The sequence below is a fragment of the Sphaerodactylus townsendi genome, linkage group LG04, assembly GCF_021028975.2.
Source record: "Sphaerodactylus townsendi isolate TG3544 linkage group LG04, MPM_Stown_v2.3, whole genome shotgun sequence".
NCBI lineage: Eukaryota > Metazoa > Chordata > Lepidosauria > Squamata > Sphaerodactylidae > Sphaerodactylus > Sphaerodactylus townsendi.
The window spans coordinates 147,632,472-147,775,878 of record NC_059428.1 but is presented as its reverse complement, the minus strand read 5'-3'; the positions used below and the strand labels follow the sequence as shown (position 1 = coordinate 147,775,878).

Below are 143,407 nucleotides of genomic sequence, written 5' to 3'. Positions count from 1 at the left end.
GGGGGTTTGGACACACCACAAAAGGAACGCACGTTCGGCCTGGCCAATTCTGGGACAGCAATCGACTCTAATCTGGAGAGCCGAGTTCGGTTCCCCACTCCTCCCCATGAGTGGCGGACTCTTATCAGGTGAACCAGATTTGTTTCCCCGCTCCTCCTCATGAAGCTAGTGGACCTTGGGCCAGTCCCAGCTCTTTTGGAAAGCATGTGTTGTGGGGTGAGGAAGGGAAGGCGTTTTTAAGCCACTTTGAGACTCCTTACAGGAGAGAAAAGCGGGGTACAAATCCAAACTCCTCTTCTTCTACCTCCAGGGCTGGTTCTCCACCCAGTCAACTTCTCAGAGCGTAATGAGGACCAAGCCAATTCGCCATAAAGATTCGGCTGGCTCAACCAACGGAAGCACAGAAAGGAAGAAGAATAAGAAGAGTTTGGATTTATATCCTGTAAGGAGACTCAAGGTGGCTTACAAACTCCTTGCCCTTCCTCTCCCCACAACATACACCTTGGGAGGTAGGTGGGGCTTGGAGAGTTCAGAGAGAACTGTGACTAGCCCAAGATCACCCAGCAGGAATGTAGGAGTGCGGAAACACACCTGGTTTACCAAATAAGCCTCTGCCGCTCAAGAGGAGGCATGGGGAATCAAACCTGGTTCTCCAGATTAGAATCCACCTGCCCTTAACCACTATACCATGCTGGCATTCCCTCCAGGATCTGTGACGATACCCCAGCTAGCAGCGAGGCATAATATTGTGGCACTAATCCATAGGTAAGCTTGCCTTGGACATGGTTCTGGTGGTTCAGGGTTCAGGAGCTGCAACAAAACTCGGGGCAACAAAACAGCTTGACCCAGCCCTGCCTGTCTCCAGTGATGAACAAAGGGTTAACCAAGCAAGATGAGGTGGGAGACTGCTTCATCCCCTCCCCGACTGCTTCATCCCCTGTGAAACCCCCCCTGGTATGTCCAGAGCGACAAATTGATTTTTTATTTTTGTAAGCTCAGGGTGGCTGACAGAAAACCAGTTTAAACCAATTGTAGTCCTTGATAGTGCCACAAAACAGTTCCGACGAAGGGGAATGAAGGCAAATGTGAAGGGAACGGAAAGGCAAAGTCGAATGGAGCAGGGCAGGGTGGTAAGTTATGGATGGAAAACACTGTTGCAGAATAGCTCTGTCTTACCGGGGTGGCGGAATCGAGATAAGGGCATTCCACCCGACAGGGATCCGAGCTGAAAATGCTCCAGCCCTGGTCAAGGACAGGGACATGTCTTTCGGGTCAGGGATCACTAGCCAGTTGTTACCCATGGAGCAAAGTGCTCTCCTAAGTGTGCATCTGTTCAAAGATCCAGCTATTTTGGGTCTCCTTGGGCTGTTCGACAGTGGAATGCACTACCTCGGAGTGTGGTGGAGTTTCCTTCTGAGGAGGTTTTTCAAGAGAGGCTGGATGGCCATCTGTCGGGAGTGCTTTGATTGTGTGTTCCTGCATGGCAGGGGGTTGGACTGGATGGCCTTTGGGGTCTCTTCCAACTCTAGGATTCAATTATTCTAAGAGCTCTGTTCCCAGCTGTGGTGGGCAGGAGCATGCCAGGAATTCAAAAGCAAACTCCAGATGAGGGGACCACCCCCAGTTCCCTCCATCTTCTGGCAGACTGCTCTTGTACACAGAGGTTCCATTTGGATATCTGACCAAATCGCTATTGTCTGCATCCGCCGTCCATGCGGATGTCCCGTTCCAAAGCCATTTAGTTTAGCGACCATTGCCAAATACAATGTGGTGCGATCTGCTGACTTTTTGAGTGACGGAATTGCTGGTCAGCTTCTGGTGTTTTCAGGTCATATGTCTTTGTACTGTAGGTTTTTTTTTTTAAAAAACTATGGTTTTCTTGCTTTTAAGCTTTGTTGTGGTTTGCCTGGGGGACTAAAAACAAGCTCTGTTTTTAATAAATTCAATAAATAAGTGATCCGCTTTGGGACGGTGAATCCCTTAAAGCTTCGCAAAACCCCAGCCAGACCTTGGTGGGTTCGGCGTCCAAATGCTGGGAAGGGTGAACGTGGTCAGAAACTCTTGCCGTTCGCTTGGTTCTTTGAAATAGAACTCCGTTCCTTTCTGAGGCACTTTGCACATGTTCAGACCAACTCGGCAGAATTTTTGGAAAACAATAGATAGGCTAAGTCCAAGATCAAACGTGGAACTGCTAACTCCACTAATTTTTTTAAAAGTAGACCTCTCTTCCTTCCATCTATCTTTCAATAGCTGCTCAACAGAGCCTCCATGTTTTGAGGCAGTCTACCTGAAGATACTAGGTGGTGGGGAGCAAAGAATGAGAGATGGTAATTGGATTCTGCTGGGCTTTCCACAGGTTATCCATCAGACCGCTGGATGCTGGTACAACCCAGCAGTGACCTTATATTCTCACGCAATGCAAGCAACCCAGAAAACGCACAAGCATTTTATCTACCACATGCATCATTCAAAAATCTCCACTCTCTCCAAAGGACCCATCAGACCCAATATTTTCTTCTTCTGATTTTTCAACACCAAAAAATACCAACAATAGTCCAGCCAGTCAGGGATCACAAGCCAGTATGATAGAAGGAGGAGTTTGGATTTATATCCCCCCCCTTTCTCTCCTGTAAGGAGACTCAAAGGGGCTTACAATCTCCTTTCCCTCCCCCACCCCACCCAAAAAAACACCTTGTGAGGTGGATGGGGCTGAGAGAGCTCCGAAGAACTGGGACTAGCCCAAGGTCACCCAGCTGGCATGTGTTGGAATGCACAAGCTAATCTAGTTCACCAGATAAGCCTCCACAGCTCAAGTGGCAGAGCGGGGAATCAAACCCGGTTTCTCCAGATTAGAGTGCGCCTGCTCTTAACCGCTACACCACACTGGCTCTCAAAGACCCAACCTTCCCCCCAACTACATGTTCCAGCCAGTCAGGGATCACTTACCAGTAGGATATATATATTTAAAAACCCACTACCTGTTCCAGCCAGTTAGGGATCCCATACCAGTATGATAGATTGAAAAAACCCTACATAGTCCAACCTGTCAGGGATCACATACCAGTATGATTATCATCACACAGGCAATCGGATTGATCTATATGACAATGTTAGAGGCGGAGGGCAGCATGCGGATCCCTTACGTACCCCATTTCTGAGCTCCCTCCGAAACCGTTGCCAATATCAAGGAGTTCCCTTTTGTCAGGGGGAGGAGACCTTTTGTACGTCCACGGGGTTCTCTGCTCACCCCTGTCTGAAAGGCACAGTGGAGATCTCAGGGTCAAAAAGGCATTTCTCCAGACTCACATTCCTGCTTGCCCAGAAGAACCGCAACAAACTAAGCCATCAGTAACACGGACTGTCCCAGGAGGGTTCAGATCTTCAATTAGGGTCCTCATTACAAGAGGAGAAAACTCTGTCCTTTGTGCGCAGAACACATCACTCCTCCCCCACCCTTTAAAAGATGGGGGAAAGGAGGTGGAGGACTTTGAGGAGGAATCCGGCATCTTTAATGCAAGAGACGGGTCTGCCGAGATTCGGCCTTGTTTTGACTTTAATCTCCAAGAGCTGTCTTGGGAATCCATTAAGCCCCATTTGAATCTGCCCCCACTCTGCCCACCGCAGTCCTCCCCCCTAAATCTCGGCCTCCCCCCCCCGAAACAAACACCAAGACGTTTTTTAAAAACTGTCAACTCTTGTGGGCGGGGGAAAGCATTCAGCGCAGATATCAGGGTCACGGGGCCCCCAGTTCGGTTAGGTTCGTAGGAAGCCATTCAGATTTCTTTGAGGGCTCCAATGTAATGTGCCCCCACAACAAGAGAATGTGGCGAGGTTTATAATTTATAACATATGCATGACAGAGGGCATCCCATAATGGCCACCCCATTAATGCCTAGATCTTTCAGATCCATCAATACTATATGGACTTTTCCCCCCTCCAATGCAAAATCCTTCGACTAGTTCACGCCTTCTTATAGACACATCCGCCTGAAAACAATATTTTTCAATGAGGATTTTGCACCAAGTTGGGGTCATTACGCCCAGCCAATTGCATGCATAAATCACATTTGCACAGGGCTTAGGCGGGGCCCACTGCTCTCAGATAACTTTCCATTTTTTAAAAAAATTATCCCCTCTTCTGATTGTTTTTAACCCTCCTGAGAGGCGTTAGCTGATCTCTAAGAGATATCGCTTTTCTTTAAAAGACCTACCTCACAGGGTGTTTGTTGTGAGGGGGGAAGGGAAAGGAGATTGTCAGCCCCTTTGAGTCTCCTGCAGGAGAGAAAGGGGGGAGTATAAATCCAAACTCTTCTTCTTATTCCCTGTTAAGGCAAATGAAAGCCAGAGTGGTGTAGTGGTTAAGGTGCCGGACCCAGGTTCGAATCCTGGCTCTGCCATGGAAATTGCTGGGTGACCACGCGCTTGAGCCTCAACCATGGCTAGTGTTTCGATGGAAGCCCTCCAAGGAAGACCAGGGGGGTAAAGTTAGGCAAATGCAAACCACCTCCCAATGTCTCTGGCTGTGAAAACTCCAAGAAGTCCCCATAAGTCAGTTGTGACTTGATGGTAAAAAATGAAATGAAATAAGGGGAATGCATGCATTGTTCTTATATAAAATCCAGCAGCTTGTAAGGATTTGTGTTCTGAAAAGCGTAGCGTAGTGGTTAAGAGCAGGTGCACTCTAATCTGGAGAACTGGGTTTGATTCCCCAGTCTGCCATTTGAGCTGTTGGAGGATTATCTGGTGAACTAGGTTAGCTTGTGCTCTCCAACACATGCCAGCTAGGTGACCTTAGTTCTTTGGAGCTCTCTCAGCCCCATCTACCTCACAGGGTGTTTGTTGTGGGGGGGGGGGCGGAGAAGGGAAAGGAGGCTATAAGCTCCCTTGAATCTCCTTACAGGAGTGAAAGGGGGGATACAAATCCAACTCTTTTTCTATTGTAAGTAACTGGAAAATTGCACCCAGGGCTAGCCTGTGACCCAAGTTCAAATTCTGACACAGCCTTGAAACACAACTGGGGGTCTGGATGGATCCAGGAGGATCTGGCAGAGCGTTCGCTTAGGATGCAGAAGCTCCCAGGTTTGATCCCTCTCACGAATTGGGTGATGGGAAAGATCCCGAAACCCTGGAGATCTGCTCTCAATCTGAGCTGGTCGCGAAGCAGAAGGCAGCCCCATAAATGTATTTGTTTCAGTGCACCCACCTCACAGGGTTATTGTGAAATTAAAAGTGTGAAATTAAAAGTTGGGTAAGCCAACAGATACACCTGAGATCCTGGGACATGGCGACAACCGAAACACCATCAGTGAACCTCATCCTTCTCGATGCCTGTGAGGAAATTCTAAGCCAGCCCTACATATCTCTTTCACATCCCTTTTTTCTGTTGCCTGACATCCTTCTCCTGTTTTCTACCCATAACCCTGTGAGGTAGGCAGGGCAAGAGAAAACAACTTTTTCAGCCTGTGACTTTCACGACTGGGAGGAATTTGGACTCAGATTTCCCTGGTTAAAAAAAAAAGTAAAATACAATTTCAAGCCCCGAGTGGGTGTGGGAGACACCCTAAAAGGCTCAAACGGTCTACTTTTGAGTGTGGTCAGGACTGAACGAGACAAAAAAGTGCTTGTTTCTATCCTGTTTTTATACTTTCTCAGTTCATGGTGGGGCACAAGGTTCTACCCGTCATTATTTTAACCTTCACTACAACCCTGTGAGGTTGGCCAGACTGAGAGCAACAGGCGCAAGGTTGCCCAGCAAGCTCTCATGATAGTGCCGTGATTTGAACTCAGGCCTCCCAAGTTTCAGACTGAGGACATCGCAACACTGGGTCTTCTAAGACATACTGCCATTTTTGGTGCTCTCTTGCTCTCTTTCCTCATCTTGGAAACTTCCTTTCTTTTCTGTAAAAACAAACATCACAACAAACCATATCCTAACATCTCCCAAATGCAACAACTGTGCGGTTTTCTGTTCTTTTCCTGGCTACCTCCAGTGTCACAAACATCGTTTTTTTATTTATTAAACATCTGCATCACGAATTTGGAGAGCATCGAGCGCCCGCCCAAGCACAAACACCCACGCACGACAACGTAACCGAGGACGACTGACAACCCGTTTCACTCTGGATTCGAACAGGATTGCTCTGGAGTCGATCCCTTTTGAGGATCGCAGCCCTATCTGCATTCCTCGCAACTGCCCAGTTGGGAGTTTCTCGGTAGTTGCATTTCAACTCCCTTGTCCAAGTGCCCTTTTCTGCCACAATACTTGGCCCGATTGCGATTTATTCCTTAGCGAGAAGATCACTGTAAGCTGGTGATGCCTCGTCAAGGGTCCCCAAGTGCCAATTAAAAAAATTCCATCCCTGGGTGGTTTGGGCCAGAGAGGAGGAGAATTAAATTTGTCATGGGGAAAAGAAAGAGAATCGCAGCCAGACCTCTCCAAAGTCCCCCCAAGGGGTTTCCAAATGCTCCCACCAGCTGTACAGTGCAAACGCAAGCCATGGTCAGCGGTCTCGGTGGCTAGAGATTGGCTCTCTGGCCAAAGATGCACCACATAGCATGCGTGGGGGGCCACATCGACACCATACACGGACGCAACGACAACAGAGAAAGGGAATGCCAAGTCTCTCCATCTGCGTCCATCCAGCAACTTTTCAATAAGGACCCCCTTCCATCGAGCATTCGGAAATAAGAGTCAGCCGACCAGCTTTATCCTCGCCGCAACCCCGCCACTGCGAATCAAGCATTTTCTCAACTTCACAGACCCTGGCGAGATGGGGGGGGGGATGCGGGGAGATGACAAGCCATTTAAGAGAATTCTGAGCAAACTTCGGTTCTGTTCTTAACCAGATTCAGCGCCATCCACCTTTGTTCCGAGAGCACAGCCAAATCTTTCGTTTTGAAAAGGAAAATTCGGTCACTGGCTCGAAAATTGTCGAGAAGCAGCCTCTCCAACAACCCCATTCATGCCGGGTGGGCAGACCAACCCCCCGCAAAATCACATTTGCCAACTCCACCAAAGCCCCATGCCAATGTTTTCACCCCTCCCCCTCAAAAAAATGACAAAAGGAGAACAAATAAAACCAGGGAGGCAGGTAAAGAGAAGGCAAGAAAACTGACGAATGAATGAATCAACGAACGAACAAATGAATGAATGAATGAACATCATGCAGCCCCACTAGCAAAGAATCGGAGATCTTATTTTTTTTGCACAATACCTGCGCAGGGCTGCTCCTCCTCGTCTCCTCTGACCCTCTCTCGCCTTCTTTTCCTCTCTGTTCTTCCAGAGCACGGTGGCCACCGATTAGATCCTTAAGGAAGGGGGGGGGGCGGGAAAAAAACCGTGAAAAAAATCGCACAATTCCTTTCTCTCTTCTTGCCGCTCCCCCCCCACCACTTTCTCAGCAATCCTTTTGAGGTTTTTCAGTAGTCATTACTCATGGACCGCTAGAGGATAGACGGTAATTAGGAACGGCCCTGTAGCATCCAGTTTGAAAATTTAATGCCAGCGGAGGAGGAGAGATGATCATTTGTGTGGATGGAAAGCACAGTGTGTCTCTGTGTGCGTGCGTGTGTGTGTGTGTGTGTGAAGGGGGGGTGTTGGTTGGCTTCAGGCAGCTCAAAGCAGACAGGGGGGAGAGAAAAGTGTCAGAGCAGAGGGTGAAGGGCAAAAGGAGCAGTTCAGGTTTATAAAGACCTCGGGATGCCCACAAAGACCAAGGGGCTGCTCACAGTCTCTCTCGCTCTAGCTCTTTTTGTGTCGAGCGGATGGCAGCTTCGCTTCTCTGATCTGCGCTCCGTGTGTGTGTGTGTGTGTGTGTGTGTGTTTGTGCCAGGAATAGCAATCAGAACCAGGGGCAGCCCACAACACATGCACACGCCGTCATGCGGGGTCAGGAAAAGCTGCAGAGGCTGTATTCACCCCCCCCCCCCACTGATACAGAGAGAGAAAAATATAAAGTCCTCCGAAAGGGATGCAAAATCATAATATGGAGAAAGGAAGAGGCGGAGGCAAAGGCAGGAGGGTGGATTCTCTCGATTGATGTTGCTTGGCCTCCTCTTGGAAAAGAATCGCTCACGGGCGGTGTGCGGAGGCACGAGGGGGGAGAGGCAGCCAGCGCTCCTTGGTCAAAAGAGCTTTGCGGTGAAAGGTGGAGAAAAGGGGTCAGCTGGGTGGGCTTGTGAGATGGGGAGGGAAGGGGGGAACAGGAAGGGGGAAATGGGAAAGGAAGCAGTGCGGGAGGGGGGGGGTGAGCGCTGTACACCTGGAGCTTCTCAAGGCTGTGCGTAGCCAGCTGCAGCCAAAGTGGTGAGTGACAGCAGGAATATGGAAGGGGGGCGCCACAGATCTGCTGGGGGGATGGTACAGGCAGAATGCACTGGCAAAGGAGAGGCGAGGGTATACTACATGAGAACGAACCAGTGGGGGGGTTTGGTAATAGGGGTCGCCACAAGGAATGGGGAGGGGGTTGGTTGCCCACCTCTTGGAATAAAGTGGACAGGTCTCTGGAGGGCAAAATCCCAGGTGCCCAGTAAGCAGCAGACCGAAAATCCTGACCTTGGCAACGGAGTGCAGGAGCGGGTATTAAAATGGTTTTTGGTCTGGGATGGGGGGGATGATGAGAAACGTTTGAAATAAATTAATTTAAACAGAGACAGGGTGCTCCCCCCCCCTCACCACCACCGCAGCCTCTCCCCACTGAAGCAAGGGTTGACCAAGAGGGAACTGACATTTCTGGGTGAAGATAGAACCCCGGAGCCTCTCAACAGGGAATGGTCTGGAAGGGATTCAAAAAGGGGAGAAGACCAGGACAGCCCACGAGGACCGGGCACGCGCGCGCACACACACACACACCCCATTTCAAGCTGGCACTGGGAAAATCTTCCCGAGTTCCAAGTTTGGCAAACAAAACAAAAACATGTATACTATTTTTATCGTGTTGCCAATACATATGGGATTTTGCAGAGCTAAAGCCACTAAAACCAGGTTGGCTCCTGACCCAAACAGCTAGCAATTTAAAGAATCAGAATAATAATACGATCGGAAGTGGGGGTGAGAGGAGGCTGCCGGTACAAGGAAACAGAGATCTCGACTAGCAACATTCAGAGCCCCAGTGGTCCGCTAGGAACGTGACCCCGATGACTTCACAACCCCAGTGGTCCTTTGAGGTCACAGGTGGCCCCTTAGTCGCAAGCAACAGTCTGAAATGCCCTAGAAGATTATGGAGAGGGATGGGATAGCTCGATCCAACATGGCACTTGAGAATTCCTTTGCGCAAAACCGATAAGCTAGGATGAACTACAGCGGATGGAGAAAACAAACATTGGGGCCTGTTAGGAACTGGGGGACCAAGTTAGTACTTGGGGGACGCATTGGCATGGGGGGAGGAAATCTATGGCCCAGTCTTCAAGTGGGATGTACGACTATTATGTCTGGGTGGGTGTCACAGAAATGTAGTGGTGTAGCACCAACAGGATAGGGGGGCGCAATGCCCCAGGCGCGCTTTGTGGGGTGTGTGGCATGATGGGGGTGGGTGGCACTGTGGCGGGGGCACACGGTGCATCCCAGGCACAGTTTCCCCTTGTTCCACCCCTGTAGAAATGCACCTATCTCCCCCGCCACTACCCCCACGAAGAGATTTTTTGGCCTCTCCTACCCTACCAGTCGTAATGACCTTCACATTGCTGTTAGCGATAAGTCTTTCCCCTTTTTCTCACATTTGGATCCTCTAAGCGTAGGAAGAGAAAAGTAACTTTTGATAGCACTGGATTTTCGTCTTCTTTCTTTAAACTGCAGCTTGGGTTCACTCGGGATGCAGCCTCATACGGCAGGCTCAAACCATCTGTTTTGTTCCACGCCTGCTTTCTCTCTGCCTCACGTTTCTGCGGTGCGTGGCTTATTAAATACAATATGGTTGAAGGCATTCCTTGGCTCTTTCGAGGCAAGGGGGAAAAAATTAAAATAACCAGATCCACAAACTTACAGGTTTGTCTCTACTTCAAAGATTTACGACCGCCATCAGTTTTTGCCTTTTGTGCTACAGCCATTGGAATATCCACCCTTCCTTATGTAGGACTGCCAATTTAAATGCCTTTGATTTATCTTAATTTGGATATTTCTACCCTGCTTTTCTCCCTAAAGTAGACCCAAAGTGGCTTACGTTCACTCCTCCATTTTATCATCCCTGTGAGGTAAGCTGGTCTATGTGACTTGAGCAAAACCATGTAGTGAACAGGGATTTGAATCTGAGTCTCCCTGAACGTAATCCGTGTTCCTGCATTGCAGGGGGTTGGACTTGATGGCCCTTGGGGTCTCTTCCAACTCTATGATTCTATTAATTAGTCTTAAATGCCACTAGTCAACAAAAAAATGGCAGAGGAATACAGGAACAGTTTGTTCAGGATAGTTTACTTTTAGGGGTATTTTTAGATGCAGATGGAGATGTGGACGATTTAGTGTCTCCGCCCACTTTGAGCTAGCACATCACCTGCCACCTTTTTTCCACATTCCCCCATTTGGCCACCGCAATCCACGCTCCGACTGCATCCAGAATTGGATTACTGCAATGCACTTTGCACGGGGCTGCCCTTGAGAACGGTTTGGAGCTTCCAACGGGACCAAGCGCATTAGTCAGGTGGCTGTTCAGGGCCGGCCGCAGAGGTCACGTCATGCTGATCTGAAAATAACTCCACAGGCTGCCAGTTTGTGTCAAGTCTCTGGTCATAACCTCTACAATACGGTTTGAAACAGGCCTATTCTGAATCCTACTTGAAATCTACTTCGTGGGACTTACTTCAGGAAATTGTTCTTGCAAACATCCTGTTAAACCCCTAAACACCAGGCAACCAAAATATCTAAAGGATAGCTTTCTCCCATATCTTCCTACCCAGTAATTTCCATCTGTGGAATGCACACATCTCTATCCATCCCCAGCTATCCCTTCCAACAAGGATTCGCCCCCTGCGAACTCATTTCAGGTGCAAAGTTTTGCTGAACTTTTCTAACTGAAGAGCTTGGGAGAAGGGAAAGGTGAATTTTTGTTCTGCTCCAAAAATTCATATTTTAGCATATACTACTACTACTACTACTACTACTACTACTACTACTACTACTACTACTACTACTACTACTACTACTACTACTAGTAGTAGTAGTAGTAGTAGTAGTAGTAGTAGTAGTAGACTACTACTATTTCACCTTCACCTCCTCCTCCTCCTCCTCCTCCTCCTCCTCCTCCTCCTCCTCCTCCTCCTCTTTTACTTCTGTGATCTTCCTTGCCAGAGCTGTCAGTGCGGAATATGATTTTCCTCCCCAAAGTCACTAAAGGCAAAAGGTCAAAACCACCATCATTTGGGCAGATGAAAGCAGTCCTGAGATGTAACAGTCCTGAGGACCACATAAGAAAAGGGGGTGCAATAGTAAATATTAATAATAATAGAACTACCACTACTGTTGCACTCTGGCTATAACTAATATTTCAAATGCATATATCTATATACATGAATTTATTTCAACTTATTTTTAACAACTATAACAAATAGTTATCCGTATTAATTCAGGTAAATATTTAGTTCATACTCTCCCATCAGTTCAACATCCTTAAGGTAAGTAGTCAATCAATGCGAAAACATGAATATACATAAATATATAGTCCTGAGGACCACCATGTGATTACCACGCCCTCCTATCTCCTCAGCTAGCATGGTGTAGTGGTTAAGAGCAGGTACACTCTAATCTGAAGGATGAGCTGTGGGGGCTTATCTGGTGAACTAGATTAGCTTGTGCACTCCAACACATGCCAGCTGGATGACCTTGGGCTAGCCACAGTTCTTTGGAGCTCTCTTCAGCTCCCACCGCCACTTCACAGGGTGTTTGTTGTGGTGGGAGGGAGATTGTAAGCCCAACTTTGAGTCTCCTTTACAGGAGAGAAAGAGAGGGGATATAAATCCAAACTCTTCTTCTCCTCCTCCATGAAAAGACAGTTTGGAGACTACTAGGGGTTCACCAACCACACAAACAAATCCCAAGTGCAACCGGGATTTGTAAGGGATCCTTGAGGGATCACCCATGGTGGGAATAAAAGAGGCCCAGGCAGGAGAGAAAGACAGGCATGCTGGCTGCTACAACTGCTGCAGCTAATGAGGTTGCCAACTCTTCTAACCCACAAGTCGCAGCAATCCGTCGAATGGTGAATGCTACCCTCCCCCTCCCGCAGGGGTGAAGTGAGGGAGAACTGCGCCTGGGGCATGTGCATGCCCTGTGGCCCTGCTGCAACGCCACCCATCCCTGCCCCGGAAGGCCTCAGAATGCCCACCCATGCCCCCGCCACGCCCCCACCAAGGCACGCCCCCAGGGTGTTGTGCCCCTCCTTTTCCATTGGTGCTACGCCACTGCCCTCCCATCGATCCAGCCTCATCCCCCCACATCCCACAGTTTGCACAAAGAGGCACCTGTGGGGAGGCAAGAGAACAGCCTCTCTCCTGGTTTTCTGTCCGAGGGAAATCCAGCTCCCTGCTCTTCGGCGGGCCCCTCCTGCGGTGACCTGGGTCTTATGGAGTGCGGCCTCCACACTGTGTCAGCCTCCCGGTTTCCATGGAAAGAATGAATGGCGAATCTTTCCTGGTAGTTTATTAGAATTCCTTTTTACTTCCAATCGGCGAAGGAAGCGTCCAAAGTGGGATGTAAAAGCTTTAATGCGGGCCTAATGGAACCCAAGGGAAGGCCGGGAAGGAAATCTCCCCTCGAGAAGAGGAGGCGCGAGGAAGGAGGGGAATTTTCATGATGAATTCCCGGACAGGTTGCCCCTCTCTCTCTCTTTCCCCCCCCCCCCACTCCACATCGCGTTCTTCCAGGAGCAGTCGCAAAGCAGTCAGCAAACAATGGCCATGAACAAATTTATTTTAAACAGATGTTCGCAGAGACCTGCCAGCAAGCCCACAAGCCGCGCGCAACTCCCGAAACCTCACTCGCCTCTTCTGGCTCGCCTCCTGCCCCGCTCCCTTCCCGAGCCAGGAAAACAGACCTTTTTTTCAGAAACAGGACATGATCCATGTTTCAGAAGCACGTGGTGCGTCACACAAGATGCGTTAACAGCAGCATTATTGAGCAAGGTAGGTCTTCGCCCCCAGGAGCTTACATTCAATGCAGCCGGCAGCCTAAGAGGTTAACTTCTCGACATTTGCCCTGGCTGAAGCCTCCCATCTCCCGAGCGGCTCTTTGCGGTTATGAAAAGAACGTTGCGTTTGGCCGAAACCGGGACTGCCCGGTTTCAAAGATCTGCCTTGTTTTCAACCCACTGACTGGTTAATTGGAACAGTCTCATCCTGTAGTGCCATGTGAACCTTGCTCATATCAGGATAGCCTTGGACTACAATTCCCATCAGCCCCTGCCAGAATGGCCATTGGCCATGCTGGCAGGGGCTGATGGGAATTGTAGTCCAGAACATCTGGAGTGCCAAAGGTTCGCCACCACTGGTCTACTCTCTCTGTTTCCAAAGAGCAGATCAAATCCAGTGGTCCTCTAAAAGCAACCCATTCGAAGCTCAACCAAAATAGCATTTAAATATTTGAAGGGATGTCATGTTGGTGAGGGAGCAAGCTTGTTTTCTGCTGCTCCAGAGACTGGGTCAAGGAGTAATGGATTCAAGGTGCAGGAAAAGAGATTCCACCTAAACATTAGGAAGAACTTTCTTACAATAAGGGCTGTTGGACAGTGGAATTCATGGCCTCAGAGGGTAGTGGAGTCTTCTTTGGAGGTTTTTAAACAGAGGCTGGATGGCCATCTGTCACGGGTGCTTTGACTGTATCTTCCTGCATGGCAGGGGGTTGGACTGGATAGCCCTTGTAGTCTCTTCCAACTCTCTGATTCTGTTTGGCAGAGAAGAAACTTGGAGTCCTTATGGAATAAGTGCTTTGTAATTTGTTGGATTTCTTTCTTTGAGGGTGTTTTTGGAGTTGGAAAGGTTTTGAAGTGGTAATAAAATTTTTAATAAGAGGAGGGGGAGGGGAGAAATAGAAGGAAGAGAAGAGAAGGAAGAAGAGGAAGAGGAGGAAGAGGAAGAAGAAAGGGCAATTTCCATTTGTGATTATAGTGGCCATCTTTCTTTCCTGCTGGGTTTTTCCAGCTAATTGTCAGGCTAATTGTCAAGCGTCCCATCCTGTAAGAACATAAGAACTAGTCTGCTGGATCAGACCAGAGTCCATCTCGTCCAGCACTCTGCTACTCGCAGTGGCCCAGCAGGTGCCTTTGGGAGCTCACATGTAGGATGTGAAAGCATCCTGTACTGAAATTGTGGGTATTTCCCCCACAACCACAAGTTTGACATCAGGGCCGCTGCAGTAGGACTTTGTTTCTGGCAAGACGCGACCCTCAGGAACGGCCTCAGGAACGGCCGAGGGAGCCACAAATGCTTGCACGATCATTTCGAGGCAAAGTGGGGCAAAATTCAATTGAACCGAATCAAACAGAAAAGCACAGTGAGAAGCAGGTTCCTCGGAAAATGCCTCTCGTCTGGGTGGATTCTCGATGGGCAAGCCGTGTGCCACTCGTGGGTTCCTGGAACTCAGGGGACGCGAGCAACTGAATTGTCTGCCATTAAGGCCTCCGCCCGGGGATGCCACGTCCCTTGCTGTGGCCACTGATTTGGCAGCGAGATGGATAATGGGCAGAAGCCTTTTCCGTGGGAGTCAGTAAGTGGTGAGCTCTCAATGGCTGCTGGAAATGGCTTTTAGAGACAGGCGGGATTTCATTCACAGAAGGTGGCATTGATTTTTTTTTTCCAAAGCAGGCCTCAGTGGTAGTCAGAACAGACAAAAGCCCAGGCTGGGGTGAGCGAGGAGCAGATTTTCTTGCATTCCCCCCCTTCCCGTTCCTTGCCAAATGCAACCAGAAGTATTATTAAAGTCTCCAACTTGGAAAATTCATGGAGATTTGGGGTGAGAGCTTGGGGGGAGCTGAGAGTTGGCAGGGATGAGAGGCCATAGGTGAAACAGATGCTTCAGAGCATCTGCCTTCTGTAGCCACTCTAGGAATGCAGGGCCTCCTCGAGTCTATGGTGTACCATCGAGTTAACCCTCTGAAGCTACCACTTGGGCACTGGTCTCTATGGTTTGTATTGAAAAGAGGAGAAGGGAAGAGAAAGCTTGTTGCTGAAGGTTCCATGGGGCACAGTAGAATTTGCAGCTATGATTAATGTTCAAGAATGAATACTCGTTCCAGTCACCCATTCTTATACTGTGGATCACACATCTCATTCCATCCACAGAAAGTAAACTGCTGACTTGTGTAGCCTCAGTTTCCCTTGGGGCAGTGCTGGGAAGGCAGAGGGGTAACGTTTCAATCCCCACTCACTTTTGCTAGTTGAAGTCGAACTCGCTGCTTTGTTATTAGCCTTTAGCAAGAGAAAACGGATGGGGCGTTCCCTTCAAAATGCTAACAACCACCCAGTTTCGATAGGTGAAAGCGAGTGGGGGCTGAAGGGTTAAAATCACTTCTCCTCGCCCAGCCCTGAGGCAAACCGAGGCTGCACAAACCTGGAAGCAATCCAGAGGAAGGGGGATGTTTCATTGCCGCACCAGGACATTTAAAAGAACACTACAAGCAACCTAAAATACACACCAACGATAAAAACTCATAAAGCATCATAGCAGGTAAAAATTATTTGAAACCATTTTACAGGTTGTAAGAAGACCTGACCAAAATAAATGAAAAATGAACCTGACATTTCCCTACTCATCTTATATACTTGCTACCTGGTGAGCTTTATACACCACTGTATAAACTGTAACTGTATACACCACTGTGCGAATTTTTGCAACTTTGTCAGAGAGTTTTCCCATCTCAATTTTTTTCCAAAAGTCCTGAGGTTTTATCCCGCAAAGACCCAATAAACTTCGGCTGAGCCTCATTGTGAAAAGAACGTCTTAAAAAACATACTTCCTAGGGCAGTGGTGGTGAACCTTTGGCACTCCCAGATGAAGTCAGCAGACTACAATTCCCATCAGCTCCCTGCCAGCATGGCCAATTGGCCATGCTGGCAGGGGCTGATGGGAATTGTAGTCCTTAACATCTGGAGTGCCAAAGGTTCGCCACCACTGTCCTAGGGTTTCCACTGCCCCGGATTTACTTGGACACACTCTCTCCACCCGGCCATAAAATTTGCATTTAATGGGCAAACTTAGATGTGTGATCTCTGTTTGAGCCTGTACACTCCAGCTTTAACACGGGGTGGGGACAAGATAGTAAAATGATTTTGCTGGCTGCCCCGGGGCTCCTCTGGGAGAGGTGACACCCTGACTCCTTGGGTACCCCTGTTTCCTATCTTCAGCAGCTGCAAGCCGTGTGCAAAATTGTCACCGACAACACTAGGGAAGGGAAGTGATCCCATTTCCCGGGCCTCGCCGAATCTCCCGAGAGGTTCGCTAACTCCCACAAGCTCCAGGGGAAGCAGACACAGGATTCCTGTTGGGGATTTTACGCCAGCTCAGAGAGGCTGTCACGTTTATTCGGAAGTGTATGCTTTGGGGAGAGCGTTTGCAGGGGAGAGAGGGTAGGAGCAGGCAATCCCCTGACCCAGGTGTCCCCAATCCGGCCGAGCTCCTCCTCGCCCTGCGGTCAGGCCGTTCGCCATCACAAATCGAGCCTCGGCTCCCCTCTCCGCTTTGCAATTTGCTCCGTCTTAGGCCGCAGGATTCTTACAAGGGGCGTTAGCCTCAGCTTGGCATGGAAACCTGTGGCCGTCTGCCAACAGCAACACATTACGAGACCAGCGGAAGCTTTTGAAATTCTGTCAGACACCGGACTCACCCGTTAACCCCTGGCAAACCAGGCCTTGCTTTGAAACTCGGCGACCTCTGGGCTGGCGATACGCAAGTGCACCGCACACAGGGCCATTTCAGGTTTCCTTCTAAAGCGTTTCCCTGTCTAAGCAAGGGCGTGGTATAGTGGCAGAAAGCGTAATTAACTGGGTTTGATTCCCCGCTCCTCCAGATGGAGCCTGCTGGATGACCTAGGGTCAGTCACAGTTCTCTCTGGACTCTCTCAGCCCACACGGAGGCAGCTGATGGCAACCCCTCTCCAAACACTTCCTAACTTGAAAACCCTAAGGGGTCACTGGAGGAGGAGGAGGAGGAGGAGGAGGAGGAAGGAGGAGGAGGAGGAGGAGGAGGAGGAGGCAGAGGCAGAGGCGGAAGAAGAAGGAGGAGGAGGAGGAGGAGGAGGAGGAGGCAGAGGCAGAAGGAGGAGGAGGAGGAGGAGGAGGCGGAAGAAGAAGAAGAAGAAGGCGGAGGCGGAGGCGGAAGAAGAAGAAGAAGAAGAAGAAGAAGAAGAAGAAGAAGAAGAAGAAGAAGAAGAAGAAGAAGAAGAAGAAGAAGAAGAAGAAGAAGAAGAAGAAGAAGAAGAAGAAGAAGAAGAAGAAGAAGAAGAAGAAGAAGAAGAAGAAGAAGAAGAAGAAGAAGAAGAGCATAAGCACGAGCACGAGCACGAGCTTGGATTTATACCCCACCTTTCTGTCCTGTAAGGAGACTCAAGGTGGCTTACAAGCTCCTTTCCCTTCTGAGAGAACTGTGACTAGCCCAAGGTCACCCAACAGGAATGTAGGAGTGCGGAAACACATCTGGTTCACCAGATAAGTCTCTGCCACTCAGATGGAGGAGTGGGGAATCAAACCTGGTTCTCCAGATGATAATCCACCTGCTCTTACATTACACATCTATGCAATGCACCTTTTCTCCCTTGATAATGAGCAGCGAATGACATTCTTTAGACTTTAGAATATGGTGATTATGGGCTGGGCGACAGGATCTACCCACCTCCATGGCAAAACCCCCAGATCCTCAGGTTGTATGATTAAGTGTGGCGTAACCTGGGGGTGGGAGGGGGGCAAAGTCTACAGGCACCACTCGCATGGGTCAGGTGGGGGCACATTTGGCTGTGCACCCCCTCCCTCTCCCCCACAGGCTAGGAAGGTGGTCGGAGCTCTACTCTTGAAGTATCCACAACATTTACGGGACCAGGAACTGTGAACAAGCTCCATTGTGGCAGCTGAAGGACCAGGAACTGAAGCATTTTTTGGACAGCACAACCATCCAGACCCACAGACTGTAACTGCTGTCCATATTCATGGTTGCTGTTTCACCTCCATGGGACCACGCAGCACAAACCTGCCTGGAATGGAGGTCGACTCTTGGTCCTTCAAGACCAGTCATCCACCTTGGCTGGGAGCCACGGCCAAGGACTTTCACGTCACCGTTTAACTGGAGATGCCGGGAATTGAACTTGGGACATCCTGCGTGCCCTGCAGACGCTCTGCCAGTCAGCCAAGGAGCTGTAGCCTAGGGCCGCACATTTGCAGAAGTGCACGAGCGTGGCCTAGAACCTGGGGCCACGGAATTATCAGCCAAGAAGTCCAGCCAAAAAACAAAGCAACAACCAATGCCAAAATGACTCATTGGCTTGGATCCAGCCACGTCCCGAGGACTTTAGGACAATTAAGGGAGGGCAGTGCTGTTAGCTGGTTCCTCCCGTCTCTGAAAAACCCCACAATGTTGTCCCTGAGGATCCACTGACCTGCCCAGAGCAAAATTCGAGAAAGGGGGATCATATTTGAGTTTGTGCCAAGCCTGGCTACACCACAGGAAATCAACTTAAACAGGGATGCAAAGCCAGATGGCTTCAGCCCCACGACTTCAATTTTCTCCTCAAAATGTGATTCTTCTATGTGCCCCTTGAAAAACCACCTCGGGGATCAAGCACAGGCCACCCTCCGGCTTCCATGAATGAATCTCTTGGCGTTTGTGGAGCCCCCAATTCCAACCAGGCCCCTGATGGAATGAGACCTGGGCTTTAAACCTTCTTCCTCCCAAACAACACACATACCGTCTTGTACCATCTGTAACAGCTGCAGGAAACGATGTGCAAAAATAGGGGCAACCAACAGTTCCCCAAAAGGGATCTGGGAGTCTTAGTAGACGACAAACTGAACATGAGTCAGCAGTGTGATGCGGCAGCCAAGAAAGCCAATGCGATTCTGGGCTGTATCAGTAGGAGTATAGTGTCCACATTGAGGGATGTAATTGTACCTCTCTATTCCTCACCTGGAATATTGCGTACAGTTCTGGACATTGCAATTCAAGAAGGATATTGACAAGCTGGAACGGGTCCAGAGGAGGGCGACCAAAATGGTCAAAGGTCTGGAATCCATGCCCTCATGAATGCACTACCTCGGAGTGTGGTTGGGTCTCCTTCTTTGGAGGTTTTTAAAGAGAGGCTGGGTGGCCATCTGTCAGGAGTGCTTTGATTGTGTGATTCTGCATGGCAGGGGGTTGGCCTTGGGGGTCTCTTCCAATTCTATGATTCTATAATTCTAATTTTGTTCCATTTTTATTTCACTGCTTTCTCCAAAGCATCAGGGCAGTATATATGGTTCTTCCCTCCTTTGGTTTATTTTCAAAACCACCCTGCGAGGTAGGTTAGATGGAAAGGGAATGACCACCCCCCGTCACGCCTCATGCCCCTTTTTCTGATTAGCAGAAATTCCACAAAGTATGTAAAATGGGAAGGGGGGGGGAGGGAAGGTTAGATTAAATTATGTTAAAGAGTTATGAAAGTGAGACGTGTGTGCTCCATTTGCATAATTAATACCAGATGGAGAAGTATCTTGGCATAGGATTTTCCTTCCTGGGGGCAGAGGATTTTAATTTATTTTAGTGTAAAGTACACTAATGCCACCACTCTTAAAAATCTCTTCCCCTGGGGAGGTGTGGATTTTCATACGCGGTGCTAAAAAGTTCACTCTGTTTCCGGCATCTCTAATTAGCATGCAGTGTCTCCGCTGGCGAGAGAAAGGACCTTTGGTATTTCTTTTTAGAAAAAGTATCTGACAATGCGGTATAGTGGTTAGACAGCCAGATGAGGATCTGGAAGCCACAGGTTCAAAACCCCAGTCTGCCATGGACTCCAAAATCAAAGAAGTCTGGTTGTGGTGGGAAATGGCTGGGGGGAGGGGGGAGAGATTTCTGGAGGGGAGGGGTTGCATGGGGGAAAGACCAAGTCTCCCATCTTAAACAAATTCCCTGGCAAAAACCACACCCCCTGCTGGTGTGAAGGAATGCCTCTTAGACATTCTGTCTCTCTGAGCAGCTGTGGCTCTCCCCAACAATAATTCCACCACTGGAGTATTTCTTCCCATTTGGATCATGATGTGCATCCATGTGATTACCAAGAGATAAATGTGCTGATTTTTTGAGGGGAGGGGGGGAGGAGAAGGAGAAGAAGAAGGAGAAGGAGAAGGAGAAGGAGGAGGAGAAGAAGAAGAAGAAGAAGAAGAAGAAGAAGAAGAAGAAGAAGAAGAAGAAGAAGAAGAAGAAGAAGAAGAAGAAGAAGAAGAAGAAGAAGAAGAAGAAGAAGGAGGAGGAGGAGGAGGAGGAGAAGAAGGAGAAGGAGAAGGAGAAGGAGAAGAAGAAGGAGAAGGAGAAGGAGAAGGAGGAAGGAAGGAGGAGGAGGGAGGGAGGGAGGAGGGAGGAGGAAGGAGAAAGAAGAAAGAAGAAAGAAAGGCAAGAAGAAGAAGAAAGAAAGAAAGAAGGGAAGGAGGGAGGAGGAGGAGGAGGAGGGAGGAGGAGGAGGAGAAGAAGGAGAAGGAGAAGGAGAAGGAGAAGAAGAAGAAAAAGGAGGAGGAGGAGGAGGAGGAGGAGGAGGAGGAGGAGAAGAAGAAGATGAAGAAGAAGAAGAAGAAGAAGAAGAAGAAGAAGAAGAAGAAGAAGAAGAAGAAGAAGAAGAAGAAGAAGAAGAAGAAGAAGAAGAAGAAGAAGAGGCGGTGGCGTTTGAATTTAAACCCCACCTTTCTGTTCTGTAAGGAGACTCAAGGTGGCTTACAAGCTCCTTTCCCTTCCTCTCCCCACAACAGACACCTTGTGAGGCAGGTGGGGCTGAGAGAGTTCGGAGAGAACTGTAACTAGCCCAGGGTCACCCAGCAGGAATATAGGAGGGCGGAAACACATCTGGTTCACGGGATCAGAATCCACCACTCAGGTGGAGAAGTGGGGAATCAAACCCAGTTCTCCAGATTAGAATCCACCTGCTCTTAGTCACTACACCATACTGGAACATCTCCACCTTGCAGGCCCTGTGGAAGTGATTAAGATCCCGCAGGGCTGTGACGCCAGATGATAGGGACTCCCACCAGCCCGGGGGGGTGGGGGCATGGCTCTGGTTGGGGCTAGTCAAATGTCCTTGAAGCCAGAGCGAAGTTCTCTCCTCACAACCCGATGAAGCACGTCCAACTGGGAGGATATGACTAGCCCAAGATCACCCAGAATTTCTTCTGTAGCAGACGGGGGATTCGAAGCTGGATGCTGTTCTGACACTCTAATCACTACGTCGCACCATAATGCATATAACGGAAATAACTGTAAGACCGAGAGAGATCTGTGGCCTCAACATCCTGGCATTTTCGAAAGGTAAACTGTTCCCATGTGGCCCCTGTTCAAATTGGGTGGGGACTGAGTGGTTTTCTCCTGAGAGGACAGTTTTTATTGGGGGTGGGGAGGGAATCACACAAAGGTAGACAAAGACCCCTCTGCAGTCCCAACCCCCATTAGGGCCCCACAGGGCTGTAGCGGAGCTTTTGGGAACAAGAGGAAACATCCAGCGCACGGCTCTCCAGGCCTCTTGCTCAGTTCAATTGAAAATGGTCCCAGATTTCCCTGGGCAGATACAGAAATGGTGTGCGGCCCTGCAAGCAGGGGTACCAACTCCTGGTGGGAAAATACCTGCAGGTTTGGGGGTAGAGCTTGGGAAGAGTTTGGGAAGGGAACTCAGATGGCTAGGATGCCATAAAACCCACCCTCTAGAGCAGCCATTTTCTCCCAGAGAACTGATCCCTGTCCGTTCGTGATTCTGGCAGATCTACTGTGCCACTGGGGGTTGGCAACTACGCAGGGCCTGTTTGCTCTGGCAATGTGCACACCGAAACTTCCTCCAACATGCCTTAAACCTCTTGAGGGGGACTCCAAAAATCTCTCTCCCCTCACTTAATCCTCACCTCATGAAGAGAGTTTAAAAACTTGCATGCGAAGGACTTGCCCCTTTCTATGCCCACCCCTGCGTGCTTGACCCTACCCTACATAGCAGCCGGGCTTCTCCTCGAAGCCCTCGTGTTGCTTGGTAACCAAGAAAGCAAGCCTTCCCACATTCTCTCTCTCCTTTCAGAAGTGTATTTTGTGCACAACTGCTGTCTTCGAGGTGGCACAAACTGTCATGTGGAACCCTCTGTTGGCGTGCTTAAATTTCCAGGGGTGTTTATTAGTGGCGCGCAGGCAAGGCCATCCAATTCGACTCATTCCCTGAAGAAAAAACAGACGAATGCATAATGCAGAGGCTACAGAGAGGAGGCGGTCCACAAGGAGCGCCTTTCGTTCTATTCGAACTGTTCCGTTCGGAGGGATTCGGCCTGCTTGAAAAACCGGTCGCCTGGCCGACATCGAATCCCTTGAGAGATCTTGCTCTAGGGTTTCAGAATCAGTCACCTGCTTCTGCAGCCCACAACGGAAGGGACCCAGCCCAAGCTCCCCCCACCCCGCCGTTCGAAGTGTAGCTCCCCAGGCTGGCAAATATGACGACAGTGACAAGTGACGCAAAAACAGCAGGGACCGGTCAATGTGGCAAGTGCGAGAGAGTCTAGCGACTGGGCGACTTGCCACATGCCATGCTCCCTGGCATCTGCAGAGAACTGTGAAAAAGGAGAACCATCTGGGTCTCGTTTGCAAGGACTGAAAAGGGGGGGGGTCCACTGTACCTCAACCCTCCCCTTTATGGAGTCTGCTCCAAGGGAGGAAAGAGGTGCAATTTGCATTTGTAACATCTTGAAGCGAGCTGGCAAAGACCATCGCAGGAAAAGCCCAATGCAGGTGTTGAAACAGCTGCAGCAAACACACCACAGAGCGTGGACGTGCGCACCCATACCCTCCCTGCTATTATAACATTACCACTGTCAACCATAGATCCCTCCCTTTCTCTGTACCAAATAATCCCTGTTTGAGCCACACAACAGCCCTGTGAGGTAGGCTTGTCATGAACTATCTGGACTGAGGAGAGCGAGGAACTTCAGGGTTTACTGGGGGTATGGAATCCCCATCTTCACACTAGCCTCGAGCAGATTCCACCGTCCTGTGGCACAGAGAACCAAAGCCAACTCTCGTGGCCCTGGCATGATACAGTGTGAGCCTACTCTGAGACTGACCACTGCTTGGGAAGGAGCAAAGAATCTTTGACTGTTGCAATACGTAGCTTCCTGTAGTAGATATGACCCCTCGTAAGCATAGCCTGGCTTTTAGGAAGCTATACTCCTTGCCATCTGAATTAGATTACAGCTTCCTGAGAGACAGCTATGCTTACAAGGGGTACGATCTACTACAAGAATATGACGAGAAGAGCCAGCATGGTGTAGTGGTTAAAATGTCACACTAGGACAGTGGTGGCGAACCTTTGGCACTCCAGATGTTATGGACTACAATTCCCATCAGCCCCTACAATTGGCCATGCTGACAGGGACTGATGGGAATTGTAGTCCATAACATCTGGAGTGCCAAAGGTTCACCACCATGGCACTAGGATCAGATTTGAACCCGCACTCTACCATAGAAGTTCGCTGGGCAATATTGGGCCAGTCACTGCCTCTCAGGTTCACCTACCTCGCAGGGTTATTGTGAAGATAAAATGGAACAGAGGAGAATGACATAAGCTGCTTTGGTTCCCCAAGGGGGTGCAGGGAAAGCAGGATATAGATAATCAAAACAAGTTTATTTTATTCATTTTATTTTATCGAATTTCTACCCCGCCCATTCCCAACCAGAATCATTTTTCTGAGGCATCGTGTCTGGATAAGTCAGTTTTCTTTTGTGGATCAATTGACAGGGACAATTTTAAGCAGCGGGGCTTCAAATTCAAGGCATATTTGTTTACTTTGAAGGCTTTTTTAGTAATGTGGAACCAGGAATGAAAAAAAATATTACAGTACAGATGGTTTTCCCTTTTAGCTGCAAGTGGTAGCTTTTGTTAGGAAAAACAGCAAAGTTATTTCATGCTGCCTTCCATATTCTTTTTTTTTTTAAGCACCACCGCAGAAGTTTGGGTGGAACACCATTTCGCCGCTTGATCATCAGAGGATAAAATAACCACACAATAATTCTATCCGCACTTCACTTTTAAATCTATTTCTTCTCCGATAGAAGTAATCTCTTTTATTGGAACCAACTGAAAAAAATACCTTGCTGTATCAGAGTCCAAAATTATCTTCCCAGCAATGGCCAGACCTACAGTTCTGGACACCGCCATTCAAGAAGGATATTGACAAGCTGGAACGGGTCCAGAGGAGGGCAACCAGGATGGCCAAAGGTCTGGAGTCCATGCTGGGGAGCTGGGGATGTTTAGTCTGGAGAAGCGAAGGACATGATAGCTGTGTTTAAACATTTGAAGGGATGCCATGTCGAACAGGGAGCAAGCTTGTTTTCTGCTGCCTCAGAGACTAGGACTAGGAGAAAAGAGATTCCACCTAAACATTAGGAAGAACTTCTTGACCGTCAGGGCTGTTCGACAATGGAATTCACTGCCTCCTTCTTTGGAGGCTTTTAAACAGTGGCTGGATGAACATATATCAGGAGTGCTTTGACCGGGTTTTCCTGCATTGCAGGGGGTTGGACTTGATGGCTCTTGGGGTCTCTTCCAACTCCATGATTCTACATCTCCGGGATTTCACAGATGGTGGGAAAGTATTCCCTATTGCTTCTTCTTAGCCTGCGGTATATTACCCCTGTGCATGGAGGTTCTGGTTCTCCATGCTGGGTAGTATACCTTTTTCATGATATAGATGACACCTGATTTGAGAATTGACCTGCCACTTCCTGGACCGTCTTTGTTTTAGAATGCTCTGCTTGGGTCCTAGTGCCATGGTGGTGAACCTTTGGCACTCCAGAAGTTATGGACTACAATTCCCATCAGCCCCTGCCAATTGGCCATGCTGGCAGGGGCTGATGGGAATTGTAGTCCATAACATCTGGAGTGCCAAAGGTTCGCCACCACGGTTCTAGAACAAAGATGGTATAGCAGCCAGCAGCAGCAATTTAAATAAACCCTGAAGACTTTTTCAAAGGTCTCTTGCCACAACTGAACTGTTTTCCCCAGTGCTGAGGTTACTTTGTGCTGCTTAGACGAATTTGTAGACGAGTTTTAGATGAATTTCCTGACTGCAGGGTTTAAGTTAGAAAAAAAAAGTAACCAATAGCTGACGCTAATGTACTTCTGAAGTTTCTGTCGGTTTGGATTGTGAAATCCTTTCTCCTTTTTTTGTGGTTTCGGATTTGGAAACCGTTTGAAACAGAAATCAACAAACACGGGCCTGCCTATTTTGAATACAATCCGGAGCGGCAATCAGCCCAAAATAATAATCAATGAAAAGGGGACGTACACATATTTGCAAATTAGTTCTTATAGCTCTTATTAGTTCTTACATCTGGAGAGCCGCAGGTTCCCTACCCCTGTTATAGGGTGAGGCACCTGCAGACTTAAAGCAACCATACCAGTTCAGTTGATGGACTCTACTGGTTCAACGGGTTGACTGGAGGAATCTTGGGATGACTAGAGAAGGGGAGCATTCCCAAACATTGACAGATATTGAGCTATAAGGCTGTGGTGGCGAACCTTTGGCACTCCAGATGTTATGGACTACAATTCCCATCAGGCCCTGCCAGATTGGTCAATGGCCATGCTGGCAGGGCCTGATGGGAATTGTAGTCCATAACATCTGGAGTGCCAAAGGTTTACCACCACTGTGATAAGGCATAACTGGGATCAGTCGGTTCGACCTGGACAATCCCTGTGCAGACGCCTGCTACAATGCAGCTATCTGCAAGCTTTAATGATCCCAGAGGGGTCCTATTCAGAGCGAGACACCCAAAAAGAAAGCCCTCTGCCCCACTGAAATGCAGAGGTTAAAACACTGTGGGTAGCTGGAATGTGGATTACATTTCCGCAACCAAAATTATTGCGAGACCTTTATCAGGAAGTGGCACACACCAAGAGGCCCACAAGTCTCCGATACACACCAGAGCACCATGTATAATAGTTTAAGTGCATGGGCACACAGCGGGGTGTAGTGGTTACGAGCAGGTGGGTTCTAATCTGGAGAACCGGGTTTGATTCCCCACTCCTCCACCTGAGTGACAGAGGCTTATCTGATGAACCAGATGTGTTGCTGCACTCCTACATTCCTCCTGGGTGACCTTGGGTCACTGACACAAGCTCTAGATGGTAGACCTGGACACTGGCACAAAAAAGCTCCAGACCTGGGCACCTGCGGGGGTTTCATATTCTGTATCCGGACTCCATTTTTCCTAGATACGCCTCTGCGGACTGGTGGCTAACAGCATTTGACCTACCCGCTCCAATCCACCTTAAAGTAAATACTTGTTCCACACAGAGCCACATTTGGATCCAAAGCCATCCGCCACACGAGCATCGTATTATGTTAGCGCTGTGTCCAGCACAGATGGAGCTACGGGTTTCCTGTCGTACAGGGATAGCTTCCGGCATTTCTGCATTTGGGTACGAAAGTTTCAGGGGAAACCCCCATCTTTCGGCCCTAGCAACACAGCTGGAAATGTGCAGGTAACCAGATTTCTAACCAGCACCCAAAGATTTTTTAAAGAAACGAACCCTCTGAAGCCTTAATGAATTTGTGCTCATTAGTGCACCATTCAAGAAAGCGCCAGAGAGTCACCTCTGAGAAGTGCATCCGACAGGAGCCCTTCTATGGGGGATGGGGGGGGGTGCCTACATGACCAATTGATGTGCCAGCCGCGCAATGCATGGAAATGTCAGAGAGCGCTTAGAAGCCATTAAGCCGGGGATGCGGCTTGCGAGAGACACGGAGAAGGGAGAGGACAGGGACGGTTGGAGGGATCAGGGAGAGAGGAATTAATTTAATTTTAAAAATCTTTAGAGTCTGCCTCTGGATCTCTGCGGTTTCGGGGGCTTGGCAGCGCCGGGGCGAACAGCATGCAAAGGAAATGAAGGGCGCGGGCAGCTTTTTCGTGCTGCCAAAGAAGAAAATAGGAACGCTTTTCATGTACAGCCAGATTCCCCCTCTCCGGTTTTCTCAGTCCCTCAACAATCCAGTTATTTACTGACAGTTTTACCGTGATTTTTTCCCCCGAAAGGCTCAACCGGACGGCTCTGGAATCCTGAATATTATTAGCACTTGTCATTTACAGCGGGTGTTTTGGTTAAGGCGTTTAGCAGCGTTCCACAGATACCGCCTTCGGCCAAACTGCGAAGCGCCCGTAAAAATACTTGTCAGGAAGGAAAATTGGGGTCAGGCGTAAAAGAGGGAGATTTTTTCATGGAATGGATTCGTGAGATGGGGGAGCAGGAAATGTCCAGCCGGGGGGAAGCTGGCTGTTCGGGCACTCGGGCAATTTCTGGTGCATTTTTAAAAGATGTTAGTCACACACTCTTAGCCTGAACTACCTCCCAGGGTTGTTGTGAGGGCAAGACAGGTGAGAGGACCGATATGAGCTTATTGGAGCTCCTGTGCGGGAGAAAGGGGAGGTGCCAATGAAGACAAACAAATACATTCCAAAAGAGGTAGGAACCAAACGGGGCTCTCGTTTATAAGCAGAGACGGGTCCGTGTACCAGAGGTGTTTATGTGTACTGAGATACGTGTATTTTTACAATAAAAAACAGGGCAGTATAAACATTTGAAAACAAAGAAAACAGAAGAAGTTCCTGCAGAAGCAGCTGAACTGACTGCCCACCCTGGCTCCTGTCAACTTGGACGTTTGATCAATGCCTCCGCAATTGATAGGCAATCTCTGCCCACCTTGCATAGACAGGTTGACTGTTGTGGTCTTTTCCCCGAGCAGACGTTTGAAACTGATCTGCGCACGTGCCAAATCAGGCGGTAGAATCCTCTTTAGACTGCACCAAATTAGACATGGGGGGGGAGTAAATGCTTGCGAGTGGCTATTTATTTATTTTATTTATTTATTTGTTCCACTTTTATACCGCCCTCCCCCGAAGGGCTCAGTTTGAATGTTTGAATGCTCTCCTTCCATATGTTTGAATGCTCTCCTTCCATAAAGAAACCTTATGTAAAGAAAGAGCCAGCATGGTGTAGTGCAGTGGTGGCGAACCTATGGCACGGGTGCCAGAGGTGGCACTCAGAGCCCTCTCTGTGGGCACACGCAAACAGAGTCCCCCCCCCCCCCACATCTAGGCTGGCCTGGGCCGCTGGGCTCGATTATTAGCATTAAATCTAAGACGTAGTTTTGGGGAAGCAGTGTAGGTAACCCTGTTAAGCGCTGTTAAACCCCACTGGTTTTCATGCGAAGAACGAAAGCGCGATCCTTTACCTGGGAGTAAGCTCGGTTGCTGGCATTGGGGCTTGCTTCTGAGTAAACCCTCCTAGGGTCGTGATTCACCCATTGGAAGAGTTGCTTGGTTGCTTCAAAGCAAAGCCACCGACTACCACCAAGCTTACTCTCGAGTAACGCACGCCTCGGAGCCAACCGTTTTTTTTAAACGAAAACCTCAGTATTCAGGTTAAATTGCCGTGTTGGCACTTTGCGATAAATAAGTGGGTTTTGGGTTGCAATTTGGGCACTTGGTCTCGAAAAGGTTCGCCATCACTGGTGTTGTGGTTAAGAGCGGTGGACTCTCATCTGAAAACTGGGTCTGATTCCCTGCTCCACCACATGAGCACCAGACTGGTGGTGGTGGTAGTAGTAATAGTGGTAGAAGAGGAGGAGGAGGAGGAGGAGGAGGAGGAGGAGTTTGGGTTTATATCCCCCTTTCTCTCCTGTAGGAGACTCAAAGGGGCTTACAATCTCCTTTCCATTCTCCCCCACCCACAACAAACACCTGTGAGGTGAGTGGGGCTGAGAGAGCTCCAAAGAACTGTGACTAGCTCAAGGTCACCCAGCTGGCATGTGTTGGAGTGCACAAACTAATCTTGTTCACCAGGTAAGCCTCCACAGCTGAAGCGGCAGAGTGGGGAATCAAACCCACTTCTCCAGATTAGAGTGCACCTACTCTTAACCACTATGCCACTGCTGTTCCTGTGTGTGTGTGTGTGGGGGGGGGATAGAGGGTGCTTGCATCCCTTGCATTTGGCTGCCCCCCTCCCTTCCCACAGCAGTGAGTCTCCAGGGACAACTGTATAGCTTTCCCCAGGTTCCATTTTCTGCAGATACGTTCCTGGCAGACTCTAATCTGGTGAACCTGGTTTGATTCTCCGCTCCTGCACATGAAGCCTGCTGGGTGACCTAGAGCCAGTCACAGCTCTCTCTGAACACTCTGAGCCCCACCCACTATTTCATCTTTGGTTAAAAGTTTACTCTAGGTCCGTGGTGGTGAACCTTTGGCACTCCAGATGTCATGGACTACAATTCCCATCAGCCCCTGCCAGCATAGCCAAATGGCCATGCTGGCAGGGGCTGATGGGAATTGTAGTCCATAACATCTGGAGTGCCAAAGGTTCGCCACCACTGTTCACATATACAATTTATACATCAGTTCAACAGTTATTTAAGTAAAATTTTTCTTTCCATTTAAAAGCTTTCTTTCAATTTCAAACCTGGCTACTACTTCTCTGCTTGAACAGGTTTTTAAAAGACATTCCGTAAAAGGTTTCCAGTTTTCTTAAAAACATTGTCCAAATGATTGCCTCTTAACAGCATTGTCAGCTTTGCCATTTCTGAATATTCCGTAACTTCCGGAATCCTGTCCTCTTTTGTCAGTATCTTATAATCTCCCCAGTTTTGCACATATAAAGTCCTTGCTGCAGATGCGATATGCACAAACAGAGTTCTATAATACTTAGGAAAGTTCTCTCCTGCTGGACAAAGTACCCTTGACCCCAGATCTTTTTGTGACCCAAATGGGACAGGCTCTTATAGCATGGTGTAGTGGTTAAGAGCAGGTGCTCTAATCTGGAGAACCGGGTTTGATTCCCCGCTCCGCTACTTGAGTGGTGGAGACTTATCTGGTGAAATATATTATCTTATGCTCTCCAACACATGCCAGCTGGGTGACCTTGGGCTAGTCACAGTTCTTCGGAGATCTCTCAGCCTCACTCACCTCACAGGGTGTTTGTTGTGGGTATGTGGGGAGGGGAAAGGAGATGTAAGCCCCTTTGAATCTTCTTACAGGAGAGAAAGGGGTGATATACATCCAAACTCTTCTTCTTCTCTAAGAGGACAACTGTCGGGAATGCGCGCTTCCTCATGATTTAGGGAAGAAAAGCCATGTCTTCCAAAATTCTCTCGTCCGGGTGTATCAAAGGTGTGGAGAACGAGTCCGCCTTCCCACGTGGTCAACCTCACTGCGACGGCGAGTCAAAATCAGGGATAACAATCGGGGCCCAGCAGAAACAGCCCCTTCCAGCTTCAGAAGAGATGGCGTCAGACCGCAGCCCGGCGTCCACGCGAGGCACGCTCAACATCCAGCCTTCAAAAGCACCTGGGAGAGACTCTCTTCCAAAGGCGGCCCATCAAAGACGCCCCTTTAGAACGAGGCACAAACGCTTCCCTCGCCGGCGTGTCAAAACCACGCAGATAAGTGGAAAGTCGACAAGTGGCTTTTAATAATGGCAGTCAGAGGGTTTTGACAGAGGAGGACTTTTGTACCTGCACTGAAATTCTGCCATCTCGTGCTCGAAGAGTTTCTCTGATCTGACACTCGCTTTCCACCAGCTGAGAGTCCACAGGTTCTCCACAGCATGGCTCCCAATGGCACTGACAGGGGCTCGAGGGAAAATTCAGGTCCCACGAGGGTGGCGCATACAGATGTTTAGACGGACGCAAGGCTGGTTTTCCACCCACGCAACTGGAGTGACCACCAGTGGGGCAAAACAACAAGCAACCCGTGGTTCCTTGCAGTGGCTCAGCTAGCTCCCAACCTTCAGCAGAGTGGACGTGGGAGTGTGGTCACCATTATGGGCAGAGTCCACAAGATTCAGGGTGCATCTGGCGTAGGGTGACAGGCAGCCTAGAAGTGACCCCAACGGGAAGACAGACACCAAGCCAGACAGCTTGGCGAATGTTCTGTACGGGGGAGCCCGTTTGTGTCTCAAATCGACCCCTTTCAAAGGGCATTAAAGAGAGACCGCCACCCAAAGTGGGGAGCCCCGCACCTCACTCTTTCTTCCCGCCACGGATTCTCTGGCGGCGCATTAACAGGGCTGTTCAGTATTCCACTCCAGACGGCGGGATAATGCCTTTGCAAACTAACTGCAATAAATTAATTAAATTAATCTGCTGCGCTGCACCCGTTCCCCACCCGATGCGAACACTGCGGACAAGCGGGGCTTTGCCACCATCTCTTTCTCCTGCTTGGTGGCAATCGTGTGTGTGTGTGTGGGGGGGTGGAAATTGGGGTCCCGCCACCCCACGGGCTCCTGAGTTCTTTGGCGTGACACGCCACCTGCCTCACTCTGCTAACTGCCATCCCGGCGTTTTAGATCACATTAGTTTTCCGTGTAATTAAGACTGTCCAGGAGGGCACGCAGCTGCTTTGAGCGGCCGTTCCCCCGCTTACGCGTCAACGTGCCTCCTGCACAGATAGGTACAATTAACCAGCCCTGTTCACAGTCATTAAGCATTAATGCACCTCATTAGCATAAGAACTGGAAGGAAGCTGCCAAGCGGGCAGGGTGGGGGGCGAGAACCCATAAGAGAAAGAGAGATGGGCAGGCAAGACAGGGGAGCATTAAAAAATGCTGGTTCCAAGACCTTTGAGCAGGGCCTAGTCCGGCATTTGGCAACCGCTCCACTCTAAAGAACCCCAATACTTTTGTTCTTCCTTCCCCTCCACTATATCCGAGGCTGACCTTTCAATATTATTCGGCTTTGCGGGAAAGTACCCTTTTGGACGCAGTGCCTAGCAAAGATAGGAGCCACCCCTTGGCCTCTGGGCTGGGGAGTCCTGGGTACCTCCAACAAAGAATGTCTGTTTGCCAGATACGGCCCCGAAACGAGAGGAGTGTGTGTTGCTCTCTGCATGTAAACAAAGCCCTATTTTTCACCCAGGAGTGCCTTTTAAGCGGGAGATGAAGAATCAAAGGGGAGTGCCGACGAAGGGAAGAAGAACATGGGACAGAGGCCATGTTCAGAAAAGCTCCTTCTGGCAAGCAGAACAGGGTTCTTCTGGCATCTGGGTCTTCCCTCGACAGGACTGGGACGGTTCGCTAGCATGGCTGCTAGTCTAAAACCAGCCAGGAGCTTATCAATAAACCTTCAATCCAAATCCAAAACCTTTATTAGGCATAAAACCAGTGCCAAGAATTTCAAATACAATAAACCTTCAATAAAAGACCTTGCAAGCCGGGAGCCCGGGATGAAGCAGGTGGGGGGCCCGAGAGGCTGATCGGCACGGTGGCTCTTCCACGTTATTTGGAAGCCGGACAATACAGAACCCGAGATCACCTCGGCCTCACCCAAACACACAGTAACATTTCCACAAAACACCCATGGAACCACCTGTATTCCTTTTCCAAAACGCAAGCACTGTTCCTAAGGAAAACACGCCAACCGGGCCTCGCTTAAACCTTGGTACCCATGTCAGGAGACGAGGAATCACGCGGAGATGGCCCGTGGCGACCACCTTTGGCAAACCGGTTCGCCCTGGCGCGCTGTTCCCATTTACTTTGCTGTTTGGGGGGGGCACGGGGGGTTGCGATTACAGCTAAGCCAGGTCCACAGGGAAGGCAGGAGAGAAGGGAGGGCCCCCCCTTCTCCGCCTGTTCTGAAAGGCTGGCTAACGGCTCTTCCTCGGCAGCATTTGCAGGTCTCTGCCTATTGTGCTGTCGAGAACATCTGAGCAGGCACGTTCAGGCAGCAAGGGGGGGTTATTGTAAGCCGCTTCAATGGCAAACGAAGGGGGAAGGACAGGGGTGCCGCGGTGAGAGAGGGAGGGAGACGGAGAGGCAGGGATGAGATACGGCCTCGGAGAGGAGAGGAAAAACCGCACGTTAAGAGAGGAGAGGAGGGTTCAAACGCAATCGATGATGACTCCTCGCTGCTATTACCAGCTTCTTGGAAGGCAGGCGTCCCTCCTGCAGCATCACTGCTCCCATAGCTGTGACTTTGCTGTAACGCTCGGGGAGGGGGGCGCGCGCTTCCCTCTATCTCTGGCAGCAGCCGTGGTTCTTTGTCATTACTAGCTGCAATCAGAGAGGTAGCAGCCAGCTCTCCCAATGCAGAGATTACTGCCTTCGCCTCTCTCTCTCCCTCCTCCTCCTCCTCCTCCTCCTCCTCCCCCATTTGGCTGACTCTGCTTTGCAAAAAAAGAAAGGAAGACGATGGTGGGGAACCAGGTAGCTTTTCCGCCTTCTTGTGTCAAGGCCAAAGTCAAAATGGGCAGGGATCATTCTCAGCAGCACCTGTACGAGGGGGATCATTCTCGGCAGGACCCCTGCGAGGGTGACACGCCATCCGGGCCAGGGACAAAGTAGGAAAGGGGGGATATAAACAGAGTCTGTTGGGCTGCAGAGAGGTATACCAACACAGAGATTCGGAAGGAGTGCTGTCTGGGTTCCAGAGGCCAGCAACCAAGCTGGGCCTTGAGCCAAGCTAGAAGGCGGCATGACTTTGTTGACAACGTAAGGGCAGAACATACGGCTCCAAGAGCTACGGTGTAGTGGTTAAGAGAAAGTGGATTCTAATCTGGAGAACTGGGTTTGATCCCCCACTCCTCCACCTGAGTGGCAGAGGCTTCTCTGGTGAACCAGATGTGTTTCTGCACTCCTGCATTCCTGCTGGGTGACCTTGGGCTAGCCACAGTTCTCTCAGAACTCTCTCAGCCCCACCTGCCTCACAAGGTGTCTGTTGTGGGGAGAGGAAGGGAAAGGAGCTTGTCAGCCACGAGTCTCCTTACAGGATATAAATCCAAACTCTTCTTCTTTTTCTTCAAGGACTAAGAGCTACCAACCTTGGGAGCTGATGGGCGTACCGCCCCAGTCCCTTTTGGATGGGAAAACCGGAATGCGCCCCGCCCAGTGTGGTTCCCTGTTCTCGTTTCCAACCCAGAAGGTTTCCAGATAACCCCTGGGGATCCAGGTGGATGGGACTCAGGCCGGGAAGCCACCGGTTGGGGAGGAGGCCAGAATCTGTGCCTTGGCATCCCCAAGGGCAGGCAGGGGAGAAGCAGACGTCCAAAGACCGGGAAGCGTCTTCAGCGTCTCTGGCGCTTTCAAGCAGCTCTTGGCAAGGACCGTCGGCCAACCTGCCAGCAGCGCTTCCTCCTACAGGGACTGCCCGTCCTAGATAAGGAGGAGCGAGACCACTTGGTCGGCAGCCAAGGAAGCCCTGGTGGAGACAGGAACAAACATGCTTGCACATCGCCTGAACTCCGGAGCAGATGGCTTTAGGGGGTCTGGAACGGATTCCAGAACCCTCTTCCAGGAGTCTGCAGAGAGGCCTGCCGCCTCTCGCACCAAAGTCCCGGATAGAGTTGGTACTGCTTCAAGGTCGAGAGCTCCACTCACGGAAAAGACAGAATACCAGTCAAGTCGACAATGCCTCTCTTGTTTAGAACTTCCTGTCTCTACCACACAGTGTCAGGATTCCACAGCCAGTCCCAAGAGGAACGCTACACAACTCTAAATGGCGAAAGATTTGCCTGACCCAAGTGGGCCGGGCTAGTTGGAACTTCAGCCTTCAGGACCTAAGTAGGGTCAGCCCTGGTTAGGATTGGGATGAGAAGCTACCAAGGGAGTCCAGGTTGCTATGCAGAGGCAAGCAATGGCAAACTACCTCTGCTCATGTATTGCGCTGACCTGGATGGCCCAGGAGAGGTTGGCGCCTGCCATAGATGCAGGTGAAATGTCAGGAGAAAATGCTACTGGAACACAGCCATACAACCCGGAAAACCCACAGCACCCTAACATTCAGAAAGCCACGCACAATCTCTCCCAAACCTGACTGGCAACATCTGTGAAATACGAGGAATAACACGTTCAGCACCCTGCAGGAAAAGAGACGGGGGTTTGGGGAGGGGTTACATTAGTGGGCGGGGTTAAATTGAAAGGGGTGGGTCTCACAAGGGGTGGGAGGCCCCCCTACCTCTGCTCCCCCATCCACCCAGTAATCGTAGACTAATATTCTTCACGGCATGCTCATGCAAGGAAGTTTAAGGTGCAGCGCGGCATTTGTTTTTGGACGAGCAAAGTGACTTTACAAATTAAGTCTATCTAGCTTTGTTCGTCTGCTCTGGCAGGCCCAGACAAGCAGTCCTCAGCAGCTGGAGAGCCTGGGAATCGAACCTGAGTCCTATTTATGCAAAACATACGCCCTCCCACATCTGGTGGGAAACCCCTTCGCTCGGTTGCCGGATTCTCCACCCTCCTCTGCTATTTGCAAGCCCCAATGAGAGAGCGTTGGATATATTTATGGGAGAGAGATTTGTTGCTGCCTGTTACACTTAACAGCATGAGTCAGTGTGGCCCAGTGGTTAGAATATCAGACTAGGGTCTGGGATACCAGCCTGCTGTGGCATTTTGTTGGGCAACCTTGGACATGTCCCACTCTCAGCTTAGCCTACCCCACAGGGCTGCTGTGAGGATAAAATGGAACAGAAGTGATGTTAGCTGCTTTTGGGGAGAAAGGTGGGGTCTAAATATGGTCAATAAATAAATAAATGGAGCCTCCATGTGTAGAGGCAATGTATCTGTGAATATCAGACATAGGCCAGACAGGGAAGGATGCTGCGGCCTCCCTTGTGCTTGTGGGTTTCCCTGGGGCTTCCAACTGGCCACCGCTGGCGCTTTGATCCAGCAAGCCTGATAATTTCCCATCACGTCCCGAGAGCCCACCTGGCAGCTTTGGTGGAACTTGAGACCCGCCCACAACCAAGGAGGGGAATCTTCTGAGGCCAAATCAGCGCTCGAATGCCGACAAGTCCCAACTGGAAGTGTTCCATTCTGATCCGAGCTGGGATCACCGCAGGGCACCGCAAGCCGGGGCTCGTCGATTCCCGCGGGGGGCCTCAATGTGCTGTTGGAAAAGAGGCCAGTGTTTTCAGAGGGACCTTTGTGGGCCTCCCCAGGGCGTGGAAAAGTACTGGTGATATGGGCGCTGGTGCTTCCTCAAGTCTCCAGAAGGGAAGAAGCAGCGGCGGGGCAGCAGATGATCGCCCTGCCAGAGACTCCAAAGGATCCGTCCTGCTAATTTATAGAGGAAAAACGTCAGTGCGGAAAGCTGCCACGGCAACGTCTCCCTCAGCTGCCTGGTGAATTTTTAAATGGCCTCTTAGACCGGTTGGAGTGGGGGCAGGGGAAAAGGGGGCAGGAAAAAAATAAAAGAGGAATCCAGCAATCCTATTGTGCGTGGCATAAATCTTTGCACCGGGAGCCTTCACGCCTCCGCGCTATTGATAAAGCGAAACAAGTCTTAAATGTTTAATGAGCAAATAAACCTGTTAAGGGGGATATGATTAACGGCCTGCCTCGGTGTGCCGTTTAAGGCGTCCCCACACTACCTTTTCCTGGTGGGGGGGGCCTCCTGGCAGTTGGGTTTTTTTAAGGAGAACTGGTGCACCAGGAGGGCGCATGACGCATGGAGAGCGCATGGCGCACCAGGAGGGCGCATGGTGCATGGCACAATGACAAGAATGCTGACCGCTGTCCCTCTGCTGGGGAGCCTGTGAACCCTTGAATTGCGGTTATGTTAAGGGGGAAAGAGTCTTTTTTTAACTTGGGGAGGTGGGGAGGGCAGGAGAGAAAGACCACCCAGCTACGGAAATTTCATAACAGGCGGTAAGTGCCAGCCGGGAAAGGCGGGGCCAGTGGATGCGGAAAGGACAGGGAGAATTCTGCCAACCCTCCAGATATTCCGCAGCTGCCCAGACTCACAGAACAGCTGGTGGCATGCCGCCAGCCTCTTCGTTGCAAATGCTCCCTTTTCTGGGAGCAAGGGAAAAGACAAACCTGGCTCTGCCCACTTCCCAGTGACCTCAGCAGCTACCCTGCCTAGCCACTGACCCCATTTCCATTTTTAAGGCAGAAGCTTAGAGACTGGTGGAAGGAAGAGGTGGAAAGAAGAGGAGTTAGGATTTATACGCCACTTTTAATCACCCATCAGGAATCTCCAAACAGCGTCCAAACTCCTTTCCCTCCCTCCTTCCCGCAAAAACACCTTGTGAGGCAGGTGGGGCTGAGAGAGGTCAGAGAGAACTGTGTCTGGCCCAAGGTCACCCAGCAGGCTTCATGTGGAGGAGGAGGGAAATGCTTTCTCTCTATTTACACCGCTGCCGCCGCAGGAGAAGTCAGAGGCTTGTTTCAAAATAGAGGCTTGTTTGGAATAAAAGTTTTAAGAAGACTTCCCAATCATCAGGGAGGGCAGAAGAAGAGCAGGAGAGATGGGGTGGAGCGAAAAAGAGACCCGGCTTGTACTGTTCTTTGAAAAAGCCGACACTGTTATTATTATATCAAGATATTGATATCTTGATATGAGCATTGAAGGAGCCTGCCACATGGAACAGAAGACGAGTGAGAGAAGTGGTCTTGCCGCGGAGAGGGTGGAAAGTGAAAGCAGGGCTCGAGGAAATACGGCCATGCAACAAATCTTGCTGTGATGGACATTCGGCCCCATCGCATGGCAGACACCTTGTGTATAATCGTCCGGAGCCTCTCCTCTGCCACTAGAATTACTTTCCTCCTTGGCCAAATCTCTTGACCCTACAGCTATCTCTGAATCTACACGTGACGTTTTGGCCATTTGGGGTCAAGAGAGGAGCTGGTGGAAATATAGATATATCTAATCACGTAGCACTCACATTACTTCGGCAATACTATCAACACACAAATGTTGCGATGTTTTTGTTTTTCGAAAAACCCTATTAAGAGAACAGACTCCTTGCAATCAAAAATGACTGAAGGGTGCCAGATGGCTGTCACAACCACCCCATTACATCAGCCAACCCAAGAGCTATTCTCTCTCTTCTGGTTATGAGCAAGTTACAAGATCAGATCTTGCGCATAAACGAAGCGTCTTGCTAATTGAGCTTCTCCTCCCATTTCCTCCTCCGTCCCATACCGATATCGATTCATCGATTGTTAGGGATTTCCACTCCACCGTCTCGTCAGATTTGCACGAGACACCACAAAACCCAATTGCAGGTCAATCGGAAACGAGAAACTCTAATGACGTGAGCTTTGACTTGCGGATACTGATACGTTGGGAGTTTTTCTGGGTCTACAAGCCGCTAAGTTTGCGCCGTCCACGCGAAAGAGACAAGGGAGTCCATTCTGGCAACATCCCAGAACGAAATAGAAGCAGTGTTGAATTCTGCTCCAGGGAAGAAGGAGGAGGAGGAGGAGGAGGAGGAGGAGGAGGAGGAGTTTGGATTTATACCCAACCTTTCTCTCCTGTAAGGAGACTCAAGATGGTTTACAAGCTCCTTTCCCTTCCTCTCCCCACAACAGACACCTTATGAGGCAGGTGGGGCTGAGGGAGTTCAGAGAGAGCTGTGACTGGCCCAAGGTCACCCAGCAGGAATGTAGAAGTGCAGAAACACCTCTGGTTCACCAGATAAGCCTCTGCCACTCAGGTGGAGGAGTGGGGAATCAAACCCAGTTCTCCGGATTAGAATCCACCTGCTCTTAACCACTACACCACGCTGGCATCTGATGCAGGTTTAGCACAGGTGCCAGACCTGTTGGAGCACGGGGGTCAGATACAGCATCCGCAGCAAACCCAAAAGTTTCTTTTTTCTAGTATAGCCACCCAACTCACCTCTTGAGGCCAGCAAGCCTAAACCTCCGCTAAGTTCCTTCAAAACCAGGGATTATATATAACTTACAGTTATTTCCAAGACTGCAAGAAACATGTTCATCTATGTACAACGACTGACCGGTGGTGGAAAACGCCTTAAGTCACAGCTGACTTCCGCACAAACTTTAAAAATGTTTTGAGGCAAGAAATGAAATGTTTCTCCATGGAGTTCCGAATCCCCCCCCCCTCTTATGTTCCAAAAAAGTTTTATTTCCAGCCTCAAAACATTTTAAATGATTTCAAATCTCAAAGCACTTAAAATGATTTCGAAATCTCGAAGCATTTAAAACAATTTAGTCTGAAATGTTTTCAAAACGTCTTCTCTTGCTGTGCGATCCTGTTTTTACTTTGTTTTCTATTTCCCGCGGCCTCTGTGCCTTCCCTGAATTTTCTCCTCGGTGCCATTTTATTAAATCCTGAGCTCACTTCATTCTCCCTAGCCTAGCTCATTTCAACATTCGTGCCCCACTATGTCTCCTGAAAATATAAGATGTTGTTATAATCTTACAGCATCCATTATAATAGCTTCTGGATGCTAGCGTTTGTTTAAGGAACCAGTTTTTAAAACACCAAAGAGCAGACGGGAAAGGTGGCAAAAGGCAGCTCGCCTTCCATGCAGACTTGCATGGGTTACATCTGCATCTATTGGAATTCTTGTGAATATTCCGTGGCATCACAAGAGTTTGAGCACAGGGGGAACAGGCCTCATTTAGGGACAAGCTGATTTCCATGGCTCTATTCTTTCACGGTTCCCAATTTTTGTGTGGTGCTGCATTCATTCCTGTTTTATTACAATTTGGGCCACGCCATTTGCCACGAAGCAGGTGAATGGCAGAAACTGAAAATTGCAGCAGACTGTGGCTAGTACTAACTTTGGAAATTACACAGAATGATAGCTCTTCTGAAACAGTTCTGCTTGGGGGGGGGGAAGGAACAGGTAATTCAGAAATCTACAATCTCGGACAAAACTCGGAGAAGAGATTTTCAGAATCATCTCTGTTGTCGGGGTGCTGGAAGAAAAGTGATTCCTGCTATTGCTCCTGACCCAACCCTGCGGATGAGTGATAGGGGCCACGCTGTTATAGTTTGCCAGAGGCGGGGAAAAAATCCCTGTAGTGATACTGTGGAATGTCCACAAACATTCTAACTTCTGAAGAGGAGAGGGTCAATCGCAGCCAGAGAGCGTGAGAGAGGAAAGCAGCTGATTTTGGAGGAAATGTTCAGCCCGCTTCAATTCATGCAGTCCCCGCGCACCCAACGGCAACTTTATCTGGGCCCTAACAGGGCAAAGGAAACACCAAATACCAGCGAAGTGCCGGGGGCCATACAAACAGGGCTGGAGGAGAACATGGCATGTGTCAATCACTGGGAAAGGGGCGGGCGAAATTGCAGCTGCTGCTCTCCCAAGCCCGCCACTACAATTTCCTTCGATTCCGCCCACAGTTAGACGACAACCTCCATCTTTTTATATTTAACACAAAGCAACCCACCCCCCAACTCTGGAGTGGCTTGGGGGGTTCTGCTGTGGTCCAAAGAAACGAAATTGGCACAATAGGATCCAGCAAATGCAGCTCCTCTGAGAGGTAAAAGGGATAACAGCAACCTTCTCACCGACAGGGTGGTGCGTTCTGGGCCGGGCAGTCTTTCAGATTCATTCAATGTGCCACTCATGACCCGCCTCCCCGCCGGACGGGAACAGACACTGTGGAGCCCCAACAAAGGAAGAAAGGCCCAGCGGTGGTTTTTTCTCTGATTGGCTTGGCTGAGCACGACCCTACGAGCGGCAGGCGGTTTCCTCCATGGGAATGGAGAGAGGTCGAGAGGGCCAGGGGTCACCTCAAAGGAAAATCCTGGGAATTTGACCAGGCCTTCCTTTTGAAGAGAGGCGGCTGAAACCCACGAGGCCCCCGGCCTGAAAAAATAACCGAAGCAGATTCCGGCACAGCTCCTTTATTCACAAGATGTGTATTTATTTGCAACCTTTACATCCCGCCTTCCTGCCATTACAAGGGGCACCGGGGTGGGGGTGGGGGGTGAACGATCGAAAACACACGGGATCAGAGTCACGTTTTAAAGCATGGAAATCATACCCCCCCCCCGAACAGTCATCCTTAAAACAATTTTTTTAAAAGAGTCCGAATGCATGCCAACCTTAAAAACGGCAATTAAAATGTTGACTGGGAAGAAGGGAGCAATTAGGGAATGGCAAATGAAACACAAACAAGTCTTCGCCTGCTGGCAGAAGAAAGCGACAGAAGGGGGCAGACAAACCTCCCTGGGGAGAGATTTCCAGAGTGTCGGTGCCATGACCGAGAAGGCCCTGCTCGAGTTGCCACCCATTTAACGACAAAAGCAAGGCCACTGAAGCAGGCCATGCCTGAAGCAGGGCTTCTGAATATGACCCTGTTTTTTTCCCTCAGTGAGGACACCCAACAGCTTACAACATCTTCCCCCTCCTCTCTTTACTCCTCCCAACAACCCTGTGGAGTAGGACAGGCTGACAGCAGGGGACAGGCACAAAGTTACCCAGCAAGCATCACGGATAAAGGGGGTATTCAAATAGGGGTCTTCTAGGTCCTAGCCCCACACTAACCACTATGCCCAACTAAACTAACTACTACATACACTTGGGGAATTTTCATTACAAGCAGGAGGCGGGGGATGGCCGATTCCAGGGGTCTGCAACATGTGGCTCTCCAGATGTTCGTGGACTACAATTCCCATCAGCCCCTGCCAGCATGGCCATCTGGAGAGCCAGAGGTTGCAGACCCCTGGCCTATTCCGTACAAGTCCCTGGAAATGTTTGCAGAAACATTTACAAAACGTTTTCAATTTCTCTCCCCCCGGTTTGTCTGCACTCACCCCCTTGGAACAGTTTCTGACCACCATTTTGCATGGTTTCCATTTTTTTAAAAATCCTCTACAGAATCGATGCCTTGATGCTTCAGTGTCTCATGCTGCGGTTCTCCTTAGCTCGGGTAAAGCTTCAAAGATTTAACCCCACCACCACCACATTTTTAAAGCCAGAAATGATGGAAATTATCAGATGAGAAGGAACGGAGTGAGCACAGCAATAAAAAATAGCACAGAGGAAGTGAGGCATGGAAAACATATTCAATAGCTCACACAACCCTGAAAATATTTTGAAAACATTTCAGGCTAACAAATCGTTATAAAACAGCACAGACATAAAATGTTTTGAGGTTGCAAGTAAAAGGTCTTTGGAACGCATTGGGGGTAAAAACCTCGCGGAACTTCACCGAGGAAACGTTTTATTTCTGGCCGCAGAACACTTTAGTTTGGTCGTACAGAAAGGGCCAACGTCTCCAAGGAAGAGATAGTCTCTCTGGGTGATGGCTCCTTTGGAATTTTTCCATAAGGGGGTTGTGCCTCGGTGGTAGAATATCTGCTTGGCATGCCAAAAGCCTGAGGTTCAGTCCCTGAAATCTCCAATTCAGAGGGTCAGATTGCAGGTGATGTGAAAAACCTGGGCCTGGAATGTTGGACCAGTGCTCAGATTCAACGTGATGCAGTTTCGTGTGTTCATGTGACAGTTTTGGCCTTCTCTTCTCTGCCATTTCGGTGCGCGAATCCCTGTGGGTGGAAATTCGCTGTGCGAACCGAACAAGCGAATTTTCTAGCTTTGTGCCATTTTTCCCTATTTCTCCCCTATTTCCCCTAAACTCATTTCTTCAGGGTTTTTGTGTGTGTCAATAAATCACCAGCATATATTCTGACAGCCTAGCAATGGGGCCTAAAGACCGTATTTTACGTAGGAAACAGACAGGGAAAAGGGAGGACGGAAACAGTCAAGAGCAGGGAAAAAAACCTGGAACATCTGTGAGTCCCGAGCTTTTAGCTGGCTACGCTTTCCAGCCTTGTCATTATTTTCACAAGAGATGCTGAAATTATTTTCTCATTTCTGTGCAATTTCCGATCTCAAAACCTTCCAAACTGGATTAAAGATGGCTCCCTTCCACGGAAGACTGGTTTAGAATTCATCTAGAATCCTGCGCCTTTGGGAAACTCACGCGGAGGGTAATGAAAATGATATTTGGTAGGTCAAAAACATGAGGCTGGGAGACAGGTTCGTTCATGCCTCTTAGAGGACACAGAGACTGAACGAGGGACTTCTACACGCTGTTCTAACAAGCCATTTCTTGTCACAGACCTGACTAGACGTGGTGTAGCTCTCTGAAACAATGCTTGGAGCGTTCCAAACCCTGCCGTCTCCTCCCACACCAGGAGCATCCTGGGGGACAACCGGGGTCCCATCAACACATCGCCTCCCCCTCACTGGGTTGCAACAAACATCCACTTGGGGAGTGCAGAACGAACACTGGGAACTCTTCAGAGGGCAACAGTGATACTCGTTAAATTCTCTGTTCGCTGTCCCCTTCAAACACGTGAGATGCAACACTTCAAATGGAATGTATGTGTACTTGCGGTCTTTGTACATTAGTGCTAAACATGGCTAACTTTAGTAAACAACAGCCCTGCAAAGGAGGCCAGTAGAATGATCCAAGGATTGTTGATAAAAGGTGAAGCAATGGTGGTTTGCAGAAGTACTGGGATAAATTTTTTAAAGAAATGTTAAAGCTGTGGCTTCGTGCAACTGCTAGCCACTTAGAGACCAACAGGACTTTTTCCAACATAAGGTTTTAAGAGTCAAAGTTTCCTTCGTCAGATACGAGTTCGAATGGAGATCTCGGAGTCCTTTTATCCCAGCCAAAAGGTGGGAGGTGTAGCAAAGAAGGAACTTGAGATACAAAGCTACAAAGCACGTAGTAACTAGAGAAGGGAAATGCTATGGGGCAGTGGTTGTGGGGCTATGCACTGCACTCCCAAAATCTCATTGGTCCCACAAGTGGTGCTTGAGTCAAGATTAGTTTTGAACATGGCTAACCTCAGTAAACAAGAAGGCCAGTACAGTACTCAAGACCAAAATGGCTACTCTCTTTATCAGGTTTTGTGGAGGACTCCAGGCTCGAACCACAGATTGTCTAGGCCTCCCAGCCTTAGCAACTAATGTTACAATAAAACATGTGACTAATAGGGACTGCTCACGAGAGGGAAGGGAGAGACTCAGTCCGTAATCAGTTTCGGCTGAGGAGAGAATGTTCAGCCCAGTTCAGATGCCGGCCAGATGGTCCATTTGTCCGGATCACCGGTTTCGCGGCAACTGCTTCAAGCGGCGCCATCATTCCCGGCACTGCCAGAACCACTGGCCATCTGGGGTGGAAACGTTGCGGAACGAGCCCAGCCAAGCATCCCTCCCCCCGGCCCGGAATTCAAGAGTACAAGCATGTGCCAAGGGAGGGGGGGCCCAACGCCTTTTGCTTCAAGATGCCATGCTCCCCCCGCCCGGCCAACACACAGCCTTTGCGGTCCAATCCAGAGCTGGCACTGGCCCTGCTGCAGCTGCAGACGGCAGGTTTTGGCGACGGCATTTGCTGCCAAGCGCCCAACACCAAACTCAGCCAGTCAGAACGCCGTCCTGGCAGCGGGCACCGCAGCACGGCTGAGACACCACCGGCTCAGGAAAGGAGGGAGGTGTCAACGCAGCGATGCCAACCAGACAGCTGCCGCCGCCTTTATTTATTTTTTCGGCCCACGGGGGGGGGGGAGTGGCCTTCGTGGGCTTGTCAATCAAACTGCCGGCGTCCCCTTGCTTTCCCCCCCTTTCTGCGTGCCAACTGTTTCTGCGCTTGGAAGATAAGGACCTGACATTGGCTCGATTTGTACGGCATCAAATCTTGGACCTTGGAACGGGAGGGATGGAGAAATGCATGTTTGATGGCTCTCCAGACTGCCCTTCGGTCCTCCCTCCCTCCCTGGCCTGCTCCTTTCCCTTCCTCCTCCGCCTTCTCCCTGTCTTGCAATTCGCCTGGAGCTACCTGCGCCTCACAGCTCCGCTGTTTAATCTTTATGTCTCCCGCTGGACCCCGGGAGGGTTCTGTCGCTTCCATCTTGTCAGGCCTGCCACCGAAGGAGAGGAGGCCTTCCGACACCTGGCAGGCTTACTGAAGGCCTCCTCCCTACCCCCCACCACCCAGTTTCTCCAGAGTCAAAAGGACTCCCCTCCACAGCACAATGCAGATGCTGGATGGGAATGAGGGCGTCAGGCAAATCCAGGAGCTCAGCAGGCCCAGAGCCTTGCATGAACGTGCACCCGTACCAGCTCATTAGCTGTTTCCTACGCGGTTATGCGTATGCTGTCAAGCCACAGCCAACTTATGGCCACCCCAGCAAGGGGATTTCAAAGCAAGTGAGAAGCAGAGGTGGTTTGCCATGGCCTTCCTCTGCAGAGCCTTCCTTGGTGGTCTCCCATCCAAACAGTGACCCTGCTTAGCTTCCAACTTATGGTCACCCCAGTAAGGGGCTTTCAAGGCAAGCGAGAAGCAGAGGTGGTTTGCCCTTGCCTCCCTCTGCAGAGTCCTCCTTGGTGGTCCCCCATCCAAATACTGGTTGTGCTGACCTTCTGAGATCTGGTGAGATCGGGCTATCTATCCCATGCCACTTTTCCCTCCCCATCAGGAGCAAATCTAGGACCAGAGCCCAGAAAGACTGACGGGCATGGGTGTGAATATCTCACATCAGCACGTGATACAAGCACAAAATGCAACTGACAAAGAAGGACATGAATTGCATTAATTACTTGTACCAGCAAACATCTGCCCTGACCTGGATGGCCCCGGTTAGACTGATCCCATCAAATCTCAAGAGCTAAGCAGGGTCAGGCCTGGTTAGAACTCAGCTAGGAGACCACTAAGGGATACAAGGGTTGCTATGCAGAGGCAGGCAACGGCAAACCACCTCTGTTCGTCTCTTGCTCTGATCTAGATAGCTCAGGCTTGCCTGATCTCAATAGACTGCCAATAGACTGCCAAGGAAGTACAAGGCAATGGCAAACCACCTCTGTTTGCCTCTTGCCTCTGACCCAATCTCAACAGATCACGTGAAGATAAGGAGGACTGGGCCTTGTTCTGACCACTGAGGAAATCCCAGGGACCACTAAGGAAGTCCCAGAGACCACTGAGGAAGTCCAGGGTTCCTGCGCAGAGGAAGGCAATGACAAACCACTTCTGTGGAATAGAAAGAGGCAAGAAAACCGTTCCTCGCATTGTTGACCTGAGAGAGGTCATTCACACACTCAAGTCATCCAATAATGGGGGTGTGTGTGGCAGCCAGCTGCCGGGGGGGGGTGCAGCTCACTGGAGACAGAGAGAGGTATAGTGGTTAGAGTGCAGGTTCTGGGAGACCCCAGGTTTGAATACCTGTTCTGCTACGGAAGCTCGCTTGGTGATCTTGCAGCCACTCACATACTCTCAGCCTAAGCTACCCCGCAGGGTTGTTGTGTGGACAAAATGGAGGAGAGGAGAACAGTGTAAGGACTTGGGGTCCCGCAGTGGGGAGAAAGGTGAGCCACAGCTGCAGTAAACAAATAAAACGCGCCGCCTGAAAAAGTCAAATGCAATTGTTTAACACCAAGGTTGGGCTTCGGGGGGTTTCGAGCAGCGTTTTTATATGCATGTCAGCAAGCGCGATGAAAGGGAGGAATCAAATAAACCTCAGCCGCAGCAATCTGCGCAGGATTCGATTCCAGAATTAAGTTTAGACATTTTGCCGACTGGAACCAGAAACTGGGAGGGGTTGAACTCCGTGCTGAGGGAAATTATGGAAACATGAAGGGAACAGGACGGGGGAAACCCTCTCCTCCTCGGCCGCGAGACTCTTCCCTCTGCATTTCGGAGCTGCCTTCCAGAGTGCTCCGGAAACTTGATCCTTCTCAAGCTCTTGGAGGCCGGATCTTGTTTGTGGTTGGCTCCTGGTGCTTGTTGCAGAGGCTGAATCAGACCAACTCGTTTACTGTCGGAAGGATCCAGACACTCTCTTTCTTTGTCTTCTGCTTTCTTTCATTCTCTCGCATTCCCTCGCATAACAAAAGATAGGCAGCCTTCTCCCCATATGTTCAGATAACAGGGTATGGAAGGGGGATATCAAACTAGGGTTCCCTTTGCAAAAGCAAATGCTGGGAGATCGGGATGAAGCAGCACCTGGAGAGGGTGGAGTTTGGGGAGGATGTGATGTCACTGCCGGGTGACCATAGAGACTAGGAAAAATGCCTAGAGGGTCTCTATGGAGGTCATGTTTTCTGCTGCTCAGTTTCTTAAGGATAGGGGGTGGGGGTATTACCTAAGGTGACCAGATTTTTTCTATTGATAAGCGGGGCGGCCGCACGCATGCGCGGACGCACGCACCCGCATGAGCACACTGCCTTTTGCGGCGGTGCTCCCTGGTCAGGAAACAGGGAAGCGCCCCAGAAGGAACTGCGGCAGCGTGGGAGGCGCTCCCTCCTGCGCTGCTGCACTGCCTTCTGGGGTGCTTCCCTGTTTCCTGACGGGGAGCGCCGCCGCAAAGGGCAGTGTGCTCCTGCAGTTACAAGGCGCGCTGCCCCAGAAGTTAGTGCGGCAGCGTGCACATGGCCACAGGAGCACATTGCCTAATCAGGACAATGTCAAAGCCTGGCGGGACGCGGGACACATTGCACAAAAGCGTGAGTGTGCCGCGAAAATCGGGATGGCTGGTCACCTTAGTATTACCCTAAGTGGGCAGTTTCCACTTTGGTGGGGACAAATTTGGTAGAAACAATGGTGAGAGGGGACAACTCAGATTGATAGCCTATGTTACAGAGACGACCCTCCAAAGCCGCCATTTTCTACAGGGACACTGAGGGGTAATTCTGGGAGATTTCCAGGCTGTACCGGGAGGTTGGCAACCCTTGGACCCATACTGCCAGCTCGAGTCTCAAAACAGAAGCGGACCAAATTTTGACATCATGCCCTGAAGAGGCCAAGGAAACAACGGGGACAATAAAGTCTTCATGGCTCGGAGCCGCCCCGCAACCATCACCGTTGCCCTGTCCAAACAGCAAAGACTACAAATCACAGCAAGCAGTGGGCCATCTCGATTTTGGTGCAGAAACCGGGACAGCACACTGCCTGCTGGGACTTGCCGTCACCACAATTAGCCCTTGCCCACATTACCAGAATCAGGAGCAGCAGTGGTGTAGGAGGTTAAGAGCTCGTGTATCTAATCTGGAGGAACCGGGTTTGATTCCCTGCTCTGCCGCCTGAGCTGTGGAGGCTTATCTGGGGAATTCAGATTAGCCTGTGCACTCCCACACACACCAGCTGGGTGACCTTGGGCTAGTCACAGCTTCTCGGAGCTCTCTCAGCCCCACCTGCCTCACAGGGTGTTTGTTGTGAGGGGGGAAGGGCAAGGAGATTGTCAGCCCCTTTGAGTCTCCTGCAGGAGAGAAAGGGGGGATATAAATCCAAACTCTTCTTCTTCTTATGTTTTTGCCATTGACAAAAGTTTGGAAAAAAAGGACTCGGAGCAATCATGAACCGTGGTTTAGTTTCCACTGAGATACTGGGTTTTTTTCCCCACACTCTACCGCGAATTGCTCCTGTCTTAATACAAACCAAACCAAAATTCTACTTATTTACATTTTCAGGAACGGGGGCCTGGGGGCCTTCAACTCAGGAGAAAATATGTATGGAGGGCAGAATAGGTTCAGTTTCCAAGCAGACCACTAGAAGCTGTAACCTTTGAAAACACCACGGGGAACGAATAATTTACTGTTCACATAAAAGCAGAAATGGATAAAACAGTGGCGGATAGGCCAAACTTTTCTCCAAAAATCCAGCCAGCTCCGCCCGGAGAGCCATTTCTGGCTGCCTCACCAAAACCCGCCTGCGACTTTCGACCACAACGTGCATGCGAAGGAACGGCACGCCACTTCTGGCGCTTGAAATCTATCAACGCCCATGATGCAGTGTGACAGCAGAGGTGTGCACCCGGGTGAGATTTACCATGGTTGAACAACTAGTCCAAGAACAAACCCTCCCGTGCGCTGGCCCGCGGTCAGAAAAATGCACCCGTGAAAATATCCAGGCCCTGGAAACCCACAGAGAAAAAGATCAAAGAAACAGATGCGCAGCCAGAGCGAGCGGGCGTCCAAAATGGCTCGGGGACTTTTAGCGTAAGCCTTCAGCCTAACTCCGCGCTAACAATCGTCTCCCCACCTTCCTGCTATTTTGAAGCCTCCAGAACTTCAGTCGAAAGTGCGTTTGCAAAGCCTGCTCCATATTCCCACGCTTAAGCTAGTTGCCTTCTTCCCAAGCTGCCCTTCCCAAAAAATAAGCACGGCGATCCTTATCTAAATGAAAGCTTAAAATCAGATTTTACGGGTGCGCTTCGGTTTGGCCAGCAATGTTGATTGTTAACAAACACAAAATGACAGAATGGGGAGGAGGAAGAGAGTTCTCAAAGGCCATTTTGTTCTGGTCAGAGAATCTCAAGTATAAGCCTCCCCAAAAATGATAGGGTAGTGGAACCATTCCCACCCTCAGCCAGTCCTGAGTGGGCCTTCTAGTTCACTGGCCATCCTTCCTAGTGGCGTTCTGTTCGTTTCTTTTTTCCGAAGGGAGGATGCCCAGAATATGGAGGGGCGATTCAGAAAGTTCCCACTCTTCTGACTTCCCACAAACGATGCAGGACAGTAGAGGTGTAGCTACAAGGGAGATGGGGGCTGCGCGACGACCGGTTCACGCCAGTTGGGAGCAAAAAATTTCCAGATTTGTTTTTGTATTTTAGTAGCCTGTTTCTTTGTTTCGTGGGCAATAGTTTTGTATGCCCGGTAGGGGTTTGTATTAGCACCAAAATTTCAGGGAGTTTTGAATCTCTTCCTGATGATAATTACTCAAGTTAGGGTGAGGTTTGTCTCTGGGGGTAACTGGAAGCTATGGACTCCTGGGGCAGCCCCATCCCCCATTGTTTCCAATGGGAGCTAATAGGAGATGGGGGCTACACCTTTGAGAGTCCATAACTTTGGACCTCCTGAAGCAAACTTCACCAAACCTGGCTGGTATCATCAGGATAGTCTCCTAAATATACCCTAAAAATTTTATGCTGCTGGCCTAAAAACTGCGCCCCTGCAGGCCAAAAACTGGAAAAACACTAAAAAATTTTAAAAACACAAACGAACATGGGGGGAGGAGAAGCATCATAACTCTGATTTTGCACCGGGCTCCATTTTCCCTAGCTACGCCTCTGTGCTGTACAAAATACTTGAATAAATGATTGGGACGTGGTCTCTACAGCTGGGTATAGCTTATTGCAATCGGGATCCTGTGATACAATTTCTTAATACATCATGTTAACGTTTGTAACCCTAACCCCTAACCCCGAGCCCTATGGGGGAATGGCTGGGATACAAATCCAATAGATAAATAAATGCTATACTTCAGTTTTTTCCTGGGGATACCAAACTTCTGAAATCCAAATGCATTGGTTACTGAATGTCCCGTTTTATTGACTGTACTGCATGCTAGCATTATACGCGATAATCTGTCTTGAGTCTCTATGACAGGGGTAGGGAACCTGCGGCTCTCCAGATGTTCAGGAACTACAATTCCCATCAGCCCCTTTCAGCATGGCCAATTGGCCATGCTGACAGGGGCTGATGGGAATTGTAGTTCCTGAACATCTGGAGAGCCGCAGGTTCCCTACCCCTGCTCTATGAGAAAGGCGGACTACAAATAACACACACAAAAAGAAATCACTGGCCAAGAGGAAAGATGGAAATGTTTTTGCAAAAATGTATTTCATGTCCGCTGCCTTCGAACCAAAGCTTCTTGCGCACGGCCAACAATGCAAACCTCAAAACATGCCCCAAACAAATATTTGGTAGAAGATTGTGTTACAGCGGGAAATATGGCTACTTTAGAGATTGGGAACTGAGTTCAAGAAAACTCACATTACTGGAACAGGAACTATATGCACCATGAATGACAAACAGGGCTCAGATGTAACTGGAAGATGAATGGGAAGGGAGTAAAGAGAGCCGAGTGGGACCTTTTCCAATCTGAAGTTATCTTTTGAATATGTAAGAAAATATATTTAAATGGGTGCTCAGCGCGTAAGGGAGATTTCAAGGAACAGCTGAGTGCATAAAAACAGAGACACTAACTCAGTCTGGGGTGGTGTCTGCGCTCTAAAGCGATATTTATTTCACATATGGGTCTCAGTCAGCGGGAATATATCATCCCAATGCCAATGATAACGCAGAGCCAGGTGACAATGGGTATGCAGACTTTCAAATATGACCCAGGGGCAGGGCGAGTGACAGAAATGGTTTCTGATTTCCTGTTCCTGTGGTTTTGACCCCCCCCCCCGGCCCCATCCTCCATTTCGACTTTGCGTCTTCTGTGTACAAATCAAGCTCTGCTCCGTTTGCAGCCTCATCTCCTGTTTCCACATCCTGAAGTTTACGCTGTAAGATATACCCGCTTTTTAGAGAACGGCGCATGAATGACCTGCAGAGAAAAACAAACTATGCAAATCTCCGGGGGGGGGGGGGGGCACTGAAAAAACTGAAAAACGAAACAGACTGGACAGTCTCCGAGGGGGGCACGTTTGCTTTGACAGCTTAATGGAACCTCCTTTTACCATGGCATTGTACCCTTTTTTGGACGGAAGAGGTTGTTGTCTTCATGCTCAAGTGCAGGAAACAGGATCTTGGACTTCGTTGGATTCTGAGTTTCCCTGATAATTTTAATCGGCTAATTAAGGCAAAACTGGGTCGGGGAGTCAGCAAGGGTTAAACAGGAAAGGTGGTTTTGAAGAAGGGCCAAACCAAAAAGGTGCCCCTAAGTAGGTTTTCCCTACGACGAGGATCCCAAAGTGTTAGTCCCGGCCTCACACGGCACTATTATCCCTCTCCGCGCAGACTGGCACATCACAGACTCTTTTGAAGCTCGAACGTGCGCCCTGCCGAGAAACCCAACCCTCCCGCTGTCTGCCTGCCTGCTGGTCGCGCGGCACCTGTGGGGCACACAACGCAGGCCGAGGCAGGTGCGGATGCCGCAAACAGCCAGGAAAAGACAGCCAGGGCCAGGGAGGATAACACCAGAAAAGGACGGGACCCCCAAAAGCCGACATCCATGGCAAGACCCCCGTTTGGCATGCGGAATATTCTGGATCAAGGCCCGACCCCTGGGTTCTGAAAGACCAAACGCCGGGAAAGCCCTCGGTTCCGGGGAACCCCCTGGCAGACAAGCAGTGGGCCTCAAAGGCACATCGGTACAAAAGCTTACCCCAGCCCCACCCCTGGTCACCAGAATCTCCCCCTGCAGTGTCTGCTGGGGAGGAACATAATACTGGAACCTGATATTCCAATGCTGATGGGCAGGAGGTGCTGGGGCACAGAGAAGGGCTCCTAGATATCTGCCCGCTACCACCCCTCCCACTCTGACCCCGAACTTTGGGAGAGTAGGGGCACATGTCTAGCAGACTCTAGAGCCATGGTGGCGGTTCTACCTTTTGGCAGCATAGTGGATTACACCTATCAAAGTTCCCCATCGGCCTGCCAGCATGGGCCTAAAATTTGGCCATGCTGGCGAGGGGCTGATGGGAATTCTGTAGGTCCATAACATCTGAGTGCTGAAGGTCTGTCGCCACCACTGCTCTAGAAGGATACAGACCTAAGCCAGTGTCGGGGATAGGGTTAGGGTCCAAATCTTGCAGTTTCGAAAAAAAAGGCAGATATCTCTCATGTGGGTCGTGGAGGAGCAGGGTTATGCTGGGGAAGCTAGTGCGCAAAGAAGTATCGGGGCATTAAAAGAATTCCTACTGGAGAAAGGGAGAGGAGAGAACTCGAAACAGTTGCTAGAAGTCACAGAGGTGCAAAACCACTTCGCGGAGTTTATGCCAGCAAGCATCTAAAAGATATCCCTTAGTGGTATTCCCAATGGCAGCATCTAACATCGGTCAATATTTAATTCGATGCAAAACCAGCTCCGAAAATAAAAAGATGATAATCGCTATTTTATGACACTATGTCGATTTGCGGGACTCCTTAGTGTTAGAAATAGTGGCGGCACACACAAAGTCTTGTGATCTTTGTGTGTGCCACTTACTACTTTAACAAGGGCAATGCTAATCCAATTGTGCGTTTGGCCAACTCTGGAAATTTTTAATGGGTCATCGATAATATATCAGCGCTTAGCTGCCAGATAAATCGTACCATTTTCGTTGTAGATAATGGGATTTCTTATATGGGCTCTTCTTCGATGCCTGAATTCTGACATTTTTGGCCCCTCAATTATAAAAATCTGCTGTTCTCTGCTCTCTGACCTTCGGAGTTGCGCCAAGGGTCAAACTGGGTGCCGGGTGCGACTTCCTCATTTTAACTCCCCGGACAATAACTGGTGGGGCTTACGGGCTGCTTGCAAGGCAAGTCCCTTGACTGACCAGCTGCGAGTTCAAGACAGGAAGAGGAAGTGGTTTCTAAGTAATTAACTTAAGGAACTTGTTGCCACAGGGCAATGTGGGGTCCTTCACATGGCTTTTGTGTTTTGTAGCAGAATCTGACCAATCCCTAGAGGAGAAAGGCTCCATCAAAAGGGAAGAATGGATCCTCTATGTTTGGATGCAGTTTATCTTAAGAGTACTGGTTTTTCAATGGGATGGGGGGGATGGGTTTTGCCTTCCAACCCAGCTGGTGACCTCTTAGAACCATCTATTGGAAAACCAGAGGAATTGGAGTGACCCTTCAGGGCAACTCGGGAGTAAATTGCTCTGACAAGGGCTCCGTTATTCCGGTTCCTCATTCTAGGATTCTCACATGAAAAAGTAATTTCACGAGGACGCAACAAAGCCCAAGTTCGATTGCTGTATAGCCATGGTGGCGAACCTTTGGCACTCCAGATGTTATGGACTACAATTCCCATCAGCCCCTGCCAGCATGGGAATTGTAGTCCATAACATCTGGAGTGCCAAAGGTTTGCCACAACTGCTGTATAGGATGGTTTGTTCCACATGCGCACGGGTTATACACAGACGAAGAGCCTCAGCCCAGTCAACATCTTTGGCATTTGCCCATGCACGGTGGAGCGCACAGGTGCACAACAGGCGCACGCACAGTCCTCTCGTGTTGTTTGCACGGAGACAGTGTCTGCCCAGAGACCCCAAAGATGCAGGCCTGGTTTTTTTTTGCATGGATCCCATTTCCTGGGCTGATTCTTTTGTTTCTTCTGCTCCATTTCTAGACCAGATCAGGTGTAGTAAAGCAAACCTCCCTGCAGATTGTCAATGACACGGGAGCAAAGTCAGTTTCAAATGGGGCAAAGCAAACCCCACGCCAAGCCCAAAGCGGCGGCTCAAAGGTTGGGTTCACACGACCCGGCCAGCGGCAAAGATTTTAGGCCGCTGTTGTTGGTTTTATCTTGTGAAGTTTAATATGTATCCTGTGCGCCGCCCAGAGCCCTCCGGGGGTGGGCAGCATATTAAGCTGAACCGAGAAATGAGCAGTAAATAAATAAAATCCAAAAGGTCTCCCCAAGTTGGCCAAATGACTCTGCCTCAAAGGAACATCTGGACCTGGGGGTGAACTTTGTAGGGAAAAGAGCCGGTCCCCGTCTTGCCCGGTGACCTTCGATCGTGAGAAATGAACACTGAGTCGAGACCCTAAGGTGAGGGATCCTGGCCCACCTTGCAGGGCCGTTGTGGGACATAGCCAGAGCCACGGAATTCCTGGGAAGCGCGGAAGGCACGTTTTCCATCCTCCCCGGCGGACCCTGCGGGGACCGTCCCGGCCTTCCTCTCCTCCTCCGCCCAGGCCCGGCCGCTTTTTCCCCTCTTCCTTCTCGCGAGGAGACCAGCAGGAAAGCGCCTCGCCAGCCCCCCCCCCCCCGCCGCCTCCTCAGCGCCCCTTTGCAGCCTCCACGGAATCCGCCCGTCCTTTACGCGCGAGGAAGCCCGTTCCCAGCCCCCCAAACCGCCTTCCTTCCCCCGACCCGACTCTCTGAAAGCAGTTGTGGGTTTACTCGGAAGTAAGCCCCCGCCCAGGGGCCTCTTCCAGACTCCCGCGAGATTTCCGTGCAGCCGGGGGCTAGTCTGCGCGTCCCCCCCCCCCTTCTTCCCCCGAGCCTCCCGCGTCCGCCTCCCAGCTCCGGCTTAAGGGCCTCCGGCGCCAGGGACCCCGTCCATCAACCCAAGAAGCGGAACGCGCCCCATCCCTACTCGCGAGGAAGACCTCCCCCTTCGCCTCCCTCCCGGCGGAGCAGCAGCCTCCTCCTCCTCCTCCTCCCTTACCTGGCCCGGGCGCCTTCAGCGAGGGCCCCGATCCGCCCGCCGCCCTTGGCCCGTCCGGGTCCCGCGGTCCATCCACGCCGGCTCAAGTGCTCCTCCTCCTCCTCCTCCTGGCTCCCCCTGCGCGGTGCCAAAGCCCTGGAGCGCACGGAGCGCGCCCTGGAGCGCTAAAGGCTGCGGCGCCGCCGAGCGGGGCCCTGATCCGCCGCGCCTCCGCCGCCCGCGGGCGCCGCCTTGGCCATTGCGGGAGCGCCCAGCCCGCGCGCCGGCCCCGGGGAAAGGCGCCCAGAGAGCCGCCGCGGCTGCTGCTGTCGGAAGCTCCGGCTCGGGTTTCCCCGGGAGGGGGTTGAGCCGGGCCGGGGGGCTCTCGAAGCCCCACAGTGCCCCCTGCTGGACGTCCGGCCGCCCCAGGGCTCGGTGGGGGCGGGGAAGCGCCCTCCCGGACACTGTTGGGGTTCCCAAGGCCCCGGTCTGTCCTGGAGCTGTCCGGGGTTTCCAGGAGCTTTACGGCCATGGGGACCAGCTTCAGGCAGGGGTGTCCAACTCTGGCACTTCAGATGTTGATGGACTACAATTCCCCAGGGGCTGATGGGAATTGTAGTTCATGAACATCTGGAATACCATAGGTTGGCCACCTCCGGCTTAAGGCATCTCCTCAAGAGGAGCCTCCCCAAACCTCCTTAAAAAAAATCTTCAGACATTCTCCAGCCCAGAGTTGGCCACCTGAAAGGGGGACGCTCCTGCAATCCCCCACCTTGGATACTTTCCGAGCGTCGCCCTGTCATCTTGCTGAAGAAGAGCGAGATTCGAATCCAGCGGCTCCTTAGAAACGGACACGCTTTTCAGGGGGTCACCTCCTAGCTGCTTCTCTGTGCTGCAGGCTGGTAGTTTTTTTGCCCCGAATGTTCGGCCGGCATCTGTGGCTGGCATCTTCGGAGGCATGTCACGGCGAGAGGTGCCACGGAGGGAAACACATCTGGCTGTCATGTGCCTCTGAAGATGCCAGCCATAGAGTCAGCGGGTGGGGGGGGGGGACAACGTTTGGCAATAAAACTACCCGACCCTGGAAACTCACCACAGTCAATTGCCACTGGGCCCAAAAACCTTTGCCGTGCCCCTACCATCTTCTGACTACGGTATAATGTCTTTTTTTCTGGAGTGGTTAAGAGCAGGTGGACTCTTACCTGGAGAACCAAGTTCAATTCCCCACTCCTCCACATTAGCGGCGGAGTCTTCTCTGGTGAACTGGATTTGTTTCCCCACTCCTGCACATGAACCCTGCTGGGTGACCTCGGGCCAATTCTCTCTGAAGCCTCTCAGCCCCACCTGCCTCACAAGGTGTATGTTATGGGGAGAGGGAGGGAAAGGAGTTTGTAAGCCTGTCTGAGACTCCTTACAGGAGAAAAAGGTGGAGTACAAATCCAAACGTAGTGGTTAAGAGCAGGTGGATTCTAATCTGGAGAACCGGGTTTGATTCCCTACTCCATCTGAGTGGCGGAGGCTTATCTGGTGAACCAGATGTGCTTCCGCACTCCTGCATTTCTGCTGGGTGATCTTGGGCTAGTCACAGTTCTTCAGAACTCTCTCAGCCCCACCTGTCTCACAAGGTGTGGGGAGATGAAAGGAAAGGAGCTTGTAAGCCATCTTGAGTCTCCTTACAGGAGAGAAAGGTGGGGTATAAATGGCATAGGAGGTTAAGAGCTCATGTATCTAATCTGGAGGAACCGGGTTTGATTCCCAGCTCTGCCGCCTGAGCTGTGGAGGCTTATCTGGGGAATTCAGAGTAGCCTGTACACTCCCACACATGCCAGCTGGGTGACCTTGGGCTAGTCACAGCTTCTCGGAGCTCTCTCAGCCCCACCTACCTCACAGGGTGTTTGTTGTGAGGGGGGAAGGGCAAGGAGATTGTAAGCCCCTTTGAGTCTCCTGCAGGAGAGAAAGGGAGGATATAAATCCAAACTCCTCCTCCTCCTCCTCCTCCTCCTCCTCCTCCTCCTCTTCTTCTTCTTCTTCTTCTTCTAGGAGAGAAAGACAGGGTATTTCCCAACATTTAGGTGGCCCAGCTGTGAAAGCGGTTGGAGATTTTTAGTTATTATTTGGTTTCTTCCTTTATTGCCCGCCTTTCTCTCTGAGACTCAAGACAGATGAGAGAATCCAAAAACCATGCTGCAAAAATAATGTAATGCAAACAATGCAAAAAGAAAATCGAACACAATACAGTGTAAACAGTGTAAATATTTGGCTGATAATTAGGCATTTCAGAAGGGCATTTGGTTAGTGTTTCGATACAGACTTTTATAGGGTACGAGGCCTTTCTGCCTAGCAGCTATTTTTTCCAAACTGTTGTTCGGAGAAGCAAGGAGGACATAACTGATCTGGGACTTTGGCTCAGTTTTTCCTCGCCACACCCTCGCCGGGTCACCCGCGGCATTTTCTCACAGTCTGAAGGCCTCGGGCCTGGTGAAACAAGAGACTCCGCGGGTCACTGCGAGCCGCCAAACCCCACAACTGCTTGTCTGGCCGTGGCAGGCTTTGGCAGGGAACTTGGGGAATCCCAAATATGCAGACGCTGTGCGGGCGGAAACTCCAGCAGGCTGAAAGACACGGAACATATTGTGCCGAGGACCGATTTCCGCAGTGTGTGATAGGAAGGGAAATGTCAGGGCCCCGCATATCAGTTCCCAGTGAGTGCCTGAATTCCTGCATCAGCCAAATAGTGCCCTTCCCTGACTGTTTCAGGTCAGGAAAAAAGAGACGGAAGGCCCATTTCCAGATCCTGGGGTCCACATCTTTGCTTTCCTGGGCCACGCCAGATCAGGTAGCAGAGATCGGGGAGGCCACAGAGCTTATTACCGAGTAGCTACCTGGCGCTTGCTCAAGTTGCTAACTCCAGACTTGGAACTTTCAGGAAGCCGGGGGGTCGGGGAAATTTAAAGAGGGGAGAATCTCAGGAATGTAAAAGGTCTTAGAGTCATTTTCTCCAAGGGAACTAGTCTCTGTCACCTGGAGCAGTTCTAATTCCAGCAGATCCCCAGGCCTTGCCTGGAGGTTGGCAACCATCGGGGTGTTACTTATTCAGCGGCCATCAGCTTTTGTTCCGTGTCTGAATATCACCACTCGGCTTGGATAAACCAGGGCCTGTGTCGCCATAGTAACCGAAATCGGAGCCACTTCAAGGTTTCCTCTGCCCGGGAAGGAGATAAAACGGGATGTTGTCGATAAAATGTTGTCGCTGACTGTTGGGAAAGTTGCGGAGTGTCAGCCCCAGGGGGTGGAAAGAAGGCAGCGGCATCCCGTGAGAAGGAAAGTGGAGGTCTCTAAACGAATCTTTCCCAAAAGGTGGACTGTGGGGCTTTCCGGACTGACAGAGTTGTACTGGTTTCTATCTAGGTTCACCTCAGTGTATCCGCACTGCAACTGAGCTCAACGTTGTTTTGTCTCAGTTCCCCTCCCTCAGAACTGCGACATCCCTGTCGCAGTTATGAACTGCACCTTTCTGCTGGAACAAGGTCGATAACGCTTCGAAGTCGCGGGACGCTGTCAGCCCATGACACCTCATCCGTTCAACTTCAAATCAGGAGCCGCTTTTGTGTGGCATGCGCTGAAACGGGAGAGTAAATTCGTGGCGGGCATGTAACTGTAAACCGTAAAACTGTAAAAGAACGCTCCCGTTTCCCATGGTAACACAAGCTCCAATCACGATAGAGGAGCGAAACAGGCACCAAGATGATCCCGCCCACTTAGCTCGGTTCCAGGGGGCCAAGTAAGTTGCTGTGCGGACAGCCTGGAATCGCCCCCCACTGAAGGGAACCGAGTCGACCTTAGCTCCCTTCTGTAGTGCGGAAAGCCCCTGTATGGGATTGTACCGTTCCTTTCTTCTCTAAACCCCAACCTCCCCAGCCATAGAATCATAGAGTTGGAAGAGACCCCCAGGGACCATCCAGTTCAACCCCCTGCAATGCAGGAACATGCAATCAAAGCACTCCTGACTGATGGCCATCCAGCCTCTCTTTAAAAACCTCCAAAGAAAGAGACTCCACCACCCTCAGAGGTTGTGCATTCCTCTGTCGAACAGCCCTGACCGTCAGGAAGTCCTTCCTAATGTTTAGGTGGAAACTCCTTTCCTGTATTGTCGAAGGCTTTCGTGGTTCTTTGCATTATGCGCCATGAAGCACTCAAACAACTGGCGTTTGTTGTGAACTAGAGACTTTAAAATCATACTACTACTGCCCCAGGGTGGCTCATAGACATATAAACAGTTAACAATGCACCCGGCCATTGGACAGCGATTGGCTGTTCTGCTCTGATGTCACAGTAGGCCTGGCCCTTCATCTGCCCTTGGGTTTCCATTGGGGAGGAAGTCTGATAACAAATATTGCAAAAATAAACCTGCTGAACTGTGCATGGATTTAAAAAAGAAAAAGAAACAGATGTGACTGCATTCATATCAGGATTGGTCTTTTCTCAAGGGGCCGATCAATAATGTCCAAAGGGGCGGCAACGCCAACGGATGAAAATTGCTGATTTAGTAAAAGCTGCTTTGAATTCTGGAGAGAAGCAGAATTAGGCATTTTAAAACACCCCCCTAAATAAACTTGGTTGTGGGGCATTGGCAGACACCTAATCCAGGGACGACAAACCCAGATTCTGGCCAAAATAGGTATTTATACTTTTTTAACACACTGAGCCAGTATGGTGTGAGTCCCGGGTTCGAATGCCGCATTCGGCCATGGAGCCTTACTGGCCTACCTCACAGGGTTGCTGTGAGGGTGTTGGGTGACCTTAGGCTGCTCATGGCATAGGAGGTTAAGAGCTCGTGTATCTAATCTGGAGGAACCGGGTTTGGTTCCCAGCTCTGCCGCCTGAGCTGTGGAGGCTTATCTGGGGAATTCAGATTAGCCTGTACACTCCCACACACGCCAGCTGGGTGACCTTGGGCTAGTCACAGCTTCTCGGAGCTCTCTCAGTCCCACCCACCTCACAGGGTGTTTGTTGTGAGGGAAGGGCAAGGGAGATTGTAAGCCCCTTTGAGTCTCTCCTGCAGGAGGCGAAAGGGGGGATATAAATCCAAACTCCTCCCTCCCTCTTCTCTCCTCCTCCTCTTCTTCTTCTTCTTCTTCTTCTTCTTCTTCTTCTTCTTCTTCTTCTTCTTCTTCTTCTTCTTCTTCTTCTTCTTCTTCTTCTTCTTCTTCTTCTTCTTCTTCTTCTTCTTCTTCTTCTTCTTCTTCTTCTTCTTCTTCTTCTTCTTCTTCTTCTTCTTCTTCTTCTTCTTCTTCTTCTTCTTCTTCGTGCACTCTTAGCCTGGCCTACCTTACAGGGTTGATGTGAGGATACTGGGTGACCTTAGGCCGGTTGCACACTCTGAGCTTGGCCTACCTCACAGGGTTGCTGTGAGGCAAAGAAGATGATATCAGTCACTCCGGGGACCAAGCTGGCATGTCAAGGAAAAATGAAAAGACTGAAACGGCTGCTTCAAGAGAGACCGAATTTATGTTGGAAATAAATGGCCGCGCCGGGCGAAGCGACAGACAGCCGTCAATGGTCCTCTGAGTTCCATCCGAAGCTGCAAATACCTGCCTGCGCCTCGTCTGATGTAATTAAATTCATGTAGTGAATAATTTTAAGACAATTACATTTTAATAGCGTCTCCCTAATAGCCTTAATCAATCTGTCAACAAGCAGACAGCGAGCGGGTGAGGCCAATTAACCGATCTTTAAATCGACCGGCCGACCTCGGCCACAGACCCAAGAATGGCACCCATCCGTTCAGCTGCAGAACCCCCAACTTGCCCACCCAAGACGTGGGACCCGGCCACATCTGGGCCCAGGTGTTCTGTTTTTAGAAACACCCCCCCCCCCAAAGCGACTGCAACACAACTTGGGACTACGTTGCCCGGCATTGTGCGTTGGGTCACCTACGCTGACCCCGGAACAGGGGCGTCCTCTCTGCAGAGAACCCTTTTGACGAAAGGAAATGCTATTTTTGACCTGCTCCACCCCACTCCCATGGCTGAAATAAATGCAGCACCTCTCTGACTCATTGGAGCTCTTCTTATGTACGGTTTATGTTCACGGAGCCAGATGTTTGGAGCACGTGGCCTCCTTTGGTGGGCAAGTGGAGACCGGACAGGGCTTTCCAAGGGGAATCCGGTATTTTCTCCATGACCTCAGCAGAGAGGGAAGAACTTGTGGGTCTCAACAGATCGTCTTCCGCTCAAATACCCAATGTAGCTCCTGTGGGGCCCATGATGCTCACCACTTTTCCGGGGTACCTGTCAAGTGTTTTTAGAAAATGGGCAGGGCCAGGTGGGGAGTGGTTGCCCTGAAAGGCTTCTGATAGTCCACAGGAGATTTGATTGGCCCCACCACAGCATCAGGATCTTGTCTGTGTGAGTGAAGGTAAACTGTGGCAGCCATTTTGTCTCCTCCAGCTGTGGCAGCCATTTTGTGACTGTCTCCTCTAACCACAACAGCCATTTTGTCTCCTCCAGCTGTGGCAGCCATTTTGTGACTGTCTCCTCTAACCACAACAGCCATTTTGTCTCCTCCAGCTGTGGCAGCCATTTTGTGACTGTCTCATCCACCCATGGCAGCCATTTTGTGACTGTCTCCTTTGCCAGTGGCCCACCACACTAAAGAAATTGGGGAGCCGTGCCCTATGACTAGTTACCCTCTGAAGTCCCTCCTCAGAGTCTGTCCTCGTGGTCAGCTACATCTCCTACTTGACTCATTTTGCCTTCAGCTCCCAGGGCTTTCACCCCAACAAGATAATTCATCGTGTTCAAAATGTACATCTTCTGTTAACAACATTTATCTGCCACTGCTGCATGGACCAGCCAAATACAAAGTGGTTAGAGTGGTGGTCGTGCATCTGGGGGACCCAACTTCAAATCTTCCACTCTGCTATGGAAGCTTGCTGGCACCATGCATGAACTCTCAGCCTGACCTACCTCGCAGGGTTGTTGTGAAGATAAAATTGAGAAGAAGGCCCCATTGCAGGGAAAGGTGGGTTGTAAACCAAGCAGACAAAATAAATATTGCAGGTAACTTTGAGCGTTTCCCCACTTACCTGCTGCTGCGTGCTACTCTCCCCAAGTAGCGCGGGGTCCCCCGGCACTCCCCATTACAGGGGCAGCGACAACGCAGCCGCCCCGACGCTGCCGCTGTCGCGCCCCCTCAGCGCGCGACGTTCCTGGCGCCTTTTGAAACAGCGCCTTTTGATGACCCCGCGCTCTGGGGAAGCCCGGGCACGCGTCAGAAATGATGCGCACTGGGAGTAGCGCACAGCAACCACTCACCCAGGTAAGTGGGGAAACTACCACAGTTGCCTTGCTTCTCCCCTCAGCAGGGACCCAAGGCAGGTGACACAAAATACCACAGGGAGCAGCAGTGGCGTAGGAGGTTAAGAGCTCGTGTATGTAATCTGGAGGAACCGGGTTTGATTCCCAGCTCTGCCGCCTGAGCTGTGGAGGCTTATCTGGGGAATTCAGATTAGCCTGTACACTCCCACACACGGCAGCTGCGTGACCTTGGGCTAGTCACAGCTTCTCGGAGCTCTCTCAGCCCCACCTACCTCACAGGGTGTTTGTTGTGAGGGGGGAAGGGCAAGGAGATTGTAAGCCCCTTTGAGTCTCCTGCAGGAGAGAAAGGGGGGATATAAATCCAAACTACTCCTCCTCCTCCTCCTCCTCCTCTTCTTCTTCTTCTCCTCCTCCTCCTCCTCCTCCTCCTCCTCCTCCTCCTCTTCTTCTTCTTCTTCTTCTTCTTAAATAATCAAGTAGATGTTCAAAGAATCTCAGCCTACTTCACAGGGTTATTGTGAGGATAAAATAGAAGAGAACGATGGAAACTGTTTCATACTTGGGGAAGGAGGTATACACAAAGTAAACAAACAAACAAACAAACAAACAAACTGAACCTGTTTAAATGTCCTTTGCAACCCATTTAACCTGTTAGACTTTGATCTACATGCTGTCAAATGACTGCAGTTGGCAATTTTGCTGGGGAGGATGTATAAAAGGGTTCCCTAACGTGGTGCTCATGGGTACTATGGCACCTGCACATACCTTTCCAGGTGCATACCAAGTGTTTTTAGAAAGGGAGCCGGGCCTGGTGGGGGAATGACGCTCAGGGCTTCAAATTAGCCATTGCAGATCGGCGGTGCAGATTTTCCAAAAATTTGTACTCGGCAGTTGCAATTACAGCTCAAGGTTCTTCGCTGCTTGACTGATAAGCTACGTGCGTGGAATCTGTGTGTGTTTTAAAGAATATGTTCATTTTAAAAAGCAGTTTGTTCAACAGCTTCTGCCTGAAATGACGAGGTGGGTGAAAATCCTTGAGATTTTTGAGGTTGACTCCGCCTCTTATGGCAGCCATTTTGGGGTTGGGCTCACCGTGCAGTGCCAGGGGGTCGAAGATGCCCACAGGCCAGGGATTGGGGACCCTTGGTTTTTTATGACGTTGCCCGTGCATTTGAAGCACCAGCTATGCGCTCAATTCACCGGATGGCGTAATGAGCATTTCCCAGCACTTGGTGGCGGTATTGCTCAGGATTTGAAGTTCAGTAAAACGAAAAGACAGTGAAAAAAGAATTTGCACCTAATGTTCCTGAGACTTTTCTGAATGTGATTTTTTTCAAAAGAAAAGATTGGCTCATAGTCTTTTTTTAAATAAAGAAATAACTGGAAGGGGGTAACTGATTTGTAGCCACCCCCTTGGCTTTCTTTACAAGAAGGAACCCTGCTCTAAAACAAATCTACAGTAATTTATTGGCTATTTTGATTATTTTTATTGTACCACCTAATTCCAATTGGTTGTATTTTCCCCCCTATTTTCGGATGCTACCTTAGAAACACAGCAGCATAGAGCTGGAAGGGACCTTATGGGTCACCTAGTCCAACCGCCTGACCAACAAGAAATTCACAACCACTCCATGCCCGACTCCCCTTGTGACCCCTGCTGTATGCTCAGAGGAAGGCATGAAATCTTCAGGATCCCTGGGCCAATCTGGCAATGGCAAACCACCTCTGAACATCTCTTTCCCTGATCTTGATGGCCCAGGCTAGCCCCTTCTCATCAGATCTCAGAAGCTAAGCAGGGTCAGACGTAGTTAGTACTTGGATGGGAGACCACCATGGAAATCCAGGGTTGCTACACAGAGGCAGCCAGTGGCAAACCACCTCTGTATGTTTTTTGCCCTGATGTGGATGGCCCAGGCTAGCCCCTTCTAATCAGATCTCAGATGCTGAGCTGGGTTGTCCCTGGTTAGTACTTGGATGGGGAGACCACCGAAGAAGTCCAGGATAGCTTCGCAGAGGCAATCAATGGCAAACCACCTCTGTTCATCTCTTGCCCTGACGCGAACAGCCCAGACTTACTACTTCTCAGAAGCAAAGCAGGAGCAGCCCTGGTTAAGACTTAGATGGGAAACCACCAGGGATGTCCAGGGTTTCTCTGCAGAGGCAATCAATGGCAAACCGCCTCTGTTCATCTCTTGCCCTGACACGAACAGCCCAGACTTACCACTTCTCAGAAGCAAAGCAGGAGCAGCCCTGGTTAGGACTTAGGTGGAAAACCACCAGGGATGTCCAGGGTTTCTCTGCAGAGGCAATCAATGGCAAACCACCTCTGTCCATCTCTTGCCCTAACATGAGTGGCCCAGGCTAGCCTCTTCTCATCACATCTTGGAATCTAAACAGGGTCAAGCCCTGGTTAGTACGTGGATGGGAGACCCCCAGGGAAGTCCAGGGTTGCTTTGCAGAAGCAAGCGATGGCAAACCACCTCTGTTTATCCCTTGCTCTGACGTAGATGGTCCAGACTTCTCACCACCCCCTTTTGGGGCACGGCCGGTGGTGGAGTGACTAATTTTCCTTCCCTCGAATCGATCGGGCTATTTTTAGAAAGGTTTCTGCTTCAATCGAGCAGCAGGTGGGAGCTAAAAATAACTCCCGGGGCTGAGTGCTCCAAACATTGCCGAGCTTTGGCTGACTCCAGAATAAGTCTTGCGTCATGGGGTGCGTCGGCTACTCCGTCTGGACTCGGGCCTGCCAAATACCTGGCTCTAGACCGGCGCAAACTCCCAAGCCCATTTCCTCTTACGAAGCGACACCGGGGATTGTTTCAGAGGCAGCGTGGTGTAGCGGTTAGAGCAGGGACCTGACACGTTTCCTAAAGCCCATTAAATGGTTTACAAACTGGGTGGGGCTAGGTGGCGCTTTTGCCCAGCAAGGCTTCTGATTGGCCGTTGGAGATTTGATTGGCTGGGCAGATTGCGAAAAGTGTAGCTTGCCACCGTAACCCGAGGATGGTGCTGAATGTAGATTCGAAGGCAGGCCTTTTCACGATAACGGGCACAAGCATTCCCCAGCAGCCAACACTTGTTCGTTCAACTCTGTATGTCCGCGGCCTTTGTTTAGAAAGAGAATGAGTCTTCTCGGGGATAATGTAATCATCCGGCCGCTTGGAGCCAAGTACATCTCATCCTGCACCCCAAAAGGGCAAGGCGTCCTCCGTGTTCTCGGTATTTCCACCGAACTCAAAGAGGGCTACTTAATAACAATGAAAGTAATGAATTCTCTGGGGGTTGCATGAAAAGCCAGCCCTGCCCGACTCATTTCCCAGCACAACGGCTCCGCTAAGAACATCCTGACCTCTACAGACGACCGTACAGACCGCACAGAGGGGTTGTTCCGTGGGACGAGGAATGCAAACCCAGAAGAAAAGGTATAAAGATTTATAAGGAAGATGTGTACATTTGGGGGTCTTTGTTCGTCTGGCAGGCTTCAGGAGAAAGGGAAAGATAAGTGAAAACTCACTCTTCCAAGAAAAAACTTTGCGTGGGCTTGTCTCAGCTGGCCCCGGGTCCGTTTTCAATCTCCTCGGCGAAGGGGACCGTTGTAGCTTCTGAGGACTTCCGAGCGTGGAAACGACAATTGCTTCTTCCGCTTGGAATTGAAAAAACCCTAATTTTTTTAGTGCAATTATTTTTTTATTAAATTGGATGGATGCGTTCTATTTCAGCTCTCAGGAAGGAAAAGGAAGTTGTGTAAGGAGGAAGATAATTTAAAGCACAGGTGTCAAATTTGTGGCCCTCCAGATGTTATGGACTACAGTTCCCATCATCCCCTGCCAGCATGTTGCTGGCAGGGGATGCTGAAGAACAGCAGTCCTGTATCCCCTGAATATTATTTACCTACTCGATTTAGAGGTTCCATGCACAGCCCCAAAATATCTGTCACCCAACTATCCACTGGAAGGTATGGTAATATTTTTTATCATGAGAGATTCCATGTCCCCTTACTTGTTGAGGGCAGCCTTACACCAAAGCAGTGGATTCTGGGATATGTTGAAGGGAATCCCCGTGCGCCATTGGTGCAGGGAATTCTGGTGCATGACCTCGGGGCTAATCAGTTCTGTCCACCTAACCCACCTCACAGGGTTGTTGTGAGGATACAGATGAGGAGGGCATTCCCCCGTCCAAATCCTTGGTGGGCAACAGGCTGCACATTTGTTGATATTTCTTCTGACTCTGCTGGAATTTCTCCCTCCTCTGGAGGGAGGGAGGGAGGGAGGGAGGGAGGGAGGGAGGGAGGAAGGAAGGAAGGAAGGAAGGAAGGAAGGAAGGAAGGAAGGAAGGAAGGAAGGAAGGAAGGAAGGAAGGAAGGAAAGCTCTGTTTTTCCTTCTTGGTTGCCTCTGACATTTGGCATGGCTGGAGAATTAGGCACCATTCAGCACAAAACATTGACCTTGGGTCTCTGGAAATCCAGTTACTGATTCCACTTTGCAGCCTGGCCTTTTGGGATTATAAATGCCGCTCTCCGTGATGCACAAGGCGATCTGGCTTGTTCTTTGGAAAGGACATTATTTTCCCACTCCCCAGTAGGATAATTTTACACCATAATGGCCAAGAATGTAATTTTTCAACTTCCCGGTGATCTATTAATCCCAGCGTCTCGGCTGAGTATTTGGAGGTTGGGCCACTAGAGGGAACTCTTGATACTTGTTCTACTCTGGTCTACAATAGGCAAGGAAGCTTCGGAAGACGATCAAACAGTCAATTTTGATGTGCTGAAAAGTCACCACGAACCATTCGACTTTGGCTGAAGCCCCTGAAGACTCCTGGACCCGTGTGCTTTGGTTGCAGTCCTCCTGGGTCATGGAGCCAGGGCTAGAAGGGCTGTGGTTGACTTGCGCACATAACACACTGCCAAGTTGCAGATGACTTTTAGCGATCTCTGGTGGGGCTTCCAAGGCAAGCAGTTAAATTGAGGTGCTTTCCCATTGCTTTGCAGAGGGGCTCTCCGTTCAAAGTATCGACACCGTACCTTCCGAGATCTGAAAAGATCGGCCTGTCCCATGGTGGCGAACCTTTGGCACTCCAGATGTTATGGACTACAATTCCCATCAGCCCCTGCCAGCATGGCCAATTGGCCATAACAGCATGGAGTGCCAAAGGTTCGCCACCACGGGCCCTATACGGTACCATTCCACATCCCCTGTAACCGTATGATCCCACACAAATCACCTAAAATGTTTGCAAGATGTTTTCAATCCTCTGCCCCTTACCATGATGTTTGTCCGCACTCACCCCTTCAAAATGATTCATGGCTGATGTGAGGGGTTCCCCCGCCCCCAAACACACCTTTTTGAGTTATTTGTTGAATTGATGCTTCAATGCTTCTTGCTGCAATTCTCTGTAGTTCGTATAACTGATGCTTCAAAGATTATACCCTCCCACAAATTACAAAACAAACATGATTAAGATAAACAGGCAAAGGGGAACAGAGTGATGGGATGAAATGGACATTCGGGGCCAGCACAGTGGCATGGAAGACCTAGTAAATAGATTGCACAGCAAGTGAAAATGTTTTGAAAACATTTCAGGCCAAAGAATCATTTTGAGGCTGGAAATGAAATGTTTTCAGGTGTAACAGGTTCATCCATTCATAAAGTTCCAGGGTCTGTCTGTCTGTCTGTCTGTCTGTCTGTCTGTCTGTCTGTCTGTCTGTCTGTCTGTCTGTCTGTCTGTCTGTCTGTCTCACTCACACACACACACACACACACACTCACACACACACACCTATATGTGTGAACCTGGAACATTTATGAATGGATGAACCTGTTACTATGCTTTTGTGAGCTTGACTTGGAAAATGCACTTGGTGGTTGTTTCTTGAGATCCTGCTTGAGGAAGGAAGCAAGCAAGCAAGCAAGCAAGCAAGCAAGCAAGCAAGCAAGCAAGCAAGCAAGCAAGCAAGCAAGCAAGCAAGCACGCACGCCTTATACGCCTTGCCTGCATATACTTGCCCTTATATGCGCAAGCAAGCAAGCAAGCAAGCAAGCAAGCAAGCAAGCAAGCAAGCAAGCAAGCAAGCAAGCAAGCAAGCAAGCCACAGACAGACTGCGGATTTTGAAATCTATTACTCTGAAATGTACAATTTCCACTACCTGTTCGATGCACCACAGTCAACTTTGCAATGAGAAATGCACGGAGTTTGGGGGAATTGGTGCCTGGCGTGGGTAGGATTTGGGGAGAGGAGAGAGCTCAAAGAACCATCTCTCTGTGCTCCTGGACATTGGTTAAGTGGCCAGAATATTTCCACCCACTCCTTCCTTCGGGCAGTGTGTCCTTTGGGGACATGTGACACAGCCTCTATGACCGCAGCTTCTGTCCCTGCCTTTTCATTGCCATTGTAGGTCTTCCCCTTCGGAGACAACCTGTTCCGGACTCCCTCAAGGCAAACACACTCATGACCCTTGGATGCAATTGCTGAGCTGGGAACGAAACGGCTTTCTGGGGGCAGGCTTTGAGAAATTCAATTTCACTCAGTACCTGGAGACATAAGCAGATCTCCGCACACTGGACCTGCTGAAGAGGTACACTGTAGATTGCAGGTAGCTGGTTGCTGTTTCCCAAGGCCAGCCCTTTGTGTGTTTGTATCTTTTCCGAATGAGTGTTTGGGGGATCTATAACATGGGGCCCTAGATTATTCTTTGGAAATCAGTTCCTTCTATGTGCTCTCCAGAAATTGCAATTTGGACAGTTTGGACAGACAAAATAATCACCCCAGAATGCAATTTGCCAGCTTTTATGGCCTCAAGTTTGCCTTGGAGCAATGCAAGTCTCCACTGGAAGAAGGGAATTTTGACTCTCGAGAGCTCCTGCCCTGGAAATCTGACTGGCGCTCCTGGTTTCGAATACAGATCTTTTACCGCAGACCAGTATGGCTACCCACATGAAACTGTGCTTGAGACCAGGACCCTCCTGGTTTGTCATTAGTGTTTTTAGAGGGTTTTTAGAGGGTGCGTCTTTTCTCCTTTAAAATACTGATAGCTGGATGGGCTTAGATTGTAGGAATTGACCTTAGATCGACTTGAGTCGGACCTGAGTCCTCCGCACAGACGTAGCGTCGGACTCGTGTCTGACTCGACTCACCCCCTGCGCGTTGAATTTCTGAGCTCAACTGGGGGATCGACTGGTGGACTCGGGTTGCTCTCGAGCTGAAGCCGGCGGAGTGCGGAATCTCCGTCGACTCGACTCTGCCATCTAGCCAATCACAGCTCAATATTTCGCCCATGCGCAGAAGGGGAGACTCGAAGTAGCTGGCAGCGGAGGCATCGCGCCAGAAACGAAGGACTCAGCAACCAATCAGAATGCAGTGCAGGGAGGTGGTCCCGCCCTCTGAGCTCGGCTCCGGAGACACGAGTCGGCTGCTGTGCGGAGGAACGGGGAGGACTCGAGCTGAGGTACAATTCCACCAACCGCGAGTCGAACCGAGTGCGTCTGCGTGTGTGTCGAGACTGGTCTCTTCCATCTCTATGATTCTATGATTCTATTCTACCCATTTAAAACATTTGTGAGCTTCTTTTCGTCCTTAGGAAGCGCGAGGCGGCTTACGACCGCAGAAAAATAAACAATAAAATGCATTAAAAACATAAAACCAGCATTTAAAACCATTACTCGGGACTGCTACTAAACCAACCCAAAGGTAGTCCAAATAGAACCATCTTCATCTGCCTCCTAAAGACTGGGGGAGGGATCCAGGTGCAGCTCCCTGCTTATCAGCCGTGGGGCTATCACTGAAAAGGCCCCGCTCTCACTTGCCCATCAAATGGGCTTCTTTGATTGATGGGGCAGACAGAAGGGTCTCTCTCTCTGTGATCTTAAATCCCGGGCAGTAATACATGGGAGAAGACAGTCTGTCGGATACCCTGGTCTGGCTTCCATCATGGAGGCTTTAGAGAAGGGCTCCACTACCTTCTTGAGTTTCCAAGAAGCATAAACTAACCAAGTTTCAGGGACGACCTCCCCATTGCTTCTGCGGCAGATTCCGTTTCTGGTGCTCGTTCTCCCCGCTAATCCACATCCTGGCAGAACCTGGTTGCAAGTGGCGTAGACCCCCATTGACACAGTTCAGAGCTGATCTGAGGGGAGGGGCAAGGGTTGAAACCCTGACTCGTTTCCCGTCGCTGAGGGCGTGATCGCGATTCGGGCAACCGATCAGCGCTGCCAGCACTGATGTGATGCGCACACAGCCTTTCCTTGGTTTTGTTTTGGCTTTTGCGATCGGCCAGCAGGACGCAGAAAGATGTTAAACAGTCAAACGTGTAACTTTGAATCGTTAACGGTTTATGCAGGTAACTGGTAACCCTTCAAGCAGCATAAACGTTCATAAAAATAAACTTTTACATGTTGGGTTTTTTTATCACACCTCTACAAGATACGTTTCCGCGGGGAAAAAGGTCCCGCCCCATCAAGGCACGCCAGCCAATCAGGGGAGACTGGCGAAGCGAGATCGCCTGGTAGTGGGGATTGCTAAGAGTTCTGCAACCGGGTGTGTCTGCTGTGTGCTCACTGCGGTGGGGAGGGAGAAACTCCGATGAAGAGGGCACGGTTTCACAACGAACAGGTTCGGATCTGCGTGCAAATTTCAAGTGGGGATTCGACCGAGGTCAAAAGTAACACCTCAACTTGAGCTTAGATCTGCCAAGCAGGATAGCCCCAGCTAAGCCAATCTTGTTGGAAGCTAAGCAGGGTCGTCCCTGGTTAGTACTTGAATGGGAGGCCAGCAAGGAAGTCCGGGTTGCTACACAAAAGCAGGGAACGGTCCTGTCTGCAAACGTCCCCTAAAATGTTTCTAAAATATTTTCAGTCCCCCTGGGGGCCATCTGTATTTACTCCCCCTGGCCATCGTTCGGGGATTTCCCCCTTTTCCTTTGAGTTCTGTGTTGAATCGATGTTTCAGCACTTCGCAGCCTCGTGTGGCATTCTGTACTCCGCGTATGCTCAATGTTTTGAAAGCTCCCCCCCCCAAAAATAAAAGAGCAAACAGAGAAATGCTGCAGGTAACAGGCTAGCCCGGGGGTCTGCAACCTGCGGCTCTCCAGATGTTCATGGACTACAATTCCCATCAATTCCCAATTGGCCATGCTGGCAGGGGCTGATGGGATTTGTAGTCCATGAACATCTGGAGAGCCGCAGGTTGCAGACCCCTGGGCTAGGGGGAACTGAGCGAGTTCAGAAACTGGAACTGAGGAGGAGGTTTAGGGGAGCAGAGAAGCGTGGGAAAACGTAGTCAATAGATTGCACAGACATTTTCAAAACGTTTCAGCCAGGCCCCTTCCGCACATGCTGAATAAGCCCCTTTCAATCCACTTCCACAATTGTTTGCAAGTTCAATCCACACAGCTGCAAAGTGCACTGAAAGTGGATTGAAAGTGCATTGTTCTGCATGTGCGGAAGGGGCCCCAGAGAATCATTTTGTTTAAAATGTTTTGTGGCTGCAAATATAACATTTGAGGTGAAGAAAACAATGCCTCAAAACGTTTTAAAAGCTTTGTGCAGAAATGGCTAGGGGCAAACCACCTCCAAATGCTCTCTGGCCTTGAAAACCTTCTGGGATCCCCATAATTTGACAGCAAGAAGGGAAAATAAGCGGATCTGCCGCACTCAAACGTGTCATCTTGGCCTTTACAACAGTCCCCAGGAGTCACAGGATGTCAAAATTCTCCGTCACGAAAACCAAGGCCGTAGATGAAATGCTCGCCTCTCGAAGGGAACGCCAGAGCTCAGCGGGGATTTAATGAGAGCCACTTAGGCCGAGGGAAGAGGACGAACCCTTTTCTGCCAGCTCTCCTGAGCTCCCTTGCGACTCTTCGTGACATTGGGGGGAAAGATCGATGGTGGACCGATCATGTCTTCTCCCTTCGACGCAGCACGGAGCGGCTATAGTTCTCCCCGTTGCCTTGGGGACTGGAGGCCGCTTCCTGCAGAAAATGCCGGGTTTCTAGGAATACAGCAGTTACCTTTAATGCTTGCTCTGAGCAAGACGCAGGCCGGCTCTGAGCGAGACAAACACTGGCTCTAATTTAGGAGCAGGCCTTTTGCGAATGGAGCGGCCCTCGAGGGGGAGAAAATAACTCGGGGCATGGAGGAAGCTGGTCGCGAGCCCGGCTGCCTAAATTTGCTCGGACCGCGTTGACCGAGTTGTCCCCATCTGCAAAGAGCCGTCTGGGCTGACGCAAATGGAACAGGCTGCGCTTGCAACAGCTGTGCCAAACACGGCGCCTATTGCATCAGACAGCCTTGTTACCAGAAAGTTTGGCTAGGCGGCCATGACGGTTGTCATTTTGTATCTGGCTGCCATTTTGTCTTAAATGCAGATCCACCTGCACACCCCCCCCCCTTCTCTTCTCGGGTGTTTCCAAATGGACGCTTGACCCCCCCCCCCCATACATCCGAGGCTGGAGTTCGGTTGTTTTTATTGGAGGTCCTCCCGGTAAGCTTAAATTAGAGAACTGGGCCTAAATTAACAAAATGAATTTCAACATTTGTGTGGTGCCACACTTGGGCGGAAAAAAATGAAAGGCGCATATGTAAGATGGGGGACACCTGGCTTGTCAACACTTCACGTGAAAGGGATCTGGGAGTCTTAGTAGGCCACAAACTGAACATGAGCCAGCAGTGTGATGCAGCAGCCAAGAAAGCCAATGTGATTTTGGGATGGGGTGTTGTGTGGTTTCTGGGCTGCATGGTCGTGTTCTAGTAGCATTTTCTTCTGACGTTTCACCTGCATCTGCGGCTGGCATCTTCAGAGGATCTTCAAGGTGCACGAAAAGAGATTCCCCTAAACATTAGGAAGAACTTCCTGACCGTCGACAGTGGAATGCACTGCCTCGGAGTGTGGTGGAGTCTCCTTCTTTGCAGGTTTTTAGAGAGAGGCTGGATGGCCGTCTGTCAGGAGTGCTTTGACTGTGTCTTTCTGCATGGCAGGGGGTTGGACTGGAATGGCCCTTGGGGTCTCTTCCAACTCTATGATTCTGTATTGATCCCAAACCATGTAGGGTCTTAAAATCAAGACCAACATCTTGAGCTGTGCCCAAAAACAAATTGGAAGCCATTGGTGATAGGCCAAGACTACAGTGATATGGTCTGTATAACTTATTCTGGACTCAACCATTAGTCGTAGGGGAGCGTGTAGGGGAGCAGCAGTGGTATAGGAGGTTAAGAGCTCGTGTATCTAATCTGGAGGAACCGGGTTTGATTCCCAGCTCTGCCGCCTGAGCTGTGGAGGCTTCTCTGGGGAATTCAGATTAGCCTGTGCACTCCCACACACGCCAGCTGGGTGACCTGGGGCTAGTCACAGCTTCTCGGAGCTCTCTCAGCCCCACCTACCTCACAGGGTGTTTGTTGTGAGGGGGGAAGGGCAAGGAGATTGTCAGCCCCTTTGAGTCTCCTGCAGGAGAGAAAGGGGGGATATAAATCAAACTCTTCTTCTTCTTCTTCTTCTTCTTCTTCTTCTTCTTCTTCTTCTTCTTCTTCTTCTTCTTCTTCTTCTTCTTCTTCTTCTTCTTCTTCTTCTTCTAGTCAATTTTGCCATATTGAAATATTGTTGACATCCTGGCTGCAGTGTTTAGCACCAGATGAATTTTCCAAACAGAGGGAGAAATTGAACAACCAGATGAATGATTTTATTTGTAGGTAGCCGCGGGCCATTACAAAACATCCACAATTATATCAAAAACATTATAACTACAAACAGAAAAATAAAATATACAGCAAGAAAACATGACAACCAGTAAAACAATGTCTGAGGAACTGCTCTCTTAGCAACCGCATTAGGCCTTATTTTCTTTGCTGCCAGGACTTGGGTTCCACATACAATCAAATATAAGATGAGGCAAACACTCCAGAGCTAAGGATCCACAGAGACAACAGCGGTGATCTCTTGGCATTTGACAATAACGTCCGGCCTAAACAGCATCCCTGTTTTAATAGAAGTACAACCCCAACCCCTGCCTGCCTATTCCATGGATAACTAACGTGCCCCGTCTTGCCCTCCACCTTTGAAAATCCCTTGAAAAACTTTTTCCCGCTGCGACTGCTCTGTGATTGCTTCCCCGCTCAGCTGGCCGCCGAACCGAGTTCAAGACACCATGCTGATGTTCTCGTATGTCGAAGTCTGTCTTGACGACGCTGTCGGAGAGAAACAGCCAGCAATGGAAAAAGAAACAGCTCCCTTAAGCTGGGGAAGTCAATCAGCCGGCTGCATGCCAACCCTGTTTAAAAATACAAAAGGGATCGGCCGGTCAAATGAATACCACGAGCGAATCATCCCATTTGGGTCGATTGACTGGAGGAAACAAAAATCAACAGGGTCAAATTTTGCCCATGGCAGACACAACATCCTCCATGGCAGAGTCTGGGGAGGGGCGTTGTTCAACTTGGCATACAGAAGGGACCGGGTTCCATTTCTGGCATCACTGGTTAAAGAATCAGAAAATAGGTGACCGGAAAGACCCTGGCGTGCGGCTGCCAGTCAGTAGCCAATACTGAGATTGATGGACTGAGGTGGAGCTGAGAGAGTTCAGAGAGAACTGTGACTGGCCCAAGGTCACTCAGCAGGCTTCATGTGTCGGAGAGAGGAATCAAATCCAGTTTACCAGATAAGAGTCCACTGCTCATGTGGAGGATAGGGGAATTGAACCCAGCTCTCCAGCCCACCGCTCTTAACCACTACGCCACGCTGGTAAGAGTGCTAGACTATGATCTGGGTGGCCCAGGTTTGAATTTCTTTTCGGCCAAGGTAGCTTGCCGGGGGACCTTTGGCCAGGCATTTCCTGTTTGTTTGACCAACCTTGCAGGATTATTGTGAGGACAAAATAGAGGTGAGGAGGATAATATAAGCCTCTTGGTCAGAGGTGGGATCCAGCAGGTTCTCACCAGTTCCCGAGAGTGGGTTACTAATTATTTGTGTGTGCCGAGAGGGGGTGACTAATTGGGTCCGCTTTTCCGTTAGAAATTCCTTTAGTTCCAAAAATCATAAAGTCCTGTTGCTTCCTATGTGGCTGGTTAGCAAAGGTAGAAAACGGGATAATTCTCCCTGTTGGGCTGTTTTAAAAACATGTTTTAGAAATAGGGTAAAGTTCCCTGTTTAAGGAAAGTATCCTTCTTTTGATTTCTAGAAACAAAATTAAGTATTTGAAAGTATTAAGCATTTGACAGGCAGTCAATTAGAGGAGAAGTGGTTGTTTCTGTTGGCAGTAGACGATAGGACTTGCTAGAATGAGTTTAAATTATGGACAGAAAGATACCAGCTGGAAATTAGGAACTATTTTTTAACAGTAAGAGTTTTTTACAGTAACAGAGAAATTATTAGTGCCCCGCCCCCAGAATGCCCGGTCACGCCCCCGTTGTGCCCCGCCCAGCCCCATTGGCGCTACGCCACTGTTTGAATCCCACCACCAAGGGAACCTGTTACTAAAATTTTTGGATCCCACCACTGCTCTTGGTGCCCTCATTAGTGAGAAAAGAGGGGCATACATAAAATAAATAAAAAATAAACAGAAAGAGATTCTGTGAGTTAACAAAGGACGTTAAGAATAAATGATTTTTTAAAAAAACTACAGCTAGAAATTTTTACTGGGGAGGGCCAGGAAAAGAAATTCCTCTCTCTCTCTGCTATACATAACTTTATAAATCACTGACATGCCTTCCCCGCAGTCCCAGCCCAGGGTGGCTTCATCCCATAAACCGAAAAGTAATGAGTTAGCCTTTGTTTGGCTTTTCTGGGTCACGACACACACCCCTGTGGTCTTGGGTTTGTTATGGGCAATTGCTATCCTCTTACTGCCTGGAGCTGATTTGAATTCCATGATGCAGGCAAAAGGTTGCAGTTATAGTCAGAGGAGAAAGAGGGATTTCTGGAGAGGGCACTCTCAGTTAACAATTGCCCCAGGACTCCGACCTTTCCCATGGCTGAGGCCGAGGGTCCAGAATAACGGGTCTTGTTCAGCCGCGGAGCTGATTTAGCTCAGGCTGAGAACAGAGCCTCGCTTTTGCATCAGTCAGCAGGCAAATCAGACGTGAATGTTTTCCTCGTGTTTACCCGCTGACCTGCTCTGAACTACAAGCACAAGGAGGCTTCGACTGGACTACCAGCATCATGAGACTTACTTACAGGAAACAAATAATGACCGTATGCAGAAACAAATGAAAAAAGATAACAGATAACAACCATGGTGGCAGATCAACAAATAAGCCTCCAGAACAGGCTTCCAAACACCTAAGAATGCATCTGAGCACTTATGCCAAATGTTGATAAAGTTGTGAGTAACTAGTGGGGTGCCACAGGGTTCTGTCCCGGGCTCAAGAGCTGTTTAATATTTTTATCAATGACTCAGATGACGGAATAGAGGGCATGCAAATCAAATTTGCAGATAACATCAAATGAGGAGGGGTGGCTAATATCCCAGAGGGCAGAGTCAGAATTCAACATGACCGAGACAGATTAGCGAGCTGGGCCAAAACTAACAAAATGCATTTCAACAGGGGGAACTATAAAGTGCCACACTTAGGCAGGAAAAAAATGCACAGATATAGGATGGCTTGACAGCAGTGCATGCGAAAGGGATCTGGGAGTCTTAGTAGACCACAAACGGAACATGAGCCAACAGTGTGATGCGGCAGCCGAGAAAGCCTATGCAATTCTGGGCTGCATCAGTAGGAGAACTGTGTCTAGGTAGAGCAGTGATGGCGAACCTATGGCACGGGTGCCAGAGGTGGCACTCAGAGCCCTCTCTGTGGGCATGCGCAAACAGAGTTCATCATGTGGGGGGGAAATTGCCCCCCCCATACACACATCTAGGCTGGCCTGGGCCACTGAGTTTGATTATTAGCATTAAACCTAAAACCTAGTTTTGGGGAAGCAGTGTAGGCAACCCTGTTAAGTGCTGTTAAACCCCACTGATTTTCATGCAAAGAACTAAAGCACGATCCTTTTCCTGGGAGTAAGCTCGGTTGCTGGCAATGGGGCTTGCTTCTGAGTAAACCCTCCTAAGGTCATGATTCACCTGTTCAAAGAGTTGCATGGTTGTTTCAAAGCAAAGCCAACAACTACCACCAAGCTTACTCCCGAGTAACACACGCCTTGGAGCCAACTGTTTTTTCTAAACTAAAACCTCAGTATTCAGGTTAAATTGCTGTGTTGGTACTTTGCGATAAATAAGTGGGTTTTGGTTTGCAATTTGGGCTGCACTCGGTCTTGAAAAGGTTCGCCATCACTGAGATAGAGGGACATAATACTACCACTTTATACTGCATTGGTCAGACCTCACCTGGAATCCTGTGTCCAGTTCTAGGCACTGCAATTCAAGTAAGATATGGAGAAGGTGGAGCAGGTCCAGAGGAGGGCGACCAAAATGATCAAAGGTCTGAAATCCATACTCTTTGAGGAGAGGCTTAGGGAGCTGGGGATGTTTGGTCTGGAGAAGAGAAGGTTAAGGGGTGGGGGGTGGGGGACATGATAGCCACGTCAAAATATTTGAAGGGATGACGTCTTGGAGATGGAGCAAGCTTATTTTCTGTTGGGACATGGAGTGATGGATTCAAGATGCAAGAACAGATTCCACCTAAACATTTGGAAGAACTTCCTGACGGTCAGGGCTGTTCGACAGTGGAATCCACTGCCACGGAGGGTGGTGGAGACTCCTTCTTTGGTTTTTTTAAAAAACATAGGCTGGATGGCCATCTGTCCGGGTGCTTTGATTGTGTCTTCCTTGGGCTGGTTTAGATGGCACTTGGGGGTCTCTTCCAACTCCACAATCTATGATTCTAAGGCCCAGGTCTCAGCTGACAGGGTCAGGGTGAGAGCAGACAATGTTCTGAACTAGGTTGAGGCTAGCTGATACTTTTGGGACTGGGTACTACCAGGAGATTGCTACCAGAGGAACATAGCGTCCTCTGGACGCAATACGAGAAGTGGTCCTATGGCATTATGTCCTGCCGAGGCCAGAAATTAGAGTTGAATATAAAAATGGCATTCCATTGTTCCTTCCCCAAGGGGTACCGAATCCATTTCACGTTGGCACGGAAAAGTGCACAGGCGTGGGTGGAGCGAATTCTTTTCTGAATCGGAACAAACACGTCGAAGGAGCGTTTTACCAGCAAGCGACTCCGCTCTGTCAAAACAATGAAAAGCCCCTGTGTGAAACACAACGCTCCGCCTTTGCATTTCAGTAGAGTACATTATAGAAGCCTCTCTTCTCTCTTTCGTCTCCGCACGTACCGGGGCCATGCTGGGGGGAAATGAAAGAAACACTTAAGCAAGCAGAGTACGAGGAATTTTAAAAAAACGACAACTAACCTGTGCACGAACACAGAAAAGCTGGAACCGGCTTTTTGTATGTTTGTGGAATTTGTAATGTGTTGCAGAGGAACGTGTCTGCCCTTTGCCACGCAACTAGCTACCGCCACAGAACCAAAAAGCTCCCACCAATCCCGTTGTTACCTTTGGTTTTGCGAGGAGCACCTGTTGGGAAACAGCTGCCTCCCTCATGGGAGGACATGGTTGGCAACCTCCATTTTGTCGCCTACAAGGCGGCCATTTTGTTGGTTAGGCCCAGCCTTCTTCCACAGCCATTTTGTGGCCCTGTTTGGCAGCCCGTAGTTCCAGCTATTATTATTATTATTATTATTAGTGCTTGTTCTAATCATAACACACATGTTAAGAGTCCCTGGTCGGTAAAGAGACGAATAATTTGGTAAAAATCCAAAATGTCCGGCTGGTTGCCAGTCCAGCCAGCAGGCAGTGGCGACTGGCATTCAAGGGAGGTGTGAAAATCAGTCCTCGTGTTTTTCCTTCTCTCTTTCCAGCTGGTCTCTTGACAGGATATGATTTTAATGAGCGCCGGAGAATTTGCCACGGTGGCCCAGTGCCTGCCTGCTTCACGCGGAGGGATTCTTCTGCCCCGCTCTAATCCTGCAGTCAGCCCCTTTCCCTCGCCAAGGAGATCGCAACGCAGGGTGGGAAAATGGGAGCCATTCTTGGGCTGCCAACTGCCAGGCAAGGCCTGGAGATCTCCCACAATGACCATAGAGCTACAGTTGACAACAAAGATCAGTTCTCTTGGAAGCGGCTTCAGCGAGTAGACACAATGGCATTACACTCTGTTGCAAGGGGCATATCTACAGACAACGGCGCCCGGGACAAGCGGTTCAATTGTGCATTCCCCAAACCTCTGGATCTACCCCCCCCCAACTTCTGGATCTACCTCACCCACCCCAATTGTGATCCCTCCCCTCTTTAAACCCACCCTCTCAGACTCATTCCCAAAATCTCTGGGAATTTCCCGTTCCAGTGTTGGCAACCCTAGAATGGAACTGGAATTAAGGGTGCCAGCAATTCTCCAGTTCTCCTTAAACACAAATTATTTGTGTTCTCCTTAAACACAAATTATTTGTGTTCTCCTTAAACACAAATTATTTGTCCATTGAAATATCCCTAAGTTTTATCAGATTTTAAACTTCCCTCATTTATTTAACTTCACCCCACCTCCCTCCCCAAAGCAGCTCACTCCATTTTCCTTTCCCTCATTTTATCCTCACAATGGCCTTATAAGGTAGGCTAAGCTGAGAGCCCAAGGTCACACCTTCCATGGCAGGGTGCGGAATTTGAACCTGGTGCTCCCAGATAGTTCACCTCTGTAAGCATTACACCGCACTGGTGCTGCATGTACCCAAGCATGACAGATCTGTTGACACATGGATCACGCCCGGCAAACTCCGAAAGGTCAGAGACGTGTACCAAGCGCCGACCGGTGTCCGCTCGGCTCTGGAGACTAGCCTGTGCGTGGTGCAAAGTCCAGCTCAGGCAGTATGGTCATATCCGTGTCTGCGCCACTCAAACCTATCCAAGCCTGCAGTGTCTTGGGAAACTGATTTTTAAAGCGTCACTTTCTTTGCTGGTCAATTCAGGTGGGTAGCCGTGAAAGAAAAAACAAATTGGGTCCGGCGGCTCCATTAAGACCAACAAAGTTTTATTCTTGGTGTAAACATCTGTGTACATCTGAAGACTTGCGCATTCGCACAAAAGCTTGTGCAGAGAATAAAACTTGTTTGGTCTCAAGGTGCCACCGGATTCAGCATTTGTTCCTCTCTGTTGGTGTATCTTTAGGGGCATAGGGTTGCCAACTGGTCTGGGAGATTCCTGGAGGTGTAGGGTTGGAGCTGGAGCCTCGGATGGGAAGAATTGGGGAAGGGCTTCCACTAGACCCTATGGGATACCATTGAAACTGCCTTCAGAAATTGCCATTTGTCTGTAGTTTGGAGATGAGTTATAATTCAGAGCAAACTCCTGGGCCCACCTGGAGGTAGGCAACCCTATTAAAGAAGACTGCTTACGATTGGCTTAAGCACACCCTTGCTGGGATACCTGGGTTTGCTGCAATTCAATATGTGCATTGTATTATTATTGCTAATTATTGCTGTAATTTAATTTTGTTTAATATCACAGCTGCCCGTTCTTTAGCTGGTTGTTGGGCTTTTGTTGCAATTCGAGCCTCGCCCAGAAGCCTGGGACGTTGTAATGCATCGGAGTCGTATCCGTGCAAATTATTATTATTATTTAATTTTGTTTAATATCACAGCTGCCCGTTCTTTAGCTGGCTGTTGGCCTTTCATTACAATTCCAGCCTCAACCAGAGGCCGAGGACGTTGCACTGTGGTGGCATGGTATTCTAGTATTGTTATTATTAATTTATTTATTTGATGGCATCACAGCTGCCAGATCTTCACCCGGCTTCGGCTTCGTATGCATCGGGTTCTCCCAAGATCCTTGGATGTTATCGGCGCAGTAATATATGTGTAGATTCAAGCTTGTTGTAATTGACAAGTGGGCCTTTTCGTAATGGACAGATGGAGATTTTATCAAGTGGTGGCGAACCTTTGGCACTCCAGATGTTATGGCCAATTGGCCATGCTGGCAGGGGCTGATGGGAATTGTAGTCCATAACATCTGGAGTGCCAAAGGTTCGCCACCATGGAAGTAGATGCTTCAAGCATCATCCAAGGTTTTCTTGGTTCAGCAACCGGCGTGCCGATAATCACTGGGATGACATTTGCTGGTTTGAGTGATAATCTCTCGATTTCCATTCTCAGACCTTGGTATTTTCCTCGTCTTTTCCAACTGTCCCTTTCTTTTTCTTCAACCCATCTTTCACCAGCTGTTGCTACATCAAAGGCTCAGCCCTTTTTTTTTCTTTGCAGCCACAGTTATATCTGGCGAATTATGCACCAACACCTAACCTGTTCGTATTCAGAAGCCCCACGATATTTTGACCTGCTCTTTTCCAACTGCTTTTTCCACAAATGCGGTCCCACCATTTTTTCCCCGTTGGCAAAGGATAATTTTCACACATTTTCCAGTGAATCATTTTGTCGACTGCATTACGACGTTGTTTATGAGCAGTTTGCGTGACCTCTTTGCACGAGCTCCAGATGTGTTCCTTTTGCTTCTTTGCACAATCTACACTTTGAACCCCCCCCCCCCTTTTCTGGCTTCAATGGCATTTGTGGTTTCAAAGGAGCAAAAAAGCTTTTCACGCGTTAGATTCAGTCAAGATTTTTTTCCTTTTAAACTCAAAAAGTTGACACCCCCCCCCCCCCTCTCCTATGTCTCCCAGGCTTTGCATCTGTCTTGCTAGACCGGCTGCAAGCATTTAAAAAGAAAAGGGGGATGGACTACATTTCCCAGCATGCTTAGCACACCGCCTGCTCTCATGAGCAACCCGGAAATTGCAGTTGCTGTTTGCAAACTGCAATTGCTGCTTGCAAATTGCCTTGGGACAGTTATGCCCAGAGTGGGGAGACGGGGGTCGCTCATGCAGCCCCCCCACCCTTTAAAACTTGGGGATTAGCCCATTTTCAAATTAGTCTTATTAGTTGTGGATGAATAACGTGCCCCATTCTCTGGATTGCTGTGGAGGACTGGGAAATGTGGATTATAGCAAGGTAGATACATTTATTTGTTTTGTTTGGCAAATATTTGTTTTCCCTTAAAGAAGGCAAGAGCGTTTGGGGGAAAACAGTAAACTTCTGGCTAGGTTTGTGAATTGCCTTAGCTTCCCTCTCTCAGCCTTTTGTTTGACTTTCTCAAACAGACACATGTCAGGGGTTCTGGATTCAGACGTGCAACATTGGGTTGCTTCTCTCTAGAAAAATCCACTCTCCAGCTCCACTCTTCCTTTTCCGCCCTTCATGTCAGATTTCCTGGGCTTTGCCTTGTGGCTGCAATGTACACACACCCTTTCCTAAACCTCTTGGAAGGTTATTTTGACCCAGAACAAAAAGGACTTATTTTTTTTTTTAAGTGGAAAAATATCACGTGATGATGCATCATTCCCGTGACTTGTTCCTAAAGGATTTGCTGGGGGAGATCTGTGGATTCTTTTTTCTAACATTGGCAGTGGGGCAAAATAACTGGAGAAAGGAGTCTGCAGCTGGGAGATCTCCCGGATTCAAAACTGGACTCTAGACAACACTAGATCACTCTAGATCAGTGATGGCGAACCTTTTCGAGACCGAGTGCCCAAATTGCAACCTAAAACCCACTTATTTATCGCAAAGTGCAGCAATTTAACCTGAATACTGAGGTTTTTGTTTAGAAAAAACAGTTGGCTCCAAGGCGCACATTACTCAGGAATAAGCTTGGTGAAACAACCCTTCAATGCTTTGAATGGGTGAATCACGACCCTAGGAAGGTTTACTCAGAAGCAAGCCCCATTGCCAGCAACTGAGCTTACTTCCAGGTAAAGGATCATGCCCAGGCCAGCCTAAATGTGTGTGTGTGGGTCCCCCCACATGATGAACTCTGTGCATGCGTGCCCACAGAGAGGGCTCTGAGTGCCACCTCTGGCACCCGTGCCATAGGTTCGCCACCACTGCTCTAGATCACTTCCCCCAGAGGAAATGTTAGCTTTGGAGGGTAGATTCAGTGGCATTTTATACCCTGCTAAAGACCCCCAACCTCATTTTCCATAGGCCCCACCCAAAATCTCCAAGAATTTCCCACCTGGTTCGTTTATTTCCTCGGGGGTCGTTTTTGGTGCTGGAAATTTCTGCATGAAAAAGAAGGCAGTGCCCTGTTGCATTGGCAGGAACGGTACGAATTTCTAGGTTTTGTTTTGAAATTCTGCCCCTAATCCTACCCCCGCATCTTTCCAGAGATGAAAAGAAATAATTAAGTCTTTATTTTATTTCATTTCTTGCATTTATATCTCGCCATATCTCCAAATACTTACAATGAAACATATATAATGAATATGACAAATTTAAAAACATTAAAAGTATGCCCCGGGACAATTCGCCAGGCCCCAGCCCTTTAAGAGTTTCGGCATTTGAACAAGACTTTCCCCTTCACCCCAACTTTTATACCCATAAACTGTATACATATTAACTCTAATGCATCGGATCTTAAAGTTACAACACTAATATCATTCAGGAAGAATATTGCATAGTTTTAAAATCTGTCACCTTCTAACATTTAATTCCCAAACAGTACTAAGTACCTAGTACCTAGGAGCAGCAGTGGCATAGGAGGTTAAGAGCTCGTGTATCTAATCTGGAGGAACCGGGTTTGATTCCCAGCTCTGCCGCCTGAGCTGTGGAGGCTTATCTGGGGAATTCAGATTAGCCTGTACACTCCCACACATGCCAGCTGGGTGACCTTGGGCTAGTCACAGCTTCTCGGAGCTCTCTCAGCCCCACCTACCGCACAGGGTGTTTGTTGTGAGGGGGGAAGGGCAAGGAGATTGTCAGCCCCTTTCAGTCTCCTGCAGGAGAGAAAGTGGGGATATAAATCCAAACTCCTCCTCCTCCTCCTCCTCCTCCTCCTCCTCCTCCTCTTCTTCTTCTTCTTCTTCTTCTTCTTCTTCTTCTTCTTCTTCTTCTTCTTCTTCTTCTAGTAAACAGTTACTTATATCTTAGTCAATAACAAATTAATATTGTTTCTACTGTTATTATTCTTGCACAATCGATTCTGCCTTTGCCCCCCCCCCCCCCAGTGCCCCCCTTGGAAGCTGCTAGTCTGGGGCTAGAGAGGGTATGTGAGTGGGTATTAGTTTGGAAGTGTCTTATGGAGTTTTAATTATTGTTTTATAGGATGATTTTATTCTTTTAATTTTTGAAAGCCGCCCTGAGACCTCCATACTGGGTGTGGTATAAGTTCCAAAAATAGACAGACAGAAATAATGTTCTTTTTCATGCTTTAATATCTTTTCCGCTCTGCATCCTCGGTGATGGCCCTCTTGGTTTTCAGTGTGCCATTTCCCATTTAAACAAGACCCTCACAAAATATTGATTGCCTTTACTGTAAAAAAAGTGATATATTGCTGTCATGTTGGTATGTGCCGAGGTAGTTACTGCTAGTCGCTGTGAGGATCATGACAAATTATACCTATAGTAAATGCCAAGGTATCGGAAATATTTGACCTGCTCAATTTTGTGGCCCTTAATTCGCCAGGACGAGGGCTTCCAACTCTTAGCAAAAATGAGAACTTTAGTTTTAGCATAGTTAATTTCCAGTCTGTTCTCTTCGCAATAATTAGCAAAACTGAATCTTTACAGGTCAGGGTCAGTTTGAGGCATTTTTTGGTGGAGCAAAGTTGCTAGCTCTCATGGTTTTAAGAGGGAGGGTCTTTCTCCAGTCATTTATGGAACAGGGTAGTCTAAGCTGAGGTCCCCAGCGTGGTTCCTGTCGGGGCCAGGGTATCCTCGAACACTGGTGCCTGTCAAAGGTTTTTTTGTAGAAAGTAGGAGGAGCTTTTGCCCTGGTTGCATCTGATTGGCTGGAAATTTGATTGGTTGTGCAGATTGTATTGGCTGCACCTGCCGCTATGGTACAGGGATCTTCGCTGACGGGAAAATTGCGATTGATCTGTTTACTAGCTGACGTTAACCCATTTGTTACTGACCCACTGGCTAAATTTCCCTCCTTAGCTACGAGTCTGAGAGATCAATAGCGGAAGCCTTGATTTTAAAGCCTTGTGTTTAATTCTTTTATGCCAATAAAGGTAAATGAATGGGAAAAGTGAATAAATCCAGCAAGTGAATATTGAAGAGTCTTAGCTGATCGAATTGGGGGAAATCTGCCAAAAACCTAATTTGGGTTTCTTTCGGGTTTCTTCAAACCTGCATCTGCCTCCTTTTCCTCCCCGCTCTATCCTATTTATCAATTTCATTTCTTTAAGAAGTGATTCTTTCAGAGGAAATAGCTCTTTTTCCAGCTTTCCCTGATTACATAGGCCCAAATTCTGGCTGGGAGAGGGAAATGCCTTCCCTTGAATAGTACTTACGTGCCAGCTAACATCCTCCAGAGTCCAATCTATTGCCTGTAAAAAGATCTAGGTTATCTTGCGAAAGTACATAAGAGAGCAGGAGTTATTATTAGTTATGACGCTGTCGTTTGTTTTGGTTTTTTTTTGGGCAGGTCAAGAACGCTTTGAGGTGTTCTTGACAAACCCGAGTCTTTTGTATTGAGAACAATCCCTAAAGTGCTGCTCGTAGTCGGCCCAAGATGAATGTGATAGGAAGGAAGGTGCGTAGCCATTAGGAGGCCAGACTTGGAGCTGAGAGACTCAGGTTCGAATCCTTGGTCCGCCACTCACTGGGTGACTGTGAGCCAGTCACTGTCTCTTTGCTAATCTACCTTTTGTTTTGGTTTGTGAATATATTATAGGGCCTTGGTGGCGAACCTTTGGCACTCCAGATGTTATGGACTACAATTCCCATCAGCCCCTGCCAGCATGGCCAATTGGCCAATTGCCACTGCCAGCATGGCCAATTGTTATGGACTACAATTCCCATCAGCCACTGCCAGCATGGCCAATTGGCCAATTGCCACTGCCAGCATGGCCAATTGTTATGGACTACAATTCCCATCAGCCCCTGCCAGCATGACCAATAGGCCATGCTGGCAGGGGCTGATGGGAATTGTAGTCCATAACATCTGGAGTGCCAAAGGTTCGCCACCACTGTTATAGGGGGAAGGGATACCATTTCAAGCTAGCTTGAAGAAGAACGACAGGGTATAAAAAAGTGTTTGCCAGCATTCCCGGGGGATTTTGGGAATAGTTATGTTAAAGTTGTCACGGCCGATAGTTCTTGACGGCTGCCTCAAGGAGATCTCTGGGGGGACGTTCTATATATTCCTGGAAATGAATGTCTCCGTCATACATGACTTTCCATGGCAAGCACAGTTGGATCTGCGCCTGGGTCACCCTTGGCACAATAACCGACTTCTAACAACAGGTAACCAGGTGGCTGTTGAAATTGCACCAGTGGAGCAAGACGTGACCGGTATGCTCCTCAACTAAATGGTGCGCGCAGGTGTTTACTGAATAAGGACATACCTTGAGGGATAGTAGATGGTGCAGAAAACTCAAGGGGGAGGAACTCATTAAAATTTTAATATTTAAAAATTTAATATCTAAACAGAATTAGATATGAAGGCAGGAAGCCAGCAGGGGGGGTGGGGGCTTTCCAGTGTTTTGCGCTGAGTGTCACATGTACGACTATCTGCCACTAGGACAGATGTTGTGAGTGTGCCCTCGCTGCAATGAGCTCCTGGCACTCAGGAAACGTGTGCATTCTCTTGACGCCAAGGTGGCAGAAGCTGAGAGAGGGTGACAGACAAGACTTTCAGGGACCTAACAGCCGGGTCCCACTCCCACTCCCAGGGTGACATCTCTCCAAGAATGGTCATGGAGAATGAAGAGGTCCTGGAGGGGCCGGGAGGGTCATCCACCTTGAAGCCTCCTGGCCCAGAAGAGTGGGACTACAAAGAGAACAGCAGCAATAGCGTGGAGGGTTAGGAGCTGTCGTGTATCTAATCTGGAGAACGGGTTTGGATTCCCCAGCTCTGCCGCCTGAGCTGTGGAGGCTTCTCTGGGGAATTCAGGTTAGCCTGTACACTCCCACACATGCCAGCTGGGTGACCTTGGGCTAGTCACAGCTTCTCGGAGCTCTCCCAGCCCCACCTACCTCACAGGGTGTTTGTTGTGAGGGGGGAAGGGCAAGGAGATTGTAAGCCCCTTGGAGTCTCCTGCAGGAGAGAAAGGGGGGATATAAATCCAAACTCTTCTTCTTCTTCTAAATAATAAAGGGAGGAAAATATTCAAAACATGTGCACATATGCTGAATAAATTATAGTAATGTGTGAACCCAATTCTTAATTTGGGGGAAAACTTCATTAGAAATGTATATTAGTAAGTCTTTTCAATTATATTAAATTATATTAAAAACATAACAAAAGACATTTATAATAGTTGTCCATCGTATCAGTTTTTCTTATCAATTTTGTTTGGTAATGATCCACGCAATAGTACTGTTTAATATCATAATCAGGCTTATCGGATATTGCAAAGGGTATTTTATTTATTTGTTTGTTTATTTATTTAGGCTATCCGCACAGGGCTCAGGGTGGGTCACAACACAATTTACAATACAATCATATTTTAATTTTATTTTTAAAAAATATTATTACAATAATCATTATTCCATGCTCATTTCTATACCATTCTTTATTGTCTAGAAGAGCTGTTATAATTTATTGTTTATTTATTAGATCCTGGCATGTAATATTATATGTGCAATTTATCTCCCCCTTTTCTGCGAAGTTGTAATTGTTGTTTTGATTTTCTTTTCTTTTTGTTGCCCTGGTTATATTTGTAAAAAATACAAAAAAGTTTATATATAAACACACACACACACACATGCACACGCACACACATAATGGTAGAAAGTTTGAAGGGGTCCATCACTCGGGCGTCTGACTAACTCTGGTTACCTGTTTCAGGTTGAACTCTCAGCCATGACTTCCTTCCTCGGTTACGTGGATGTGACGGACTCCATTTTTGGGCTGGCTGTTTTCTTCATTGCCTTCAACCCGTTTTTCTGGAATTCGGTACGTGTGGCACGCTTTTGCTCTCCTAGGAATGGTAAAATATTTGTAGGCATTGCTGATTTTTGAGGCAAGTGCCCCAATTTGGCCTCGTTCCAAACAGGCCTTTTTCCAAAGCAGACATACCCCCTTCTAGCTCCATTGATGTGAACAAATTTAGGAGAGCATAAATATGCTTAGGATAGTAGGGTTAATCTCTGAGCCTGTGTTTGGCTTCCTCTGCCCATGATCAGAGGGCTTTCTGATTCACCCTTGATAGTTTACTCTCCCTCAGTCTAACCTACCTCGCAGCGCTGTCATGAGGATAAAATGGGCAAGTGTAAGAGTGATATTGGTAGCTTTGGGTCCCCATTGGGAAGCAAGAAAAGGAAGTAAGTAAATACAAATAAAATTAGCTTTCTTGAGTCCAGGGAGATAAGGTGGGGTAGAAATATTGGAAGGAAGGAAGGAAGGAAGGAAGGAAGGAAGGAAGGAAGGAAGGAAGGAAGGAAGGAAGGAAGGAAGGAAGTGTTACCGATGGGAAAATAAACAAAATATTTTCCTGAAGTCAGGTTGCCTGGCTACACTGGCTCCTTGCCTGGATACGGAGACTTGTGTGGTTCAGAAGCCTCCATAAGGTTCACAGAGAACGCATATGTATGTTTGTGCCAATGCTATATGATTTCCCTTGTGTTTGTGTGTCATTCCTAGGATGTTGTAAACGCTCCCTCTTAGTTAAAGTTTATGCCTGTAGTTTAGGATTTTAGTTTAATAAAGGTTCTTCTGTTAAAGTTAAAAGGTTCTATTAGTTTTAAACTCCGAAACCCCTGCCAGTAGGTAGATGTACAGTCCTGCCTATAAGTATAAGGTATGTGTGTTTATCCTTTAAGGTTTTCCCTAATGTTTAAGTTAGAAATGTTATTTTTTTGAAATTTGTGTCTGAGAATGAGAAGCAATAGCCAGTTAAGGTCTGATATTGAAAGTGACAAGGAAGTTGACTCTGGAAGGCTGCTTAGACCAACAGCCCAGCCGACCTTTTGACAAGAACAACGACCCTCTTTGGACTTGCTAATTGAATCTGTTGCTGCCAGCACATCCAAGGGTCACCCAGCCTTGGAAGATGTCACCCTGTTTTGCTATTGGACTGTTTGAAGTTTTACTCTCAGGATCCAAGCTCATTGGACTGTTCACATCCTTACTTTCCAGCATCCAAGAATTCATTGGTTCATTTAAACTTTGTCTTTGTCCTAACACTCCCAAGGGAACCACCTCAGGCAAGGAGGTGCAGGCTTTTGCTTCTGGGATTTGATCTCATCAGCATGTGCAAAGAGATTGTTTTCTCCCTTTGGTGTTATATTTTCTCTGTATTAGATGGAAGGAGACCGCCCCCTTCCTGGGTTTTGCACTGTGGGGGTGGGACTGCCCTACACCCCTTTCTGGGTTACTGGGAAAGGTATAAAGGAGCTGAGGCACAGCCATGTGGGGTTCCTTTTCTGCTGAGCTGTGCCAAGAGATCACTAGCAATAAAATCCTTCCTGCTTTGAAGAAACGCCGGCTTCCTGCGCCTCATTAAGTTGCTGAGCTGAAATCACTTATTGTTACCTGGCAATTCGCGGTAACAGAAGGAAGGAAGGAAGGAAGGAAGGAAGGAAGGAAGGAAGGAAGGAAGGAAGGAAGGAAGGAAGGAAGGAAGGAAGGAAGGAAGGAAGGAAGGAAGGAAGGAAGGAAGGAAGGAAGGAAGGAAGGAAGGAAGGAAGGAAGGAAGGAAGGAAGGAAATTTCTTAAATGGAGGGGAGTTGGATGGTGAAAGAGTCAAACTTCAAATCGGTGGGAGGGTGACTAAGAATAAATGAGAATTTCTCACCACTCAGCTGCACCATCAACATGGGAATGGGCGCAAAGCAATATCGATTCCCAAGCAGGGAAAAACCACCCACAAAGCCACAATAACAAATTCCCTGCAGCTGCCCGCTGGCGAAAAATGAGGTGTTGACAAGTCAGTTGTCAGAACAAATGTAGCTGCCAGCAATCGACTGCGGGGAAAACAAGGAAATGAGATAAGGCATCTTTGGTTGGAGTCAGCTGACCTCTTTGAATGAGGAATGTGTCACTGGGAGGATGTTTTTTCAGTGGGTCAGCTGGGCTGGTGTGGGTTGGTCCTGCTATCTCTGGGCCAAAACTTACCAAAGGTACTTTCCCACCCCAAATGCCTGCCCTTTAGGATTGGAATGGGGCATTCCTAAAATCCCATGTGGTGTGGTAGAAGACATAGAGCAGTGGTGGCGAACCTTTGGCACTCCAGATGTCATGGACTACAATTCCCATCAGCCCCTGCCAGCATGGCCAATTGGCTGATGGGAATTGTAGTCTACTGTTTCCTGGAGATGCCTGGGGTTCCTCCCTAATTGTTTGCCTAGAGCCATTTCTCTTGGACCAGATGTACTACAGGAAGTGGGGTATCTCCACGGTTAACATGTACTTTGCCTACAGGAGAAGAGTTTGGATTTATATCCCGCCTCTCTCTCCTGAAAGGAGACTCAAGGTGGCTGACAAGCTTCTTTCCCTTCCTCTCCCCACAACAGACACCGTGTGAGGTAGGTGGGCCTGAGAGAGTCCTGAGAGAACTGTGTCCAGCCCAACGTCACCCAGCAGGCTTCATGTGTAGAAGCGGGGAAACAAATCCACTTCACCGGATAAGAGTCTGCTGCTCACATGGAGGAGTGGGGAATCGAATCCAGTTCTCCCAACTAGGGTCCACCAGCTGTTAACCACAACACCATCAGAAAGTTGTGGGTTCTATTCCAGGCATCTTAATACGCTGCTTTTAATGGGGTTTTAATGATTCAAAGACTATAGAGCCATTTACTATGATTTATTTAATGATCTGAGATTGATTGATTTTATTTTGTGCTCTATTTGTATATTCACGTTCACCGCCCTGAGCCCTTCAGGGGAGGGCGGTATATAAATGTAATAAATAAATAAATACAAATAAATAAATAAATAAAGATAATGGGTGCAAAAGTTGTCTATGGTTCTACCTCAGCAGACACAAGCACAGTCTCACCCGGGTGTGTGTGTGTGTGTCTTCTGTTCAGCATGGTGTAGTGGTTAAGAGCAGGTGGACTCTAATCTGGAGAACCGGGTTCGATTCCCCACTCTTCCACATAAGTGACAGACTCTTTATCTGATGAACCAGATTTATTTCCTCCTTCCTCCACATTCCTGCTGGGTGTCCTTGGGCCAGTCATAGTTCTCTCAGAACTCTCTCAGTCCCACCTACCTCACAAGGTGTCTACTTTGGAAGGAGGGAGGGAAAGGAGTTTGTCAGCCGCCTTGAGTCTCCTTACAGGAGAGAAAGGTGGGGTATAAATCCAAACTTTGCTTCTTCTTCGTCTTCAAATCTCATTTGCCCTTCAACCACGCAAGATGGCTGTTTTCTCGTCTGCCGTGCGGGAGGTCGTCTTTTCGGCCTGCTCTTCACCAAAATTGCTGAGATCCCAGCTTTGTCGGTTCAGTTTTTTGGGCTTCCTGCCGCTATTCATTTTGGGAAACATTTTGGATGCTTCATACGAGCGTTGATAGCTCCGTATCGCTTTTCCAGAGAGATGACGCCTCTCCATTGAACAAAACGGCAGCGTCAAGTGTCACTAGAATTGCTTCCCCCCCCCTTTAAAACATGAAACTGAGTTGTTGATGGGCGCTCACAATGAATGCTGACATCACAGATAACCCCTTTCTCCCTCCCAGTGAAGGTCTCAGCGGGCGAAATATAAATGAGTTTGCCATTTCTTTGAGCCAACGGAGGCGGCGACAGATGGCCCACCGGCCCGCTGTCCGAGTCACAATGACCGCCTCCGTTTGGTCCATCTCCAACAGACGAATAAAGATTTTTCGAACGGCTTTTACCAGGGACAAGAGTCTATTGAGGCCAGGCGGGGAAAGGCGGGGCCGCCGGTGACTCTTTTCCGAGCTAAAAACCCATTGATCGTTGCTGTGTCATCCTTTAGCAGTGAAGCGACAATCGCCTAAGTGGGTGAACTCATAGCTGATGCCTGGAGATATGGTCACAAAAAGGCAAGAAGTTAAATTTAGGTGCCTGGTCTCTAGTCATCGCTTGGTCATGCACACAGGAGGCGCCGCAGGATCTGGGCCACGGGGGTCTGGATTGCTCGAGATGGGCCCATTCACTTGGCCCCTTTGGAAGTCCGGTTGCAAAGAGCAGAGGAAGAATTAGATGCGATCGGGCGCCCCTGCCGACCCACACTAAAATCCGTTCAACTAGATGGCGGAGTTCATTAAACAAATTTCTACCTCCCCGGAAGGGGAAAAGGGTGGCAAAGGAAAAGGCCAAGAGGCAAACCGCCGTAGATGCCACAACCGTATGCCTGGTGGAACACCTCCTTGCATCAAACCCCACAGGGCATGGATCTCACCAGGCAGAGCGCTCCCCTAGGTCGGGGCCAGGGCCAAAAAGGCCCCGACTCTGGTTGAAACAAGCCGGACATCTTTGGGGCCAGGGACCACCACAATATTCTCCCTCGGCAGCGGTTGTCGATCTCTAAATCCCACCCGCAGGCGAGGTACCCTGGACCTCTCTGGCAGACCACCAGCTCGGCAGGATTTGCTGCCTTGTAGCTCTTCCAGTTTCCGGAAGGGGGCATTGAAGAAGCAATAGCCGTTGTCCTGTTGACTGCCGAGCTCGTTGTGTTGTCTGCACGTGTGCCTGGATCGCTGAAGAAGTGTGTGTTTGTGCGTATTTGCCTCCAACCACATTTTACTAGCCAGGTCTCGCATTTAAGAGCGATAACAAAGGTTACCGGCTCCCTGTCTTTCTTTCCACTCTGTGTTGACTTTGGTTGAAATGAGTGGCTGGAAGTGACATCAAGCAGGTGCCGTGTGTGTGTGTGTGTGTGTGTGTGTGTGTGTGTTATCTTCTGCCTGGAATCGGTTTGCTGATGGGTGCTTCAGATAACAGCTCTGTCTGCTTGGGCCTGGATTCCAGGAACCCATTACACACCGGATACACGGCGAGTGTTTGCAAACTGTTTCGGCGAGGCGGCCAGCAATTCCCCCGAATGTGCGCTCATAAAAATGCTCTCTTTGTGGTAATGAGCCGTTTCTTCCCACTGCTGGGTGCTTAGATTCAGTAGAAGGTTGAGTAGCACCTTAGAGACCAACAGGGTTTTCCGGGTATGTCCTTTTTGTCAGTCAAAGCTCCCATGGACAGGTATCGGGTTCGAGTTCAGTCGCAAATCAAATCAAAGAACCTTTATTGGCATAACAATATCGCGGTATTATATACACAGGTCCACTTCAACTAGATGGTGGAGTTCATTAGTGGCGTAGGAGGTTAGTGGCGTAGGAGGTTAAGAGCTCGTGTATCTAATCTGGAGGAACCGGGTTTGATTCCCAGCTCGGCCGCCTGAGCTGTGGAGGCTTATCTGGGGAATTCAGATTAGCCTGTGCACTCCCACACACGCCAGCTGGGTGATCTTGGGCTAGTCACAGCTTCTCGGAGCTCTCTCGCCCCACCTCCCTCACAGGGTGTTTGTTGTGAGAGGGGAAGGGCAAGGAGATTGTCAGCCCCTTTGAGTCTCCTGCAGGAGAGAAAGGGGGGATATAAATCCAAACTCCTCCTCCTCCTCCTCCACTTAACTGAATAAAATACAAAGAAAAAAAGAGGGGAAAGTTCAGAGTTTGCTCCTAGAGCGCTGTTTCATATACAAATCCAAGTATTTGGCAACTGCGTCATTTGCGTCACTCCTGGCGTTGTCCAGCAGAAAGGAAACCTTTTGCAAGTCAGATGCATATTCTTTTTTGAGTAGCAGGGATGACAAATATTTAACTCTGGGTACAGTGTAAAGTGGACAATAAAGTAAAATACGGTCGAGTTCAGTTGGACATTGATATGATTTGATTCATCATACTGGTTTGCTACCCTTCCCCTGGTGGGCTCAGGGTGACCGTAAAGGATACGATTTTCGGGTTGTGAGTTTTTGAGAGTCAATGCTTCCTTTGACAGATACCCCGTCTCTGCTGTTGTTGAACTTGGGGTTCGTTTGGAAACGTTGGGGGCAGGAAAGGCAACTGAATTTACTTCCAAGTGGCGGTCTTCGAGTCTTCAAGACTCTCCTACTCTCTGTCAATTTGTCCGATACCAGCCGAATGACACATTATTCGTTCCCCCTTCTTGTGTGTGTGTGTGTGTGTGTGTGTGTGTGTGTTTCACATCTGCCTTTGTGCCAAGGTAGTAGCTCCAGAGTCTCATGAAAACGGGCACCTCTTTTCCTGAGAACCGGGTTTTTCTTTTCGTGGGATTGCAGCTCCATTCATTGGGGAAGCTAAATTCAATTTAGTTTTCCTTCGCCGCCGCCTCCAGTTTTCCAAACGTTTCTGGGTCTTGTGATGGCCACGGTTTTTCTTTTCGATATATTTAGAGCACCTTTTAAATTGGCTGATAACCTCTCTGCCGTGGAAGCTTGCTGGGCGACCGTGGGCCTATCATACTGTCCTTACCCTCGCCTACCTCGCAGGATTGTCGCAAGGATTAAAGTTAGAGAAGGAAAACGATGCAAGGACTTTGGACTCCCATTGGGCACAGTTGTAAGGAATTTTATTTCCTAATGGTACTGAGAGGCCATCACTGGGTTTTAGCTTGGTGGTAGGTTCGATCTCAGGTTTCTCCGGTAAATGGAGTAAAGCATCAACTGAAAAAAATCAGCAAAATAACATGGGCAGGTGGAACATAGCAACACATGGATGACTCTACCCCTACGCACGTTCAAAGCTGCTGTACGCAGAACCCGATCGGTTCCCCAACACCAGCTCTCTACTATTTTAAGCATTCCTAACAGGACTGGTTTATTGATTTATTTTCATTTTCATTTTATGTTATTTATGGACCTCCTTTCTTACGGATTACCTGGTGAAAGTCAATGTAATCAGCAGGATGAGATGCCTAATAAGCAAAGTAATAAGACTAGGAATATGAATGAGACTAATAAGCAATGAAATCATAGAACCGTAGAGTTGGAAGAGACCCCAAGGGCCATCAAGTCCAACCCCCTGCAATGCATAAACACATAATCAAAGCACTCCTGACAGATGGCCATCCAGCCTCTTTTTAAAAACCTCCAAAGAAGGTGACTCTGCCACACTCCGAGGTAGTGCATTCCACTGTCAAACAGTTCTTACTGTCAGGAAGTTTTTCCTGATGTTTAGGTGGAATCTCTTTTCCTTCACCTTGAACCCACTACTCCTGGTCCTGGTCTCTGGACAAGCAGAAAAGAAGCTCCCTCACCAACATGACATCCCTTCAAATATCTAAACATGGCTATCATTTGACCTCTTCACCTTCTCTTCACCAAACTAAACATCCCCAGCTCCCTAAGCCTCTCCACGTAGGGCATGGATTCCAGACCTTTTACCATTTTGGTAGCTCTCCTCTGGATGCATTCCAGTTTGTCAGTATCAATGTAATAAGATTAGGAAAATGGATAAGATGCCTAATAAGCAATGTAATAAGACTAGGATTATGGTATTGCTCAGGGAGGTTTTAAACCCCAGGTACCTCCCATGAAGTAGGATCTTGGTAGCATGGCGGACAAAGCAAAAGAGAGCCATTGCCAGTCAGTGATATTTGTTTCCTGCACTTTTCTCCCAAAGTGGCTTACGACATCGTTCTCTGCTTTGTTTTATTCTTGCAACAGTAACACTACGAGCTGGGGTCTCCTCCTGGACTGTACCCACTACACCTCACTGTCCTCAATGGCCTGATTCTGCCAAGGACATCTTTTCCCCACCTTGAGGCCTATTCCATAAAGTCCTGAATTAAGCAACTTGCTTGGGTACAGCGGCTGAATGTGCAGATAATTCTGAGAGGATCTGGTGATTATCGGGCAATGGAAACAGTAGGAGAGGAACCAGAATTAACTCTGGCTTCAGCAAAGAGCCCCTCCCGCGCAACTGGTCATCCAAATTATATTTCCTTTCTCCGCCTCAGCTTCATCAAGGCTGATCAGAGGTTTAAACGCTGGTAAAAGGATAGAACGGTGACCTTCGTTTGCCAGGCCCCTTGGGACGCCGATTCTGCTGATGAGCTGCGTTCCTTCCAAACAGCGTCTAATTGTTTCCTGAGCATATGTGGCGGATGCGCAGTGGAACATAATGGAGGGCCGGCGGCGTGGCTGCCCGCCCACCCCCGAGCCTGTGTTTTTGCACAGAGCATCGCTTTGCAAAGAGACTCCACCGTCGCAGGTGGCTAATTGAAGACAGGCCAAACAGCTGAAAATAGCATCTCGAAAAGCACTTTTACAATAATAATTATGCAGGATCGTGTGTTTTGTAATGCTGCATCCAGCCATGGGCTAATGAAACCCACCGGGGCTGGGCGATGTACAATTTATCAGCAAGCCGGTGTATATTAATAAATCAGGGCTTATTTAAATGGCTCCTGAATTGGCAGGCAAGAAATGAATGTGCGGCTTAAACAGACTCATTTAGCAGTTGTCAGTAAGGCCTTGGGGCTGGACAGCGGATGGCAACACACAGGGTTCAACTTATTTATTAATGCCGGTCTGGACATAATTAGCTGTAATGATACAAAATGACAGCGGGATCTGTGGGTCACTGTCCCAGTGGGGGCCAGAAGGGGGTCTGAACTACTGTGAGTGTCTTTGCGATTCTATGGGAGTGCAAAATGCCCATTGAATCTGGTACTGGGTGCGAATTCAGATTCCCAAAAGGATTTTTTAAAAAATGGAAACAGAAACTCACATGTTCAAAAGTTGTTCAGAAGCGCAAGAGGGTAATTAATTGGACATGATTTCCTGTGATCATTTGTATGAATAGACACCTTTTTTTGAATGAGTGGCCTGTTGCTTCCTTCTGCTTTCTATTACTGCTTTAAAAAGAAAAAAAACTGACTTGAGATTTTTGAATTGAGACTTATTACTTCGATGTCTCTGTGTGCCTTCCGTGTCTGTCCGCGAAACTATGTAACCTTGCTATCATTTCTTACGATCACTTGGCAAATACATGCTGCTTGCATGCATTGGTGCAAAAAGCAGGCATCGCAACTTATCCGCTGTCAGCCCGCTAAAGGATGCAACTCTTCAGGCATAAAAAGGGCATGAACTGCAAATAATTCATCGATTGATACAACTAAGCCTCTGACTTTGGGCATTTCTGTGTATCAGTTTCTGTATACAGATATTAAAGTTTGCTAATGACAGACTTAGGACGTGGCTACTTGGGGGTCTCTGCATGCCCGAGAGTGCATGGAAAAATATGGTTTTGTAAAGAAAAAGAGAATAAACGCCCCCAAACTAAACGCCCCCAAACTAAACAAAACAGGTCTGATGAGAACAAAAGTGCTCTGACAGGGACCGACCATTGAGAGCACCTAAGTGTCAGTTAAAGGAATGAAAAGGAGTGAAGAAATAAACAATTGTCTGCTTGAGCCCCTGATAAAAAATACTTGAAGACAAAGACTTTGAAGGTGGGATTTCCAAATTGTTCCCCCATCCCTCCAGTGTTCACATTCCTTGTATCTTTCCGAAGGGCATTTGGTGCGAACTGACCAGAAAAGGGGGGAGGCATTTCCCTTCATCCCTTGATTGTGGACTTCATTGAAATTTCATAGGATGGGATGTTTTCCAGGAAGGGAAACACCTGGAATCCAAGCGCAAACCATGCACAGATTTCTGCCAGAGCGCTTAAAACAGTTGCACATAATTCTCTCGATGACTTATCATGCGTGCTTCTGACTAATAAAAGACTTGTAACTGCTAAAGCTTCGGCTGTGGAGACTTTATGGATTATTCATCAACGCGTCAGCTACTAGTAACGTGAAATTGTACAGTTTCTGCTTTGCAAATTGCGGTTTTTCATGCCGGCGCTTTGCTGATCTCCGGCTCGGAGTTTTGACGCAGTTTGGGTCTTTGTAGATGGTTTTTAGATTCTTCTGCTCTGGTTTGTCCTCCGGCCTGATTGATGAAGGTCTTTTCTGTCCGTCTGCATGTCAGATGACTCGTTTTGTTTGTAAGCCGGCTTGGCTGGTGGGACTGTTGACCCTACAAGACAGGCAAGTCATTTTGGGCCAATTTGCTTCCTCGTTGTGGGTAAACAAGAGTAGCTGTCCCTTTGAAGGATTTTTTAAAAAATCAATACAGAAGAAACCTTCCCTTATCAGGAGTTTACTCCAAAACTCATGCATAAGTTTATCACGCCTGCATTACCCTAAAAAGCTATTAGACTGAATTTACATTATTACCTTCAGTTTGACACGACCGAGGTAAAGCCAAGCGGTTTGGCAATAAACACCTAGAGGTTTCATAAGGTCTGTTTTCTCTTTTCCACCAATCCCTGGAGATTACGTCCATATGCGCCTTCCCTTGAAATCCATGCACGATAACCTGTCGATAAGGATTTCATTTGTCTAATAGTGTTTACGTGATTTGTCTCAGGAGCTCGTTCACTACCCAGTTCGGATTCCTTTCTCGTTTTTAAAGGGCTTTTTTGTGGTTCACTCAAGCGGCAGATGTGGAATTGAGACCAGTTTAGAATTGGGGCTGGTTCTTTGGCACAGAGAAAGTGCGCACCTTGACTTAGACCTGAACCCTGCTGCCGTGGAGTGGGCAGGTGTACCTTATTTAGAATGACACAATACCTCTAGCAGGTCCTGTTTGGAATCCTTTTGTTTTCCCAGCAACTGAACGTGTGCACCACGTAACACAGATTATCCTGGTTATCAAACCTTGTGTCTTGGAAACGTCTTCAACAAAATAATTCCGCACATCTCCCCCCTCCCCTGGTCATTTTAGAAGAAGAAGAAGAGTTTGGATTTATATCCCCCCTTTCTCTCCTGCAGGAGACTCCAAGGGGCTGACAATCTCCTTGCCCTTCCCCCCTCACAACAAACACCCTGTGAGGTAGGTGGGGCTGAGAGAGCTCTGAGAAGCTGTGACTCGCCCAAGGTCACCCAGCTGGCGTGTGTGGGAGTGCACAGGCTAATCTGAATTCCCCAGAGAAGCCTCCACAGCTCAGGCGGCAGAGCGGGGAATCAAACCCGGTTCCTCCAGATTAGATACACGAGCTCTTAACCTCCTACGCCACTGCTGCTCCATATTAGGGTTTTTTCTCCTTGTCTCTTCAGTTGCATTTGTTCCACATGCTACTGCTGGAAATGTGTTATTCCTGATGTCCTCCGTGATGCAGAAGAACAATCCACCCCCTTTTTTATTTTGCACGGGGACTGTAGTGTTACTGCACAGCTATACCGTGAAGTGACCATTCAAAAAGGGCTCTGCCTCCATCTCTGCTGTTGAGAACTACCCACCCAAAATGGAAGCCAAAATGATTCCCTGGGCAGGTGCCACTACCTGAAGGAACGGAAACAGATAGCTCGTTCACCTACCGCACACAAGGAACCACATTTTTCAGCCAAATTTGATCCACGCTAATGCACAATCATTACTGCAGCAGTCCCTGATTACATGCAGCGAGTACTCCTAGTACTCTTTTCAATTTTCCCAGTGATTCAATCACCCCTCACTTCAAAAGCGCTCTAACATGACACTACTAGTTCCATTTGAAATGAACAAAACTGGTCCAATTGACACTGCTTCTTTGTGTCTCTGCCTGAACGTTAGGATTGCAAGTGCTATGTGAAATGGACAAAGCTGGTCCAATTGACACTGCTTCTTTGTGTCTCTGCCTGAACGTTAGGATTGCAAGTGCTATGTGAAATGGACAAAGCTGGTCCAATCAATTCTGCTTCTTTGTATCTCTGCCTGAATGTTAGGATCACAAGTTCTATGTGAAATTGGCAAAGCCGATCCAGTTGATCCTGCTTCTTTTTATCTCTGGCTAATCATTGCATTCTTAGTTCAGTGTAACACAAATAAAACTTCTTTTGAAAGCAAAGGAGGAGGGAGATGAGAAAATGGACTATAAACTTGCTTCAAAAAAAATCCCAAACAAACCAGGGGCAGGGGAATGCTGCCCTCCACTTGTTCTTGAAACCACAGCATATGTCATTTCTGTTTCACTGAGGATGGTCAAAATGAACTCTGTCGATACCTCCCCTTAAAGAGCGGCGGAATTAATTCAGAAAGCTGGGCTCTCTCGGACACATTCTCCCAATGCACGGGAAACGCGCCAGCGGTGCGCGTTTGGCTAATTGTTACCAGCTAGTTGAGTACAACTTAATATCACTTAATGAAGGTTCCTAATTAGCTCTCTGGTTGTCGAAGATCGCCTGGTGTTCCCTTGTCAGTAGAGACACCTCAGCCGCTCCGACTCAGTTTGGCCCCATGTCGTATTTTAAGGAGGCTCATTAGCAAATTTCCTGCAAACATCTAATTGTTAGCTTGTACAAATCAATTAGCAGAATGTTTAAGTCCTGAAGAACAGAACGCACGAACGAAGTTCGTTCGTGCGTTCTGTTCTTCAGGACTTAAACATTCGTGAAAATGCGAACGTATGCCTATCCACATGGAGTTTCACAGCACATACCAAAAATAGGCAGACAAATGCTTCCTTGTAGCAATCAACATACAGTCTACAGTCTGACTTTCAGCCTCCCACACTATGGTCAGCCTCCCCCTCCTTATTCGACCTCCGTGGCTGGAAAAACAAGTCTGTTAACCCTGTATTTGGCTTGCTCCTAGATTCCTTGACCAGCTGGTATTTTAACTCTGCCTCTTTTGGTTCCCCTTCCCGCTTTCTGCACATTTACGTCTCCTGAACTCTGTCATATGTTTTACGAACAGAGGCCAAACGTTGAATAATCGACTGTGTCCTGGTATTTCTTCTTCCCAGCAAATGCATCTTTTTTTTGGCCGACGAAGCCTTCCCCTTTGCATTTCCTCTCTTCATCAATCCCGGCGGCCGCCTAGGCAGGCAGGCTTTGCCATCAATATCATGGCTGGGTGCATCTTGCTAAAAGTATATGTTCTTCTGGCTGTTGTGGATTTTCCAGGTTGTGTTGCCGTGGGCTGGTAGTTTTTGCCCCTAACGTTATGCCTGCGTCTATGGCTGCGTCGTCAGAGGTGCATCACGTCGAGAGTGTGTGACCGCCACAAAGTGAAACATCTTGTCGTGACGCATCTATGAAGATGCCAGCCATAGATGCAGCAGAACATTAGGAGCAAAAACTGAGTCCCCAGCCAAAAAGCCCAGAAAACCCACAACTGTAAGTTTTTCCTGGTTTTGTAAGTCTTTTGGGCCCCTTCTGCACATGCAGAATAATGCACCTTCAATCCACTTTCACAATGGTTTGCAAGTGGACTTTGCTATTCCGCACAGTCAAATCCAGCTGCAAAGTGCATTGAAAGTGGATTGAATGTGTATTATTCTGCATGTGTGGAAGAGGCCTTGGACAATTCATCATGTGCTCTTCTAATAGGATGAATTTCAAGATGGAAAAGATTTGCAGCAAGAGTCATAATATACGTGGACTTCCTTTTTTTTATCCTAAACCTCGCTTGTCCCTTGTTTAAAACTAAAAAAGCACCAGGGGCAGGGGCCAAATAAGGACTTAGACAGGTAGCTTAGTGCGGAGGAAAATATAACCCCCGCCTCGGTCTCACAACATTTGAATATGCCTTTTTTTTTACGGTAAAGCGAAGAAGTTAAAAATGGAACAGCGGAAAATAGAACGGGAGCTGGGGTTTCAGAGCCCAAGGTGGTCTCGATTAAAATGCAACGCGTCAATAAGTCAGGCCTGCTAGCTGGAAAACAATATATCCGTGTCCCTGGAACAAACACTGAATATGAATGGAAGGCAAGAATACTCGGGCAAAAGTCACGAACGGCATTGCCGTCAGATGAAACCAGAGCGTTTTAAAGGCGACCTTACAAAGTCCTGTCACCAGGCTGCTTAAAATTAATATTTCGGAGGGAGGGAGGGAATTAGCTTCTTGAAACGGTTTTCCATCTTCGGTTTCAGTGGCGACTGCTTTTGGTATTAGATTGCCCGGCTCAGCTTTGTGGGGGTTTTAAAGAGAGGCTGGGTGGCCATCTGTCAAGAGTCCTTCGATTGTGTCTTCCGGCATGGCAGAGGGTTGGACTGGATGGCCCTTGGAGGTCTCTTCCACCTCTATGATTCTATGAGTCCTTTCATTATGGCTGCCTTTTTAGCAACATCCTCCCACCTTCTGACTAGTCCCGTGGTGGCGAACCTTTGGCACTCCAGATGTTATGGACTACAATTCCCATCAGCCCCTGCCAGCATGGCCAATTGGTCATGCTGGCAGGGGCTGTTAATGAATTATAGTCCATCTAACTATCCTGGAGTAAAACTACCGCCACGGAACTAGAATCACCTAAAAAGTCACTCATTTCCTACTTGTATCTGACAAAGGAGCTTCGACTCTCAAAAACTCCCCAAAAATCTAGTTGGGCTCTAAGGTGCTTCTGGATTCGAACCCAGCTCTCCATACTTCTGATGCCAAGGAGTGGCTTCCTAAATTCACGCTGTCAGCTGTCTGACAGCGTCTCCTTATATACTATCAGTTGCTGCTAACCTTCACTTCCGGGCTGATTTCCAAAGGTGTAAGTTTTCAAAAAGGCAAAGATTGATGCCGCTGTTAATTTGAAGGATGGGGAAGAGTCTCCAAATAGCAGAAGCCGCCGCCGTAAAGATGGCTTTTCTAAACAGAAGCGACAGGGCCCATTTGTCTTGCGAGCGGCGTTTGACAGGCAGAACCGGAGATGCGGCCCACCGGCCCTTTGCCAGCTCGCCTCCCGTCTTGCTCTGTTCTCCTGTTGACTCAGCGGCCTGTCGTGGATCCAATTTGGTGGTGACTGACACAAGCGTGGCCTCGTGTCTTCTTCGCCCACCTTGCCTGGAGCGCCCGTTATAGCAGCCGAGTGACGCACGGTTCCGTTTTTAAAATTGAATTGGGAGCTGCACACGATTCGTGCCGGCAAGAAGGGGGTTGTTCATCTGTGCTTGGTCATGAAGGGGGGGGGGGGGATGAGATATTCGCTGTGCAAATGGAGTCTCCCTCATCCTGTGATGCATGCTGCTGGTAGAACCAAGGGCCAATTTAGCTTTTAGGCCCCTTCCGCACAATCAGAATAATGCATTTTCAACCCACTGTCAATGCACTTGTAGCTGGATTGGACTGTGCAGAATTGCAAAATCTGAATGTGAAATGTATTGAACCAATGGTTGTTCAGGACGACTCACAAACTTGTATCAGTCTTGCAGAGACAGAGAACATGAAAACCAGAACCAAATACGTTGGTGTGAGATACCAGAACGTAAAACAAATGGTACAGAACAAAACAATTACTTTGAACTATGTGGAAAGTCAGAATAACCAAGCTGATGTGTTAACAAAAGCTGTACCTGAATTGAAATTTGAAAGGATGTTACCATTGTTAGGAACTGTAAAAATAACTGAGTGGATTGTATGTGTAAGTCTGCTAACTAGAATATGAGAAGGGGTGTCATGATATATGTATTTTAAAAAATGATTCACAAAAAGGTCATCTTCTAGTCTGCAGAGGTTTGCCCAACACAGAGGCCGGAGACAGTCAGTCTAGGGCAGGGGTCTGCAACCTGTAGCTCTCCAGATGTTCATGGACTTCAAATCCCATCATGGACTTCAAATCCCATCACCAATTGGCCATGCTGGCAGGGGCTGATGGGAATTGTAGTCCATGAACATCTGGAGAGCCACAGGTTGCAGACCCCTGGTCTAGGGACAAGTGGCAGTTAACCTTTAACATGATTGGTGAGTTCAACTGTGACTGTAGACCAATGAGAGGCTGTTGCTGGGGCAGGGCAGGGTGGGGGAAAATATCTGGTTGGATGTATAAGAACCATTGCATTGTATATGCTAAGTTCAGATAGAGTCTGAGTTGAGTGTTAAGTTCAGAGAGTGTGTTCAACTTTGTTTTTGCTGAAGAGTTCTGTATAGCTTTGTAATCTTGTATAGCATAGACTTGTGTAACCTTGCAACTGCTAAAGCAAAACCTTCCTATGGAAAGAACATCTTGCGTGGAGAGTATTCTTTTCCAAGTGTTCTAGGAAGCTGCAGAGAGTGCAAGAAGACTATAGACCTTCTCATCTTACCAGAGTAGCTCCGCTTTAAACGCTGCTGATAGGGTGGATATTTATTTATTTTATATATTTTATTAGATTTGCTCCTCTGCACTTTCCTGACTGACGCCAAGCTCTGGGTGTCTTGCACACATTGTACAAGAAACAGCATACGATTAATTTCACATCAGAACATTAACTGACTGATGTTGACACAGAGAGATCAATTGTAAGATGTTGAACGATAGAACCAGAGCCTAAAAACCTAAGATCTTTCCTCCCATGAAACTCTAGGATCATAGAATCCTAGAGTTGGAAGAGACCCCCAAGGGCCATCCAGTCCAACCCCCTGCCATGCAGGAACACACCATCAAAGCACTCCTGACAGATGGCCACCCAGCCTCTCTCTAAAAACCTGCAAAGGAAAGTCAGAGTTCTCCCTCATGTTTAGATTGGATCTCTTTTCCCGTACCTTGAATTGCCCCAGTCTCTGGAGCAGCGGAAAACAAGCTTGCTCCATCTTCAGTGCACATCGCTTCAAACATTGAATCATGGCTATCATGTCACTTTTCCCCAGCTCCCTCCAGGCCCCTTCCGCTCGTACGAAATAAGGCACTTTCAATCCACTTTCAGTGCACTTTGCAGCTGGGTTTGCAGCTATTCCGCACAGTCCACTTGCAAACAATTGTGAAAGTGGATTGAAAGTGCATTATTTTGGGCAGAAGGGACCTAAAGAATGGATTTTTAAATTTTTCTTCTTGTGCCTGAACTGGGACGTTGACTGTGTGGGCAGTTTGGTAGGTTGTCTGTGCCTCAGTTCTGAGACCTGTTTGATTTTCCTTTCTTCAATCAGGTGGCAAGATGGGAGCACAGGACCCGGTCTCTGACACGCCTCTTCCGTTCCCCCTACACCGCCTGCTACTCCCTGGGAGCCGTCATCTTGCTGCTTAATTTTCTGCGGAGTCACTGGTAAGAGAAGCGTCCTCCTGGCGGTCCCATCCCTGGGCCGGCTGACTTGGGCAGCGAGTGGTTTTTGGGAGCGCCCGTCTGTGTTTTCCTACACTTTTTATTTATTTATTTCAGTGCAGTCTGGAAGAGCTTGGTGTAATCTGGATGGTTTAGGCCTGACCTCACAGCATAGCCATGTCAGAGAATGAAAACCTCAAAAATAGAACCAAGTATGTGGCTGAGAAATACCAAAATGTTAGACAATCGGTACAGTCAGGACTGATTAAGCTTGAACACGTTGAATCTGAATCAAATGCAGCAGATATCCTGTCTAAACCATTGCCCATACAGAAGCACAATGATTTACTATTTGGATTAGGTTTGGCAGATGTGCAGCTACAAACAGAAACTGTGTAAGTAAACGAATGTAACAGATACTGGAAACCTAGGAAACACTGTAAATAAGATTGCAATGTGAAACTGCAAATGGAAATATATGTCTACTAGCGGGGTCCAGCCACGCGTTGCTGTGGCAATGGTCCTTCTCATCACAGTCCGCAACCCACACAAATGTCCATGCAGGTCCAATGATCCGCAGCATAGCCTTTTGGGGTGGTCAAATGGAATCCCTCTTTCCCTTTTCAATTCACATTATTATATGGTGCTGTCTTGGTTTTTAGTATAAGGTAACCCTTTCCATTCCACAACAGAACTGTCCAGAGTGCGAATCCCGCTGTCCATGAGGCTGGTTGACATGCACAGTCCTGGCTTGGGTAAGGCAGAACTGGGGCAAGGAGGCTATCCCAGTCCAGGCAGCAGAGGCGGAGGTGGTGGCTCAGATCGAAGCCAGCTCCCTGGGTTCTTAAAGGGCCACGTGCAAAAGAAGCGGAGCCGGTAGTGTTGGTTCGCCCCCACCCTGTGGATTTTCTTAGAAGAAAAAGGCAAACTCCAGCTTGTTTTTAGTAAAAGAGAGCTGTGGCGAATATGGGTGAGGAAGTGGGTAAGTGGTGGTTGGATGTGAGGGAGGGCAGAGCGAGGTGTGTGAGGATGAGCTGGATGTGTATTGTGTGGTAGCAGTGTGAGAGTGAAAGTTACCTGCGTGTGAGGGGGAACCCCACCTGATGTCTCACATGGCAAAGTGTGTATGTGTTTCACTTCCACTCGTATTACCTACCAGTATTACCTATTTACTGTTTTCACTGCTCATCTCTGCCCATCTGTGCAAACATCCTAAGCCCTCATACCAAGCCCTCAGGCCACAGACAGACAGGCTGCACAAACACTCTAAGGGTGACAGTTAAACAGAGGCAGCTTCATGGCCTGGTGCGCCAGGAAAAAGATGTTTTACCTGGCTCAGGTATGGACTTTCGGCGATTTGAAGGTCTGATTACCTGCCCAGAACAGGGAGGAACGTCATGTGAAAATTTGGGGGCGATCCGTCCAGCTGTTTCGGAGTTAGGGCGTGACTAACAAAGTCACTGTTAGCTTTTTATATATATAGATATGCAGCATAGGGGTTCTTTGCTGCCAACCTGTGCCCCTTGATACCCCAGACTAACTGGCACTGGTGACAAGCCCTTCAGCTTGCGCCAACAAGTCTGAGGAGTTCAAGCTAGTGCAGGTTATTCAGGCTGGTTGAATAGAAACCCCTGCATAAAGTGCAGTCTACTGCAGTACAACTGCATGTTTCATAAAGAAGGAGATGGTTATAAACTGTTTGACAGGAGCCTGGGAATTTGACAGGGACCAGTTGTCTTGAAGTGAACTCCACTGAGTGACTTCGGCCCAGAAAAACACCCTTCCGTGGTGCAATGGCACTTAAGTTCTTGGCGAGCAGCTGAGTTAAAGGGTATAAAAATTAATTCTCTCATCCTGAAACTCATTTAAAAAGATAACTGAGGCTCATTCCGTACATGCAGAATAATGCACTTTCAAACTGCTTTCAGTGCTCTTTGAAGCTGTGCGGAATGGCAAAATCCACTTGCAAACAGTTGTGAAAGTGGTTTGAAAACGCATTATTTTGCGTGTGCGGAAGGGGCCTGAGACAAGGCTTTACCATTACCTGGTTTTGTAACCTGGGCCTGTGCTTCTTTAAGCATTTCAACCTGTTCCATGATGAACATATATTGTGACAGCTGTTTTTGTACAATCCTGCCTCAAAAAGTCTCAGTGTCATTAAAGAACAATAAAACTCACCACACAATGGTGAACCTCTGAGTCAACAGCCACTCAAATAAAGTCTTCAATATGCTACATAGCTCAGCAGTGGCCATGCTGGCAGGGGCTGATGGGAATTGTAGTCCATAACATCTGGAGTGCCAAAGGTTCGCCACCACGGATCTAGAGCCTTCCAGTTCATGGCCAATTGGCCATGCTGGCAGAGGCTGATGGGAATTGTAGTCCATAACATCTGGAGTGCCAAAGGTTGCAAGCCACCACCCGCGGATCCTAGAGCAGCAGTTCATGGCCAATTGGCCATGCTGGCAGAGGCTGATGGGAATTGTAGTCCATAACATCTGGAGTGCCAAAGGTTCGCCACCACGGATCTAGAGCCTTCCAGTTCATGGCCAATTGGCCATGCTGGCAGGGGCTGATGGGAATTGTAGTCCGCTAACATCTGGAGTGCCAAGGTTAGCCACCGCGGATCTAGAGCCTTCAGTTAGCCCCAGTAGGCCATGCTGGCAGAAGGCTGATAGGAATTGTAGTCCTGTAACATCTGGGTACCAAAGGTTATAGCCACCGCGGATCTAGAGCCTTCCAGTTCATGGCCTTAGAATTAGCCCATGCTGGCAGAAGCGCTGATAGAGGTGTAGTCCATAACATCTGGAGTGCCAAAGGTTCGCCACCACGGATCTAGAGCCTTCCAGTTCATGGCCAATTGGCCATGCTGGCAGGGGCTGATGGGAATTGTAGTCCATAACATCTGGAGTGCCAAAGGTTCGCCACCACGGATCTAGAGCCTTCCAGTTCATGGCCAATTGGCCATGTAATAATGCTGGCAAGAGACTGATAAGGAATGTAGTCCATAACATCTGGAGTGCCAGAGGTTCGGACCCACGGATCTAGAGCCTTCCAGTTCATGGCCAATTGGCCATGCTGGCAGGGGCTGATGGGAATTGTAGTCCATAACATCTGGAGTGCCAAAGGTTCGCCACCACGGATCTAGAGCCTTCCAGTTCATGGCCAATTGGCCATGCTGGCAGGGGCTGATGGGAATTGTAGTCCATAACATCTGGAGTGCCAAAGGTTCGCCACCACGGGCTCAGAGGAAGGGGAAGGAGAAGGTTTCGTCTCCTGTTCTTCATTCCCCTATCAGTGACTCCCAGGCCGTGCAGGCGGCCCGCCCCCGTGCATATTTATGCTTATTTTTATGCCTGATAATTTTATGCCCAAATAAATCTGAAACTTACCAAATTTGTAGGGTATTTAACCAAGCCTATCCTGTCTCCCTTGTATATCGTTTAGGCGTTACAATATTTGCCCTTTGCAGAAGCTGTGGGGATTATCTGCAGCACTTAAAGCATACTGGTTGCTTCAACTCCTTTATCTCTGATGTGAGAAGATAACCCTTTCCCCCCACCCCTGTTTTGCTAGCGAGTAATCCCATATGAATGATGCACTGTACATCAGGATAATTTGTCCTTAGATGTTCCTAGTGCAGCCAAGGTAACCGCGCCAGATCTGGTCTCTGGGTAGCTCTCTGCCGTTTCCTGAGCTTCCAATCTGGCTGATGGCTGGCTAAAGCAGGATAGTTGATTGTTATCCAATACATGGTTTATCCAAATTCCTGCTTTCCCCTAAGCCATTTGAGCCACAGGACAGTCCTGCAAGGTTGGCTAGACTGAGGAAGGAGGGAGTTGCTCAAGCTCGCCCAGATAGATTCATAGCAGAATGGAAGATTCGAATCCAGGTTCCTCAGCATAATACTCTAACCTTGATGTCAGGCTGTTTCAGCTACCTCTCAAGCCAGGTGTTGTAGGCAAAGGATGAACAGGTGTAACATGTGAGCCCAGGGTTTGTTTACAGGTAGAAGTGCCATTTACAGATGTGCAGCTTTTAATTTTTATTCCTATGTCAGTTTTCATTTCCTTTGCATGTATGTTGGTCTTCATTTTCTTCTAATGAATGTAACAAATGGTGTCTCGCTGGTTCTTTTATATCATTTGTTTTGCAATGAAGGCACAGCTTCTTTAACAAGGCCTGATTGTCTGAGGTTGTTAAATTATTGGGGGGAATTTTGATATTAGTTTCCGGTTTCCTGCCATCCGCTGATTTTTTTTCCTTGAACCTCTTTGGTTGCAAGACCTGTTTGATTTTGTTGGTTGGAACACGTGAGTATCAGTTTTGTGCCTATCTTCCTCCAGCCTCTTCAAACTCTCTAAAACTTGGTAGATAGAAATACAAATGAGTCACATTTGCTAGTTTCCCCTTGTTCTGTAATAGTTCTTTAACCGTCTCCTTCTTTGGGAGGCCATCTATCAGGAGTGTTTTGATTGGGTGTTTCTGCATTGCAGGGGTTGGACTTGATGGCCCTTGGGGTCTCTTCTCACTCTATGATTCTGTGATTCTATGATTCAAGCCACCTGCCCACTGTCACTGAATTGCCATGAAGTTTGCTGAGAAGTCTTGGGCCTGTTCCAGAGGGACAGAAATTTTGAGAAGCAAACTTCCCACTGTTTTCGTTTGGAAGCAAAGGTGTCTGCTTTTCCCTCTTGCCTCGAATGAGTTATGACACTCTTCTGTCGAGATGTTGACTGTTCTCTTTTTAAAAAAATTATAATTTTTAAAATTAGTTGTCCCAAAATAATTATACAGAAGAGGAAGATAATAAACAGAAAAAAAGGACAACTAACCCAAGAATAATAAACAGAAAAATATCTAACTTTAAAACTAAAACACAGTGACAGAATGGAACTTAATCTTGTAACAAAATAACATCAAAACATAATACCGCTTTGAAAGAATCTTCTATCTTCTCTTATCCCACCTAGCCTTCTGTTAGATGATTTCATTAACACCCACTGACATGTCGATTTAACAAATACTTGTAACCTTCACTATTAACATATTTACGTTATTGATTCAACCTCGTGCTGAAAAAATGCTTCCTGTTTCTCGTCAACCTTAGATCTTGACCTTCTGTTTACACAGTCCGTCGGTTTCACCATTGTAGCATATTCTCTTTATCTTCCCCAGTTTTCCTGTTTGGGAAATTCTCGGTCTTCCGTCTAGGGCAGGGGTAGGGAACCTGCGGCTCTCCAGATGTTCAGGAACTACAATTCCCATCAGCCCCTACCAGCATGGCCAATTGGCCATGCTGGTGAAAACTTTTGATAAATAGCAGACCCTGAGCATCCTGGAAAACTTGCAAGTCCCCTAGTCTAAAGAACCATGATGCTTGAGCACTTTGGCACTCAGATGTGTATGAACTACAATTCCCATCAGCCCCTGCCAATGGCGGCCAATGGCCATGCTGGTAGGGAGCCTGATAAATATAGTCTGCTATCTGGAAATATAAGGTATCACTCCGCCTAGAACAATGTAACACCTATACAAACATAATTTTGTAAGTTTCTTTGGAAAGTGGAGATTATTCTCATAATTAGTAACCGGAGAGCTCCAAGCCTGCGTGGTTTATGTAATAGAGCGATAAGTTGTGTTTGAGGTGTGTGTGCTTGGAGGCGAGGTTTATCCTTCAGCTTTCCAGGAACGTTCAGCCTGTCCTGGAACCCCGGTTTCTTGGCATAAACAGCGGCTGGTAGTGAGAAGGAGGCAGGGACTGTGTTGACTAAACCTTCCCGCTCCGATTTGCTCGTGAACTTGGTAGGTCGCAGCAAAGGGACGAAACCCGCCCACACTGTTAGGTCAACGAAGCACATAATCCACGGAAAAGCCCGGTCACTGAGTTTGTTTCTGGCTGTTGTGCTGACCTGAACTTTCTTTCTAACCCCGGTTTACAGAACGGAGAGAATGTTCTTTGTGAAGGTCCATTTTCCCGATGCGTGGATGCCGCGAATCTGCTTTCACAATGAGTAGGTGAACCGAGGTTTGGCAGAGAGTCGGTCTTGGGTGTTTCGACTGATATCTGCCGTTCAACGTCTCCGGTGAAGGTCTTTTTGCGTCATCTCCTTTTAACTGGTGATGGAGATGGTTGAACCTTAATCTAGATGTTAGAACATAAGAGACAGCCTGCTGGATCAGACCAGAGTCCATCTAGTCCAGCACTCTGCTCCTCGCAGTGGCTCACCAGGTGCCTTTGGGAGCTCCGACAGGAAGGTGAAAGCAATGGCCTGCTGCTGCTGCTGCTGCTGCTGCTGCTCCCTGAGGCACCTGGTCTGTTAAAGGCATTTTACAGCACTCAGATCAGGAGGATCAGAGATAGGTAGCCACAGATCGAAGCTTCTCCTCCATCAATCTGGCTAAGCCCCCCCTTTAAAACTATCAGGGCGTTTTCATGAAGCGGAAGCTTGGCCAGGTATCGGCATTTCGAAGCCGCCCGACCCGGCGGCACCGCTGAGACCCGTCTACCGGGAACGGTCCACGGGCCAGCGGGGCAGCCCGGCGCCGGAAGCGCCCGGCCCGGCCGACCCGGCATGTCCCGGGCCTCCGTCGCGTCGCCGAGCCTGGTGACGCCCTAGCCCTGTCGCAGCGCTGCTCCAGCGGTGCAGGGCGAAGCGTCCCCAAACCTGGCGTGCAACGCTTGATAACTTCCCGAGGATAGTAAAATGCGGAGTGGAGGCGCCGATGATGAAGCGCTACCGTTAGTTGACGACGCGGCTTCAGCAGCGTTCCCCAGAAGCTGCGGAAGCGGCTCTAAAGAGCGCCGGCTTCAGGCTGGTAGGCGCAAAGATTGCAGTGCGTTGCAGCTCGCCCGATGCGAACGAATGGCGGCCTGGAGACGGCGTTTTTGCCGTCTCCAGGTCACCATTTAATGCCCGTGTGGAAACGGCCCAGGTTAGTGGCCATCACCACCTCCAGTGGCAGCATATTCCAAACACCAAAGGAAGAAATGTTTCCTTTTTTCTTGAGTCCCCTACATTCTTCCCCAGCGTTTTCAATGGCCGGTGCCCTGGTTCCTAGTATTGTGAGAAGAGGAAAATTTCTCTCTGTATCAACATTTCTACCCCATGCCTAATTTTATAGACTTCAATCATATCCCCCCTCAGACGTCTCCTCTCCAAACTAAAGAGTCCCAAACGCTGCAGCCTCTCCTCATAAGGAAGGTGCTCCAATCCTTCAGCCATCCTCGTTGCCCTTCTCTGCACTTTTTCTATCTCTTCGATATCCTTTTTGAGATGTGGCGACCAGAACTGAACACAGGACTCCAAGTGCGGTCGCACCACTGCTTTATATAAGGTCATGACAATCCTTGCAGTTTTGTTATCAATTCATTTCCTAATCATCCCCAGCATAGAGTGTGATGTTTGTTCTCAGCTTCAGACTTTTCCGAAATGAGTATGAAATTAGACGCTTGGTTCGCTCTGACTGGTACCCGCTCTCTCTCTCTCAAGTTGATGTCTTCTGCAATCTTCTTCTACCTGCTTCGTTTAACTGGAGATACTGGGGATTAAACTCAGGACTTTCTGTGTGGAAAGCCGCTAGCCACTTCCTTTCTCTCCAGCAGAGACTCAAAAGTAGGAGCAGCAGTGGCGTAGGAAGTTAAGAGATCGTGTATCTAATCTGGAGGAACCGGGTTTGATTCCCCGCTCTGCCGCCTGAGCTGTGGAGGCTTCTCTGAGGAATTCAGATTAGCCTGTGCACTCCCACACACGCCAGCTGGGTGACCTTGGGCTAGTCACAGCTTCCTCGGGCTCCTCTCATTACCCTCCTGGGGTGTTTGTTGTGAGGAAGGGGCAAGGGCAGAGATTGACATCCCCGCTGAGTCTCCTGCAGGAGAAAGGGGATAAATCCAGCTCTGCTTCTTCTTCACTTCTCCTATCTATTTTATCCCTCTCACCCACAACCCTGCTTGAAGGCCCGAGTGCTTCCACTTTGCACTGACTGAGAATCAGGCGGTTCTTTAAAAAACCTTACAGCCGAGCTGTTTTCAAAAATATGCCATTTTATTACTGTACATACATGCGAATGTAAGACGATCCCCTTCTGTTCCTTGGTTGCCCACCTGGGGAGAAACCTAGATTTCCTCTTGGGTAAACACCGAATGTTGACATTTCCAGGGTTATAAAAATACACTCAATTTTAAAAGGGTATTTTGCATTGAAGATCAGGCACCGGGGGAATATCTTATTCTGGGATTTGGGGGGGGGGGGGGGGGCAATATGGGCGCTTACAGCTGCAAACCCGAGTGGAAGGCAAAAGCAGAAGCTTCCAGAAGGATGGAGACCCAAATGTGTAGTGGTTAGAGTATCAGACTAGGAGAGACCCAAGTTCGAATGCCCACCCTACCATGGAAGCTCAGTGGGTAACCTGGGGCCAGTCACCGTCTCAACCCAGCCTACTTTGCAGGGTCGTAGCGAGGATAAAATGGATGCTAGGAGAACGATCCAAACCGCTTTTGAGTCTCCGTTGGGGAGAAAGGCCGGCATAAATTAAGTAAACAGACTTTGGTGATGTTGTGAGAAGAGTCTCTGAAGGAAGGTGATAATGCTAGGAAGGAAGGTGGAAGGAGAAGGCAGCCCAACATGAGGCGGATGGACTCCGTGAAGCCACGGCATTCAGGCCCCTTCCGCACATGCAGAATAATGCACATTCAATCCACTTTTGCAATTGTTTGTGTAACCTCAGCTTGTGGGTTCTGTGGGGCAGAACTTGGAATGAAGTTTTAGCAAGCGATTTTTTAAAACAACAAAATGGTTTACTTTCTTAACATATAACATATAACATCAACATTTAGCATCACACTTCAAAGGTCCTGTTCAGGTTGCATTTTTAAGGTCCACTTATATTTTACAGATGCTGATAGCTTAGGTCAGGTTCAGCTCTGCATAGAATTGGGATGGCTCCTAGAGAACTCCATGGAAGCTAGGAGAATAGGAGTTCAACATGATGAGGTTTCAGGAGAACTCTCACCCATTACAACCACAAAAGAGGAAACCCTGAAACAATAAACTCCAACATTTACATGGCACTTGAAATAAACAACTACCTTCCAGTAGTTCCCAATAACATTGCAGTTACCTTAACAAGGGTGTTAGAGGCTTATACAACCAAGGTCTGAGTCTGGTAGCCTTGTCTCCTCCAACTACATGAGGTCTGCAGCCTTCTCCTGCTCCACCCCTTTCTGGGCTACATTTGCAAGTGGATTTTTGCTGCTTCCGCTTTAGTAAATCCACCCACAAGAATGCATTGAAAGATATTGTGGAAAGAGCTTTTCCGCGGCAGGATTCAACTAACAATGATGGGTTTTCTGGGCTGTGTGGCCGTGGTCTGGTGGATCTTGTTCCTTATGTTTTGCCTGCATCTGTGGCTGTCATCTTCAGAGGTGTAGCACAGAGAGAAGCCTGTTACACACTGTGTCTAGTAGTGAGAAGAGACAGTTTAGTGGGGTATATTGTCCATGTCCCAGAGTGGGGAACCAATCATTTAGTGTTTGGGTTGAACTTGCTATGCATTGAAAGTGCTTTGGAAGTGCGTTATTCTGCGCGTGCGGAAGGGGCCTCAGTTTGCAAGACCCGAGGCAGGCTGTTAGCAATAGGACGTTCTGGAAGACTCAGAGTTGTCGTAAGTTAGAAGTGACCTGGCACGACTCAACACGCACACAAGGACTGAGGTGACTGTCACAATAAAAGGTAATTGTTGCTGTGACAGGTCTGAGGAAATGGAGTTGCAGAGCCATGCGGAAGGGTTTTGTCGAGGTAAACGTTACATACTGACCCAAATAAGCCCTAAACGCTGCTTGTTAGTTGAGCAAAGCCATTATCCAACTCCGTAGGAGAAGCAACTGGGGTCGTGGAGCTGTGGAAGGAGAAAGCAAGGTTTGTAAACACCAAATCTTGGCCTTATGCAACAGTTTGGGGCAGGCGAAAGATCTGAACAGCCGCAGAGCCGGCAGGAAACAATGTTCTTCCCGGATAATAGGACCATTTGCCAATGGCCCAGTTTATACTGAGGCGGGTGGGAAGTGGAGACCGCACTGGAAACAGGTGTTGGTTGGCTTGCATTGATTCATTTTAGATATTTATATCCCCCCCCCCTTCCTCTCCAAATTGGGGACCCAAAGCCGCTCACCACACCGTTCTCCCTTCTGTTTTATGCTCGCAACAACAATCTTGTGAGGTAGGCGTGGCCCAAGATGACCCAGCAAGCATCGACCACTGGGCTCTTTTATCTCTGGATGAGCTCAGAAGAGAGCTTCTTGCAGCAGAGGGAAGGCCTGTTAGCAGAATAGATCCGCAGGATCCCAGAAATGAAACACACCTTTTCTTGTTCATTACGCACGGGGTGGTAATGCCATTTTGCAAGAGTTTAAACTGGCCCAGCGTGCAAGCTAATCTGGTTCACCAGATAAGCCTCCACAGCTCAAGCAGCAGAGCAGGGAATCAAACCCGGTTCTCCAGATTAGAGTGCACCTGCTCTTAACCACTACGCCATGCTGCCATTGGCAGGCAGACCCACAACACCTGGCAACCGTACTTCTACCAGAGTGTTTGGCACCAGCAGCTGTATCTACCCACCTGGTTAAAACTTGGAACAAGCTACGCAAGCCAGGTTTTGGCAGAGTCTCTGGGAAAGTCTCAGTTTCAAGGAAGAGGTAACCTCTTTTTTGGTGTGGGGTAGAGTAGGTGCCACAATTAATTGATCCCAGATCCCAGCAGCGCAGCGTCAGCCATGCCTTTCCCCCGTCCGTGCTTTTTTGCGGCACGTGCAGAAACGAGGGATCAGCTGGCAGAAGTGCAACATTTGTGGAACACCCGAGCTTGGCGTGCAAGAGAGGCCCGGCACTTCGCAGCTGTCGCGTGGGTTATTATCGGCAATTACCCTGTTTGTGCATCATGTTTCCCGTTCACAAACCCGGGGACCGCTTTAATCAGTCAGATGCCGATCGGAATCGTGTTTGCATTTTGCATAAGCAGCTGGGATAATTGCCCGAAATTTGCGCACGTTCAATGACTGGGTGTCTCCCCCCGCCCTTCTAACGAAGCCGTCAATCATTCTGAACCTGCCTGTTGGAGATGCTGATCCGCAACAGGAGAATATCTCTGAGAGACAGTGTGGTATAGTGGTTAAGAGCAGTGGACTCTGATCCAGAGAACCGGGTTCAATTCCCCTCTCCTCCACATGAGCGACAGACTCTTATCTGGTGAACTGGGTTTGTTTCCCTGCTCCTACACATGAAGCCTGCTGGGCTAGTCACAGTTCTCTCAGAACACTCTTTGCCCCACCTGCCTCACAAGGTGTCAGTTGTGGGGAGAGGAAGGGAAAGGAATTTGTAAGCAACCTTAAGCCTCTTTATAGAAGAGAAAGGTGGGGTATAAATCCCAACTCTTCTTTGGTTACATTTATACCCCGCTGTTTCTCCAAGGAGTTCGGAGGAGATTTATGACTTTGTTTTAATTGTTTACTCGTTTATTAAACAGATTTAATGTACTGTTTATTGCTGTGAGTCTCTCTGAGCCCTTGTGGAGAGAGTGGTATACAAATTAGATGGATGGATGGATGGATGGATGGATGGATGGATGGATGGATGGATGGATGGATGGATGGATGGATGGATGGATGGATGGATGGATGGATGGATGGATGGATGGATGGATGGATGGATGGATGGATGGATGGATGGATGGATGGATGGATGGATATTGGATGGATGGATGGATGGATGGATGGATGGATGGATGGATGGATGGATGGATGGATGGATGGATGGGTGGGTGGGTGGGTGGGTGGGTGGATGGATGGATGGATGGATGGATGGATGGAGAGATGGATGGAGAGATGGATGGAGAGATGGAGGGAGGGAGGGAGGGATGGGTGGGTGGGTGGATGGATGGATGGATGGATGGATGGATGGATGGATGGATGGATGGATGGATGGATGGGTGGATGGATGGATGGATGGATGGATGGATGGATGGGTGGATGGGTGGGTGGGTGGATGGATGGGTGGATGGGTGGGTGGATGGGTGGGTGGGTGGGTGGGTGGGTGGGTAGAGGACCTAGCCGTAACTACTGCATGTAGATAGATAGATAGATAGATAGAAAGAAAGAAAGAAAGAAAGAAAGAAAGAAAGAAAGAAAGAAAGAAAGAAAGAAAGAAAGAAAGAAAGAAAGAAACTCTTTGATGTCCAGCTACATTCTGTTAAACTCTCCCTCCAAAGGGGGACGGGTTGGTCGAATGGAGCCACTCAATATGGGTTCTGTCTTTTCCTTTCCCCGTAGCTTTGCCGAAGTCATGGAGAGCCAGCTCAAACTGCAAGTCCTGGACACTCTGCTTGCCTACTATGCTGGAGCCGGACTCGTAGCGATAGGGGTCATGTTAGTTCTCTCCAGCTTCCTCGCTCTGGGATTTGTCGGAACGTTTTTGGGTAAGTCTAACGTCGGATGTGAATTTCTTCTGCAGCCAGAAGGGGCAGCAGTCTTCCAAGGTGGGTGTTTTCTTGAGGGGGACCATCATCCAATTTGACAAAGATCTATTCTGGTAACCTAGATGGTTTTCATTGCTTTGAGGACAGAAGTGTTGGGAAATTGTGTGTGTGGTGTTGTGAATGCCTTTCTTTTGCTAGGAAAATGTGGGTGGGAAAGAAAACATTGGCAAGGAAGGTATGATTTGCAGGACAACTTCTGCCAAACACCAGAGCGTCCCATGCAGTGATGTCTGGCGTGCACCGGAAATGACATGGCTGTGATGTCAGGCTGCCTCTCAGGCCTCGAACCCTGAAGCAATAAACAGACTCTGTATTGTTGATCAGCAGGGTTTATTGATCGGCATTGAAGCACCCAGCTGGACAAAGCCCGTTCTGGCGAACCTGGCTTTTGCTATCCCCTTTATTCCAATGTTAGTCCCCCCTCCCATTTCCCCAAGAAAGGGTTAGTTTGTAGCTGAGGCGCCCCAAGGTTGGCAACGGATGGAGGTAGCCACCTGGCATCCTGCCCCCACAAGATAAATGAAACAGTCCCAGCTGTCATGAGACCAAAGTGTCAGGGGAAAGGCTAGTTATCTACTCAGTGTGTGAAGCCATAAAGTAAACGATCAAGGAAAGAATGCCCCAGAATGGCAGTGGTAACATAGCAGGCTTGTAGCAATTCTACTGAGTTAGGAATTCATCTTAGTCACCTAAATACATTCCCCATGACGCTAGCCCAGGGGTCCCCAAACTTTTTAAACAGGGGGCCAGTTCACTGTCCCTCAGACTGTTGGAGGGCCGGACTAAAAAAAAACTATGAACAAATTCCTATGCACAAATGATTGTAAAATGTTTGATTTCACCTTTCAACCTTTCTGTCCATGGTCTATTTTTAGAACTAGCTGACCAAAAGTATATCCAAGTACAGGGTGGGCTCCCAAATATTGAATTTAGGAGGCTGTGGGAATACCTTCCCCGTAAAAAAAAAAAAGCAAGAACTTTTCCCAATGAAGCATTCCATCCTAACCCAGGATTAGGTATCTTCCTGGGTTCTTTCCTCCTAGCAGCCAATGACGATTGTGAAACAGGCTGATACCAATGAGAATGAGGAACAGACAAGCCTGAGAGCAACACATGGAGTAGCCCCTGAGGAGGAAAGAGGAGGCGGAGCAGGCGTTGCCACATGAAAGAGTTTCCAACTCTGGGTCAGAGAGATTAGGTGGAGATTTGGGGGGTGCCATCATGTAACTGCAATCAACAGCCGTTGAGGCCGGTTCCTCCTCTCCCTCGAGCCCCCACTGCACATGAATGGAGCCATCGCCACCATGCCTGGCGGGCCGGATAAATGCCTTCAAGGGGGGGGAGCCACATTTTGGCCCCAGACCCATAAGTTAGGGACCTAAGCTCTTCTTGCTTCTGGTTACGTCCCTGCAAATCCTCCCCCATCAGTGTGTGTGTGTATTTTGATAAAATTCTCTCTCTCTCTCTCTCTCTCTCTCTCTCTCACTCACTCACTCACTCACTCACTCTCTCTCTCTCTCTCTCTCTCTCTCTCTATATATATATATATATATAAACAAAACAATCAAGCATAAGCAAAACAAAATAAGCAAACCAAACAAAATAATAATATATATATATATATATATATATATATATATATATATATGCAATCTGTCTGTCTGTCTGTCTGTCTGTCTGTCTGTCTGTCTGTCTGTCTGGTGGAGGGTTGGAAATATCAATCTACCTGCCTACCCACCCCACCCCACCCCACCCACCCCACCCCACCCCACCTACCTACCTACCTGCCTACCTGCCTGCCTGCCTACCTACCTACCTACCTACCTACCTACCTACCTACCTACCTACCTACCTACCTACCTACCTACCTACCTACCATCTATCATCTATCATCTAGCTAGCTGTTTATATTTGCATTATAATAAAATCAAACATAGTAATCTTGTGAAACTTTCATGCCTCTGCTATTCATCCAGTTTCCCAACATACGCCCAGGGACTTCTGATTTATTTAATGTCTAAAAGAGGTTCAGAAAAGGGGAAGGGTGGGGATGGAGAAATATGGGATGACACTGGGCTGATCTTTTGACATCAGAGTGTTTCCTGACGAGCTGAATCATCCCGGCCTGGATGACAGGTTTGCTGTTGGAAGCAAAAACAGGTGAGTCAGGATCGCAGGCACATTTTTCTCCCTCCGCGGTGCTTATGCGGCGCTTTACAGTTGTGTTGTTTACTCATGCGAGTGCCAGGCATTTTTGCCATCCATGACAAGAATTGAATCATCGCCTACCGTAGTGATGTAGATGTCAGGGTTAGGGTTAGGAGGGGCGGCGGTGTGCCGTTGCGCTCCATTCTGGGACAGCGTAGGTGGTGTGGAAACTCCCAGTGGAAAATGTTAGAAGCATTTAGGGCTTCCAATAAATAAATAAATAAATAAATAGATAGATAGATAGATAGATAGATAGATAGATAGATAGATAGATAGATAGATAGATAGATAGATAGATAGATAGATAGATAGATAGATAGATAGATAGATAGATAGATAGATAGATAGATAGATAGATAGAAACAATAGTCCCCCCCCCTCCAAAAAAAATGAGCTGGTTCGTGTTCGACCTCTAGAGTTTGGAGGCACCTTAAAGGCTAACAAAGTTTGTTTCAACAAAAACTTTGGTGAGCCAGATCTTCGTTCAATACGCAAAAAGTTCATCTGCTGGACAGATGTGTTTAGTTTTTAGATTCTTTAAGGGATGTGAATTCATTGTAAATAGTGGTGCCAAGCCCCTGCCAGAACCGGGAAATTGCTTGCCCCTAACCTCCATCCCGGATACTGATCAGGTGGCTGATAGGAGTACTTACTGACAGTGGGGGTAGACCTAGCCCAGTTTGGAACTGGTAATGTGGCAGTGTCACTTCTGACACACACCAGAAGAAACGGTGTCACCCACAATGAACACTCTGGTATTGGGTCAAAAACTCTATAGTTTCTACCATAGAGTTCTTGCCCGAATACCCGAGTGTCCAATGCGATGATGTCACTTCTGGTGCATGCTGTGATACTGAGGTAGGCGTCCTCTCTGTCCCTCCCTCCCACCAGTTGCCGGGCAAGCCTGATTGTGACTCAGTGGCAAACCTGTATAAATACCCTCACATTAACGTGAAGGTATCTTACAGTCTTCACTTCCCCCACTTCACATGCTGTGGTTTCTGATGTCTGTTTTGAATGGCTGCTAGTATACTGGCAGAGTTGGGGAAGTAATCTGGATATTCCCATGAGAAGTTGTTTTCTGAGCCCTTTAGGGGTAGGGTGGGGTGTAAATATAAAAAAATAAATAAAATAAAGTGTGCTGCCATAGCAGGACTGGGGAAAGCATTAGCTTGAGGTCTTCTGACAGCCCAGAAAACTTTAGGATACAAAAACTAACTTACAGGCAGAAAGGAAAAATGGCAGGTTTCTGGGGAAAACACGTCACATTCCATGCATGCAGAAGAGGAGACAGAATGCACTAGAGCGCCTCCAAGAGTTCAGATGGACTCATGACGCCCTGTGATAGTATGTATGTTATTTCAAATGTTTCACCCTTCCCCTCGCAAAAGATAAGAAATATTTTCATCCATGGAATCGGGCAGGGTAGGAGACCTGCGGTACCGATCCATCAAGACCTCTAGCTGAGCTGATGGAACATGGGATCCACCATTCCTCCCTCCTCTTTTGGGAGGGTTTTAATAACGGTTTTATCGCTGGACGCCATTTTATTGTACTGGCCGTATGTATTTTTACTTGGTTTTTAAAGTTTATAATTAACGGAGCCTGCGTTATTTATTCTATCCTGCATTTGTTTATTTGCTCCATCTGTTCTGGCTGTTTCTGTTGTGAAGTTATGTTGTGCACCGCCCAGAGCCCTCTGGGGATAGGGCGGTATATAAAACCAAATAACAAAGAATTAAATAAAAACATGGCGGCTGGCTTCGAATCAAGCAAATCAACTTTCTCTTTGAGGGGCCAGTTCAAAATGTCCAGCAACTGCTGAGTATGTTGACGCTCTTTAATGTAGGTTAAACGGTTGCTGGGGACAGTGAAATCGCTCGTACTAAGCCTATGCGCGCCCAATTTCTTTCACAGTTCAAGTTGATTTGACACCAGTCGGATATCTTCACTTTGAGCTCATGTAGGCCATTTTCTTTCTTGAGCGCGGCCTAGTTTTTCCCCCTCAGCCGGTGGGACGGCACCCCCAGTATTTCCTCTTCATTGTTCACCTATAAGTGGAGCTATGGGGTTCAGCACTCCTGGGAATCCTGTTCTCTTTGTTGCTTCGTTTTTCGCTAAGTTCCTTGGCCTAATTTTCTGCCGCTCTTTGCAGCGGATACGAGCTTCGAAGGAAGCAATGAGGTTTTCGGTGCAGGGGACAGGGAAGAGAGGAAAAGAGGGCAGGCGAGCCAACCTGCTTCAAGTCGAGAGCTTGTTCTGTTTTCCATTGCTGGCAGGTTGAATAACCACGAATGGAGCTTGAATCTTCGTGCCATGAAATGAGAATTCTGTTTGGGGTGCGTTGGCTTTCTCTACAGGAAGGATAGGACAGGGCGTATTGGGGGTGGGGTGGCCCTCTACATCAAAGAGAGCATAGTGTCACATAAAATAGACAATGCAGGGGGAGCTGATTCCTCTACAGAAGCACTGTGGATATCAATACCAGGGGGTGCAGCACAGTTTAACTTATTAGGAATATATTATCGTCCCCTGACCAAAGCACAAGAGGGATTCTGAGATGGAAAAAAGAAATTAGAGGCCAACAAGAAACAAAATGTAAATTGGTAATGAAGTGATTTTAACTATCCCCATATAAACTGGAAGAAATGCATGTTCGGGTCATAGTAAGGAGAGAACATTCCTGGATATGCTAAATGACTGTGGCTTAGAGCAGATGGTTGTAGAAGACCAACCAGGGAGAGGTGATCCCTAGATCTAATTCTATGTGGGACCCAGGACCTGATGCTGAGGGAAGTCCCAGGGTGTTGTTGAGCCGATAGGAACAGCGACCACAATGCTGTCAGATTCAGTATCTCTGCATGCGAACAAGTGACAACTACTAATGTGAAGTACATTTGCCTTCAGAAAGGAAATTTCTCAAAGATGAGGGGATAGTGCATGAGAGAAGCTGAAAAGGAAAATCAAGAGAGTCAAAATGTCCAAGATGCTTGGAGGTTATTTAAAAACTACAGTGTTAAAAGCTCAAGCTGGAAAGTGTTCCACAAGGTTAGGAAGGAGGCGGTACCCAGTCCAAAGAAAGCCACCATGGTTAACAAAGGGAGGTTAGGGAAATTATTAGGAAAAAAAAGATGTCTTTTAGAAAATGGAAGTCCAACTTAACTGATAGAAGAATACCAGAAGGAGATAGATAGATAGATAGATAGATAGATAGATAGATAGATAGAAACAATAGTCCCCCCCCCTCCAAAAAAAATGAGCTGGTTCGTGTTCGACCTCTAGAGTTTGGAGGCACCTTAAAGGCTAACAAAGTTAGTTTCAACAAAAACTTTGGTGAGCCAGATCTTCGTTCAATACGCAAAAAGTTCATCTGCTGGACAGATGTGTTTAGTTTTTAGATTCTTTAAGGGATGTGAATTCATTGTAAATAGTGGTGCCAAGCCCCTGCCAGAACCGGGAAATTGCTTGCCCCTAGCCGCCATCCCGGATACTGATCAGGTGGCTGATAGGAGTACTTACTGACAGTGGGGGTAGACCTAGCCCAGTTTGGAACTGGTAATGTGGCAGTGTCACTTCTGACACACACCAGAAGAAACGGTGTCACCCACAATGATCACTCTGGTATTGGGTCAAAAACTCTATAGTTTCTACCATAGAGTTCTTGCCCGAATACCCGAGTGTCCAATGCGATGATGTCACTTCTGGTGCATGCTGTGATACGGAGGTAGGCGTCCTCTCTGTCCCTCCCTCCCACCAGTTGCCGGGCAAGCCTGATTGTGACTCAGTGGCAAACCTGTATAAATATCCTCACATTAACGTGAAGGTATCTTACAGTCTTCACTTCCCCCACTTCACATGCTGTGGTTTCTGATGTCTGTTTTGAATGGCTGCTAGTATACTGGCAGAGTTGGGGAAGTAATCTGGATATCCCCATGAGAAGTTGTTTTCTGAGCCCTTTAGGGGTAGGGTGGGGTGTAAATATAAAAAAAATAAAAATAAAGTGTGCTGCCATAGCAGGACTGGGGAAAGCATTAGCTTGAGGTCTTCTGACAGCCCAGAAAACTTTAGGATACAAAAACTAACTTACAGGCAGAAAGGAAAAATCGCAGGTTTCTGGGGAAAACACGTCACATTCCATGCATGCAGAAGAGGAGACAGAATGCACTAGAGCGCCTCCAAGAGTTCAGATGGACTCATGACGCCCTGTGATAGTATGTATGTTATTTCAAATGTTTCACCCTTCCCCTCGCAAAAGATAAGAAATATTTTCATCCATGGAATCGGGCAGGGTAGGAGACCTGCGGTACCGATCCATCAAGACCTCTAGCTGAGCTGATGGAACATGGGATCCACCATTCCTCCCTCCTCTTTTGGGAGGGTTTTAATAAGGGTTTTATCGCTGGACGCCATTTTATTGTACTGACCGCTGTATTTTAACGGGTTTTTTAAAGTTTATAATTAACGGAGCCTGCGTTATTTATTCTATCCTGCATTTGTTTATTTGCTCCATCTGTTCTGGCTGTTTCTGTTGTGAAGTTATGTTGTGCACCGCCCAGAGCCCTCTGGGGATAGGGCGGTATATAAAACCAAATAACAAAGAATTAAATAAAAACATGGCGGCTGGCTTCGAATCAAGCAAATCAACTTTCTCTTTGAAAGGGGACGGTTAAAATGTCCAGCAACTGCTGAGTATGTTGACTCTTTAATGTAGGTTAAACGGTTGCTGGGGACAGTGAAATCGCTCGTACTAAGCCTATGCGCGCCCAATTTCTTTCACAGTTCAAGTTGATTTGACACCAGTCGGATATCTTCACTTTGAGCTCATGTAGGCCATTTTCTTTCTTGAGCGCGGCCTAGTTTTTCCCCCTCAGCCGGTGGGACGGCACCCCCAGTATTTCCTCTTCATTGTTCACCTACAATTGGAGCTATGGGGTTCAGCACTCCTGGGAATCCTGTTCTCTTTGTTGCTTCGTTTTTCGCTAAGTTCCTTGGCCTAATTTTCTGCCGCTCTTTGCAGCGGATACGAGCTTCGAAGGAAGCAATGAGGTTTTCGGTGCAGGGGACAGGGAAGAGAGGAAAAGAGGGCAGGCGAGCCAACCTGCTTCAAGTCGAGAGCTTGTTCTGTTTCCGTACTGGCAACCGTTGAATAACACGAATGGAAACGAGATCTTCGTGCCATGGCGAAATTCTGTTTGGGTGCGTTGGCTTTTCTCCTCAGTTGGTTTAAGGGACAGGCGGTCAACTCTGGGAAAGGTTTATGCAGCATCCTCCACGCTTCCTTGGTGGGGCTGGATGGATCCAGGGGAAATTTCATGCCACAGCGTAATTCCGTTCTTGTGCGTTGTCTTTTCTCCTCAGTAAGTTGAAGGAATAGCTTGTCCACTCTGGTTCTGAGGCAATTGGGAAAGGTTTATGGGCCCTTCCTTTGTGGGGCTGGATGGAACCAGGGGACAGGATCCAATCGGTAGCTATGGGGAGAATGAGGCGAGTTGCCAACTTCTAGGAACACTCCTAGAATTACCATGTATCTCCAGACCATTGGAAGTTTGATTGGCTGAGTACCTTTTAAAATTATTTCTTTGGCAGAAAGGATCTTCCTTGCAAAACTGAAGGTGTGGCAGCCATTTTGTGGCTTCATCCACAATGCTGCATCAGGATCCAAAAGGTACCCACACGTTCAAAAATCTGGGGACTCCTAGGTCAGGGTGTTGGGACTAGGGTCATGGAGACCTAGATTCAAAACCTCACTTGCTATGACACTGATTGGATAACTTTGGGCCGGTCAGTCTCTCTTAGGGCTGTGGGGAGGAGAAGACAGAGAAGGGGAGAACGCAAACATTGCCCAGAGCTCCTCAGAAGATGGATTGAATGCGCTGAAGAAATAAACATTACACTGCACAAGGGCAAATTTGCCCATGGGGTTGTGGTGGGATTCAGCCGGTTTGCACCACTTCGGCAGAACCGGTTGTTAAAACGGTGCTTGTAAACAACCGGTTGTTAAATTATTTGAATCCCACCACCGGAACCAGTTGTTAAATTATTTCAATCCCACCACTGGGTGTCAACCTCTTGTTTCCTTCTTTTCAAAACCCGATGAAGAGTTCGATGCAGCCCAGAGCTCGCGTAAGACTTTGTGGCTGTTCTGTCCGTTCTAATAAAGGAACATGCCTCCCTTTCCCCCTCGCTCTCCTGCTAATGGATCGACCCAGCTTCCTGCAATTTTTGGAAGAACAAAGCAAGCGACCGGCTTTTTCTTCCTGCTTATTCCACCCTCTCGCCCATGCCTTGATATGACTTCAAAAGAACCATAAATAATGCTCTGGAATGCAGAAAATAATACAGGATCCATAGTGCCCAGAGAACGTGCTCAACCACGCCACCAACATGAGCAGCGGAATTAAAAGGACGATAATTGGGTAGGGAAGAAAAGGGCAATTTCCTTGCCACAAAGTGGAATAATGGAGTGTTCATTGAGAGCGTAGGAAATCTCTAGCCATGTCAACTGCCTGTCATTCGGGCAGCGTTTTGCGTCAGTCGGCCTGTAAGGAACCAGGGTGACCATTGTGGTTTCTTGGTTCTTGTCACGGGTGCCAACAATCCTCCAGAATGTCGTATCCTACATCAGAAGACCCCCGATTAATCAGACTAGCGAAGATCCATCCTGTCCAACAACAGGGCAAGGAAGCTGAGGCCTTTCTCTGAGGCTGAGGGTTAGGGCATGGAATCCAGACCTTTTACCATTTTGGTTGCCCTCCTCTGGACCCATCCTAGTTTGTCAATATCCTTCTTGAATTGTGATACGCAGAACTGGCCACAGTATCCCAGATGAGGTTCGACCTAGACACCATACTCCTGTTGATTCTACCAAGAATTGCATTGGCTTTTTTGGCTGCTGCATCACACTGCTGGCTCATGTTCAGCTTGTGGCCTACCAAATCACGTGTACTGTTGCAAACCAGGTGTCCCCCTTCCTGTATCCCTGCATTGCATTTTTTTTGCCCAAGTGTGGTATCTTGCATTTACCTCTGTTGAAATTCAGTTTGTAAGTTTTGGCCCAGCTCTCTAATTTGTCTGGGTCATTTTGAATTCAGACCCTGTCCTCTGGGGTATAAGCTACCCCTCTGAATTTGATGTCATCTGCCAATTGACTTAGCATGCCCTGTATCCTATCATCCAAGTCATCAATCAAAATATTGAATTTGAAAATACTGAATTTGAAAAAATATTTGAAAATAAATAAATGCACGTGGTTTCCATCTTCATGCCCAAGTAATTCTAGCAACCGATGATAAATACCGGAAGACTGTTTCCTCTGTCTCCTTGTCTGTGAAGCCCAACCGATATAACTCAGGTTTAAACCGTATTTTCAGTTTAAAAAACTTTTTACACTTCATTGTGCTCGCTTCGCGAGAATATATTTGCTTTTTCACATAACCCGAGTATGAGGTCGATTGTAATAGCAGAGTCAAAGTGACAATTTATTGGTTGTAGCTCCTACTTCCTGAGATCAAAATGATTGTTTGAAGAAGACAGACATTCTAAGCAAGAATAAATACAGATGGGAACGTTGGGGGACCCTTCTTTCTGGCGTTGCAGTGTGGAGCTGTTGAGTTAAAGATCCCAAAGAGGTTTTGATGCCTGAAACTGCTGCAGAAATTGCCGTGTTTCCAAGACTTATGTAACCCAACCAGCTCAGCCCTTTGTTTTCCTACCCCCTGAAAGGCAGAAGTCCGCCCGCCTTCTCTGCAAGGTTAAGTGCCGAACGGCAATTGACATTAGCAAAGTGGTTTTTTTTCGCAAACACGGTTCTGAAAGGCTCCACGGGATGAATTCGAGTGCTGCCGATCATTGCCACGACGCCCGGGGTCGGAATTGCAATTTCCTCCGCCTCGAGCAGCGTGTCTCCCTCCCCTTCCCCAAAAACTATTTGAATTCCCAAGAACTGTCAGGCCTGGTCTGATTTTGTCCCCCCGGGCAATTGCCACCAGCACTTAAGTGGGATAATGGCCCAGCGGATAAGAAGTTTTCCTGGCTAGAGGAATTGTTTGCTGTCGCCTAGCAAAAGCCGGGACAGCACGCTGACTCATGCTTTTGTGAGCGTTGCGGGGTTTGTTCGCTCCTGTTGGAATGCGGCAAGAGACCCCCAGACCTGCTTGTTTCGCCAGGTTTATGTCACCGGCTTTGTGTCAAGACAAGCAAGGCCTAGCAGATTACTTTTCCCAATTTCAGACACAACAGGATTCTCCTACACTGACCAGTTGGTGCACTTTCCGTCCTGGCTGTTAGAGTGTCGGCCCAGAACTGGGAAGGCTTGTGTTTGAATCTGTTTGGGCATCCCCTCCCCATTTTCCACAGGAAGGCAGCTGATTGGCTCCTGGTGATTTGATTTGCAGATTTTGTGTTATGTTTGTGTTGTGACCCACCCTGAACCCTGCGGGGATAGGGTGGGATATGAATGAAATAAAATAAAAATAAATAATTTTTTTAAAAAAATGTCATTTTGGCAGTCGCGGCCACCCCAGCCCCACGGTTTTTGCTGTGCAACTTGATTTAAGCTGTTGCCGCCATTTTGTGGCTGGCTCCTCCTCTTTGGTCAGCCATTTTATAGCTGTGCTCGCAACTCTGTATCCAAATTCTGAAGATGCTCGAAGGCTGAAAAGGGTTGGGGACACTTGGCTTTGAGCTTGGTTTGTGTTGGGGGAGGGGATTCTGTTTTGAATCTCAAGTCCACACGAAGCTTATTACTTTATAAAAGAAGTGGAAGCTTTGTATTATAAATACGAAAGGAAGAGAAAGCATTGTGTCTGTCTAGGCTAGGATGGCGAGAGATTGCAGAGAGCGCATCTTGCCTTTGGGGCAGTTAGAAAAAGAGGCCGGAAGAGAGGAGAGTTGGCCGGAAGAAGGGAAGTCCTGAAAGCAGCATTCTGGGTAAATAAGAACAGTACAGGAAATGACCTATCTAGGCCTGTCTCCTCTCCTGCCTCCTCGGAAATCAGGTTTGTTGTGTACAAAGGAACACTGCACATTTTTATACTTCCAACAAGTTCTGCCAATGAACTCCGCCTGGATACATGCAAATTTGCGTCACACCTTCCCCCGTAAAGTAGACAAAATATATACTCCACCGCCCAATCACTCCTCCCTGTGTCAAGAGGGAAACACACCTTGCCATGAAATGCCTCTGACAATGCCAACCATCGATGTAGGAGAAATGACCAGATTCCGGCCACCCAGCCCAGAAAACCCACAAGTCCCTGACCAACCGTGCTTCCGTCTTGTCTGGATTAAGCCTCGGTTTGTCATTTCCCACCAGCCCCTCACCTGACTCTGCCAGGTTCCCTTGTAACGCACCTTGTCTTGACCTATTATTTGTGTAGGCTCCCCCCCCCACCCCTGTCATTATTCTGCCTTAACCCTTGACAACAACAAGAGCTGCAATGTGTGTAAATAAATACACAAGCGCGTCAGTTTCTGGCGTGGGTCTCTCCAGCATTGTGTCACCTGCTCAGTAATTTTCCTTTTCCTGGATTAGGCTGACCTTTTGAGGTATTGTGTGAGGTATCCAGCACCCCTTGCTAGCTGGCAACAGTTTATCTGTGGATTTATCTGTAAAGGGACCAGCGGGAGGGTATTTATGAAAGGGTCCTGTTCGAGAAATCTGTTCCAAAGAAGGAAGAAAACAAAGGAACAGAGCCATCCGTTGGCATTCCTGAGGTCGCAGGCTGGTCGTTCGCCAGACTTCTTCAATCTCTCAAGCATCAGAATGAAAACGAAACAAAGGACCCACGCACCCTTCTGAAAGGCCAAGCTGGTCCAGAATAAGCTAGGCCAGTGATGGCGAACCTTTTCGAGACCGAGTGCCCAAACTGCAACCTCAAACCCACTTATTTATCACAAAGTGCCAACACGGCAATTTAACCTGAATACTGAGGTTTTAGTTTAGAAAAAATGGTTGGCTCAGAGGTGTGCGTTACTTGGGAGTAAGCTTGGTGGTAGTTGTTGGCTTTGCTTTGAAGCAACCATGCAACTCTTTGAACAGGTGAATCACGACCCTAGGAGGGTTTACTCAGAAGCAAGCCCCATTGCCAGCAACTGAGCTTACTCCCAGGTAAAGGATCACACTTTAGTTCTTCGTATAAAAATCAGTGGGGTTTAACAGCACTTAACAGAGTTACCTACACTGCTTCCCCAAAACTAGGTTTTAGGTTTAATGCTAATAATCAAACCCAGTGGCCCAGGCCAGCCTAGATGTGTGTGGGGTGGTGGTGATTCCCCCCCCACATGACAAACTCTGTTTGCATGTGCCCACGGAGAGGGCTCTGAGTGCCACCTCTGGCACCCGTGCCATAGGTTCGCCACCACTGAGCTAGACAATGTTCGCTTTGGCCAGAGCGAATGCCGAATATCCGCAGTATTGGGTGCAAAAGTGATAACAAAGTACAGGAGGTTGTAAATTCTTTGCAACTAGAGACTTTCCCCCTTAGATAGACATGGTGAATCTGTGGCGATCAGTGTAGATAAAAGACCCTCCCTGGAGGGGTGTGTCTGAAAAAATAGAACCTGGGGTGGGGTTATGCAAATGAAGGGCGGGGTATCTTCTCATTGGCCATTTATGCATGTGCTACTTACTGAAGAGTGGTCGATGCTCAGACTTTGCTTTGCAGAGGGGTTTCCCTGTTTACACCGTGCTCCCCCCCCCCCCCCGGTGGCTTTTTGTTTCCCTATCCAAACGGATCTGCCATTTTGCCCAGCATTTTGCCTCTTTCTTGTTGGCTTGCAACCTCCATTTTAGAAGGTTATCTGCTGCCTTGCGGGGGGGGGGGGCACCTTTTTTATCAATAGTTTGCAGAAGCATAGAGTTTTTCAGGAGGAGAGGCCTGGTCAATTTCACTGGGTTTACCAATTTCACTGGGTTTACCAGTAAAATAGACTTTAGCAATAGATTATAAATGCGGAACATTTTTTTTTAGAAAGAAGTCAGTGGGGGAAACTCCCAAACCTTCTGATCATCCTGAAATGATGGCCAGTAGTGTGGGAGAAACTACTGTGGTGAAGGAAAATGGGGAGCAGCGAGAAAATCTGGGGAAGCGGTAGCGCACGGGAATCTCCTTTGCTTTCCCCGCGAAGGGAGACAAAAAGTTGCATATAAAAAGGTTTTGAAAAGTGCAGGGATTCTCAGATCTGACAGCAGCGGGAGCACCAAAGAGGGAAAACGAGTGCAAAACCAAGAATCAAACCCGATGGGAATGTGCACTTACAGTGAAGGAGACCACACCTGCCTACAGGCGTGGCTCCCATTGACCTCCAGGGGACAGAGTGGATAGGCAAAAGTTTGGGACGCAGGTATAACTAAATCCCCAGAGACAGCAGACATGCATAGCGTACCTTGCCATGGCCTTTAGCTTTCTCCAGGGCAAGCAAAGGGCTGACCCTCGCTTGTTTTACAAAAGTGAAAGGCTGTACCAAGGCATAAATAACCTGCAGATTTTGCAATTAGGCATTCATGGATTACAGGAAACAGGATTAGGCAAAGTAGCCACAGCTCTCTCTGACCCCAGGGCTCAGAAAGAAAATAATTCCTATTCAGACATTTGCTCCTGATCTCAATCGCCTGGAAGTCGGCTGTAATTCTAGGCCAATGATGGCGAACCTATGGCACGGCTGCCAGAGGTGGCACTTGGAGCCCTCTTTGTGGGCACGCGCACACAGAGTTTGTCACACACACACACACCCACACACATCTAGGCTGGCCTGGGCCACTGAGCATGACGTGTGCGCACCGGGGTGAGCAGGGAGGACTCAGCTGGCGGGTCTGGTGCCTGTGCTCCAGTTGGCTGCTGCTCCCGGGGGGGTGGGGGCGGGCACAGAGGAGGCAGAGATGCTAGAGAGGCACAGAGCGGTGCACGTGGGACTTGCTGGGGGCTAGAGCAGGCTGGCCCCTGCTCAAGCGGGTGGGACGAAGGAAGAGGGAGCCAACTGTTTTTTTTCTAAACTAAAACCTCAGCATTCAGGTTAAATTGCCGGGTTGGCACTTTGCAATAAATAAGTGGTGTTTTGGTTGCAATTTGGGCACTCGGTCCCAAAAAGGTTCGCCATCACTGTTCTAGGCAATCCCCTTGCCCTACCTGGAGGCTGGTAATCGTTGTCAACCTGTGGAAATGTTTGAGGAGCCCTCCTATTTCACTGCTAAATATAAAGCCCAGAGACGCTGTGAGATTCTCCTCACAGACGCTAAGTATTATCTATCTTGTGTTTCTGTGCATCCTTTGCCCCTAACCCTCACGTCTGCATTCATTCTAGGAGATTACTTCGGAATCCTCATGGAGGCTAAAGTGACCTGTTTCCCGTTCAGTGTATTGGACAACCCAATGTATTGGGGAAGCACGATTATCTACCTTGGATGGGCCATCATGTGAGTTCTGGGGATTACACAGCCTTTATTATCTCTTTGGGTCTCTCCGACCAGCTCCTCAGGGTCTCTGGTCTCTCCTGAGGCCGTCGCAAAACTTTTAGTCCGAGAAATGTTATTTGAATTCCAGCAAAGCCCCTTTGAATCCTCATGTTTTATTTGTTTACTGCATTCGTTCCCCAAAATAACTCATAGCACTGGTCCTCAACCCCTGCGAGGTTGGTTTTGAACTTTTAACAGCCGTTCATCCAATGGTGGCAATTCTTGTGTTTCCCAATATCTGGCTATCACTGTTCCACCTGCTGTGGTTAAATAATAAAGGAGTGTCTTGTGTCTTTGTAGTATAGTACCGTTAGAGTCCCAGATCGATAAAAGACACAGGTCGTTTCTCAAACTTGTAAATGGGCATCATTTTCTGATTCTGTTACAATACAGGCATAAGGCCTGTTTTGGATGGGGCCGAACTCACTGCCGTCACGGTGACATCTGAAATTCAAGGCTGTTTCCGTTTGCCGCATCAGAACATATGACCTCGGGAAAGGGACCCGCATCCCGTATCGGGTTTCCTAGCCTTTAGCATAACATCTAAAAAAACTCTCGGAGGGAGGAAATCTTCCACTGTGCTCTTCACGGTGCTGCAGACTCTCAAGTTGGAAAGGTTTGGAGACCTTGGTTGCTCTTGAGACTGTGTACGTAACTGTACCAAACAGAAATGTTCTTTGTTTTTTATCCTTTGGGGTGTGAGTTTATATTGCTTGCAAGTCACTTTTCCGATACGTCGTCTGGACTAAAACACATCACGACAGAAAGTGGTGCTTAAAAAGCCACGGCAACTTTTTAAAATTGTCAGAATAAAGTGCAGTTGTTGTTGTTTTTTAAAACCCATGGCTTCTCTTTATTTAGAAAAAGTAGTGCAGTGGTTAAGAGCAGGTGGGTTCTAATCTGGAGAACCAGGTTTGATTCCTCACTCCTCCACCTGAGTGTCGGAGACTTATCTGGTGAACCAGATGTGTTTCTGCACTCCTACATTCCTGCTGGGTGGCCTTGGGCTAGTCACAGTTCTCTCAGAACTCTCTCAGCCCCACCTGCTTCACAAGGTGTCTGTCATGGGGAGAGGAAGAGAAAGGAGCTTGTAAGCCACCTTGAGTCTCCTTGTAGGAGAGAAAGATGGGATGTAAATCCAAACTCTTCTTTCCAGAGAACCTGCTAGATGCAGCATAGAAAGTCAGGTATGATAAAACAAAGCCCGCTTAAAAGTAGTTAAAATGAGCACACTTTTTAAAAATCCACCCATTTCAACCTGGCAAGAGCATAAAAGCAGTTTAGCAGTCTAAAATGAGCAAGGTAAAACAGTCCTTGAGCTAGACGCAGATGATTAAAAGGTTTTTAAAAGAGGGAATCCCTTGGCTGGAAGCCTAGATTTAAAAAATCATACGTTGCCTAGTATTTTGACACTATACTCCTATTGATACAGCCCCAAATCACATTGGCCTTCTTGGCTGCAACATCACACTTCTGACTCATGTTTAGTTTATGGTCTACTAAAACTCCCTGATCCCTTTCGCATGTAGTGTTGTCAAGCCAGGTGTCCCCCATCCTATATCTGTGCATTTCAATTTTTTTTCTGCCTAAGTGGAGTATCTTCCATTTATCTCTGTTGAAACTGATTTTGTTTGTTTTGGCCCAGCTCTCTAATCTGTCCAGGTCATTTTGAATTCTGACTTTGTCCTCTGGGGTATTAGCTACCCCTCCTAATTTGTTGTCATCTGCAAATTTGATTAGCGTGCCCTTTATTCCATCATCCAAGTTGTTAATTAAAAAAATATTGAATAGCATTGGCCCAGGACAGATCCCTGTGTTTTCCCTCCCATCCTCAAAATCTTGTAGATATCGTTGTGCATGCAGAGTTTGCTACACCGTTGGTTCCTGGTGTATATGCATATTGATAGAAACACTACCATACAGCAATTGTGCTGTCCTTGTGTGTATGAATCAAGATTGTGTGTGTGTGTGGTGTTTTACCAGCTCCCAGGACTGCAGCTGAAATGCCGCACAGAACGCATCTTGATGCATTCATACCTAAGACTCCACCAATTGCTTTTTTGTGCTGTTTGGGTCCAAACTTGCCCAACAGAAAAACCATTGAAGGGTTTGAAAGCACGGAAAGCCGTGGGAAATTGCACGAGCTCGAATTCTGCAATTAAATTTAGAAACTGTCCTAGATGAACCGGAGTCACGGGTGAGTGAAATGCTGGGTCTGTCAGACTTTCAGCCTGATAAAGAAACGGAATGGAAAATGCCTTCATCCGTGAAGATAACGTACAGTTTCGGAAACAACAGATACTCTTTCGTGCAAGCTGTTTATGGGACTGTTTTGTTTTTCGGGGCTAATTACAAAAACACAGCTTGGGTGGCTAAAATGGCTGTATGGCCCCTTCTGACCCTGTGATTCTATGATTATGACATTTTAAGCTGCTCTGGGGAGGGAAAAAAGGAGTGAAACTCTGTGCCCAGATCCCAACATTATAGCTCTTTGTCTTAGACGGATCTAAATGTTACATTTCCCTTGTGGGAAGTGAGTTCCCACAGAGGGAAATGTCTGGGTTTTTTAAAAAAAGTTTCTTTGTGGCTGTTTACATGTGCCTGAACATTTGGAATTCTGTCGAGGGTGTCTGGGGTATTGTTCTATTCCCATCCATCACAACCTCTGGCTTTACATGCACAAAGAGACTGAATTTCGAAGGACTGCGAGGAAACCGGAGCTGAGAAGTCCTCCACGCAAAAGAGTCCAGATGACACATGATAAATCTTTCCCCACATTGTTAGCATCCCCGTCCCGCTCTCATTGTTTTGCTCTGGGATTTGTCGGGAGCGGTCGCAGCGGCTTTGACACCGAGACAACCCAGAGGATTTTGCTTGACATGATTGAATTTTCCTCTGCACCCTGAGGACTCGTATTCAGCAACGCCAAGCAATAATAATGAGGGGAAACAGTTCCGTTCTTATGGACTCCAGCCTTAAATCCTCTCCCCCCCCTTCCCCCTATCTGCACAACACAACCCTTACAAGGTAGACTGAGCTAAGTGGGGGGATATCATTGAAGTCTATAAAATTATGCATTGGGTAGAAAATGTCGACAAAGAGAAATTCTTTCTCACAGTACTAAAACCAGGGGGCCTGCATTGTAAATGCTGCGGGGAAGAGTTAGGACTAATAAAAGGAAACATTTCTTCACGCAACGCGGGATTGGTGTTTGGAATATGCTGCCATAGGAGGTGGTGATGGCCACTAACCTGGATAGCTTTCAAAGGGGCTTGGACAGATTTATGGAGAAGTCGATCTATGGCTCCCAATCTTGATCCTCCTTGATCTGAGATTGCAAATGCCTTAACAGACCAGGTGCTCAGGAGCAGCAGCAGCAGCAGCAGAAGGCCATTGCTTTCACATCCTGCCTGTGAGCTCCCAAAGGCACCTGGTGGGCCACTGCGAGGAGCAGAGTGCTGGACTAGGTGGACTCTGGTCTGATCCAGCAGGCTAGTTCTTATGTTCTTCTTATGTTCTTAAGTGGCCCCAGATCCCCTACCAAGCTTCAAGGGCATGAACGGGGATTCGAACCTGGATCTCCCAGATACTCTTTATTCTACACTTGGGTCTCCCAAAAACTAACCCAGTGCTCTAAACACTGTCCCACACTGGCTCCATGAGGTGGGAACAGGTGATAATTTTTTACAGGTGATTCAACCAGCAGCCGTCCTCCCTTTATGACAAGCACCGTGGTGCGATCTAGCAGCTCGCTTCATATTTTCATGGAACAATTGCAGCATTTGGGGGGAAAACCAAAGATTTTCTTAAAGGTTCCAACTGACAGCGAAGGTCCGAGTCACAAAGATTATATTTTGAAAATCTTAGTCAGCCTAGTTTTCCGAATGGAGTCACCTCTGCGTGACCCATAAAATGAGCAATCTCAGAACGGCCTCTTCCCCATCTTTTGTTATCTCAGTTCTCATTTTGGATCAGCGTTTAACCCAGATACTCTCGCATCTGCGATTTGACCTTATTATCGATCCCCGAGCATCCGTCTTCCTGTGTCTTCCGCATTGTGTATGCCTGCTTGCCATCGCAACCGTAATCTTCCCCGCTAAGCATTGGTCTGACATCATCCCTTTTGTCTTGGACGCTGTGACCCATTTTGGAACGGCCAGCTCAGCCTGAGGTGGGGGGCAGGGATGGATACGAGGCCCCATTTTCATCCGAACAAAGCGGGGTTCTGACACAAACCATTGCGGCCAACTGGGCACGGCTCAGAGGAAAAGATGCATCATACTCAGAAAGACCCGCAAGCCATCTAAAGCACTGAGGAGAAAGTCGCTCCAGTTTTATTCGGTGGGTTTTTAGTTCAGGTTGGACAGGGGGTGTCTCCGGAACGATGTTGGCCTTCATTGGAAGTTGGCATTTGTAGAGCGAAAGTTAACTTAGTCGTATGGCGTGGAGGGAGAGCAGATGGTGAAATAGATAAGGATGTTGTTTAACAATCAAGAAAGGTCTAATACATTGTGCCCATTCAATGCTGGCTCAGTCAAAATGTCATGCCCCCACAGAGGCTTTTGTTATTTCCCCATTAAGATTTAGTTTCCCCATAGTTAGCCAGGGTTTAGTTCATTGTTAAGTCTTCTAAGGGAGGGTATCTTCGTTAGCCCCTGTCCCTTTAAGACATTTCCCAATAGGCAATTCCCTCTTTACCCAGCAGTCCCCTGTTTTAGTTCTAGCTAGTCAGTCAGAGTGAGGTGCCAAGGGTAGTTGGAGACTGGAATATTCGTGACGTACATTTCAGTATATGGTGGTCCATAGAGCGCAAGTTAAGTTTAACAGCAGTTAGAACTAGACAAAGACTGAAAGGACTGAAAGGAAGCAAGACACTGTGGACTTTCTTGAAAGCAGCCAAGAGAAGACACAGTCTACAGCTTCAAACCTGCTCAAGACAAGCAAGTACTCTGATTAAATAGACCCAAGGAAGGAGTTAGGGTCTTGATTCTCTCCAGTAATAAACCTGTTGTTGAACTGTTGAACGTGGCTTGTGTCTCCCCCACTCTGTCCTAGCCACATACAGGGCACCAAAAACAGATTCACTTGGGGAGGCAGAAGACGAAACTTTGGCCCACCAAGTGCTATACTGTCCCAGATTCAAAGAAATCAGATCCGAGTATGTGACTCTTATTCTCAACTGATCTCCCCGATCTATTTAGACTACACTACTTGCTGAATAATCCAGATCCTTCCTTCTGTGTGATAGTGGCGGACTTCCTCTTGGGAATGATCAAAAGCCTGCAGCAATTTTTTTTACTTAACATTTTATTCTCTGCTCTGTGTATTCATGGGGGGTTTTTTTGGCCAGTTTTATCTCGCTGTATTTATTTTATGGTTGACTATGCCGATAAAGGCTTGATCGATAAGGAGGATGTCAGAGGCAGAGGAAAACAGGGAACACAAGATATCCTAGAGACCCTCGCTGGCTGTTGTCTGGGCAAAGATTTTGATCAGAAAGAGCAAAGAGGAGCCCTTAGGTTGCTAAATGGAGACAGGAGGGACCACTGGGACAATGCTACGGTGGCTCAGTGGCAGGGCACCTGCTTTGATGCACAAAATACCAGATTCTATCCCCCGAAATTCCAGCCGAAAAAACCAGGAAGTAGATGACATAGAAGTTGTCAGGACCCTGGACAGCGCCTACCCGTCAGTGTGCCTCTCTGGCCTCCATAGGCTGAGGCTCTGATTTGGTGGGAGAGAGTTCCATTTGGGGTGAAGACATTAGCCCAGTGGAGGTCCTGGCCCCGGGTTTTGTATGCAGGAGGTCTCGGGTTCGATTCCCCGGCATCTCCAGGTTGAAAGGGTCTCTGGTACCAGGTGGTGGGAACGATTTTGCTCTCCACGAGACCCCGAAGAGACGGAGATGAGCTAAGCTAGATGGGCAGGGTTGGGATCCTTTTCATGTGTTTACATGACCTGGGAGGAGAACGGTGATTCTTCCTCTGTGCTTAAGAAGAAGAAGAGTTTGGATTTATATCCCCCCTTTCTCTCCTGCAGGAGACTCAAAGGGGCTGACAATCTCCTTGCCCTACCCCTGTGAGGTGGGTGGGGCTGAGAGAGCTCCAAGAAGCTGTGACTAGCCCAAGGTCACCCAGCTGGCGTGTGTGGGAGTGCACAGGCTAATCTGAATTCCCCAGATAAGCCTCCACAGCTCAGGCGGCAGAGCTGGGAATCAAACCCGGTTCCTCCAGGTTAGATACATGAGCTCTTAACCTCCTACGCCACTGCTGCTCCTAAGGGCACACTACAACGAACGCGGGGTGCTAATTCAATATCTGGAGCAGGGTCTTCCAGAGATTGATAGCAACCCAGCGTGGTGTGGTGGTTAAGAGTGGCGAACAATAATATGGAGAGCTGGGTTCGATCCCCCCCCCCACTTCGCCACACGAATTTAGTGAATCGCCTTTGGTTCCCCGCTCCTCCACATGAAGCCTGCTGGGTGACTTTGGGCTATGCACAATTCTCCAAAATTCTCCCAGCCCTATCTACCTCACAAGGTGTCTGTTGAGAGGAGGGGAAGGGAGAGGAGCGTGTAAGCCACTTTGAGCCTCCTTTTGGTCGAGAAAAGCGTGGTATAAATCCAAAATCCTTCTATTTACATCATACGACAGCTGAGGAAAGGGAAAGACCGTGATGAGGCCAACACAGTTATTTTCTTTGTAGAGACAGGACAGGGAAACCTGGGAGAGGTGCCCCAGAGGAGGAAGCTGGGAACGGATTTGTATGGAAACTGATCCCACCCACCTGCCTTCCCTTGACATTGCGCCCCCCACCTCACCTGGAAGGAGCCCTCACCTGGCCTGCATTTCAGTCCAAATTCAGCCACCTTTTGCCGACCAACATGACTCTCAGATAGTAGCAAGTTCAGCTCTTCAGCCACCTCAACACAAACCGATCTTGTAATTTCATCCCCTGTTTTCGTGGCCCCTCGAGGAGGGGAATGACAAAGTAGGTCAGGCGGCCATTTTTCCCGAGTGACCGGCTTCCTTTGGCAAACAAAGGCGGCCAAAAAGGAGAAAGAACTCAGCACGATGCTGTAATTTTCAGTGTCGTTTGCAGGTTTATCCCGCCTGCTACGGCCTCCTAACCCAGTGACTCAGTTGCGTCTTACGCAAGTCGGACTTTTCTCCCAGCACAGTGGCACAAAACCCACTTATCTTCTCTTGTGTTTTCTTCTGTCCTCTGAAAACCAGGCTTGCAAGTCCAGCCGGCCTCCTGCTGACAGCCGTTGTGGCTTTGTGCTACACAATCGCTTTGCGGTTCGAAGGGTGAGTCAGTTTCGGTTCTCAGTGAGCAACAAATACTCCCCCCCCTGCAGTTGTGGAGAACTGTGTCAAGAACTGGGTCTAATGAACCTGTTGTGTGTGTGTTTCCCCACCACCGGCTGCGTCCAAAGATGGCTGCACCGTTTGTCATGGGACAGTCTGTTCAGACAGTGGAGGGCTTCTAAAAGTGGTTTCTTTACAGCAGGGGTCTCCAACCTTTTCACTTTTGGAATTCTGACACAGTTTGGTGGGCAGAGCTCCAAAATGGCTGCCTCAGGAGGCGGAGCCTGCCACAAAATGGCGGCCATGGCTTACCTTCAGTCACACAGGGAAGATCTTTGTTCTGTGGCAGTGGCAGCAGCCAATGCGGCGCCTTCAAAAATTGTCACAGCCAATCAGAAGCCTTGCTGGGCAAATGCTCTGTTTTGCTCCACATGCTCAGGGGCATAATGCCCATTGGGCAGGGTGGGCATCAAAATGCAGGGTTCGTTTTTGGGTATTTTTAGTGGTTTTCAATTTTTGGCCTGCAGGGGGTGCAGTTTTTAGGCTAGCGGCACCAAAATTTCAGCATATCATCAGGAGACTGTCCTTATGCTACCCCCCCCTCCCCAGATTTGGTGAGGTTTGGTTCAGGGAGTCCAAAGTTGTTTCCAATGGGAGCTAATAGGAGATGGGGGCTACAGTTTTGAGGGTCCATAACTTTGGCCCCCCTGAACCAAACTGCACCAAACCTAGGGGGTATCATCAGGGCAGTCTCCTGATGAGACCCTGAAAGTTTTGAGACTGTTCCTTCAGAAATGTGCCCCCCCCAGCCTGCAACTCCCATTGACAGCAGTACAGAAAACTCAATGCAGAACAAAGATTCTTGGGCAAATTTCTGGGATGTTCCTGCATGGGGCGCATTTTTTGGATGTATCAGCACCAAAATTTCAGGGTATCATCTGGAGACTGTCATGATGGCCCCTCCCAGGTTTGGTGCAGTTTGGTTCCGGGGGTCCAAAGTTATTGGACCCTCAAAAGGGTAGCCCCCATCTCCTTAGCAAAGAATGCTGATACACATCAATAGGGTTTAAAATCCTTTCCATTCACCCCATCCCCTTCAGGGTGCTGTGAGTTTTGCACGGCTGTTTTTTCCTTGTTCTCATTTGCTGTTCAGGTGGCAGAAAACTCATCTCCCTGTCCTTCCTCCTAAAAAATGTGTCCCTTCCCCGACCCACCCTGCCCCCTTCCCGAATTCCAGGCCGTTCACCGAAGAAATCTATCGCCAGAAAGAAGCCAGGAGCAAGTAGCTACAGAAGGGCCAGAAGTTCTGGGGGAACAAAGAACAGGGTGGTTTGGAAGAACGAACCCAACCTGCTGTGGCCGGAGCAACCAAGCGAGAACATTCAGCGGGATATGAAAGTTCGGACTGACTTTTAATTACGCTTTGCCCAAACTTTTCAAAAGTTCCTTTGAGATGGAGTGTTGAGGGGGGGGGGAGGACTTTGACGCTCCGCACACCCTCCCACGGACGCCAGGCAGGTGGCCTTTGGCACGGGGAGTCGGCCTCCACCTCTCCCTTTCAGGGGGTTCCATTAAGTGCAGAGGTTTGAACGGGCTGATTACAGGCTTGGAAAATGTAAAATAAAAGGCACAGCAGGGAGGAGCATTGAGCGTTTTTATGTGGCTACATGCACACGGAGGAAAAGCACGAAAATGACAGTGAATGCATGCGCCTTGAAGGGGAGCGAGAAGGCACCAGAGGACATGTGCCCAGCGCAGACATTGGCGGATTGCAATTGCCGTTGTCTAGATGGTGTGGGTTAAATGTGGACAAAGTTTCTTCAGGCTGTAAAAAATTCTTCTACCTTTCTTCCATCTCCTCCTCCTCCTCCTTCAGATATACATTCTTCTGCTTTCTTTTTTTACTTCTCCTCCTTCTCCTGCCACACATTTTCCTCCTCCTCCTCCTCCTCCTCCTCCTCCTCCTCCTCCTCTGAACCGTTGGGAGGCAGAGTTTTGGCTGGGTTGCTGGGGCACGTGTATATTGGAGACCTCAAAAGCCAAGTTTTACGGCACACACAAGTCTAGGCTTTTTCCTGTCGTGTTTTCTGTGTTTTGCCTTAAAATTTCCACATGTGTCTCTCTCTCTTCCCCCGCCTGGGCAGGCTCAGTGATCCAACCCATCAAAAATTGCCTTTGGGTATCAAACAACATCCACCAATTTAGATGCCAGCCAAAAAAATACCATCCACCACCAACTTTCTTTCCCATTGACTTTACTCCTGTTGCCAGCGGTTTGACCTCTGCCCTTTTCTGCCTGCCCCAGTTATCTTGAACGCCATTGGCTGCTCTGCTTGTATGTCACCGCAGGGTTTTGCAGCCTCCAACTGCCATTGGCTTAGCTGCTGTGATGTCACAGAGAGTCTGGAGTTCCCTACATCAGAAAACTGAATGGAAAATGCAGAGTGCAGGGTAGGGTAACCCAGAGGTGTACTGGCCTAAATGCCGAGGACTTCTAAAGCCGCACCACAGCCTTAATTTACAAAGGCAAACTTACAAGTCCTGGATGAACAACCAGCAAATCCAGATCGAGAAGTCCTGGACAACCAAACACTATTGTGGTGTGACCTCAGCCAAAACCTTGACCTTGACCTGCTTTTCACGTTTTTCACATTTGTGTTACACGTTTTGCACGTTTGCCCAAAACCAGTGCCAATAATGTTTCCTGCGGCCCACTTTTCAGAGAATGCCTTTATCTGTGCCTGTGATAGTACTGCCTCCTCCTTTCATTCCAGAGCGACAACAATATTTCTACAGCACTTTTGGGAACGGGAGAACCATCCGGGCCGTTCTCAGGAACTGGACTGTCTTTGTTTTTCTTCTAAGCAGACTGGAGCCTTTGTTTTCTCTCCCTGGCGTTTTAAGAACCAGTGGCTTTCCAGGAGCCATGCTCAGATTTCTTGCCACTCCGGCATCTCAACCTCAGTCGAGTATCCCTTTCCCATTGTCTTATTCTTTGAACAAGCTCCCATAGCAACGTCTGGGAGGCAGTCACGTTCGATCCACCGCTGCTCTAATACTGTGCATTTTGTACATTTTAGTTTTCTGAACTAGCTCCGGTATTCTGGTTAGATCCCCGACGTATGCTCGATGTATCGGCCAAATCTGAACCAGATTAACCATTATGTTAAGCCCACTAGGACACACCGTCCCGGTCAGATTTGAACTCACTTACGCACACTTGTCTGATTTATTTTTACTATGCACCTTAAGGTATTAAACATTGAATGCACGTGTTTTAAAAAATAAACCATAAAACCATCCCCCAGAAGTCCAGTTTTATTAATGTTGTTTTCCCCTTGTGACAGGTTGCTGTTTTCCATTGCAGCCTTCCTGTGAGATGGTTACACACCGAAACTCAAAAATATATTGCATTTGTTCAACCAATGTACGTCAGAGTCTACTTGGTGTGTGGTAACCTGTAACGTTTTGCTTCCAGTGGCTGTCAAGAGATTTCAAGATTTTTCATGTTCTCTCATGCAAAGCTGCAGCCAGACCAAGGCCCCTCCCACACATGCAGAATAATGCACCAAACGCTACTTATTTGCTGGGCACCTGATCTTCAGTCTCTTCTGGGCCGAAGCTGATTGAGCATTACTTGGAAATGACCACAGTGGTGGTTTGGCGTCCAACGTCCTCTGATCTTTGGTTCCCAAGGAA

The 143,407-nt window shown here is 48.5% G+C and overlaps 2 protein-coding genes across 4 annotated transcripts in view; one reads left to right on the top strand and one right to left on the bottom strand.

The window, feature by feature from the left end:
* RAI1 (retinoic acid induced 1) overlaps positions 1-55,283 on the bottom strand; it is a 172,478-nt gene extending 117,195 nt beyond the window's left edge. For 2 of the 3 annotated variants that reach the window (XM_048492604.1, XM_048492606.1), the window contains exons 1-2: positions 54,979-55,283; positions 7,215-7,307 (exon numbers count right to left, since the gene is read on the bottom strand). The gene's annotated coding sequence lies outside the window, so the exon portion shown is untranslated. The remainder of the gene's footprint in view (positions 1-7,214; positions 7,308-54,978) is intronic. The other variant, XM_048492605.1, reaches the window with a different exon arrangement.
* A 26,790-nt stretch (positions 55,284-82,073) lies between these two features.
* PEMT (phosphatidylethanolamine N-methyltransferase) lies at positions 82,074-143,010 on the top strand. The gene is made up of 7 exons (XM_048495493.1): positions 82,074-82,263; positions 88,106-88,213; positions 105,100-105,215; positions 117,534-117,679; positions 132,248-132,359; positions 139,634-139,708; positions 140,946-143,010. Exons 1-7 carry the CDS (start codon positions 82,201-82,203, stop codon positions 140,992-140,994), a joined length of 669 nt encoding a protein of 222 aa, XP_048351450.1. The 5' UTR covers positions 82,074-82,200; the 3' UTR covers positions 140,995-143,010.
* The last annotated feature ends 397 nt before the right edge of the window (positions 143,011-143,407 follow it).

What these genes read in the sequence shown, in the direction of transcription:
- PEMT (XM_048495493.1), top strand. Translation starts at nt 82,201, where the DNA reads ATGAATAACGTGCCCCATTCTCTGGATTGCTGTGGAGGACTGGGAAAT. An exon ending in ATTTGTCGGAACGTTTTTGG is followed by an intron (nt 117,680 to 132,247) that starts GTAAGTCTAACG and finishes CATTCATTCTAG; the next exon opens with GAGATTACTTCGGAATCCTC. An exon ending in TACCTTGGATGGGCCATCAT is followed by an intron (nt 132,360 to 139,633) that starts GTGAGTTCTGGG and finishes TCTGAAAACCAG; the next exon opens with GCTTGCAAGTCCAGCCGGCC.